Here is a 141668-nt window from a genome sequence, read left to right as displayed (position 1 = left end):
AAGGGCCATGTGAAATGGGGCAGGGGGAGGGAAATCACTTTGCCACCTCACTGCCTTTCTTCCTAATTACAATTCAGCATTATAAATATAATCATATGTAATACGCAGATTAGAGTGAGGAAAACAACTTCTCAGGCTGTCCAAAATGTGGAAGACCTCATAGCTCCAAAGCTAAACTTTCTACCCTGGCAAAAACAGCCCAACAACATCCTCCAGGGATAGGCTAGTAGCAATTTCTGATCTAGAGATGCTCGGGCAGTCACAGAGGCTGGGAAAGAGGCCAAGATCAGCCATCTGAAGGGTTAGCAGAGGATCCTATTTATAGGACTGTTCTGGTAGCAAATGAAACGTGAACCCTGCCTGGTCAAGGCTGAGGGCAGAGCCTGCTCAGAAGGGGCTGTGCAAAAGTCTGACCCCCCCTGGGATGTTGTCAGAGAGACCTAAACCGAGCGGTGTCATCTCCCACGCCTTCGGTGCCTGCTGAGCGATGCCATGTTATCAGTGCTGCGTCCATGCAGCCATGTATGAATAAAATATCACATGAATACATTCATTCTGCCTGTAGAGCTAGTTCTGATTTGTCTGACATCCCAAGAAACCAGTCAGCTGTGTATAATAATGAGCTTCCTTTGGTGCTTCAAAGGACCTAGGTTACACGAATCCATTATCTCTTTCAAAAGTAGCCTGAGATTTTACTTCTTCCTTTTTATATCTTAACAAGACCCAACAAGAGGAGATATAGGAAGAACCATCAGATTGTGCCGAATTTTAGATTAGTTTCTGTAATACAGGAAAACTAAATACATTTCTAACTATAGCAGGAGAGATTTTACATTTAGGAAAGGGCAGAAGGGAGTGATTCTAAATGTAGCCTGGCTGAAGATGGACAATTTGGCAATAAATAGATTTCCAAGTTGTAATGAGGAGAAAATAATTGGTAAAGGGGAGCACTGATCCTTGCAGAATTGCCTCAAGAAAGGAGAACCTGCTTGTTCAGCTCAGGCGTGTTGGCACACACAGCACAGTCACACTGGAGTGGGGTGGAGGAGAAGGGATAAACCCATTGTGAAAAAGAGGAATATTTTCTTCATTTCACTTCCCAACCTAAACATAGCTCAAGGCAGGCTGTTCCCATTTCTGGAAGGACTCTAGAGCTCACTCCTGAATTTGACTTCAGTGCAACGTTTGGGGGAAGGAGCCGTAATGGTGACAGATGCTGTGTGCTCAGTGGTGCTCTTTGCTCCAAGCATTAAGTTTCTAAGTTGTATTTTAATGGGGTGGGTTTTCCCCCTGCTGAATGAGGCATAAACAAACCAGGTTTACATCTGACTCTGTAACTGAGCTCCTTCCTTTGTGTTCCTTCAGGATAGGATGCTCCCCCTCTCCTCTGCATCCCTAAATGCCTCATTAGCTTCTCGTTGTGTTTTGCTCTTAGCTGGCTTACAATTTGCTTGAAGTATCATTTTGATCACCTCAACTGCTCCAACCCCTCTCTGTGTCATGCCTGGCATAGGTAGGGTCAGGTCATCAGAGAGATAGATACAAATCAGCATCATTCCAGTGAAAACGATGAAATTCAGCTGCTTTTTGACAACCTGTGTATGGGACTGAGAGCCTTGCTGGAGCCAAATGAGGCTTTGATACACCTTGGATTGTGCATGTCAGAGGGACTCAGAGCCTGTGGAGGTGGGAATAGCAGTTGGGCACAAAGAGAATTTTACTTTTTCTTTGTTTTCTTCACTTAAAATGAAAGAATGAACCCAAATCCTTTTCAATATTTTCCCCCTCACATTATAACTCCCCTTCCCATAATGATTTTTCATCCAAGGTGTCAATAGGGGCGTTCTTCACTACAAAATATCAATCAAGAGGATTCCAGTTAATTGTTTCATGCAAACCCTTATAAGCTAAATGAGCCAGTCCACTGAATGGTTTTTTTTTCTTCCCTTTTGCTTTTTCTTATTATGAGTTGATCAGTACTTAGGGATGGTGTTGATAAGCTAACAGCCAATTAGGACTCTAATCACGTGACATCTAGAATGAAAAGAAAATGCCAGGGAGAAGTGAAATGCAGTTTTAATATTTCTGAAGGAGAAAGCTGCTGCAGTGCTTGCAGTGTGCCCTGTGGAAGGGGCTGAGTGTGTGATGGCAGGGCTGTCCCAGGGATAGGGATGGGGACAAGGGCAGGGACAGTCCCTTTGCTGCTTTCGGTCAAGGCAGATCTCACTTCCCCTCCCATTGGGCTCTGGCTGCACATGCAGGGGAGGCAGAGCTGGTTTTGCTGCACGAAAATGTTGCCACTTCTCTTTGAAGTGTTCAGTGAACATAATCTTGTTTTTCCAGGCTCTTATCTACCTCTTATAAACTAAGGATTGCCAAACATTTCAACCCTGCTTAGGAAGGTGTGAGAAGGAGATTAATACGTCTGTCTTCCAGCACTAGGATGGCTCCTGTCTCACTTTTCCAAGACAGGGTTTGGGTCTTTGTGCTACAAAACACTTCCCGACTCAGTGGGTGACTGTAACCAGTGAGCATCTGAACGTCTGACTTCCACCAGCTCATCACAGGCTTCCTTTGGGCCAACGTGAATGGTCAGGCTCCAAGTGCCATGCCTTGAATGCAATTAGCACACCCCATCCTCTTTCCCGTTGCTTGCAGTGACTGTGGAGGAAACTGTTGGACCTGTTTACAAAGTGGAGATGATCTTCACTTTTTCACAGCCCATGACTCTGCAAAAATGGCAGTGAAAGAAGAAATCTGCCTTTTTGTGCTTTTGATCATGTGTTAAAGAAAGGTGGTGGCAGCAGCCAGGTGTCTGAGGTGGGGGACTGTAGGTAGGTGGGATGGAGAGGCTCCAACTGGCATTGGAGCCCAGTGATAGTGTAACTCCATCTGGGGAGCAGCTCTTGGTGGGAGCCATCAGTGACCAGAGGCTTGATCAGGGAGATCAGCATCATTCCTCCAAACAGAGGGAGGAACAGGCACAAAGACTTGGGAGCTGTTGTGAGCTGCCTGCCTGCAGCAGATAACTGTTCTGCTAGAGAGCTCTGCATGAGCAGACAAGGCTTAAAGGATAAACATAGAGGCTTTGTGTTCAGGTAACTTAATGCACATTCAAACCAGAGAAGCAGTGATCTCAGCCAGTGACTTTCTCCAAGCTCTCAATGCAGGCAGGTTTTCTCTTCCATAAACTTGCATTTTAATGGGTGAAGGAGAGAATCAGTGCTTTTTTTTTTTTGCTTTTTTTTTTTTTTGGTGGGATTTTTGTATTTTCCACTTAAATAAGTATTTGGTATTTGGACAGTTTATCCAAGCAACTCTGCTGCCTACTTCCTCTGCCCTTTCCCACCCAGAAGATCTCAGCATCTCACAGCCTGAAGAGTGGATGGAGAAAAACTGCCATTTTCATTTTACAGGGAACTGAGGGACACAGAAGCAAAAGGATTGATCAAGATTAATCTGTGGTAAAGCAGAGTCCCCAACCCCAAATCCTACCTTGTGAGTTATTTTTCCTCTGTATGCCTTTAATAAGAACAGATTTGGACCTAGAAATCAGGCTACATTCATGCTCAATGCAGCATTAAGTTCTCTAGTCTATACTACATCTCTGGAGATTTGGGTTGCTTGTATGCAAGATCTGGCTTTCAGCTCTGGCTCCTGATTTTAATTTCCTATCATATACAGGTGCTTGGCTCGGGAGCCTGCATTGCTGCTGGTCCTGAATGCTAATTCCAACCAAGCCACACAAAAGAGCTATTGTAAATGTGATAAGGAAGCACTGAGAGCTAGTGTCAGAGTCTCAGCTGATTGTAAACTGATACTTCTCCCTTGTTTAAGTGGAAAATTAGCTGGAAAAAAATCATTAAAATATGGTAGACATTTTCTTCAGGCTCTTCTGAGGGCTGCTGTTTCCTGATGCATTCAAATAAGATCTGTATTCCCTATGCCCTTGTAATACAGAGCAGCTGTTTGTCAAAAAGTACATGACTATCTGCTATCTATTCTCTGTTCTATCGTAATTAAGGCACCAGGAATGCTTATGGGATTTGGGCCCTTGCATTTAATGAGTGTTGGACTCGTGCCTCCATTTTAATCAAGTGTGGGACCAGTTATTATTAACGTAGGACTTTGGATGCACATGGCTGCTCACAAAGTTAATGAAGATAGATTCCTTTCCCAGAATAGATTACAAGCCCAGGTCCTGCAACCACTGATTCTGAGATGTTCTTTGTGAGTAAATTATTGCAGAAAACCATGAACTGCTGCAAGATGACAGAACTCTGAAGAACAGTAAGAACTGCCCCTGCTGAGGATGCTCTTGTGGTGGGAAATGAGTAGGAGACCCGTGGGATTTTCTTGCATTGGATTAAAGTTGGGCTGGAGTCTAGAAGACAAAGGATAGCAAAAGAAGAGTCTTGGGCAGCACCAATCATTTTGAACTCTGATGAGCCAATTTGTTCCAGGCATCAGGGTACCGAGGCCTTGACACTTTGATGTGTGCACTCCCCATCCATCACACCCACCAGCATGTCTATGCCCCGAGACACAAGCTCAGTCCCTCATTTGTCGCAGTCTTCCTCCTTCTCGTGTCCCTTCTGCCCTTCATCTGCCCTAAGACATATAACGTATGGATCTGTACCTGCATGTGTCTCCAACTGCAAATTAAAGATACTGCTAGTTCTTGCTTATAGTTTTCAGGCATATCACATCTATTACAGATCTGTGCATCCTTTTGCAGAGTGGTGCACGATGTCAGTTAGGGGTTCTTGGATGCAGAATAATATAAATACTAACTGAGAGAGAAAAATACGGGAAAATAGGACAATGTGAAGGATAAAACCCACGAGGTCAGGGATTTCAAGCCATGGCTGGCATGATAAAGTGTTGGCAATAATCCTGCTTCAAGCTGGAGGTTGGATTAGAGACTTCCAGAAGCTCTTTCCAGCCGACACTGCCATAATTTGGTGATTACTAATAAAGTTAGCACACTCTGAATTTCGTTATTTTTTAAAACAGAGCAGTTAGGTGAATAAACCTATGTCTCCTGAGATTCATGTCTGAATTGCATCGGAAGAAATATCCTTGGTGTTTAATCTGTTGTCAGGCAGCTCTGCAGCCTGACACCTGAAGGTACTGTTTAAACAGTCTGAAAAGACCTCATGGATGGATGGATGGATGGATGGATGCCCCAGAAAGCTCACAAGTGAGAATCTCATAGATGGAGCCAGACACGACAGCCTCCTCTTTTAATTTACAAATCAAGTCTAGGATTCTGAGTTAACAGAAGGTCTCACAACATTGCATTTTAGGCTGAGAAACTGGGATTTAAGACACCTGAGAGCTTTTTGGGCTCCTTTAGTCAGCTCTGTAATGCTGTGGATGCTGCGTCGATCCCAGCAGCCAGTACACGCAGAGTGGAAATTTCAGTGCGTTGGTGACTTTTGGACATTTTAGAGCTAGATATTATCAAGGCGGGGTTTTTTTTGTCTGTCAAAAGGTTTTCTCTCTTCTACCCACAGGGGATGAAATTTGGCTTTTGACTCAGTTCCTTGGGTTTCCCACTGAGGCCAGATCTGTCAGTAGCGATGCTGCAAAAGGACTTGAATGCAATCGCTCTTGGTGTGACAAAATAACGGTATGCCCATTATCATAGTCTGGAATCACACCATATTGTGCTTCTCAGGATAGTGAAGTATCTCCTTCCCCTAGCTGTCTGGCTGAATTACATTATTTGCGTCCAGATGCTATCAGACTGCATGGGATTGTGCTGTTGCAAAAAGCACTAAATTAAACCTCCCAAACCACTGCTTACTGCCCAAAGACTGTCTCCTACTGCCACATTCAGTGCTTATCACCCTGTAAAAGGGAATAGTATCTTTTCCCATGATCCTGACATCTGATGAAACTGCATTCATTTTTACATTATTTGCTTTGTTGTGTAGAGAGAAGGGAAGGACTGAGGGGAGAGCGCTGATTTGTTTCCGTAATCCTAGCCTCCACATCGGCATGGACTGGGCCAGGGTGCCAGCTAATATGATCACATTAGATTGACTTAATGAGAGAAGCTTAAGCAAACACATTTCACTGTCCGAAGGGATAAAAGCATGTATAAGGTTTTCTACTCTGCTCATCTGGTGAGCTTAAACCTGTCATGCCATAATTTGATTTCATTTGATTATGTGCTTACGTGATTTGGCAGAAAAAAAAATGAAAAGGGAGAGTATAACACTTGCATATGGGTCTGTGCAGTTTAGATAACCGACTGCTGTCTCTATTTTGATAAGAACAGCAACCACTGGGTCATCAGCAGAGTCAACTTTGTGTCTACCCTCCTGCCGTTCAGCTGCAGGTCTCCCCTGCAGAGCCCTCAGGCTGCCCAGGGAGGCTGTGAAGTCTCCATCCTTGGAGACATTCAAAAATTGACTGCAAAAGAGGATGAACAAGCTGGTCTGACTTCAAAGCTAGGTCTAACGTCATAGTCCTCCCTGCTCGGGGAGGGGGCTGGAGCAGGAGGCACCCAGAGGTTCTCTCCAGCTTCTGCGACTCTGCATGGTGTCACACGGGGGAAATGAGCTGTGTTTTCCTTGGGAAAAACACTCATTTCAGCACTTCAGTGGTTACACAGACAGGGCCCATATAAATTACTGTGTCAGGAAAAGTTACCAAAGCATGAAATTCCTTCTTCACCTTGAGTATATTGGAATTGATTCATGTTCATAAGAAATGTGCTCACGCTTGGCAATAAATCCTTTCGCTTCTCTTCCAATCCACACTGAACACCCACATGCAAAATTTGGTGTTTTTTCTAATTTTTTTTTTTTAATGTGAGTTTCTGTGCAGGTTTGTAGTAAAAGAGGGACCTGATAGGTACAACGAGTTATTGCAGTAAACACCCTTACAAGAGAGAGTGATGAAATACCCTTTAACTTTCCATCTTGCACCTGTCATCATACTACGAGCAAACACGGCCGGCTATGTGCAATCGAATCCTTATTTTCACACATAAACTGGATTCTGCTTTCAAGTAAATGCTGGTGTATATAAATCTGGAGATAGGCTGTCCTTTTGTAAACTTCACACTCCAGGATATTTCCACACTGAACTGTGTGTAACTCCTTATTTTTCTGGCTTTAACCTAAACTTCCAAACCCAATGAGAGTTTTCTGCATAAATACATTTATATTAGCTGGTAGTAGCACCCTAACGTCACTAATTTGATTAGGATCCCAATTTTTTAAACAATGTTGGAAGAACCTTATATGAAGAAGACCCAATGTATCGTCTTTCATTTCTGCTTTCTTCTCATGGTGTTCTCTTTTCAAGCAAAGGAGAATAAGTCTGTCTGATCATCTACAATATATCATATTCTTACTGCAGGATATAATGCTTGGTAGAAGCTAATTCACGCTGAATGACCAGCTGTTCTTACACGCCTTTGAGAAAACAAAATGGTGTGATTACAGCTCCCACGCCACAAAACTTAGGAAGGCAAAAAAAAAGAGATTAGGAATACGGAGCGTGCCAGAAATTGTTCTTCTCCCCAGCCACTGGTTTACGAGGACTGGGCTTTTCATGTTGGGATGAAACTTGGCAGTGCCAAGGATGGCAGCATCATCCTTTAACTGAGGTGTTTCAAGAGCTGCACATCCTGGGGACACGGGCAAAGCTCCCAGGGACAACCCGTTGTCTCAAATGCTCCTGTAAAATTACAGAGTCTATAGCTGCAGAGGGGGTGGCAACAGAGTTAAGGAAATGCAAACTCATTTCGAATGCAAATACCAAGGCAACAGTTTGCATTAAAAATTAGCAGCTCTGAATGTCAGGGAAAGAGTTTTACAGGCTTCATCTGCCTCATTTCAGGCAAGGTGTCCAAATGTGGGCAGGCTGCTATTCCAGAAATCTGGGCTGGAAAGGGAAAAGTTGTCTGGAAAGGGTTTCTAATCATTTCCGTGGGAGCAGTGACTGGGGTAGCTCTGACCTCCCATGAGAGACCTTTGCAGGGAGCCTGGGAGGATGGGGGTCCCAGAGAAGTGGACAGAGGATGGTCCAAGCTTATGAAGACAGCATGATTTGTGAACAGACTCAATGAAAAGCAGTGGCAGAAGAGGAGATGTCTGGCAATGCCAGAAGGCTGCAGTTTGAAAAACAGGAGGACAAGCACCAGGGATGGGCCAGGATCCACATTGCTTTGGAAGAGGAAGGTTCAAGGGTCTTGGCTCAGCCTGTGACCTGATACTTCTTCACGTGCTGTAAAATCTCTTCTGCTCTCATTTTTTTTGCAACAGGATTTCAGGTTATAAAGAAAAATAAACACAGCTTTCAAATGAAACAGAAGCTGATGTTATCTCAACAGTTTCAGCCATCACTTGCCAAGTTCTGCTCTGGCACAAACGGGTCTCTTCCATCTGGTGTGTATTTCCAGCTCTCTAAATTGAAGTTCTGTCCACGTGATCCATTTTCTGTAACAGAAAACTTTATGGGCCATTTCTAGCAGCTCCCTTTGTCTCTCTGTCCCTCTATTTCTCAGCTGTGCAGGAGATAATGAGTTTTCTTCTGCCAGCATGGGCCCTCAGCATAGGCTGCTGCATAGTGGCTGCACTGAGCACGTGGGCTGGGACCCCACAGGAGGTCCCTGGGTGCCACTTTAAAAAATACAACCCCAAGTGGAACACTGTCTCCAGAAACTATGAGATGCAAGATGCTTGGTTCCTCCAAGACACCGTGCTCAGATCTGGAGGATGGGATTTAAACCTTCCAAAAATGCTACCTGATTTCTGTTTCTTTTAGTTTTGTACCTTGGTCACCATTACAGTTAATAATAGCTGTAACTCTGTTATTGCATGCATTTTTACCCACACATTTCTTTACAGAAAGACAAACTTCCACAGAACCTTTCTTCAAAAAGAAATTTCTGTTGAAGAAAGACCGGAGGCACTGGATAACATTTTCTTTAAATTGTCCAATTAAAAACAAAGTGTCCAAGAGCTAATAACCAAAGCAGTTGTTAGCTCAAAATCTAAACCAATTATTTTTAAAATCTGCTCTTGATTGACTTATGCTAATGCACTATTTTATTATCAGGCGAAATTGTAGCTTGTGATGTGGTTTAACAGTCTAATTACAGAGATAACACTTGTTTTGTGTGCCCATGATAAGCGCAGACTTTTAATTCACTCAGCAAACAGTAGCATGACAGATATCGGCCAGGGCTCTGCATCTGCACTCTCCAGGGGGCACAGAACTGGAGCTCTCGACATCTGAAGAAGCTATTAGAGTTTCTCTCTGTCTTGTCTGCATGGGGAATTATTGAGATTGTCTCCAGCAAAATATCTCTTTCAGCGGTTGTCCCTGTGTAGACCCCAAGGAAAGCTTGCTCGACTATGCATGCTGCTGGTGGCTGGGACTAACAGATATTTAGAATATTTATTTTCTATGCCCCCCTTTACTGGTCCAGAGAGGGAGATATACACTGGAGATGGTACGCTTCGGAGGTGAAGAGCAGGCTGTGATGCTGTTCTGTTGGCTTTTGATTTCTGAACAGGAAACTCATTAAATGCTTTTAAAAATCCTTGCAAAGAAAGCAGCTTCTTGTAACGATCGGCAGCCAAGGGGAAAATCTCTGTGCCCAGGAGGGACAGGTCACGAGTCAGTTTGGAGCTTTCTTCACAAGCCCTCTGGCTGTCTGCCCACCTGTGCATGAAAAACAAAGCTTGTTGTTTTCTTCTATTTTGCCAACATTACTAAAGATACTTTAGCCAAAGGCAAGAGAATAGAACCTTTTTCCTCTGTAGAAATTGTGGTTTTTTTGTCTTAGCACAAATAATGCCTTGCACAAAAATGAAAACTAGAGTGCAAGGACTCACAAGAATTTCCAGAAACCTGACACTAATCTCATCAGCCACCACATCTATGAGATACCTGGAGATTTCTCTGACTGCATGTTACTAGAACATCCATAACTAGAAAGATTTTATGCCTTTTTCCAAAACCATGTGTGCAGGAGTCTGTGCATTGCCTCCAGTAGAGTCTGGCTATGTCAGATGCCTTCACTGTAGGAGCCCACAAACTGGGTCTATGCTCAGTCATAGTCACTAGATGACCAGTCCATGCACGTGTCTTGTGATGCCCTTCATGTACCTCTATCTACTAAGGAGTACCTGGTTTCCTTAGTGGGATGTGAGCGGTGCTTGGGAATATCTTTGTTGCTGTCCCATAAGCCACATGCGGCATTGGAGAGAGTGTCCCTGGGCAAAGCCCAGCTGTGTGGCTCCTGAGAAGGACACTGGGCATCACACATGATGTGGATTAGAGGAATGGATCTGGCCAGGGGTAATGGGGGACCTCATCAGCTCGTATAAATATGAGCAGCTCCAGTGGTTGTGCACCCACTGGCCAGCAGGCAACCACATGAAGACAAAATCAGTGAGCTGAACTCCTTGTCCAAAGGGCTGAACAGAACAAAGAAATCACTGTATGCCCTCTTTCTTCAGATTACAGAAGCAAGTTCTGCTGCTCATGTTGCCCTCCTGCCTACATCAGCTGCCCTGTCTTTTTGCTCCAGAGCAGCTGGAGAAAATTGCCAGGCTATAATCAAGATATTTTTCAAGTGACTCTGACCATTAAATAAATGTGAAGGTCACGGGGCTGTTTTCTCCCCTCCTTTTTCTAAAATCCATTTTTATACAGATCGATATCTGTGAAGATTGGAGGAGAAAACAGACTTTGGGAAGCAAACCTTATCTGCTTGGAAGCAGGGCAAGAACACGATGCTCCCCAGCAGTGTTTTATTAAGGGGCAGGATTTATCATCGCAGGCCAAGGTTAGCTTCTCTTTCATTCTTCAGCCAGCTCCTTCCTTTCAGTGTCTCTCATTTCTTCCCAATACAGCAATACAGTGGCAAATAAAGCTCAGCACCTGGCACATCCATTCCCTTACATTTCAAAAGAATTTTCTCCTTGCATGGCACGGGACTGAGCGTTCATCCCACCAGCTGGAACAGGTGATTTCTGGTTATCGGAAATCTTGGATATTAAAGGCATGGGAAAGGCTCTTGCTTTCTTTTTTTTCTTTCTACCCTGCCTCATTTACCTGGTAGGATTGAGGTGCAGTTTTGAGATTCAGCCAGTTTGACAAAATTCCCATTTTGCAGGCAATGTGATAAAGACCCTATTTAAAATTTGCTCTTCAAAAAACTCCCACAATGAGGCAGATAAAATTCCCAAATGCTGCTGAACTTTGTGTTAGCGATCCAGTGCTTGGCTTTTTTTCCTCCCTTCTCCACGATAAGCCTCAGCTGCTGGACCCTTCCCCATGTCCCCGTGCTGTCCCCATGCCTCAGTGTGAGTGCACAGGTTGCTCTGCCGTCGGAGGAGGCAGTCTGAGATGCAGTGGGATTGCTGAAGAGCTCATATTTCTGCAGAACCAGTGGTATTTAGTCCCACCTTTGCAAAACTCTTAACAGCTTCTCTTGCATTTTGGATAAAACCACCTTGCCCACTTTGTACCCTAGAAACCTGCCGAAATTTGATTTGCAGAAAACCTACCTCTACTCCTCTCTCAGCCATCCCATTTCTATGTCAAACACCCTATCGATATCCATCACATAGCATCTGCTTCAAAGACCAGCTTCAGCCTCCCAGCCCTCTCTCCGTTAGGAAGAGACGAAGTAAATCAGCTCTCTGGCCAGTCCCGAAGGCTTCCACGCTGTAGTGGAAGATGAATGGCACCATTGCCTTTTATGACTAATACAGAGTAATCATACTACGACTTTACAAAGTGCCATACGTCTTCAAAGAGCTGTATGGCCATTAGCTAAACAGCACTGCTCAACACAGGAAAGCAAGCAATAATGCAAGATGGGGAAAAATAGTACACATTTTCCTCCATTTGACACGCAACTGAATCTATGTGGGAGCATCATTCCCTTTTCACAGGACAGTGTCACAGGTCTTTTGAAAGAGATGAGAGGAGCACAGGCCCTGTAATCTGCAGGACACAACACAAGTGAGAGAAGGCAGGACCAGATTACCTCCACTGCACTAATAAATATCCCAAATTAACAGAATCAATCACAGAATCACAGAATCGACTAGGTTGGAAGAGACCTCTGGGCTCCTCGAGTCCAACCTTTGACCCAACACCACTGTGTCAACTAGACCATGGCACTAAGTGCCACATCCAGTCTTTTCTTAAACACCTTCAGGGATGGTGACTCCACCACCTCTGTAGGTAGCCCATTTCAATGTCTAATAACCCTTTTGGTGAAGAAATTTTTCCTAATGTCTAACCTAAGCGATGCACTAATGACTCTGGAACTAAAGCTCCTGCACCCTCTGCTGGGGAGCGGTCCTGGCTGCACAGCCTGGCACACCACCACTCTCCTGCTTGGAACCTGCCCTTTCACAGGAGATTAACCTAAAAGTGCTTATTTTACCAGGGAAATAATACCCGCAGGGATGTGGCTGAGCTGCCCTTGCAGGGTCTGCATACCCCAGACCCGAGTCCCTGCTCTGCTACCCCCTCCCTCAACTGGTGTACCCCCAGTTCACTGGTGGACGTGCAGCTGGACCTACAGAGGCTGCAGCATGATCGGGGGCATCGAGGCACCCACAGCAAAACCCGTTGTGAAACCCAGCCAGGGGAGACGAGGCAGGATCTGCCCCCACCCCAGCCTTTCCTGCCGTACTGAACCAGAAAGCCTGCAGAGCACAGATGAGACGGAAGTTTTGAATAATATATTCAATGCTATCAATAAATTATGGAATAAAACTAAAATGTTTTTCTTCTCCTACTGCCCTTAGCTTGAAGGGCAAGAGGCCAGGAGTCATTAACACTTGAGTCTTCGGTAGTTGCCCACCCGGAGCTTTGCACGCTTCACAGAATACCCCGTTTGTTACAAGAATATATGTTTTGCCCCATTTAGGAAACCAGTCTCACTTAAACCCTTTATTTTTGCCAACAACGCTGTTTCCACTCTACAACCAGCAAGGGTGAGACATCCTAAGGGAGACCTCTCAAAACCGGGGAAGACCCCAAACTTTGCCTATGTTCTTCCCTTATTTAGGACTAATGAAACCCAGACGCTTTGCCCTGCTGAGCTGGGGTTGCGGGCACAGCATCGCCACCTCCTTCGGTCATGTCACTACTGAGTAGGAGCTGGTTTGTCTGAGATTGCCTTTTTTATTCACTGTTTCAAGCCCTTTCCACCCAAGGAAAATGTGCCTCCCTGTGTTTGCTCCAACGAAGCCCCGTTTGTGCACAGCAGGAAGCTGGGATCACTCGGTGCACCAGATCTCCCAGTTAATCTATCGTGCCTCGGTGTGTGCTGCTGTTTGGTTTAACCACTTAATTAAAACTGTCTTAATTGATTTATATTCACTGGCTCCTCCATGCTCTGATATCAGCAAAAGCTTCAGCTGAGTCAGGAGAAGGTAAAGAATAAAATCCCATTTTAGCACACATCTAAAGAAGAAATCAGGACCTGAAAAGACACAGAGACCATGTTTGTATCACTGCAGAGAACCAGCCCCAAACCTACGAACTGCTTTTGTGATTTAAAAGGAATTGAGCAGAAAGCTACAAAAATTAAAGAAATGTCAGATCAACACAAACATCCCATCAGTGCCGATGAGTGGCAGAGAGAGAAAAAGAAAGGGCAAGGATTTCTGCTCTTCTTTGGTACTAGAAAGTTGGAGTGATAAAGTGTGTCAGTGCAGCTAAAACATTTGTTCAATAAATCATCAGAAAATGTGTAATTGATAGGTCTGGTCCAGGGGAAGTACCTGGGACTGACTCAACTGAAGCTGAGAAATCCCTGAAAGCCGAAGGGGCAAGAGGAGCTCGGGGGCATTTGTTTGTTTTATTGAGCATCTAAACTCAATGGTTTAAAGTGTAATCTTACCGGCTTTTCAGCTGTATCCAAAAATCTCCTCTCTCTCTCTCTGACTTGCCTCCTGTTAACAGTCTTTCAAGGGCAAGGAGATTAAAAAATTTGCTGAGTTTTGTGTGAAAAATCTCATGTTCCATTATTCACCGAGTTCCTCATCCGTGCCAAATTACATAATCTTTTAAAGTGTGTCCCATGCCCTCTTCCTCCTCTTTCCACTTCATTTTACATCTGTCTTTCTGTTCAGCTATGTATTATTAACTTCCTTACATAAAAAGAGAGCGATCACCTTGCTGAAAAAGATTTCCCTGTCCAGGAAGTTACTTTATGTCCAAAACCACCATTAGGTTACGATTGATGGAAAGGGGAGAGAGCTGCCAAGAACGTAATATGGGTAAATGATACCCCAGAGCAGTGCTGGAGTAGAGTTAAATGGATCAGGGAGATTCATTCACGGCTCTGCCACTGAGTTATTGCACAGTTTCGGAAGGGAAATGATACATTTCTGCCCAGGGCTGGAAACCCAAATTCTGGAGTCAGGGGTTACTGGGATCAAAAGCCAGAGCTGGCTTTTTTCCACCTTGGGCTGAGAAGCTCCACGTCTTAAATTGAGCACCAAAATTAGGACTGAGATTTTACAACCTGAGTCTTCATCTCATGACGACTCCTGCTTACCCCTCCGGTGAATAAGGAAGAAATGTTTCTTTAATTTTCAACAAGAGTATATGGTTTAATTAGTCAGTGAACAAGGCACAGAAATACCCAGGTTGGGATTCTGCTTAGGAACAGGCTTGGCAGAGTTTTTGGCGATGAGTTCCTCCTGCAGAAGTTCATACCCTGTCCCTGCATATACCTCTTCAATCCCAAACGGCCATGCTCGTTCAGGAAAACAACGTTTACTTAACTTCTTAAAACAGCTGCTTTTGCCCAGCTGGAGTCAGCGGGCTGTAAACTCGTGTGGGATCATCCCCAAGCTACCTCAATGTTGTCATGTTACCGCAGCTCCTCAGGACCCAGCTCCTGGCATCCTGATAGATCATGTGGTAAAAAGCACAGAGGGTGAAATATCCCTGACCAAAGAATTTGAATAAAAATCAATTTCCCTTGAGGAGCTTTAGCTGTGAGAAGACCAGGTAGATATGTTCCTATGATAGCCAGGGCAATTGCAATCCCAAGGAATCTGGATGGTTTGTATTCATACGAATTTCTTCTAAGGCTGCAGCATTTACTTCTGCTCCACAAAAAGTAACACTTACCACTGCAGGGAAAAGGCTCCTCCTGATTTTTCCTCTGGACCAGACTACCAGGGCAGTGGAGGCCAATTGACAAGAAACAGCAATGTCTCCTCCTGCGTGGTCACCCCTCTTGGCTTGGTGACCGTGTGAGCAGGACCTCAGGTCTGCTGGGCTCTGCTCTGGCACAGTGGGTACCGCGGCTGCTCCACCAGCATCCCTGCTTGGGTGGAGGGGGCAGCTGCAGGACAGCGTTCGGACACAGCACACGTCAACACACGAGCCTGTTCACGTGACGGGGGAATGTGATCCAGCAAGCTGGGAATTTTCCTCCTTATCTCACTGGTGTGAAACATAATGAGATAAAATATAACGCTGTTACTTAAGTACACCTTAATGTGCTGTATCCATTGGGAAACGCTCACACCTGGCTGCCTTAATAGCTTTGGGGAGGACGGGAGTTGCTGAAGGCATCGAGCCAAGTCATCTGGTACAACCAGGGGCTGCTGTGCCTGAAGGAAACTGTTTATCTGCCAAGCCTCTTTCAAAGCCTTATCCAAATGACTTGCAGGCTTTTTAAAAGCCAGGCACAGGTTCATCTAGATTCTCATACTTCATCTTTCTGGAAAAAATATCAGTGTGGACGGAAGGATTTTACTTTTTCCTTTTCTCTTGCAAAATGGAACTGCTCTTTCACCAGCCAACCTCGCTATGGAAAATCCTGCTAGTCCACCCACTTTGCTCCTAGAGAGCTCTCCCAAATCCAGCGTGTGCTTTCTTAATTTAGGGCTGATGCCTGGTAAGCAGGATAACTTGTGGGACAGATTAAGGTCCCTTTGCAGTGCCATTCCTTGGCTCTGAGCCCACTTCAATGACAGCAGCCTCAATTTTTAGCAGGGTGATAAGGAGCTGGCAAGGGGGGCGAAGAGCTTCAGTAACCATCCTTTATCTGTCGGGATGCGGCTGATGTCCAACTTTAAGAAAATCAATATTATTAAAGGACTCTGAAGGGACAGTGTCCTTGTAACTGAGGGCACTTGAGATTTCTGAGCTTGATTTTATATAGCAGAAAGAAAAACATTGTCTAACATTAGAAATAAGAAAGGGAGGTGTGAAGGTTTAACGCCAGGAAGGGTCAGGTCCTCGGTCACCATCTCATTCCTGTTCATCAGCCATTAAACAGGTCCCCAAAGCACCAAGAAATCACCAGAAATAAACAAATGAAGCAAAGAGAAGAAATGCAAAGAAAAATAAATGTGTATTTCATCTCATGAAGGTTAAATCTCTGGTATTTTTACTGAATGCAAATTTTCCATTCTGATGCTCTGAGGCTTAAATTAATGATTGTGATTATTTTTCCTCCATTTCCCTTCCAATTGCAACCATCGCTGTTGTTTTTAATGTCACACATATACCGTTTTGCAGCTGCCACAGTCATTCATGTGAAGGTACACGCTGTATCATGCTCAACGCTTCAGTGTAAACGCCTGGGCTACGTCGCTCTTCCGCGGTGCTAATGTAAAACCATCTGTGACTGTGTCGTTCGGCTCCTAGCTCTTTCCTTAGAAAACTACAGGTCATTCCCTTGGCATCTGTCCCTATAAAACGTACATTGCACAAAGTCATGGTTGAAATGTACAGAGGAAATTACACATTCACCAAAGGAAAGAAAAAAAAAAGTCCGATTGCTATTTTACAAGAGAAAGTGTGTCCCATTCCATACGTACAAAATGCTTTAAAATCGTACAGAAGTACCAAAGGCATTATGAGAGATTCTTTGGAGATGAAACGAAAGTGCAAAAAAGCCAAGGCAACAGAGCAAATGAAAGGAAGCAAAGCAGCAGCTGTCTTTGCTTTCTAAAGGACAACCAAACTTCCACGCTCAACTGGGAAGCGGGAGGCGAGGGCGTGCGGCACCCGCACTCGAACGGCCCGTCCCAGTGTGAAATCCCCCTCTTAGCTCAGCCTCCGTCCTTAGCATGGACCATTTTCAGCCTCGTTAAGGCCAAATGAGCCAGATCCTGTTATAAACTGAGAGAGCTTCAAGGTATCTCAGGGAAGCAGCAACATACTCCAGCCATGGATGTACTCTTCGCTTAGAAACGCATTTGGGCCTGAAGCGGCTCTTACAACTGATAACTTTGGACCTAGAGATGAATTTCAGGCCAATGCAAAAATCTGATTACTATTTTTTCGATGGCATCCAGCAGTATTTAACTGGAAAAGATAGCTCTTTGTGCCTTTGTTTGATTTAGATTAAACACTGAAGGACAAGTTCTATCCAATATAGATCTTATATCAGCGAAAATATGGGCAAAATTAAATCCTAGCGGATGGTTCATTTGATGAGGTCGGTGAAATCTCTGTAGAGGGGCAATCGGAGTCTGGGGGCTGACCAGCTTGGAAAATCAGATTTGTTGCTTATAACTTGGTCATTTTTTTCATAATTCTAAGATCAAAAATGGGCTTTTGATGACTATTTCTCTCACTTCTCTTCAATGACTCTTAACTAGGGGTTTTTTAAATATGTAGGTAAAGGTCAGAGCAGGACGCACAGGGCAGCAAGATGCTCTGCCCGGGCAGCAGCCTGTACTGAAGGGGTTTGGACTTGGAATTGGCACTGGCCGCTATATTCTTTTGTTAGTTTGTTTTAAAGAAACCCAAACAAATTATCATTTAAAGCAACTGCATCACTGCTGCTTGGCTGCACTGCCTTCAGAAGTGGGATTTCTCCTTCGGATGGCAGTTACACATCAATCCCCTTTGCAAATCTCCCTTTTTGATAGAAGTACATTATCAAAATAGTCTTTTGTTTTGGTTTTACCCATTCTCCCACCTCCAAAAAAAAGAACATTTTCCCCCTGTGCATCTCAGATGCAGCTTTATCTGTTTTAAAGCACGTGTGCACGTGTTTGCACACACATGCACATACAGCAACACGTATATGCATGTACGCAAACAACATGCACACGCTTTTGCAGCCAAAGTTGTGTTGTCCTTTTATCTTGCAGGTTATGACAAAGATAAACTGTGAACTTCATTCAATCTGTACAGAATTTACAGTTCAGATGAACAGCAATGAAGAATATATAGAAATACAGCAGTTAAGTGGTTTTGGGCTGTGTGTGTTTGTATTGTTCAGGTATTTTTTAAGTAACATTGCAGAAGCAATCTCACTTATTTTAGCTTCCTGGTAAAAATCTGTTTAAAGAAGCATTGAAATTCAGTGTATTTCTTAACAAAACAAGATCTTCGTTTTCCTCTTTTCCCAGTTTTGTTGAGTCACATCACGAACTTGGCAGGTAACACTTTGTTTGGTGTCTGTTCAACACACGTACGCTTATTGCATGTAGTGATACCTGTTGGCATCTGGCATGTAATGTGCAACCTGTGTGCAGTATATGTGGATGGTGTGCCAAAGTGACACTAAGCAATGTAAATTTCATAGATACAATAAATACTGGAGAAACAGGAATATAGTTTTAGTGTGTGGAGCGTTGCTGTATAAGAACAGTGGCACCCGCCTATACGAATTACTGATAAAAGAATAAAACATTTATAAGAATAATTTATTGACTCTCCTAAAGCATTTGATATACCACGCAGCAACTGCAACTATGTTTAAAATCTGCTCTTGATTTAAAATAACAAAATCTCTGTCATTTATCAGCCATATCTTGTTTTGCCTCAGTGTTCCTGAAAGTCTCAGGTTCTCTACCCCGTGCATGAATTTTTTTTGAGAAAAAGTGAAGGAACTTCAAGTTTTAAGGTTTGGGTTTGGGTGGTGCAGAAGAGTAACCAACACAGCAGGGTCCCCATCCTGCCTGCCGACAGGAGCACGGGATATCTTCAGGTCCAGGGAAGCTGCTGGACCTGAATAACCAAGCAGGACAGAAAAGACCTGTGATCAGCAAGGCTGAACACGGTGTCTACAGAGATGCTGAAGGACTGAGCCCTCCATATCCATAATAAATCCCTTTCATGAGCATCACTGCATGTGTGAAATACTGGGTCATGGTCACTGTGTTGGTCAGGTTTAAGGGATTACCATGAAATGCTGCTTCTACTTTTAACAGGAGGTGCCCACAGCATGCTAAAATAAGCAGGCATTTTCTGATCTTGGCTTGCAAGGCTTGTGCCAACCTTTTCTTGTGTGGAGCGGGAAGGAGAGAGCATCTCTCCAGGTCCACAGTCATCAGTGTCAAATGGAGCTGAAATTTCAGGGGAGGCTTTACCAGCAGCATGACATTCAGCCTTGGTTTTGGGCCAGAACCATCCAAACTGGAGATTCTGGCATGGCTTCTACCTGAAACCATTAACCGTGCCCTAAAATTATAGGCGTAGCTGCAGGTGAGATCTAGCCTGAGCTTGGCACTGAGTTTTGGAAACCTTTGCAGTTGCGGTTAGCTCAAGTTTCTCAGGACTAGGCAAAGAGATGCTGCTTGAGCAATTCATCTGCAGGTGTATTTACAGGAATTCGGAGAGGGCAAGATGCTTCCAGGTTCACTGGCAGCTTTGGAAATAGCGCAGCTTGGACCAGTCGCTTTCCATTTCTCCCCATTATCAAGCTGGAGCCTGGCATGCAAAGCCACATGCACGGACTGCTGAAGGGGACTGGGGTCTTGAAAAGAGCTCTTGCTTCAGGGAGCAAAAGCACCAACATTGTTAGAGTCTGTAAGCTCTTCTCTGAAACATTCAGCTTGACAAGAAAGCCAGAACCAAACCCTCATCCCTGTTCCACCGCAATCAGCTAAAGCCAAGGGAGCAAAACAGACTCCATCCCTGCGCTGAAAGGCTCCAGCAGAACAAACCAGGGATGTGTTGAGGCCACAGTGGCTCAATGAGGAAGCAAATAAATTGCCAAAAAAAAAGCAAAACGGTCATGCTAACAAAATATGAAGGCTGCCTGGTGCATCGAGTGACGGCAGGCCAAAAGCAAGTCTCAGAGCAGAGGTCTGGTGTTACATCTTCACTTGTAGAGAGTCTGGACAAGGAAGGTGAGGATATGGGACCAGTGTCACAGAATCACAGAATCAATCAGGTTGGAAGAGACCTCTCAGATCATTGAGCCCAACCATTGCCCTGACACCACCATGGCAACTAGACCAGGGCACTAAGTGCCATGTCCAGTCTTTTCTTAAACCCCTCCAGAGATGGTGACTCCACCACGTCCCTGGGCAGCCCCTTCCAATGGTTAATGACCCTTGCTGAGAAGAAATGCTTCCTAGTGTTTAACCTGACCCTCCCCTGGCAAAGCTTGAGGCTGTGTCCTCTTGTCCTATCACTGGTTGCCTGGGAGAAGAGGCCGACTCCCACTCTGCTACAACCTCCTTTCAGGTAGTTGTAGACTGCAATATGGTCACCTCTGAGCCTCCTCTTCTTCAGGCTAAACACCCCCAGCTCCCTCAGCCGTTCCTCATAGGTCAGACCCTCCAGATCCTTCACCAGCTTCGTCACCCTCCTCTCGACTCGCTCCAACACCTCAACATCTTTCTTGAAGTGCGGGGCCCAGAACTGGACACAGGATTCAAGGTGCGGCCTCACCAGTGCCGAGTACAGAGGGACGATCACTTCCCTAGACCGGTTGGCTACACTATTCCTGATAGAGGCCAGGATGCCATTGGCCTTCTTGGCCACCTGGGCACACTGCTGGCCCATGTTCAACTGGCTGTCCATCTGCACCCCCAGGGCTCTTTCTAACCACTCTTCCCCCAGCCTGTAGAGCTGCATGGGGTTGTTGTGGCCCAAGTGTAAGACCCGGTACTTGTTCTTGTTGAACCTCATGCCATTGGTCTCGGCCCATCTATCCAACCTGTCCAGATAACCTGTCAAACTAGGTTATGGCAGCAGTACTAAGAGATGCAAGAGACTGCAAACCCCAACAAGGTGGGCAAACCCTGAAGGCCTCCTAACAGTCTGATATCACAGCGGGGAGAGCTGTGGCAAAACATTTATGGAGATATGAAGGTAGCGCAGCGCCTCTCCGTAAGGAGAGTAAGAGATGCTTCCACAAGGAATGGCTGTGGCACAGCTGCAGGGTCCCCAAGACCCCCAAGGGCTGTAGACAAGGGTGGATAAAATTTCCAAAGAGGGGTTTCCAAAGTATGGGAGTCACATTCCCCCCAGCCCCTCGGGCTGGGCTGCAGGCACAAACGCACATGCACACCAGAGCTGGATGCATGCGAGAGAACCCTCTGGGAATTAATACAAAAATATGGCAAGTCCTACAAGTGTGGGTTCAAATGGCACCTCCTAAATGGAGACCAGGCCTCCATCCTTGGCACTGCCTGCCTCGTTCTGCCTGCTCCTCCAAACCCTCAGAACGGGGTATCTGGGATGCTCTCCTTCAGGGGCATCTGGATGGAAAGGAGGTTGTTACAGACAGCCAACACAATTACTATTTTTCCCTCCCCATGCACACATTTCAAGGAACCACAGATGCAAACATGGAGGTTTTTTTTACCCCTTAGTTACAAGCAGAAGTGGAGTTTGTGCATGCTGTAGAAGAGGGATGGCAGCATGAAAGACACTTGGTAGATCAGTGTTAGCTACAGAAGCACCGCAGCGTGATGGGTCACTGGGAGGACGACCTCTCCCCAAAATGATGCTTTTGGCAGTGTTACCTCGTCAGGTACTACAGCAATCTGGGAGTGCAGATACAGCTGGAGCGTACTGCTGTCTACTCATCTCAGGCTGCATGCAGTAGCAGGCAAAATTGAGAGTACAGTCAGTGAGATAGTCTGGAAAGCACATTCATACGTTAAAAAGGACCCAGCTGCTCCTCCAGCAGCAGCCGCTCCTTGCTGCTACCTAAATTATAAGCGTGATTAATATTGTATCAAAAGGTGTGTAATCCCTCTCCCTCTAGACAGTAACATAAGGCAAGCAGTATTGTGTCACTGGGGCGTCAAACACGAAGATATACTCAAGAATATTCCTATGCATTATTATTATGCTTATTATTAAAAAAAAAACTATTGTTACCATTAAAAAACCAGCCAACCCACACCCTCGCTCTACGCAGGGTTTGCTCTGTGACGCAGAAAATCCGGGGTGTTTGTGTGCTAAAAGCAAGAGTTTGCTTTTACACCGCTGAGCAGCAGTGACCCACGCGGGGCTCGGAGGGGGCTGTGCCCTCACCCCCGTGCCACGGCGCTCCGCATCGCAGCCCCAATGTTACTCACAGGTGAAGGAGCTTTTGTATCTGATTTCCTTGTTTCTACGAAAAGGAAGCTGATGAAAACAAGACGCCGACCCACGATGGAGAGCGGGCGACAGAGGATGTGGGCGGGAGGACCCCAGGGATGGAGGCTCAGGGCTCGCTCAACCTGAGGGTTCACACGAGCGTGGATGGAGAAACAGAAATTCTCAGCCTGCTCACGGGCTTTTTAACGTTCCCAACAAAATACTCACTGCTAAGGGTCTTTATACGGGATTAACTCTTGGGCAAATTCCTCAGGAATTTCAGTTTCTCTTTTAGTATTTTCATTTTGGTTGTAGCAATAATGCTGCTGGGACCACAGTGGTCTGAGGATATAAGGGAAATGAGGTTTGCAGTAGCTCCCTCTTGAGAAAAATATGAGCAAATGCGTTTTTCTTTTCACTTGATTAACCCTTAGGAAGGGAACATTTGTATCTGAGGTGATGCTCTGGCTTCTCAGGTAGGTTATACAAACTTGTTCTAAAAATTCACATAATTTAAATTCTTAAAAATCAATTAAAAATGTAAAAATATACCTATTTATCTGTAAATAGCAGTGACCCTGCAGAATTTATTTGGATCTATTAAGCCGCATTTGAAACAAAAGACATTTTTAGAAAACCTTATCTATCCCCCATAGTTTGTCTAAAGAAATATAATGGCTTTCTGAGCTGGACAAGAGGTTTGTTTTCAGTGAGTTCCTTGACATTTTTTGTTTTAAAAATTATTAATAAGAAAATGAGCCAACAAGGAAATTCACATACAAAATCTGCACTTGAGTAACATTAAAGTCCCTTCCCAAATGTTGGGAAATGCAACTTATGGCTAGTGCTCTGCTCCTGTGTCTCAGGGTCACGTTATGAAAGGCGACCCACACAGAGACTGCAGCATCTCCAGCCACGTCTCCTGTTCAGAGACATGAACTCGTGAGACAACTTGAACTCACACTTGGACTTGAAGCATCCAAAAACTGACTGTGGCTTCAGGTCCCCATCTCAGGGATTGCTCCGTCCCGCAGGTGGGCCATTTGCAGTATTTCTCTCCAGACCTAGAGCCAGATTCTAAGGGGAAAAAAAAAAAAAGGCCAAAAGTTTCTTGGAGACCAGACCCCAGGCTCTGGTCCAAGGCCATGGCTTCACATTCAGCACAGATGCTCCTTGAAACCAGGCTCTGTGCACCCACAGGCACAGGCACCCCTGGAGCAGTTCAGGACGGCCTGCTGGAAATTTGGCTTTCACGTGTTCTTCAGCTCTCCTTGGTCTCCTCTGTCCACACTTGGCATTGTCTAAAACTTGTTTCTGTCCTCCAAAAAATACAGAGCCAGACTTGGGAGGAACAGGGGAGCAAAGACCAGCCCGAGAGAGGCTCAGCAGAGGGACAAAGTTTGCCTGTCCATCATTTTAAAGGTCTTTATCATCGGGACTGCCTTATTAGCAAAACAAAACCAATTTATTTCCCGTTAATCTAGTGGTTAAGACTTCTTGTGGGAGATTACCACCAGGAGTGTGACACAGGCATAGGGGAATTGAGGGATTGAAAGTGAAGACTTTGCAGGGAGTATTGGACTATGATTTAGGACAGGAATGAGATTATTTATGTCAATAAGCAATGAGCAGGCTCTGTTCTCATTTACACAGGCACAAACCATTCCATGGAAATAAGATGCATTATTTGGAGTTAATTCTGGTGTAAATTAACCCAAAAATCCAGGTCAGGCCTTTTTGCCTGGATGAATGAGAAGTAACAATTTATGGCATGGTTGTGGATGGAGGTGTGTGTCAGAATGTCTTTGAAATGATGCCACAGATAAAGGTGGAATATTTCTTACACCTTCCAAAAAAATTCTATGTGAAGTTTCTAGCAGCAAGATATAATCTGTGCTGCCACATATATAAAACCAGTTTTCTGTAATCAGTGATTGTGGGATAAAATCAACATCTTTTAAAGCTGTAAGTCAGAAGATATTTATAAACTCTGGTGTAGTAACTTACTTGAAGAAGGAAAACACAATTCTTCCTATACAGCCCTAAAGGAGGTAAAAGACTGCCAGATTTCAGTCTGTGGAAAACTCAGAGGACACAGTGGAACTGTGTCTCCTTGGGACACACCAGCAGTATCTGCTTTCAAGGGTGTAACGTCATCTGGGCAGGAAAAAGGGATTTTGCAGTAAGAACTAGGAAATAAACATTCAAAATAGAGCCAATGAGGCTTCAAAATTAAGACATGATGAAAATTACATCCTGCAAAAATTGTGCCTTGAAGTCCTGTTGACTTTGCCACCTATATCAAAGACCAGTCACGTACCTGTGCTGCTATAGGACCGCATGAGATCATCCTCATCCTCACCTGGAGTTCCTGCCTTTGTAGCATGCCCCTCTGTGCCAAATTTCCACCAGGCCTCAAAAAGTAATTGCAAAAAATTAAGATAATAAATCTTTGCTACCTCTGACTTGGACAAAATTTGCAGCGAGCAGCTGGCTGGAGCAACATTGACTTTTGCCTCACCCAATGCAATTTCCATTCTTGTGGTCACTAGAAAACACATGCCACCACGTCTGATTTGGGACCTGCTGACATGTCTTCCTCTAGCAGAAGGCATCTCATTTTGCAACATGCCAGGAGCAAACCTGTGCAATTTGCAGCCATCCTTCATTCAAAGTTTTCTGTGTGGAAGTCAAGGGCATCACCGAGTTCACTTTGCACAAAGAAATCTGGAGCCAAAAGGAGTTTGGGAGCACAAGCAGAGAGCGAAAAATTGCAGGAGGTAACAAAAAAAATTGATCAAATAGGAAAGAGAGGAACAAGCATGGCTGGAAGCCCAGGTTCCTGCTGAGAAAAATGTTTTCCCCTCCTGAATGGTGAAAAATGGCAGGAAAAATTCTGCAGAGCCTTTCCCCACTCCTCAATCTTGTGTGACGACCTGCGTGTTGGTCCTCAGCACTAGCAAAAGCATGGGTTTATTTCCTGTCTGCAAGCTCTCAGACTGCACCCACATCTCCCCTAAAGCCAGAATAGTCCTGTTGCTGCCTCTGGTCAAGCAAACAGGAGAGAAAAAGGCTGTGATTCTCCCTTCTCCCCAAGCAAGTCAATGTTCAACCTCTCAAAGGCCACACAGATGTGAAGCTGTCACCTAAATACCCTTAACAGGCTCTTGATACATGGGGAAAATGTGGAGAGATGGGGCTTGAAACCACAGACACAGCCCCAGCAGAAAACACACACGGGATTTGGGTTGTAGATGCATGGGCAGGTTCAGAGGCACAACGCTAGCCATGGAGATGGATCCCAAACACACTTTTCCTGATCCACACCCTTGCAAAAAAAAAAAACCACCAACCTATCCATGTAAAGGATCACTTACATGGATACACTTTGTTTTGGTCCCAAAAGAAACTTTGAGCATCACTTTTCCCCTGGCCTTCCCCCAGCTGAACGCACTGCTGAGGTTCCCGGTAACGACACAACGATCTTTCCAAGAGAAAGTACTTTAACAACAATGAAATGGGGCAGGCTTGGATTGGCACAACTTGCGGGCAAGCACAGGTAAGAGGCTTCTGAAAGACCATGAAGAAACGAAGAAGCACCTCTTAACTCAGCTTGAGGGATCCAAACAAAACCAAAGGATGGCCCAAGAATATGGGTGTGAGATTCCTGGCAGGGCAGAAGAAGAAAGGGAAGATTTTCACGGGGCATAGTGTGTGCAAAAGTGTTCAGGCACAAAGCAAACTGTAAGAAAAGTGCCCGCTCTTACCAACAGGGCTTCAAAAGGATGGAGCTCAGCACTTCACTCACAGCAACGCGGGGACCACAGCATCCTGCATATCCACCCTCTCCCTTTGGCCTGGTGGATGCACCTCCACAACAACACTGTTGGCCAAGAGAACGGCTTCACCCTGTGGCAGCCCTCCAGAGGGGTTGCCTTTGGTTTACCTTTGCTTCCAAAGCACCTCCAGGTCTGTTGTCAATGGGAGGAGAGATAATTCAATATAATACATGGTTTAAAACATAATATTCAAGCCCCGCAGTCTCTTGTCCTCTGTCTCATTTCTCTGCCCTCTGGCTTGTCTCTCTTCTTGCACTTAAGCCCATATTTCTGAGTTTTTCAGTTTCCTAAGATGAGATAATTTCCAAACCGTTCTGGTTCAGAGCAGCATCCCAACCTGTCCCACTTTGAAGCCATGTCTTCTGTTCATGCCAATATTCCAGCCACCATCCCTCTCCTCCAGGGGCCTACACAACGTTTCCATGTATTATATTGGAATTATGCCACCTTCCTGACAGTTAATGAGGAACCACAGAGTAACACCCCCCCGATAATTACACATGACCTGAAACCTAAGCCAGAAACAGACACATGTTCATTCTGCGACTCCAAAACACCTAAAGGTGTAATCACCAGTGCCATGGCGTGGCAATTCCCACGTAACACTTGTCAGCCACCAGTTACTGTGACCACCAAAAGCTCTGGCCGGGTGATTTATTCCTGCCCTGCACTTCTGAAGATTCCCAAGAAATGCAAATTACCTACCCTCCACCATGAAATAATTTCACCTAATGATCTTAGAAAGAGAGTATGAAAGAAATCTGGACTTCACGGCTCCAGTTCGCTCACCACCGTGACCTCTTCCACAAATGCAGGCTTGGACCTGCTCATTCCACCCCCCAGAGTAAGCTGCGAGAAAGTATCTGCCAGCTAAGGATGTCCTAGAAGGAGGAAAACCTTAGCTGTCAATCTCCTTGAGAAGTTCGGCGCGTGGACAGCTGGAGCGGGCAGCTGCCAGTGCTCGGACGTGGCTCGGTGGCTGTGAGAAGACTTCACTGCCTGGGGGCTGACCAGCCCATGTCACTGAAGGGTCCCTCGCCCGTGGCCGACCTGGGAGGAGGACCGCAGGGCGTGCAGAGGTCAGAGTCGGTGTCTGATTCCCCTTCTGCAATGTAGGGTCTGATTTTGGCCACGGCTGCATAGCAACCGTTGTTAAGGATGTCCAAATTCTCTTTGGACTGGGAGATGCTAAAGCCGCTGAAAGAGCGCTCCAGTTCCTCGTGGTCTACCGAGGGGATGGAGATGGACGTGTCGCTGTCTCTCATGGCACTCTCGTGGTGTTTGGTTGTAATGTCTTCGTTCCTCAGGTACTCTGCGCTCGCCCTATGCCCACCGCTGTACGCTGACAAGGAACGCTCGTGGGAGGGCGGAGGTGGGATGCGGACCAGCGAGCCAGGGTCTCCGACGGGCGAGGAGCCGTGGCTTTGCCGGTGGTAGACCTGCTGCTGGCATGACGTCGAGGGCGGGCATGTGTTGGTTGGGGCTGGTGGGGCAGAGAAGTTCTTCTGACCCATGGAGCTGGTGGACCTGATGATCTTGATGATGCAGCCGTTCTTGTCAATGTGCTCCCTGCTGTCTTCGGGGCTGTGGTAGGGAGGTGCTGGGTCTGGTTCTTTGGACCCAAAATAAGCCTCCGTCTCTGTTGGTGGGATGCCCATCCGCTGCATGTAAATGTTCACCAAGAAGTCCAGCTTCTTCTCCATTGACTGAACCTGCAAAACACCACAGTTACAGCACTACACAGTGCACACAGGTCTAAGAAAATCAACATCCTGAGTACAAGCAACTTCCAACCCACCTAGGCATGAGTGTGGGCCTGGGCTTCATAGACGACCTCTGGCTACACTGAGCTACACCAAACTGAAACTTTCAGTAAATATTTAATTGTCCTATTCTGAAAAAATCGCTTAATTTTCCACCTTCAATGGTAATGACCCACTGGGGAAAAATAAGGCAAGAAAAACACAACCCAATACATGCAACACCCTCTGATAAGAACTCCCTCCTGACCCAATATACCTGTTTTTCAACTTTTCCAAGCCTGCCCATCATGCTGGGGTCTTCAGGCAGCTCCCCCTCCGCTGGCCCTTTGGTCCGATCCTTGTCGGTCATGGAGGATCCTCTTCCAACGATCTGGTCAACTCTACCAGGACCAGAAAATCCCCCACCCCCAGAAAAAGACCTGGAGTCAGTTGGAGGCAGCAGGTGAGGAGGGCTCTGCTGTCGCGCCTCCGTGGGACAAAGCAACAGCCTCTCTCCCAACTAACACTCCAAATTACTCACAGACACGCAGTGGCACTGAAGTGTTAATTCAGATGCAAAATTCAGAGCAGTATTAGCAGAGTTTGAAATTATCCATTTCTGTTTATACAGATAAAACCTGGCACATTATGCACAGTAAATTTACCCACTGCAAGAAATTCTTTAACTGGCTTTCTTCCAAATCAATTAACTTCTTATTTGTACTGAGAAATTATTTTGGGGGAAGATCAAGTTTTCTGTCTAGCGTATGTCAATGGTTTTTTTTTTTTCAGTCTTCGCAGCAGTTTTCTCTCCTCGATGCAAATGTAAGTGTGCAATTCTCACAGCCACAAAAACGAGCCGCTTGCCCTAAGATCCAGACAAACGGGTGTGGTGCTAACTGGTTAGTGGAATTACATCAGGGCTGAATTTGGTCATAATTCACCACACATTACCAAATTGTCTTCATCTCAACACTACAGCAATTCACACCTGTATCACTAGACACTTTCTATTAGGAGGGTCCAAGCCAGTAATAGCAGAGGACACTCCTGCCAAATCAGCAGCTAAAGCTGCTGGGCACGTTGTTTGGCACTAACTTCTTTACACACATTACATTTGCAACTCCTCCTTCCCAGTCTAGAAACACCTGGGTTGACGTGCAGCTCCATACGCAGAGGAAGAAGGAGGGCAGAGTCAGTTTGAAAGCTGGAAGTCAATTTTATTTGAGGAATCAAATTATAAATTTTCCAGAGAGTAAACACTGGAGCTTCTTGATCCCTCCAAAGTCAGGGAGCAACTCAATTTTGGAACAGCTTCTTAACAGCAGCCCAGTTTATAACTTAATTCTATGCCAGGCAAACTTTACTTGCATAATGCACCAAAGGTAAGGGTGGCGAGGGAAAAGAAGGGTTAATTAATCTGACTGAAACCAAGTTGAGGTATCTTGAGCAGAAAACTCAAAATGCTTCTTACGCAGTTCTGCCGTGTGGGCCATGGGTCCATGCACCAGGAGGAGGAAAAGGAAGGAGCTGAACAGAGACAGACAGGGGAAAATGAACAAACAAAAACCAAGGAAAGGAATGAGACGTGAGGCTATTTCCAACACAAGACCCATCTGTTTTCTTTACATTTGACAGGGACTTAGTACGTACGTTGGCTGTTGACATTAAGGGACGGATATCGGTGGGTATGGCTCCCTTGGCTTATATTAGAGCAACAGCAGTTTACAGCACCAGAAGATCTGGCTCAAAGAGATGAAGTGGATGAGCACATCACACCAAAGACAGAAAATACAAGCCCACGATTATTTTAGAGTTTATCTTTGATCCCAGAAGATACTTCATTTGGGCAGGGATGCGACAGAATACCATTCTGTTTAAAAAGTCATGTTTGATCCTTTGCTTAGCAATATAAGCACAGGAGTACAAGGAGCACCAAGTGCTATAATTACAAGTGTGAGGAATACGCATGCCTTATTTCTCTCTTGTAATGGGAGAAGGAAATTATTGACATGTACAGGAACTCCCCACAAGGGATGCAATTACTGACATGACATACAGCACAAGAAATCCTACGACAACGTTGGTACCATGTAAGGAAAGAGCTATTAAATTGGATACCTCGGGCTACCTTGGTTTGGAATCACAAGTCAAGGCGTAGTACAGCCACTGTACGAACTCCTCTCCTGTATGCACAAGCAAGTAGACTAGTAAAACAATGAACATGTGTTTAAAGAGGCCCAAAGTCTAAACGCTAGTCAATATTGTGGAAGGCCAAGAACAATCAGGGTGTTCTGTCCTCGTGTCCCATCTAGCACAGCACTAACACTGAAATGTGTCAGCTAATGGAAATGAGATGACCTTCTACAGCTGCTGAGTAGAGCAGGGAGGCAGGACAGACTGTAACACAGAGAGGAAAACTGAACACTGCCATGCTACGGGGTGTCATAACAGCAGAGGGTCTTGTGCAAGCCTATTTCTAATCTTGCAGAAATTGAGGAAGGACTTCTGCTCTCTTCCGTGTCCTTAAGAGAAGAGCTATCCAGTAAGTGAACCTCTTATGACGCATGTGAAGCACAGGAGGCCAGCTGGCACTTCACAGATGGAGAGATCACTAACTAGTATCATATAGAAGAGCACTGACTTCTTCCATCACCTTCAGGCTGGACACAACTTGCCTGTAGAACTGCTGTGATTTAAAAGTAGGACTGAAGCCCTTCACAGAGCTCACCCATAAAGCATTCAGAAGCCCTTGCCCATATACTGTCGATACCAGAGCCCAGGATAATTTCTGCTTGATTCATTCCCTTTGTATCTACACTTCAACATAGTCCTAACTCCTGAGGTTGTCATCTTCCACACCTCTGAGAAACCAGAGAGACAGATCTCACCTTGGAGGCAGGGTCTGCACTGAGGATGGTGCGGTGGGAAGCTGTGGGCCACTGACTTCAGTGCAGAGAGGGGAGAAGAAGGTGAACCAAGTCCTTCTCTCTTGATGGGGGAAACCAGGCTCGAGGTCTCCCACCCCTTTGCTTCCCATGGCAGAAGTTAGACCAGAGGAGAGTGCTCCTACCCTCAGCAAAGCACAGAGATTTCACTTGTGCCTTATCTAATACAAGAGAAGAGAGGAATTCCCTCAGGAGCTCCCAACCCACCTGTACCTAGCTGAGCACCACAAAGAGCAGGAAGCTCTTTTAGCCATTATAAAAGAGTTTGGGATTTTGTCCAAACTGGACAGCAAAGCTCAAAAGACGAAAAAGAGAGAACATATTCTACCTTTGCAAGCAGAAGGGGGAGACCGTATGTTCCTACTGTGTGACAAGGGACCACGAATCTTCAGAGATGTCAAGTCTCACTTCTGCACTACATCCCATGGAGAGCCTTGTGCCTCCCCAACACTTATCTTGGCTGTGTCAAATACACACGTGCAGAGGGAAGAATTCAGCTGAAGCTTCGGAAGAATCAGCCCCATGTTTTTCCCTTCGTGGCAGAAGAGGATTCAGAGATTTCTAACGATGCATGACAAACTGTGCCACCTGCTGTCCTAGATAGGCTCTGCTGGGTCTTAGTTTGGGAGGGAGAGAGAAAGGGGGTTGCTCTTTAAAGTGAACTTTGATATCTTTCCTTCTTTCTAATGATACAAAAAAAAGGTAAAGTCTTGCATCAGCCACAGTGCAGGTTTTCTCATGCTTCATTATGCTTCATGCTAACAGTGCATGCAAAGAGGTGTAATATGTCACCCTCAGGCCAGAAGCAGACATCAAAAGGTCAAACGGCTCAAATGAGATAAAAATGAAGTGTTTGGGAATAGATATTCAATTCTTTTCTTTTTTTCTTTATCTCTTATAATTTTTTGTACACAATCCAGGCATTGAAGCCAAACCCCCTTCATCCATGTCACAGGACTGGCTACTTACCTCCTCATTTAGCAATAAAGTCTGCTCTAGACATATTTTGACCAATATCTGTTGTCTAAAAATTACAGCTGAGGTCACGCTATTCTATGTTAAATCAGCTGGTCGGGGGAATTACATTCAAATTGTCTGTGTGTACAGCATGGAGCAAACACCTTCAGCCAAGCCACTGCCATGGATGGCAACTAGTCTCCAGCTGCCTTCACCAGGAGCTACTTGCAGAAAACTTTTGGCTGAACTGAGCCCTTGTCACTAGAGCACCACAATGCAATCCATGGGGTTCAGACAGCTCATGGGACATCACTCATTTTTTTCCCCTCACTGGCTGTTTTCTTGTGATCTGGGCAGCACTTGGCTAAAACAAGGGTGTGCAGGCTAGAGAGGAGAGGCTGGTGGAGCCCATGGGGACTCCACAGCATATGTCCCCATGGCACGGACCTACATGGTGCTGAGGTGATGAAGGTCATCGCAGCAGCAGAGCCTGACCCAAAGTTTCTGGATTTGGGCTTGGGGCTGCTCAGAGCTCTGGTTCCCATCCATCAGGCACCTCGAGCACCTTGCAAGTCCCACTGGTGTCTGTGGGAGGAAGTAGCTGCTGAAAATTAAGCACAGCATAAGCCTTTAAATGGGTGGGAGCAGAGATTTCAGCAGCCTTCTGTCCTCTGCTGCTTTCTGGAGCCTCTCAGTCACAGCTCAATAAAGAAGAAAGCAGAAAATTCATTTAAAAAGGGAACAATTATAAAAAACCAAGCCTAGTGGGCATGTGCGAACAGATTTTTAATCTGCCCATCAGTATTAGAAACTATAAAAATGGGGGGGAGTCATTAACATTAAGCTGATATAGCAACAGACTTGAAGTGAATAACATAAATATCCCAGTTTGAGGCCTCCCCCCCAGTATCCATCCATCACCTTTTCTGGGTACAAGGCACAAGCTTTCACATGAAAATCTTGCCTCTAGTGAAGGCTTGTTGTACACCTGATCTTATAGGTTAAAGATAAGAAAATCCATTTGAATATGTATTTTTATTGTAAAATCAAAATGTTGCTGCAGATAAGAAAGTTATTTCATTTTTAAAGACTAGTTTTGGGGCTCATCATTTGGCAGGGAGGAGAAATGGGGAAAATGCTTTTCTGAGAGCATCTTTTTTTCCAAGCATAAAGCTTGGAGCTTCTGGAAAATTCTCTTATTTTTTTTAATCTTTGATCTAGCTGAGTGGGAAAAAAGTAAGTTTTCAATATTCATTTTGCTCACATTCCTCTAGAGAAGATTACTCAGAGCAGCTTAAAAAAAAAAATCAAGAGATTTGTCACATATCTGAAGCTAAGCTCACTGCATTTAAAAATCACCTACTATTTGTGCATGGAAAATTACTTTCTGGCAAATATTTATATCTGCCTTGGGCTCCAGTGGTCTCAATACAAGGAAAAAATGGAGCTCAGCTCACGGCCCTGCTGACTGAACCTCAGGATGCCCTAAAATAGGCACTTCATGGAAATTATGTTCCTCATGGCATCAGCTTCAGGTATGGTTTTGCCTAAGGAGAGAACTTAATGGCAATGAGAAAAATGTCGCTGCATGACTGAGGGCTGGGTTTGACTCCTGCTCTTCTTTTTGCTTGCAAAATCATGATTTTTTTTTTTTATATGAGTCCCGTGGTTGCAATATTTTAACACAATTTTTTCCTTCGTGGTCAGTACAGTTGCATCAGCAAGAAAAAGAGACCACTGTGTTCATCGGGTATGAAACACTTCATTCTTACTTTGCCCACTGAAGTAAACTCATTTCATAGTGCCAAGAGCTGCAAACAGGCTCCTTCACTTGTGCGTGGAGTGTTTCATCTTTTAGAAGGTAGATTGTCCAGTTTACACTGGCTTTGTGGGTAAATATTTCACCTTTTACATTTGAAGATAGTCTTATAAAATACGAGATTTTAAAAAGAAACAATTTTGCTTTCTAACACCTAGAAGAAGACTGAAAATAAAAAAATACACTCGCTGAAGAAACTGATGGTTATTGATGATTGTATGAATGTCCCTTTTGTTTTTCCTTTGGCTTGCCTAGTGTGAAAGCTCATTACTGAGAGTAAATCAGAGCAGACCCAGAGCAGCAAGCCCTTCTGAGTCACGATTTAGCAAGCTGCACTGCTCAGTGATCAATGCCGTCATATAACTGGCATGAAAGGGGTTTGACATTAAGCAAATGAAAAATCCAGAGAAAGCGGCATTTTGGTGAATCCTAACCTAGGCGAGTACTGGGGAGACTCTTTGGAAGAATACATGGGTCCTTTGGTTGGATACTTCTTATGCCGGGGAGTTGAAGGGGGTGGGGGACCCACAATCATATCTATCCTGGCAAAGTAAATAAGAAAAAAAAGACACCAGCAAAATGCATAATGAAGCAACACGTAGAGAAAAGTTGGTCAGAAAAGTTGCAGAAAGAAACAACTAAAAAACAGAACGACGGAAAGAGAGAAAGAGAGAGAAATTGAAAATATATTCCACTGGAAACAGAAGGCTCTCTCCTACCACCTGGTTGTTGGTGAAACCCAGAGTCTTACCCACCCCGGCGTAAGATTTGGAGATTTAGGCACCACTAAACATCATTAGGAGATCCCCCCGCCCCAGATATAATAGGCAACATGCTTTACCCTCTGGAATATATTTGCGTATGCATAGCAATATCCCACTGAAGTGGTTGGATATGAAAAAACATAAATTCATTCTCCTTTCAGTTCCACTGCTAGATAACATGTCCTCAGCTAGTTCAGAAAAGCATGAGCTGTTGGAGTCGGTGAGATACGCTGAGGGACTGTATAACTCAATGAATGGGAGACATCCATGGCTGGCAAGGTGTCAGGATGAGACATGAGACAGTGTGAACACAACACTGAAAAAAGCACATTACAGATATAGTGACAGGGGCATTAATGATTACAGAGGAAAGTGCATGTAAACGCCACAGAAATTTGCTTGGATGCAGCTTTAATCCACCAAAGCCCTGCCTACGGGAGGTCACAACCAGCCCTGCTGAGCTGAGCTGGCAGTGAGAACACAGCGCTTTGATTGCTGAAGGAAAGGGAAATAAAAATATCTGTTCTTCTCTGAGGTGCCCCGTGACAACCTCCCTGGGCTCCGCCATATGGCTGCACTGTACTTCTAGCGCCAGTTGGTCACGCCCCAATGTTGGCCATGGCCACTCCAGACACACACCTCGTCTACAGGGTGCCCCTTCCAGTTGCACCGGGCAGGTGACCAGCCATAGGACCTCTTGGAGCCCTGGCTATGGCGATGAGCGCTGCAAAGGATGACCCCAAGGGGGTCTGCACCCATCACCATCACTCATCTCCTGCTCAGTGGGGACAGCAAAAACAGTGAAGCTGCCTGGTAGCCCTGGATCCCAAATCCAGGTACTTCACACTTTTAAAGCAGCTCCTGGTTCTCCTGACTTCCCTGCAATGGGGTGGATGGCAGCCCTCGCCTAATCCAGCCTCAGCAACTTCAGACTCGCAGTCCCACGGGTCCCAGAGGAGAATTCAATTTGGTCTTCGAAAGCTGCAATTCCTTACCCCAACCACCCCCAAAAACAGCCAAACAAACCACGTGGTCTTTGCAGTACATCACCTTGAAGGACTGGCAATGGGAGACTTTGGTGGACGGTGAAGGCAGTCTGCCACAGCAGCTCGGGGTGCTGAAAACTCAGGTGTCCCACCCGGAGCCACTGGAGATGACAACCCCAATGGCTCACTACCCACTGCAGAGGCAGCCTGGGGGCCTCGCATTTCAGGCTAGTAAAGTTAGGAAACATAAATCCCCTTCTCCTTCTCTTCCCCCTCTAGATTCAGCTACACATCTTGGATCCATAATCATTGAATTTGTACTGAACTGGGGCAAGAGGCTCAGAGAGAGGAAATTCTCCAGGATATTTTAGTCTCCATTGCAAAGGAGAATTTACCTTCTGGCTGCATATCTGGAAATGGGAAACACACAGCGTGCAGCAAGGCTGAGAAAGTCACCTCTGCTGCTTGAACACCAAAAATAGCAGAGTTAAAATGGTCTCTGAGAGATTAATGGGAGAAGAGAGATTCCTCTTTTATCTAAGACAATTTCTTATTCCATTCTCAGGGTTCACATCAGCTGTTTGCATACTCAAGCACAAATTTTTGTACATTTGCTGACTCTACCAGACATCTAGATGGGTTTGAAATGAAAGGAAAACTTCTCCAATGGCTTCCAGAGGAAGCTGGGTTGCCACAGCCATCAAGGGAAATACTTTCATTGCCCAAGTGTAAGAGTAAATGGTAAATTATTTTGACTGGAGACAGCCTATGGCCAAGCCCTGCCTCTGTTCTGGGTGTCCTTCGAGCTCAGCAGAACTGGGGCTACTTCTGCTGAGCCAACACGGCTCGGGGGTGTTGGGGGTTTGGGGTCCAGTTTTCAACGTGGGACATCAGGGCTGAGGGAGGAGGGGTCAGACAAAAAGGTTTAGCTCAGATCCTCTGGTCAGGGGACCAAATTAGTCTGGGGTGACTGTAGCAGAAAGTGAAATTTTAAATGCCATTCTTGGTTCCATTTGTCCCTTTTTTACATTTCTTCCCTTATTAAAACTAACTCATCTCCCCCTAACATTTGAGCACAGAGGCCGAAATGCAGCTCGGCTAAACCCACCTGCACATATTTTTGGCAGACCGTGCCATCCCAGGAGGGATTCCTCCTGAAACACCTTAGCACCCCAACAGCGGGATGAAACTGCTGCTTCCTCGCTGCCCGCCCTGCCCGTAGCAGCAGGGTCACAACCAGCACACGAGGGCTTATCTTGTATCGCTCCCAGAAAGGTACCAAATTATCCACATTCACCTTAAGACTGGGGCACCAAACCTTTGCTATCCTGCCAGGAGGACCACAGAAACACGCACCTGCGTTACCTACGGGATATACTATAACGACACAAACTCCCAAAGCAAAGCCTGGAGGAGGACGAGCTGTGGTTTATGTGTGTATGTCCTGGGGTGGGCACTAAGGCAGTTTCAGTGCCATAACACCCCCGTTTGCAGTCCCTGTCCTGCTCACCCCTGTGGGTTCCAGCCACAAGCATCCATGTTTTCCTTGAGGCTTTCTCTTAGGAAGAAAAACAATAAGTTGCAGCTGCAAAGGAAAGTGTCTCTCTCCTGGCAATACCCCCACAATGAACAAAAAAAAAAAGCAGTGAAAAAAAATGAAGCAGAGAGAGGGGTCTCTTGCCTGGCCTGAAGGTTTTTAATCCGGGACAGCATGTCCAGGTGACCGGCCGAATACTGCTCGATGACATCCATCACGTCGTAGGGCCGAAGGCTCTCCTTAAACTTGCGCTTGGAGACGAGAAATCTCATAATGCTGCAGGAGATGGAGAGGAAAGGCAGAATATAGTCCCTGGGCTGCAGCCTGACCTGCTTAGTGGCAGATAAAAAACGCCGCAGGGAGCAGCTTTGGAAGGAAAATGGAACAAATCCCAACGCTGTGGGTTTGGGAGAGGATGCGGCAATAGGAGAGGGGAAGGGGATTGCGGGGGCTCGTGGCTGAAGCCCTGGCTGCAACGGGGGGTGCCCGATGCCCCTTGGACTATCAGCTGTGCAAGCGTCCTCTCTGCACCGCTTTTATAAATGTCAGCGTTAAATCTCAGAGCTGGTGAGGACGCTCATTTGGATGCATCCCTGCAGGGGATTTTCCTGTTTCTCCATTTATTCCTTACCTCAGCAAAAACCGCCCTTCCTGGCAGAATTTTCTGTAAAGGAGGGCAAGCCACCCAGGGGAAAAACAGCCTGCAGCACAGGCATTTCAGCATTTGTCATCTCTGGACTTTAAATCTCCTTTTTATCCCCTATTATTTATTTTTCTGGGCTGCTTTCCCCCTTTCCTTCTCTTACCACACTGCCCTGATGCTGACTTTCAGTCCCGGCGTCAAATCTTCCGTCACAAACTCGCAGTTGCAGCTTTTGTTCTCATCGGGAATGTCTTCTCCGGGGAGGCTTGCTTCTGGGTTTGGGAGAGGGAGGAATGAAGACAACACGTTACTATATCCCGTGCTGGTGCCACACGAGGAGAGGCGAGTCGAAGGGCAAACAGCTGCCCTGGGGGAAGCACCAGAGAGACCTTTGCTGAGCATCCAAATGAGAGCATTTCCCAAGATGCGTTAAGGTGACATCCAGCAATGCCCACTGCAGCTCTCATCCATCTCTAGGTGCCTGACTCTTCAAGAGTGCCTGCACTTCAAGAAAGATGTTGAGGTGTTGGAGCGAGCCCAGAGGAGGGCGACCAAGCTGGTGAAGGGTCTGACCTATGAGGAACGGCTGAGGGAGCTGGGGGTGTTTAGCCTGGAGAAGAGGAGGCTCAGAGGTGACCTTAGTGCAGTCTACAACTACCTGAAGGGAGGTTGTAGCGGGGTGGGAGTCGGCTTCTTCTCCCAGGCAACCAGCGATAGGACAAGAGGACACAGCCTCAATCTTCGCCAGGGGAGGTTCAGGTTGGACATTAGGAAGAATTTCTTTTCAGAAAGGGTCATTAGCCATTGGAAGGGGCTGCCCAGGGAGGTGGTGGAGTCACCATCTCTGGAGGTGTTTAAAAAAAGACTGGCCATGGCACTTAGTGCCATGGTCTAGTTGCCATGGTGGTGTCAGGTCAATGGTTGGACTCGATGATCCCAGAGGGCTCTTCCAACCTGGTTGATTCTGTGATTCTGTAACTCCTCCTCCTGTCCCCACCCCTATACAAATAAAACATTATTGTGGGTGTCAGTAGGGGTTTTCTTATCTCTTAGTATACTCCTGTATCTGAGCTAAAGGACCTGAACGGGAAGGAGACCTGTTCAGCGCCCTGGCTTGGAGCTCTGCCCTGTGTAGGTGGGGAGGGAGAGGATGCCAGGGCCAGCTGGGGATTTGGGGTCCGATGTGACACCCCAAGCTCTCACCTTCTGAGTTTTGCCGCGACGCCGCACCCTTGATGCGGAAAGCTTGCCGGGCTCGGCTGCGGTCTCCGAAGCTCCAGCTCTTGGGCACTTTGCTTGGGCTGTCCTCGATGCTCTGGTCAGCGCTGGGGGACCTCCGGATGCCCTGAGCCTGTGGAGAGCCTTTCCCTTTGGTGCCAGCACCGCGGGGACTGGAGAAGACACGATCTTTCAAACTGACCTTCTGACTGTTCAGAGAAACACGTTGAAACAAAGACAAAAAGGAGACAGCAGTAGGAGTCATTCTGGAAACCACGCAGTCCTTCCCCACCAGCCATTAGAAACCAAGAGCACTTCCAAGCAGCAGTGAGATGTAATTTTGCTGTTGGCTTTTCTTTTTTTTTAAATATATATATATATATTTTTTTTATTTTTTTTTTTTTTTTAAGATAGCATTGTAGAAATGTTTCCGCCATAATGAGTGAAATGGGAATGATCATTAAGAGAGAGAAAATAATGAGGACTCTAAACAGAAGCCCCTTGTGGGATGCCAGGGCTGGCGGGACAGAATGACGTTAAACAATGAGGTTATGATTCCTTAAATCACTGATCGGCTCCGATCACGAGCAAGGAAGCTTTTCTTTCACAACTGCCTTCCAAAACCCTGTATCTCATAAGAAAATACCAATTAGAAAAAGCCTTTATAAAACTTTCAACTTTCTTGGAAACCACTTCTGGTGCTCAGACCTGCCCTTTCCCTTTCTTCAGCTCCTGTGTTTCCTCCCTCTTAAAACACGATCTGCCCCTTTTATATATTCCAAAGAATTCCTCTTTTTCCAGCCATATATTTAAATACTTAAATACAAACACTTAACCGTGCAACTCCTTTGTATCCTATAAAGATGCAACCTAAAAGCTAGCTAACATCTATCTGCAGGTCTCCTGCGGGTGTCATAAATATGCAAAGTAAAATTTTACAACTTCAGCATATGGCATTTTATTGCTGTTTTTCTATTAGAATCTCATTTTTTTAAAATCTTGTAATTATGGTTTGAAAAGAAGATGTCTCCAGAAACAGAGATGATCTCACTGAGAAACAATCTGCTGACTCAGCTCTAATCATTTTCCAAATTCTGAAATTTGTAATTAAAACCTTTCACCCAAATTAAGATGATGAATTTTCACGTGAAAATTACAAAACAAACAGATTTTTGTGAATCTTTACGAAAGGGCAAACTTCATAGAGACTGCATTGGGGAGACCAAACTGCAAATAGTTTGGGATAATTTGACATTTTCTGAATAGCAATTGATTAGTTAAATACACTAATAGAGGTTAGGCAGCCAGTGCAAGGCGCTTGCACAGGTAGCTGATATTTTATATACAGGCAAATCAAAACGGACTAAAAGCACGGATGTGATTCCCAGCACTCTGCACCGCTGCAGCAGCTGCTTATCATTTTGCTGCAGATGCTCTGACTCAATTTGCGGGAAGAACATTGCAGGAGTTTTGATTTCACATCAGATTTCCAGGTCACCAACCAAAGACCTGTTTTATTTTGTCTCTCAGCAACGCCACCTTAAAACTCAGAGCCAAACAGCCCTCCTTTGCCTTCAAAGCTGGCACGAGGTTCTTCCATCAGAACTGAGCTGCTCTTATTTGAAGCAAAGCAAAACGCAGCTCCCGTTCCCCAGCCGTACGGCGCCGGCGGGGAGAGACATTTGGTTTTGTCAGTAGAGGAAGAAGACGTGACTCGAAGACACATGGGGAGCAGATTTGTCGAGTAAGAAGGTGCTATTTTTACAAAGTCACTTTACATTGCAAGATGTTGAACGTTTACAGGGAGCGAAAGGTGCTGAGGCAGCATTTTGTGGAGCCGCACAGCGTGACCCCGAGGCACCGCCGCCCTGATGCAACGCCTGGGGAACGGGGGGAGCAGCTGCAGGGCCGCAGAGCAGGGTTATCTGTGGCCATTGGCTGGGCAACAATTTCACATTGAGACATACATTGGAGAGAAAACAAAATTTGTTCATGACCAAGTCAGAAAAGGTAGAATTAATCCAATTAATGATGCATTTTTAATTCAGCTAAGTACTGGAGGTTTCATTTCCAGTGTGCTGCCCACCCGCAGGGTCTGTCTGAAAGCCACGGGACCAACAGATGTTCAGCAGAGCTGAAAATCAGATCAGAGGTACAAATCCACACAGGAATCTAGGAACAAGCATGTGCCTAAATACCTTTCTGGATGTAGGCCTTAGTCACGAATGCTACCAAAATCATCCTACATAACGAGGCAAATATTTAAAAGCAATTCTCATTCTGTGTTTCTTAGATTAGAAACCACATTGAAATTTTGTCATGTGATCCTAAATAGGCCAATTGGATTTTTTTTTATTTAGGTTGATTTTACAGAATAATATTCCTGGAATCTAATGCATTTCAGTAGTACTAATACTTTGAACTACCTGGTCTTTTTTTAAAAATAAGTTTTATAAAAAATGAATCAGCAACACACCAATATCCAGAATTCAAAGCAATCTCTTTGTGCCTCATCCTCTGCAGAGTTGCTCCCATCACCCATCTCAGCATGAAACCAGTTGCCTATCACTGAGTAAAGCAGGGCCGTTTCTTTGGGGCCCCTTTTCCATTCCCACAATAAATGTGCTGCAAATGTTTGCAACGATCACAAAAGGCAAAAAAGAAAGCGTTGAACTCAGTGAGGAATATGAGCAAAGAGTTCTAAGCCTGATAGCATGAGGTGCAACACTTTTACACACTAAAAATATCACTTAGAAATCCGATGAACCATTAAGATCTGGGTGGGTTTTGTTCCTGAGTACTCACTACTCAGAAAAAAAAACCCAGCACCTGATGTAACTTCTTTGTTTCAACATAGACGACATGAGACAACATGAACAATTAATTGAATTTTTCCTTCTGCCATGCAATTCTCATTGGAAATGAAACATGGAATCACATGCAAGTACAATCCCTGCAGAGGAGGATGCTGCTGGGGTCTGCAGGAGCTGGTAGGAAAGAGTCCAAAAGAAATATAGACATATAGAGAGATATATGTTGCCAGCTAATCCAAGATCATGTTCTCACTCAACCAGAAAGTCATGCAGGGTGACGCAGGGCATCTCAGAGAAGTGCTAATTAGATGTCACTCAAGTAGATGGTAAATGAGCCGCAGTTCAGTGCCAAGTGACGTGTTGGTGACATGAGCATGAGGAAAGCAGTAACCCAGCCACACGCGACGATATGAACTGAAGCTTGCAATCGTGGTAGCGAAGAGCAGCGCGAGCACAGGGCAGCGCCCTGCTCGTGCCAGGGGGAACAGAAGGGAAAGAAAACTGTGGCTTTGTAACCAGAGACAAAGATTATGGGAAGCTGTAACAGCGTAATAGGGCGTGCTTTAGTTCCTAGGTTTCATAACCTTGGCATCTATTAAAAACATATTCTATAGCAAGAAATTTACCATGTTTCCAGGCTGACTTCGGGGAAGGTTTACAAAATTTTCAGCATTTGATTTGAATTTAAGGAAGGATAGAAACTGAGTTGACTTTTTCTCTGCTGCCCCTCAAAAAACGAGAGCCCACGCTGGACGAACACGTAAGGACCGATCCATGGTTCCACAGCTGACATAAAGATGCTCACTGCTTTAGTGGGCTTTGCATTTAGGTTCATTTAGGTCCAACAGCCCAGCACTCCGTAGCAAAAAGCATGAGGATTAACCTTTAAATGAGCTGCCATCAGCCTCCTTAGGAGGCTGGGGATTTGAGCTCCCATTTGAAACCCCCTGGTTTGGGGATCATTCTACTGTCCTCTATAGTATTAAATCAGCACTTTTACAAAACGTGGACTCATTACATTAGCAGTATTTTTGGATCAATAAAAAGTATCACCTGTAACTCCTTGTCATTGATTTTAAACTACGCTTGAGCAATTGTTTCATTTTCTCCTCTCATTTTGTGGGCAGCAAACATTAGCCAAACTGAGTCAGACTAACATGGACTCAGATCCATCTCTGCATACGAACTCATCCAGTAACTGTTCATTCTTCTGAAAAGCTATGGCCAGGAGAAAGAGGAGATCTCCTGTTGGGAAATGAGGCTGATTTTTAATCCAGAGTTTGTGCTAAGCATGTGATAACAGCTTGTTAAAACCAGGCAGAGTGCATGATAGCCTTTGTGGCTATCACTGGGCTCCAGTCTGGTCACAGATGTGAATAAAAGGCAGAAACAGACATGAAGGAAAGGAAAATACATCTGTGTGAGTAAAACTTGCTATGACTAGAGCAGAAGTCAAGAGAGGACCAGGCTCAAGCCTGGTTGGCCTCCAGTGATTTCACAAAAGCCATTGCACAGGTGACTTCAACCCAGAGAATGGAGTTTCTAGAAGCAGAGCAACCCGGGCATAAGGAAAAGAAAAGGTCAGCCAATGACCAGTGTCAGGGTGAGTAATTCCTCTTCTCTTCCTTGTCCACAACCATGGTGTTAGAATTGGGTTGAAGGGAATCACCGGAATCATAACGGGAAAGGCCAGAGTTGCACCATCCCCACAGCCACCACGTAAACCCAGCCAAGCATGTGGCCTCGGGTGAGTGAAGGGACACTGGAGCCAGACACGTCTTTAACCTTGGCCTCTGGTATTTCGCAGCATTGCTGTTACACCGTCACCCCTCTCTCCCTAACACACACCATTTTTTCCCCAAACTGATGCTGAGCGCTGTCAAACACCACATCACACATATCCTGCATCTTCTAGCAACCTCTTGCTATTTGCCACTCAGCTGGTTTGCATTTCAGGAGCAAAGCAAACCAGCTAGATTGCATCTTTGAGCTGGCTGATTATTCCTAACCAAGACTTCAAGAAACACGCTACACCCAGACCCGCAGGCCAGTCAAGGGCTCTGCAAACACCTTTCCTTCACCGGGCTGTCTGCCATTTCTTCCCACTGTCAGGTCTCTGTGGTGCCTTCATCTCTCTGAGTAGATGCCAGGAAAGTCTCTTACAAAGCAGAATGTGATAGACCTGATAATCTAGCTTGGGATAGTTACATTACTGTCTAAAAAAATGCATGCATTATTGCATTTATTGACTAGAGATCGTTGGGTTAGTACATTAAGAAACCACGGCTTCCTAAGGAGTTTTCTATTAATTTACCTGCATTGAGTTTTTCATGATTGCCTCATTGTTTACTGTTATTTCGTTATATGCATCCTAGATGAAGGCTTTTAGCACTCAGCCTTAGATGCATCAAAGTGCTGGCATCTGCCCCTAAGAGTTTGTGCAGTGGAGGACTGCAGGCAGGTAGCCCAAAGGTCCAGGAAAACAAGACATTTGAATTATTTTTATGTCCCTTCAAGGTTAACCTACAGTTTTACTAAAGCACAGTGTGTAAAACACGACATTCAGGAGGGATGAAGGTTAACAAAGACGTTCTTGTGGCTACTCCAAAGTTCAAGACTCCTTTTTGACTGGAAGAACCACAGTCTGTAATCCTCCTTCTCAGGGTCTCCAATAGATCAAGAAGATCTTGAGATAATAATTTGTTTCATCCTCCCTTTCCCTTGCAGAACTCAAGATGGGGAGATAAAATGAGGACCACAGTGGGAAGGAATTCAGTAGAAAACAGAAAAAACTGTACTGGCTTTACCAACTGAAAATTCATGCCTAGGAAGACATTAAGATCAGAGTGGCTGATTTTCCAGAAAACAGAACTGGACATGGACAGGTGAGAGGGCAACACTATGAATATCACTGCTTGTATTAATCTCTGCCAAAAAACAACCTCAACACTGAGCAACTGAAAGGCGCCTTTCTCTGGGGAAGAGTCCCTGCTTGCACTACGCCTCCGCCTCCAAGGATAAAACCACCTCACCTGGCAAACGGAAACACTGCAGAAGTCATGATAATTTTTTTCAGCTCGACTATTGACCAAATCTTTGCCATTTGGAAATGTATTGAAATGCTGTCTGTGCAGCTGATGACCACCCAATATTTAAACCAGTCTTTTCAAGGACAAACTGCAAGGAAGGCTACAGTACCATCAAAACACATAGCAGGAGGCTAACTCAAGGATTCAGGCTATTTATCCAGGTATGAGGGACCTCCTACCATGGAGAACTGCTTATTATGAAACCTAGATTGTGCCCCCTTCCTTTCTGTTACCCACGCAGAGATGGGATTTGCCACACTACATCTGAGCTTCTGGTACAGGCAAGTCTCATAGCCTCTAGTCTGACAGATCATCAAAACAGCCAGCAGGGAAAAAAAATAGCAAGAAAAGAAAAGATACAAGTTGGAACAATTAATGGAGAAAATCAGAGATACATATACTTTTAAAGCTGTAGTTTTATACTTTTGAAACTGTAGTTTGTTGGCTTTCTGAGGGAAACAGAGACTGGTGATTTTGAGAATTCAAACGGACTCCAAAAAAAGAGCATGCAAAAATCCGACTTCACAAACATGCGGCATCGCTCAGTGCCCTGCCACTCCTGGGCTGCCCACCTGCGGGGCAAGAGCCGAGGGGTTCCCCTGCCAGCATTCACAGCATGCAAACTCTGGGCAGCAGGAATCCAAGAAGGTGCATGTTTGCTGCTGAGAAGCAGTGTCTGGGGCGGGGGAAGAGGCTCCTCCAGTGCAGGCGTGGAAGTAGATATATTTATGCATAAGTAAAATAAGATGTATGTATCTGTGTCCCCTTATGGCCATCAGCTGGGGGGACTAAGGGATGCTCATTGGGAATTCTCTGAAGTCACCTAACACTTGTCGACTTGATGAAAAAGATGAAAACACTGCTCGTACGAAGCCCTCTGCTCTGGCTATCTGTTCCCCACGGGATCCAGAAACAGAACCATTCACAATGCCAACGTCAACGCTAAGGGGAACCCGTATCCCCTACGTCTGGTGGGACAGGCTGAGATTAGTCCTTCTCTAGCTGCGTAGTAGAGGTGCTAGATAGGCAAGCCGTGGCTTCCAAAGGCCACAAGACTAGGAAAGGTCAATTTGTGGTGTTCAGAGAGCCAAAGGAACAGTGATTGAGCGGAGGTAGGAAGCTGGTATTTCTCATGCTAGTAACTTGACATTGCTGTACAACGCAATTCAATTTGCAAGGATTCCCTGGACCTTGAGGAGGGATGGAGCAACAGGAAGGGGTCTTAAAAAAAAATTTTAAAATTTTTATAAGTTTTCAATTCTTTAAAAATTATCCATCATTAGTTAAACTTCAGTTCCTGGCCTCCTCCATTGCTGAGCAGACACGGGCTTGCCAGCCCAGACCAAATTCCCCATCCTCGTCTCTTCGATTCACGTGTTCTGCATGACCAGCAGACAAGGAAGCCTCTGATTTCTGAGCGGACAATGGGGAGGCTCTTTCACCTTTTGTTTTTACTCATCTAGTACCTCTATTAAGCAGAGAAGTGATCAGAACGGGTGGTAGCAGGGTAGAGGGAGAATGAGCCGTGCAGCTTTTGATTAGTTCCGTGCGACGCATTTCCCGTGGTACCTAGAATTTCCTGAGCAGCATCCGCATAGTGACTCTCTGCACGGTTTGCTTTTACTGGAAATGAGGGGAGAGTAAAAATTAGACCTGGAAGCAAATGCCAGACAGGAAACTTTTGATTACTGACTCTAGCTTTGAAAGACAGGTGTTTTGAGGGCCGGGTTCATGACAGGATTTTTCTGCTTGAGCGGTAAGTGAAAAAAAAAATTAAAAATCAAGAGGGTTTCTGAAAATTGTCTCATTGTGGTCACTAAATTATTAGAAATGACGCATTCTGCATCAAATTGGTGGCGTCAGTTCATCTACAATTGACTGAGTCCTGCAGGAAGATTTTTTCATCGGCATTGGAAACAAAAAGTATTCTCTTCTTCCTCTAAACAGATAAAAAAAGGCTTTTTTTTTTTAATTGTCTAAGCCATGGTGAGCCAAAAATTTAACTTTTTTTGTCCAACAACATCCGAAAGGTTTAAATTTCTTCTGTTTTGTTTTTTTTTTTTCCAAAAAAACAAACCTCACAAAGAGAGCTAGTTAATCTGCAAATTATTTGCACTTCTCATACAGGAAATTGCATTATATTAAGCCTGGCATTTAAAAATAAATAAAAAAAAAGATAAAAACCAGAGTGTGGTGCAGTCCCTTATGGGAAAGGACTTGAACATCTGTGTTCATGCATCTGTTTCTCGTAATGCTTTTCAGACGGGCCCTACCACTTCTAGGGAGTTACTGGCTTTGCTGAGGCACCACCACAGCTCCTATCAGCCCGTCCCGAATCGCTGCTCAGGCACTGCCCTGCCAGGAGATCGCCACCACGACCAGGGTTCTCCACGCCATGGAGCAGCCCTCTACCTGCGCAAGGGTAATGACGTGGCCCCCATCACCCCACCAGCGGGCATCGCTTGCTGAGTTCACGGACAGACTGAAAAGGCTGAAGGGCATAAAAACCCAACCTCGTTTTACGCTTGAACTCGGCAATCGGAGGAGCTCGTGGGCACACACAGAAGGAATCTGCAGGAATTCCTTCTGCTTCACGGCATCCCGTGCAAGCCCTGACACCACCCTCCCCATCCTGGGGACTCCTTAGGCACCCGCAACGGGACCCCGCATCCCCAGGGAGCCCCGGGGGACCGGTGGTGCTACCGGGGCTGTTCTGGAGCTGAGGTCTGAGCATCGCGGTGTGGGAGTGGGATATTCAGCATGCAGAGCCTCAGGGAGACACGTGGGTTACTCTCCTCTGCAGCCCCTACAGACAGATGCAGTCTCTTCTGTGCAAATAATCTGCTCCCCTAAAGGCAACTGATTATTTCCAGATTACTGTCAGTCCCAGCATGAGTCTCTGACACCAGTTTAACCGGTTAGAAGGTCAAACGCCAACCCAGGCTAACATGGCCCATGGGGCTCCTGTGATTGACACTGGTTTCCACGGGCAGCAGCGGTTAGTGACGCCTCAGACACCCTAGGCTGGATGAGCAGGGGCCCACTGAGTCAACTAAAGGCATCCTCCAGTGCGTACAAAAGCCTTAATCACGCTCCTGAACAGAGATATTAACGTAGTGTGTATCTCAGACAGACATATACATACATTGATATATAGATATACGCACAGATACACATACACATTACAAGGTGGCCCAGATCAGCATTCACTCAATATAATGCCCTTGCTGACTTCATTAGGGTCAAGGACAAACCACAGCTGAGGACAACCTTCCCAAGAGGTCACTCTCATTACGCACAAGACTGAACTCATGCTGGACAAAGTAATCTGAGTTTTAGCTTCCCAGTCCCCTGGAATCCTTCTGTTTCTTTTTCTCTGCTATTAATGTATTATTAGGATCGTTGGTTCATTAATTTTTAGCTTTTCACCCAATCATATTTTGGAAAATACAAGAGGAACAAATGTGGTCACGGATACCTTCAGATGCTGATCAAACCATGTGTTAAAGAGCATCTGAAGCACACATTTCGTACGGGACCCTCCATAGTCCTGGCTAACCATACGTTTGTCTTCTTGACGTTACAACCAGAATTAAAAATAGAGACACGAGATGCCACAGCTAATTTCCAGCCTGATTAACATAGGTGTAATCAAACCCTGTTACCACTCTGATTTGTTGGCTTTCTGCAGCAGGAGGGGTGAGAAAAGCCCCACGGCAGAGCAACCCTCCTTCTCTGGGGTTATGAGGCAGAGGGGACTCATGTTTGGACCCTGCACGAGAGCAGCGTGGTCTCGGAGGCGTCAACGGCACTAACTGCTCCTGCAGCAGCGGCCAGCCTGGGGAAGGACAGGGGCCACTTCCAGGGTAGACACAGTGCCCAAAGCCATGGGCAACAGAGGAGGCTCTGAAAGCAGTTTTTAAACAGGGAGGAAGATAAAAAGGGGGAAGAGGTATGTAGCATGTAGGAAAAGGCCAGCATCTTCTCTGCTCATCGCAGCCTGGGCTCCGTGTCCCGGGGAGGTGTGCTCCCGTCCCCCGAGCAGGTCAGCACACAGCTCCCCGGCACTCGGTCACGGAGGGATGCAGACAGGCTCACAGCAGAAAACAAACCAGAAGCGACAGAGAAAGGACAGAACCTGTCTCTCGGGTCAGCTGTCCCCTTTTACACCAAGACCAAAAAGCCACCCGAGTAATTCCAGGTGACCCCGAGCCTCCGCCACACTAAGCCCATCACCCCATGTCCCCCCACCCCGGGCAGCAGCTCTCCGAGTGCCATCTCAGCAGAAGTCAGCACGGTCACAGCAGCACCGGAGTCAGAGATCCAGCCCCCGAGAGCTGCCCCACGCCGGCAGGGCGTTTGGGATGCTCCTTGGCCTTGCAAGGCAACGTTTGTCCTGCGCAGCATGCCCCCACGAGCCGTGCCAGCATCCCTTCTCTAACTTAAAATACATTAAGATGCAAAATAGTGAAGAAGTTGTTTCTGTTCTGTTTGCTGTAAGGACTTTGTGGTGTATCGGTTATGGGAAGAGGGATATAGGAAATCAGCCACTCCCTACGGGTAACTACAGCGGGAGGAAGGTCCAGCTGTCTCCAGATGACACACTCCATGTTTCCTGACATCGATGGAAATGGAAAGTGGCAAATCCTTCACCAGCTGCAGCAGTAAAAGTGTGGCACTGGGGGCTGCTATGAGAGACGATTCATCCCCAGGATGAATGTGAAACCATCATCAGCGACAGACCCTGCTGGATGATTAGCTGTGGGCTGGGCTGAGAAACAGGACGAGTTTTCTAAGGGCAGGATGACACACAGAGCATCACTGGAAGGTTGTGGGAAATTAGAGTGGGTGGGAGGTTTGGGATGTGAATGTAAAAGATCCAGAAACTTTTATTTGGGAAAAAAGTGATTTGGGGCCCCCTGAATACAGGGACTACTGTGCAAAATTCCTTCCTGAGGTCTGAGATGTTATCAGATGGAGAAGGGCAGTGGGAACAGGGAGATGGATACTGCCCTAATAAAACACAGAAGGAAAGAGCTTTGGTTGTGCTATGGCAGCTGAACTAACCAGGATGGGAAGCAGGCTAATACCATATACATGGCAGCTCAGAGCTCACAGACCCTCAGCTTGAGCACTCCTGGGTTCAGGTTTAGCATCTTACACAAAATCCATCAGTGTCACAAGCAACAGATACACTACAGGAACAGGAAAGCAGCATTTGGAGACGACCCTGCTGAAGGAGCTATATATAGTCAAAAATGCTCTGAAAAAGGGCAGTGAAAGGCTATTTTTACTTCTTTTTGCGATACAAGATTAAGAAAGAAATATAGAAAATGAACAGGGAAGAACCTGCCATCTCCACGAAGAAATATTATATCCAACCTGGTGTCGTAACTGGTGAAAATGAATCCTGCAAGACAGGACTGAGCTTTAAAAATAAGAAATCAGACTAGTGCCTGTGACTGCAGGGATGCTGGCTGGTGGGACCCTGTGAGGGACCCTCAGTCCTCAGATTTCCTCGGCTATGGAGCTGGTTGGGTTGAACATAGACTTCGTCTCGTTGCACAGTCATATGCCTGTGAGAAACGGGGATTTACTCCCTGATGCATCCAAAGGATGTCACTGGCTGAGACAGGGCAGCGGAGCAGCCAGGCCCCGGGGATGAAATGCTGACCCTCCTGATGCCATGGGTGGGTGGCCAAGACTTCAGCCTTGGTCTGCTCCCACAGAGCACCTCCCACGTAACACTCCCTGCTTTCACAAAGCTGGATGGAGGCTGCCTTTGCTCTTACTACACAGGATGAGACACCACGTAGGGGAAAAAGTAGTTCTGGATAGTTGAAACATGATCTTGGTGGTTTGGTTTATTTGACAGGAAAGTGGATGGAGTGCTACTGAGGTTCTGCTTGCAAAGAAAAGCTCAAATGAAAGACAGAAAAAAAGAGTAAGGGGAAAAAAGGGAAGGAAGGATGAAGTTTTCCTCCCTTTAGTCAGCACCATATCTATCCAGATATATTTGGTTGGATTTTATGCCAGGGAAACATTAGTTTCTGGCCTCTTATAAGCCAGAAGGCACAGCAGAAATTTACATCTGCAAAATGCCAGGCTCTAGTTATACTTCTGAAAAACATACTCAGTGTTTGCAGTATTTAGGCTGTAAGCTATGTTTTGAGATACGAGATGGAAGATCTGAAAGCCAAGCAGATGATCTCCACAGATCATCAGGTTTGCATCTTGCCTCCCAAGAAAAAAAAAATGATTCAGTCTCAGAATTAATTCTTAAAAGAACTGGGAAAATACTGGAGAAAAAAAAAAACAAACCAGAATTAAAAACTTCTAAGGGGATGAAAAGTATCCTGAAAGTATCCCAAATACCAGCCCTGACCCTTTCCCTAGGTCATGTGAATAGAGAAAAGCTGTCCTGGAGGTGAGATTTATGGCTGACCTTGGAAGGTGCTCGCCACGTCTCAGAGCGCGCCCGGCTGAGCACGCTCTGCACCGTGGGCTCGAGGCGTGGAGGGAAGACGGAGCAGGGGCTGTGCTTCATCCAGAGGTTGGGAGGCCAAAGGGAACGGGGGGGAGAAAGGGTGTCTCTGCCATGTAACACCGTGCCATGTCAGAGAGCCCTCCCGTGTCCCATGGAGCAGCAGGTCCACGCAGCCCCGTGCAGCACCCTGCGGCCAGAGGAGCTCAGGAGGAGTTGCTAACTCGGTGACACGGTGATGGCTTTGTGTTCCCATGTCACCTTGGCATGGCGTTAGGTGATGGAGACAGGCAAAGCATCACCTACCCACCAGCGCTCACCGAGCCTGCGTTATACTGTTTCAGCTACGACTCCAGCAACAAAAGAAAAAAAAAAAGCAGCATAAACCAAAGCCCTGCTGTCACCCCAGGTAAGTGTCCGCCAGCTCTGCCAGTGCTGCCCACCACTCTCTAGCCCCCACAGCCTCACTACCCTCGCAGCTACAGCCCGAGGCACACCGGAGGAAGGTATGATTTAAGGTCCAGCAGACATGTAGATACATCGGACTGCCACAGCACAGAAAAAGCACGTTAATACTGAGAATGCTTCCCTCGATGGCACCACATGGTACACACACGCACACACGTACAGAGAAATCTACAGGTAATGCATGGGAATGGCGTGGTGGCAGCGATACAGACCTTGGCGATGGCTCGGGCTGCTGCTCTTTCCTTTAAACAGAAGCAATAGTACATTAGCATGGTGTCACGTGGCAAAAGATGTTGCTGCTTCACTGTTAAAACATAACGAAAGGACAATACCAAACAATACAACTAAGTGGAAGTTGTGAACAGAAGAAAGGGAAAGGAGCACTTAATTCCTGGAGTTTCTGGCCCAGACAGAAGATCACTGGAGACTCACACAACCTCAGAGAAGACACATACAACGCACAGGGTTGAAGAGTTTACCCCAGCCCATCCTTGTGCCTACGTGTGACTGAGACACTTGATGGTTGTGTGATTTGTGTGAGCACAGGAGGACTTCTGTGGGCTGAGAGAGGCCCCCTTCGCTTGGGAATGCACCGCCCTGAGTTGTTCCTGCACGTCAGGAAGGATCTGAATGGCTCCCGTGACCCTGGTGCATTTGCTTTTCCTTCCTGGCCATCGGCACAGAGCTAACGTCAGCTCTCTCGATGCGTGGCTTCACGCCGCAGTGCTAACGCGTGGTGCTGGGAGGGGACATTGGAGGGAAGGAGCGTGGACCCCTGCCCTGACATCCTGACACCCCACGTGGGGCTTCTGCCCCCAAAGCCTTGGGCAGCTACTTTGCCAAAGCAGTTGGCGAAGGCTACACAAAGGGAGTGGGGAGCCGCAGTTTTTGTATGTGGTTTCCTACCGAGATCCCAAACCACTTGCTCGCCCTGAAAAACCATCGACATTGAGGACAAAGTGAATTGAACACCTGCAAAAGCGGAGGCATAACACTACATACGAAGCTAAGGCCACACTGAAAACAAATCTCACCTTCACTGACCAGGCATCTTGGTGGCATTTCCCTCCAGCAACGAGGAAAACCTGCTCTGCCTTCACCTACTCTGATTCACAGCTTCTTCACGCTGGGAAATTGCATTTAACCCGGGGCCCCGGAGCAGCCTTGCCCCTGCGCCCCACAAGACAGGGAGCAGACTGTGTTTCTCAGCAGATAAGGGTCTGCCTCCTCTAACATCAGACAGTCTAAGGGACTAAACGGACTGCGAGAAGACCAGGGCAGGAGGAGCTCGATTCCCTCTGAGGGTGATGCTGTACCAGCCCTGGCCCTGCCTCCACCCAGCACTGGCTGCTGAGACGCCGAGATCTGCACAACCCCCAAGCCCTCTCCCTCAGGCTGAAGGCAGTGGCCTGGAGAGACTTAAAAAAATGCCCCTCCACCCTTTGCTCCTTGCTCAGACAAGCTTGGAAGCCCAGCCTCAGCCACTAGCCCAAATACTCACATTTTACAGCCTGGCTCATAGGTCTAACAGATCTCTGCTCTCTGCAGAGACACACAGCCCAGGGCAGGTCCCATCCCACGCCTCCCCAGCTGGCCTCAGTGCCCAACGGCATGGCCAGCATCTCCTCTCCATCCCTCCTGGGGTCTGCACGCTCCCCAGTCACCAAACGGGGCAGCCTCGCTGGCTTAAAAAACCAAGAACGACCCTTCCGAGCACACATTTAAGCTGCAGGACTCCTGGTCTTCTGGGACAATCACGTATACCTTGCCACAGCAAATTCAGCAAAAATCTCTCACCACTACAACCTTGCCTGCTCTTGGGGGAGGTGAGGGAAGGCTAGAGGGAACAGAGAATGAATTAACACATCGTGGGCCTAAGTCTCCTCTGAGGGTGGTGAAGAGCAGAAAGGTCAGAGGAAAACTGGGAACAACACCTTGATCAGACCCTTTGAAAATACGACTGCATTTTCAGCCCAGCACTGTAATATCACTCCAGAGCCAAGTTAGGCTGAAGAAGTTCATGTACATGGGAGAGGGATGGGGAGGAGGCCGCTGAATGACCCATGGGGGACCAGCTGCCAAAACCTCTCAAATCTTCAAAGCCGTCCATATGCAAAATGCACAAGGAAAAAAACAAAAGAAAAAAGAAAAAAAAAAAAGAAAAAAAAAAAACAAAAACAAAAGAAAAAGGTTGCAAAGTGTGTGCTTTCCGAGCTCTCTTAACTCTGCTGCTAACCTGAATGTCAGTCCTGATTTGCTCTTCAGGTTCCTCAGGAGCTCCAGCTGGTTCAGAGGAGGGATGAGTCTAGAGGGAGAAAATAAAGACCATTAATATTCAGGCAGAGGCGATTTCAGAGCCTCCTGTCTTGGAAACTTCCCCCGATGCCCCATCCTTTCAACTAGAACCAGCTTTGTGCCACCAACTGCAACTGGGGAACAGCTTGGCAAGGGCGGAGAGGGGTTTGGCTGCTACTCCCAACACTGTCCTCAGGCAGAGCGGTGGGGAAAGAGAGAGAGAAACTTGTCTGCACCACCAGATTTTGAATGTCCCAGAAAACAGGCGGCTGCCAGGGCTTCTGAGCAGCACGGCGGTGCCTTGGCAGGAGAGCTGTTCCACCGCCTGTAGTCTAGCGGTTGGCATCACTTTGTGTGGAGGTCAGCACTTCAGCTGTGTATTAAGTGGAAAGAAGCTCCAGTTTTGGAGGTAAATAGGAAAACTCAACCCTGCTGCTCTTGGGAAAGTGGGCAGGCATGGGAAGGAGCAGCTTATGGGGTAGAGAAAAGAGGGACCTGAGGCTGGGAGCATCCCAGGAGAAACAGCAGCTTGCTCCGGGGGCAAGTTTAGGCAATTCCCTACTGTCTGTGTCAGGTTTTGCCCCAAAATGAGGCAAAATCACATATCAAACCTCCCTTTCTCAGGAAAAAAGAACCTGACAATGGGAATCCTGGTTAATAATTAAAAAAACCCCAACAAACAAACACCCTGTTGCCTATCCTGTTTTTGTGCTAAAAGCCATTGAATCAGCTCCCACATCCACTTTTACTTTCTTCCCTCGGGCTCTGGGAGACTGGGGCTTGCTCCATAAATATTTAACGTTGATATTGACAGTCAGATTTTCAAGCAAGAGAGATGTGAGCTGGAGGTGTCAGGGGAAGGATGGAGAACGCTGCACATGGCTGGGAAGAGCAGCATCTACTTAAGAGCGCACTTGGGGACCTTGCATTCGGGGTCAAGGCCAACGGGGCTCATCCCATGGCTTGCTGCAAACTCCTTTCTGGGCCACCAGTGTGCCCTTGTCAAATCGTCCAAGTGCCACATGTCATCGCTGTGCCCAGAGGGTGTGAAGTCAGCACAGCAGCCGCCTCCGGTCGCGCTTGTGACAAGCAAGTGGGAGGACGCATCACTGCAGGGATGAAGGGGGGGACAAGGGGCTGCTGGCAGGCTGGGAACAGTGTGGTTGGGGCCACAGCCCACAGAGCCACAACCCCAAGGCAGTGTATACCTATGGCTTTGCTGGAAAATGAGCCACGTGGGTTTTAGTGAAAGTAAGAAGGACCTACTCAAACTGTCCCAAAACTGCACCTTAGGACTGGAAGGAAAGGGGTGCAAGTGCTTGCAGACTAACAGAGTGGTCTCACCTGAGGTGCTGTAAGAAATGGGGCTGTTGCTTACTGTAAAATAAAGGCAGAGACATTCATGCCCACATTTTTTCAGCCATTATGAGACCAATAATTTCATAGTTTTCCTCTAACTAAAAAAAACAACTGGAAAAGCCTCTCCTCTGCATACACAAAACTCATCCTCAAAACCACAGCTGTTCAGCAGAGCAGACTTGGTGTTCACATGATTGAGGCAATCACAAAAATTTCCAATCCTAAGTATGGAGAAAAGAATAAAAATAGGCCTGAAAATTTTGGCTCGGCTCCCTAGTCCAGCTCTGTTCGCTTCCACCCAGAGAAGAGCACATCCTGATCTGATGAATTAATGATCCTCTTCACTCAAGACGTCAGGAAGAAGCTGACCTTGGTGCAGTGGAGCAGTGCATGAGTGCTGGGCTGTCACCTCCCTTCAAACCCACCGTAGGATTTGCAGATTGGTTCCAAGATGGGAGAAGGTGGTGCATAAAATCAAGCACAAAGTGTACTTAGCAGTTAATGAAGGGTGCACAACTGTTCTTTGGTGAGATAGTTTCTCAGGGAGGTCCATACCCAGCAGAACATAGGACAAACTGCCCCACTTCCTCCAGCTGGGATCACCAATCCAGGGCTCCCACTAACGCAAGTCTCAGAGCTGAAGAGCTCATTAGATTGAAGGACTCAGGATCCCAGAAGGAGCTTTAGCCCATAACACAAGATGTACACTGTGCTGAAGGTGGGAAGCTCTTGGGCCACCACAGATGCTTCCACGCAAAGGTAAAGACACACAAGCAAACGGAGAAATTCACCGTTTCTGTGGTAGGGTGATGGGTCTGGTACGTGTGTGGTGGAAAAAAACAATGATTTACTGAAATTATAATTACTAAAAATGAGTGTAAACTCATCCACGTACTTGACCTGAAATTTAATCCGAATGGAAAGCTCAGCCTAACCTGCCACTGCAAGAGCAGCTCGGGGAACAGCTACTGAGCTGCGCTATTTCACCAGAACCTCAAAGACAAGGCAGTGCTCTGAGCAGCGCTTCAGCTGAGCTCTGCTGTGAAACGCTGGATGGAGGGCACGCTGCACTGGTGTGTGTGCCCAGGGCACTGGTGGCATAGGTGCTGCTGTGAGGAAGGACCTCCGGCTGGGGCATCTCATGTTTTCTCTCTCTCTCCTCCTGGTCCGTGTATCACTTGTTAGCAAGGGAAGCGTGTTTCGGTTAAAGGGGAGCCAGGTAAGAAGATCTGCACGCCACAGGAACACACAGAGCTCATGCTACCCACCACAGCAACACTCCCGAGCCACTGGCTGCTGCAGGGGACCCAGCGGTACCTACAGCTGCTTCCCATCACCCCTCCCAGTACGGCACAAACACCACACTAACTCCAGGTGCTGTTTCCCCCATCCAAAGAGAAGGCAAATTTACTACTTCTGGTAGCACAGATAACATTCAAGCATCTGGGGACAGTAGGGATATCATGCCTCCGGCCAGGACATCACCAAAACCCCACAAGACGAGGAGGGCAGCAGCACACAACAGTGGGTGGGAGCACACAGGAAAACACGCACACACCACGACACGCACACACAGACGATGAGGATTTTTTTTTGAACAGCCCCAGTATGAGCGATTAGGAAGAGGGTGACAAGGAGATGGATGCTGGAATGGGATGGGGACTTGAGTCTCCATGTTGTGTTGGAGTTCCTATGAGAAGCCAATTATTACCTTAACCATGACTTTTGTCTCCAGCCTAAGCTATTTTTCATAAGTGAGAATGTTTATGAAACTTATAAAATCTTTTACTAAAAGAAATGGGATGGAAGTGGCACATTCTTATTTCACTTCCAGCAGTACAAAAATCTGATTCTCAAAACAGGCTGTTGTTCAGGACAACAGGAAAATGCATTCATAATATTATACTTGCAATTCATTAATGCAGTTTGCTGTAAATTAACCACACAAAGTGGTAAGTGTGATTTACTAAAGCTATAAAACTTGCATCTGTGAAAACTGGAACCAGGTTTGGAAATCAGGCACTAAATCACATCAGCTCTAAGGGCATTAATGCGACTAGTGAGGATTTAAACTGCTCTAAGAACAGAGCTTGGCCCACAATCTTGAAATGAAAGCCATTTATTCCCCATCTTAAAATACTGACTTGACTACACCTTCACATACCCTCCTCATATAAAATATTACTGTGATTGGAAAGTTTGCTCTTTTCTGCAGAACCTGAGATAACATTACTTATAATAAATCTTACCCAGCCATATACAGGGCGTTTTGTTTGGATTCATCCCAAAAGGTTAAGCTCCAGACTGAATAACTGGGGCTAATAACTGCTTGGCTCTAGGTCAGTCTTGGAAGAAAAAACTGAAATGGAAAAGTCCTGCTGAGGTGGGACATCCCTTTTCCAAAAAGCAGACTGGATTACTAGGGGAAATCCTGAATGATCATTCCAGATCTCTCCTCAAAAGCAGCCACGGCCGCTACTGTGATTTTATTCTGTGCTACCACTGACGTGTCCCACAGTGCCACAACACCAGCAAATTCAGCAAACCTTGGGTTACCTGGCGGGCACAGCTCCTACAGCATGAAGTGAGATAAATGGTACAAAGGATGGGAACGGAGGGCTGGAGAAAGGGGAACACGCAGGAGTGATGGCAGAGAGGAAATGGAAGTATGAACAGGGAAGTTTTCTTATTAAGCGTTGCATGAATTGGAAGAGGTTGGTAAGACCATCAAGAAATCCTCCTTAAAAAAGCAACCTTATCAAGCGTTCTCCCATTCTCCTTCCTTAAATCATCGTTTTGGCAGACAGTTTCCCAACACTTATGTGTACCAATAGCTAAAATGTACATGAAGGGCATGGAGTTAGTCCGAAGGCAGCAGGATGGGGAGGAGCCTGGTTTGGGCTTTCGCTCATTCCTTTGAAAAAACTGATCTTCAGAGGTTTCTTTTTTTTTTTCTCCTTTTTTTTTTTTTAATTAAAGGCTTTGTTACAGTCCCAAACGAAGAACAAGGAGTGACATGACACACAGTTTGAGTCACATGCACTTCATACCTGGAGGCACCGTACGTTTGCGTTTGCGTGCTTTTCAAGTGTTTTCACCAAAGAAAACCAAAGGGATAAGAGAAAGAAAAACAAGGGGGAAAAGGTGGGGTGGAGGAGAGGGGAAAAGAAACAGAATAAAGAAAATTAGCACATGACCAAAGTGTATCCCCGGGAGCAGATGCGCTGTGACCAGGCTCACAGGGGACCACGGGCTGAGCCAGCTCAGAAGCCACTGCGTGCCCGTGTCACCCTCGGGGACAGGCAGCTGGCACCTCGCTCCGAAAGCAAACGGGCACCACAGAGGGGGGAAAATGTGGGGACTTTTGAGAGACCTTTTGTGAGACAGCCACAGCCCTTGGTCCCATCAGCCATGGACTCCTCAGACTCAGCTGCTGACTTGGCTGGGATGTGCTGGTGGCTTTTTTTTAAGACCAATATACAAACACAGGTCAGGTCAAGGTCTTGTTCTCACGAGTGACAATAAAGAGCAATTTTTTTTCAGCAAATCCGGTGGCTGATGCATAACAGGTTGCGGTGTCTGGGCGCACCAAGCCATGCATGCATTACAAGCCCAAACCGCACCTGCGTGTCCAGGAGCCTCATGCAAATTTCAGATTCAGTTCTACCACATTTTAAATTTAAAAATGAAATCTGAGATCCTCTCAGAGGCCACCATATTTTTCCCAAATGAGTGAGACTGGCTCTACTGCAGTGATTTGAGTGATGTTCTGGGAACACGTCAACTCCTCCAAGGCATGTGTGACAATTTTCTCATATCAATCAGCCGGTCTTTTCGGAGCTGCCTTGGGAAGAACAGTGAGCTCAAGTCACAGGGCTCTGCTGTGAGGAAGAAGCAGCCCAACGTTGAGCAGAAAGGGTGCCAAGGTAGCGGTGACTGCAGATCACCCCCAGGCACCCAGGAGGGAGACAGGGATAGCCTGTTCCTCCAGTGGATAGACGAGGATAGATGGACAGTGTGAGTGATGGAAGCTGCAGCCAGAACATACAGGTACCCCCTTTTATTTTTTAATTTTTTTTTTCCCCAATTAATTTATCTCACTGCATCCAAAATACATTCAAAAGAGGTTCACTGCTTGGTAAAAAATTCAGTTTTACTACTGAACCCCTTGGTGCACTCACAGCTCACTCTCCCAGGTGATGCAAAACTGCTGCGATCCTGCTACAACTTTTTCCTGCCTTTTTCTCCAAGATAGCTGGGCTCTTCACTAAACTGCATTTTTTGCTCTTTCTCCTCCCCCAAGTTTTTATTTAGCCTCTTTTGGAGCTCTTTAGCTTAGTTTTCTTCCACGTATCAGCTCCATGGGAAATGCACGTTTTAAGAGGAGGATTAATTAGTAAGTAATTACCCCAGTACATCCTCATGCAAAAGGGTGTCACTGTACGTCTGGCTGCGTGGTAAGTTGAGTCTTTCAAACAGCAGTAAAACCTGACAAAGCCCACTGAAACCAGCCCCTGGCTTGCTGTGTTTTGCAGTGGGCTTTGGGCCAGGCTCCGGTCCTCATCCCCTCCAGTACCTGATCTCAGCCAGCGCTGCAAATGTACAGCAAGAAGGTCAGATACTGGGAGGGAGAGTTTCGATGGGGGGTGGGTTTAATGCTATTGGAAAACAGTTTTGTTCTGTTTTGTTGGTTTTGTGTTTTTTTTGTTTTTTTTTTAAGCAAAATCTTGACGTCTGTTCATAAATCTCTAGGGAAAAAGCAACCGATCAGACACACACTGGGAATGAATCCAATGAAACTTACTGACCACGACAACGTGACTTCCAACAGGTTTTTAAGATGGTTTAACAGGCTGGCTGCTGTGTTTCCAATACAGGCTAATGCTTACCCTAGGAAATACATCCAGATTGTCTGCCCAAGGGCTAAAAGGCACCAGTAACATGGGAAAACACAAAGGGACTCACACCTGCAGGGGCACAACCTGGTGCTGGACCACAGCCCTGCTTGGGAGCAGGGAGATGGGGCCCACAGAGCCCCACCACACCCAACAAAACCCCACGAAGCTACAGGAATATCTAACCAACACGTCCAAACTCCTGTACAAACCCAAAGACATCTGGCTAGCCCCTAAAAACACACCAGAAAGGGATGCACGGCCCCGTCATGCAAGTGAATGGCAACTCTTCACCTTTTACCTTCTGGGGAAGCCACCTCCTCGATGCCACCAACCCTGAGAGTGACACGGGGGATGCAGTGCTTCCCCACGTCCCAGAGGGCAGCGAGGCATCGCAGGGGACTGTCCCCATCTCCACGAAGCTCCAGATCCCAAGAGGCTGCGAATTCCCACAGCACTGCTCTAACCTGTGTCGTTTCAGCTGAAAAAGCTGCCTGGGTCTGATGGTGAGTTACCTCTCCTTACTGCAAGCCAGATGGATGCTGCTAAAACACAGTGGGGCTTTACCAGCATCATCCTCACGGCTCTGCCGTCCCTCCCTACTCATATTAATAGATCGTGGTGGAGAAATGAAATGCAAGAAATAGGAAAACACTCATTGAATCCTGATTTGGTTTTTCCTCCTCTTACAGGAAAAAAAGGAAAGGAAAGGGGGACCCCAGGGCAAATGCACCCAGGGAGAGAGCTGGGCCAGTCAAGGGAGGGACAGAAGTTTGCTGAAAGGCAGAAGGACCGTTAGAGAGCAACGAGGAGAGCCCAAGCAAGGGCACACGGAGGGTGGTGTTTACCTACGAGATCCAGGGCAGGTCAGGAGGGAGGGTCTTCACACCTGGGCACGGCAACTGTCACAACACAATGCAACTACCAGCGGACGTGAAGAAATAAAGGTGAAAAGAAGAGCATGTACACACACAGACACGAAAAGAAAAAAAAAGGCAAGGAAATTAAAATCAAGTCGAAAAGCAACACAAAAAAAACAACAAAGAAAAAAAACTCCAAAAGAAAAAAGCACATACCAGCCCCTAAGAGCTCTTGAAATCAATTTTTTCAACACAAAAAAAAAGTAAATAAATAAATGAAACTATATATGCAGATAAAAATAAATATGGAGACAGTGGCATCACGCAGGCGGCAGCAGAAGAGGGAGGCTGAGGAGGAGGTACCTGTACATGGGGACGGTGACGGTGCGTTCGTAGTACTGCCAGGTGGAGTGCAGGTCCGTCCGGGACAGGTTGGTGGCATAAAATCTCCACGCCGCCTGCGGAGGAGACGCGGTGGGATTGCAGACCCAGGCACGGCCAGCACTGCCCTCGGTTTTATAAGCCTCAGCCGACACCGAGTCCTCCCTCTGTTTTCTGTGGGACAGTCCTGACATTCTGCCTTGTCCTTCATTTGGTACGTGGCAAATCTGGGGGGGTACCAGGATGCTCCTGACCACGTGAGCCCAGCTACAAGTGCTGTTGGTACCAGGCACTCGCTGTCAGGGTGAGGGCAGGTATCAAACGGGTGTTGACGCACACGAGTTAAAAAATTTGGAGCGAGAGGAGGAGGGGAATATCAAATGACACTAATTTCAAATCACCAAGGCCAGCCTTCTGCGTAGACATCTGTTATTGTGAAGAAAATACTCCCAATTGTAACTTTGCATCAGGATAAATATTCTCTTTGGGAGGAAAAAAAAAAAGTTTGGTGAAAACAGACTGTCCTAATGCATTTGTCTTGCTGTGCTGGGCTGGATTTCGTTCCTTTTCTCCCCCAGATTGCCTACCACATATGCTGCTTTCCCATGGCTGAGTTCTTGGCATTTATTCCCAGACAAGACCAGTCACCAGCTGCTGTCTCACACCTTACACACACGGTCCTATTTTTCACCTGCCCGTCTCCTCCCCTACTCCTAAAAGCCTATTAAGCCCCCCAAAACCAGGACGATGTAACCCCAAGGCTCCTTGGATGTGATCCTCACCTGAATCAGGCCCGCTGCTGGGTTTCGCCTCTTCTCAAAGTGTTTTTGCCGATGCTGCTCTTGAACCTTCAGAGCAAACCCCGAACCCAAGATGCCCTGGGGAAGAGAACGAACGTTTGCAGTTAGCAAGGCATGAGCTCAGCTGTCACTAAAAAGTTGCAGCGAACTTTCCCTCCAAAGGTTTGTTCTGGCTCATTTTTTTTGCTTCAAACACACAGGGGAAGGAAGGAGAAGCCTCCACCCAAGGCAGCCCTGGCAGACACACTCCCAGTGAAGGGCCAGCAGACTTTGCTGGTGCTCACTGGAATTTCTGCTTTTACCAAACCATCTCTAGCGAGCTGATAAAACACAAACCAGCCACACTGTGCTGCAAATTATCCCCATGAGGGAAAACCACATCCATGCAACACGCTGAAATGCACTGCGAAAGGGAGGGGGGTGATTTGCTGAAATGGTGTAAAAACCCCCCAGGAACAGCCCTTTGCGGGAAAAAATTGGTTTCACTTCAATAAGTACTTGTGCAGAGCCAAATCTAGAGCTTCCATCCCATTTGCTCGCACACACAGTGCCCAGCTGTGGGTATTCAGACAGAGTTCCCCCTCTTCTCCCCTTTTTTTTTTTTGACTCAAAAGCCACAGAGCAGTCGCAGTTGGGAGGTCCCTGGGTGCACCAAGCTGCTGGATGTAGCTGTCCCGTTGCCACCAGCTCCAGGGACCGGGGCCAAAGCACGGCAGAGCTCAGCCCCCCTCCTGGCCAGACACTGTGGCCCCCGCTTACGGCAGGAAGGGCGAAGAAGGAGACGCCGATGAGCGTGAAGGTAGCTGCCAGCAGCCGCCCGTTCCAGGTCTGCGGGTACTTGTCCCCGTAGCCGATGGTGGTGAGAGTAATCTGCAGGGAGGAGATCACACAGCCCTCGGTCAGGCAGCCTTAAAACCAAAACAACACGGCAAAAACTCCCGTGACACCGGGGTGGGACGTGGGGGACCAAGTTGAGGTGCAGCGTGGGCACCTGGGAGGACCCCAGGCTTCTTGGGGGGGAAGCAGCGATGCCCTGACAGCCAGGACAGCACTGCCACCCTCCCTGCTCCACACGCTGGGTTCTCACACCAGTCGGGAGCATTTTCTTGCCTTCAGCTGACACAGAGAGCTGCCAGCTGGTGCAGAGGCTGGCGGCAGCTCAGAGCCTCCCCCGGGAGATGGGGTTGTGCCTTCAGCAGGGGAAGAAACCGGCACAGTCTCCCCAAACTCCCTCTTGGCATCTCACGAAAGCAGGCAGGGCTATTTGCATGCATAAAGATCTGATGCTGTTTATTCCTCATCTTCCCAGCAGCGCCTATTAGCCAGTCTCCCTTCCTATTTAAAACCAGCATATTAGCCCAACAGGATGAATTACGGCTGCTTCGTACAACCTAATTTAGGGATGTTTTTCCCCCTCCTCAGTATTATTGCAATGCACCAAGAGAGTGCTGGCAAGCTGCTGCGTGCATTTTGGGGAAGGAGCTAAGAGATTTGTTGGAGACAAAGAACATCCTGAACTCCAGACTGCAGGAAAAGACACATTTTCCTACTTCAGCCCATGGACATCACTAGTGGGAAATGTTGGGTATCTCCCAAGGCTTCTGAGAGGATTTGGAGAGCCTGGGACTGGCAGGGCAAGGTGGTCTGATTAGGAACATCCTCGTTGAGATCTCTGCCCAACCCCAGCGGTCCCTGTGCCAAGTTGCCCCCATCCCACAGCCTCCATGGACAGAGCTGGCCCCGGGGACGGGAGCTGACACCGTGCTGATGTCGCTTTGGAAACCTCATGCATTCAACTTGGAATAAAATGACTTTTACACAAATGGAAGTGCGATCCCAAAGCGCCGTTTAATTGGGCCCACTAAAAGCCCTATCAATTAGATGCCGTTTTGACAAAGCGGTTAGAAAATGCATCCACACGGCTACTCCTTACTGACACAAAGTTGAAGCAATGCTCTCTCCATAATCACTGCAAAGCTGGTTTACAAGTTTTTATAATTTATATAGACAACTACAAAGACTGGATCCACTAAGATCAAACCAAGGGATGAGTTTCTGAACCCGATTTATTTTGCCCATCTCAACATCTGTCTGTATTGGACCCGTGAGCTGGACAATGACAAAACCTGTTTATTTTAATGGAGCTTAAATTTTAATCTGAGCTTCTCAGTGGCAAAAGAGTCTGGTGCACCTCCACGTCCTGATATCGGGGGAGATGATCCTTTGCCAAAGGCACGCTCAGCCTGGGAAGCAGGAGGGATAAATCTGCACATGGTTCTCCCAAGACTGAGCTCTAATCTGGGCTTTCACTTTTTCCTCATTGTTTGTTTTCTAGTTATGTCAAATTGGGCTTTGTTTTTATTTTTCTGTCATAACCAAGTGGCTTGAAAAGCAATTTACTGCTTCGTTCCCTTTGTTGGAACAGAGGAGCTGCTTGATCAGCCGATTCCTCCCCAAGCCTGTTACTGGGATTTGATCAGATCTGGGATTTTCATTACGTGCTTTGTAATCAAGGCCAAACTAGCGCCGCAGCGTCGGAGCAGAAGAACAATAACGCAAGAGGATTAGAACGTCATTAATTCTCTCTTTGTTAATCGGGTAATCCAATAATTCACACGCACACACAGAGCAAACAAAGTGTTGCCCTTTCCTCCTTTGTCAGCAAAGATGTGAACAGGGAGTGCTTTCAGCGCCGGAGTCTTCCTGGTGCTGAGACCCTATTAATTCTATAAAATTTATTCCAGCGCGTTGTCCAAGTACTATTTTAAATAAAGGGTGGCAATACTCATCAAAATTATGATCAAAGCACCCCATAGCATGGGGTCTTTATCCAACCTGTCTCTACTGTTGCGACAGAGCTAAATCTCACGACAGAGAGCACACGAGTTCCCATTTTCCTTGCCCTTCCAGCTAATTAACGTGATCCCCTAACATTTTCTACAAGGTTTCTTTAAGAAAAAGAGCTAAATGGAGTAGCCTGAAGCCATTTAATAAAAATGTTAACTAAGCACTCCATAAGTCGATTCCTCACATAAGTGATAGAAGATGGAGGGTTAATGGACATTTTATTTTAATAACCAGCAGCTGTTCTAGGAAAATTACTTACCAGACCCCACCAGAGCGCATCTGCGTACGTATCAAAGTGCTCATTTTCTCCTTTCTCGGCCAAGTATACCAGGAAAGAGGCCAGAATGAGGCACAGGAAGCCAATATACCAGGCAGTAATCAGCTCCTGCAAGATCATTAAGGGATAGAAGAGAATAATTGCAATCTTGGTGCGCATCTCCAAAAGCTGAGTTACTTGCGGTTGGATCTGAACTTTCCCTGCATTAGTTTAGGCTTTGGTTAGAGATCAGTAGTGTCGCTTTTTGAGATGGGACCATGTGCTGGTGGTGGCCCTGCCACACACACAGGGCAATCCCCATCCTGAAGACCCCATCATCTAAACACATACAGCAAATGGAGAAGGAAAGGGAGTGTTAATGGCTCCATTATTTCAAGATGTGGAACTGAGACTAAAAAAAAAAAAAAAATAAATATATTTCCCCAGTTCACACGGGGAAATGGGGTTAAAACTGAAATGGGAACCACCAAATCTCTGGGGACTCTGCTTAGGGCAGGTCTCTTCTACTAACTGGGGGGGAAGCTACAAAGCTGGGGTCTGGAGACAATATCCCCCAATTTCAGGGCAGTTTTAATTCAGAATCCACAGGAGTGATTGTTTTTGGATGAAGTTAATACAAGTGTGGACAAAAGAGACCCCTGAATTCCCTATGATTTTAACACAGTTCTGGACAAGCTGGGGAGGCTGTTTAGGGGAAAAAGTGCAAGAAACAGGAGAAATGTTAAATTCATAAATTCAGCAGCAGGAAACAAGAAAGTGATCAGAAAACCCTTCCCAAACCGAAGAAAGGCCAAGGTGCCTTACACCAGGGATCGGTTCTGCGACTGGTCTGTGATCTCACGTTGGGAAGAGGAACCTGGCACAGCAATCGTGCCTGCGAGAGGCGTCTGCTTGCAGGATGTCCTTTCAGAAATGCATCCTAGACAAAGAGCTCACAACACCACCTGTGCTTAACGAGGCTGCTGGCTAATTGCTAACTCTTTGAAATGAGCTGTATCAGTGTGCAGGTGGCCACTATGTTCAAGATATTCCCTGCAAACATCTAAACATCCCTCCTTTCTCTCCTCTTCTGGATGGAGACCTCCACTGGACCTCGTGTCTCTGGCTTTGCATTGCTCCCTGTGTTACTCTATGGTGACTTTCCAATCTCCCCAGGTCTGGGAGATGTTTGGGGTGGAGAACTGAACCAAAGCGGTGTCTCTGGCGGGGAGAAACATGAAGAGAGACTCAATGTCCTCGCTTGGGGCTTGCTCACCTTACTGTGTGCGTAGACCACAGAGCCCAGGAGCTTCCAGGTGCCGCCCCGCCGGTCCATGCGGATCATGCGCAGGATCTGCAGGAACCTCAAACTCCTGAGCGCCGAGGTGGCAAAGACGTTCCCTTGGGACCCCGCCGCCAGCACGGCGATGGACGCGATCAGCACCATGATGTCTGCGTGAACAGAGGGCATTGAAAGCTGAAGAAATGTTGCTGAACCCCTACACAATGGGGTGGCACTCCTACTGCCCCTGGCAGCAGAAGGCTCTGTGTGAAAGGGGTTTTTTTTATCAGTTGTATCTTGTGCTGGAAGGACACAGCAGAAATCTTAACCTGGATGAAAGGAGCCACTACGCACCTCGTGGAAACATCCTAGTTTCCTTCTCCACACTCATCCTCCCCATAGAAAATGTGTCAAACACTGCAAAGCCTGAATTCGATATGTTTCGGTGTTAACACTGCTAAACTGGATTAAATCCTTGCGAAATGCATGCCCTTTTTTAATCAGCCGCAGCTGCCCGTTACACAGAGCTGTCTAGAGGCGTGAATTCCCCCATGTACATTGGGAATGAAAATCTAGAGGTTTGCACCATAGCAATCCTAGGGTGCTCATGGACAAAGAAAGGGCAAGAAAAAAAGCCTTGCATTATATATCCCAAATATGAGGATTCTGCAAACTTCTTTCTTCCCCGGTTTTCTACGCAGTTTATAGGAGTTTTTCTGTGGAATAAGCTAAAATCCTACAAATGACCATTGCCAGCTCCCAGACATTTGAGAGCAGGCTCCATAGCAAATGGCACAGCCTCTCTGCCCACTCCTCACCCCCTTAAAAATAACTGCTGTGCACAGATGGCCCCTTTCATGAGCAGATCACCGAGTACTTGACAAACAAGAATTAATTAAGTCTCATAACTCCCTTGTGAGGCAGCTCAGCAGCACCAGGGAAGGCAAAGTGAGACACAGAGTTTCAATGACTTGCGAGCGATTCGGTGCTGAGGTTGGACACAGGATCGCAGGATCCCAGCTCCTACGCTCAGCTTCTCCCAGCTAAACCCCTTCTCTGGGGCTGCGGGTGGCTGCCAGCAATGCCCGGGGTACGCAGGGCAACGGGTCGGCTCCCAGGTCTGCAGAAAACAGGGTGGGCTTCATACAGAATAACAAAACCCATGTCCATGGATTGGGACTTTTGCCTTTGAGCTCTTTCCCTTCTCAAGGTGACCATGAAGCAGCAGAGGATCAACCCCCAAAATGCACACAGGGAACCGGAGCACCGTGCAAGCAAGAGCTCGCGATAGCCATTTCGGTTTGGGAAATCCCATGCAGGAAGGCAGCTCTTACCGATGACGCAGAAAGGCTTGCGGGCAAATTTTAACCTTCCCCTCCAGCCGCGGTACCGGCAGCAGCAGCCGGCTGCCCAGATCCTCACAAAGTATTCGACCCCGAACACCACGATGGTGACGATTTCCTGCAAGGGAGACAACGCCGTTAGTCGAGAGAGAAGCATGATGGAGAGCACGCTCCAGAGTCAAGTACAAACCCACAACCTCAACCCCACACACCTCAGACTCTACTGCAGAGTTGTCTGTGCCAGGACTGTTAAATGGAGAGCCTGGGCTTGAAAGATCATCAGATCTTTGCTGTTGTGTTTTTCCCCTCGCCCTCCCTGGGGTGGCGAGATGTACTGCACATCACAGCCTGTGAACTAGGGTTTTACACCTTCTCGTACGTGTTTGTGTCCCCCATCAGAGGACTGATGAGTACCTACTTATCTCCCCACTGTTAGTCCCCAGGACTTGACTAGGCTAATGCTGAGTAGCTTGGGGAAGACCAGAGATGGGAATCACTGGCTACTCCCTCTTAGGACTCTTGACAGGGAATTGGAGCTTCTTCCCCAGAAAACTGGACTGGCTGTCTCTGTGCTGGGCTATCTGGTGCAGGGGCAATGGAGATCCTCTATCACAGAATCAGCCAGGTTGGAAGAGCCCTCTGGGATCACTGAGTCCAACCATTGCCCTGACACCACCATGGCAACTAGACCAGGGCACTAAGTGCCATGTCCAGTCTTTTCTTAAATCCCTCCAGAGATGGTGACTCCACCACCTCCCTGGGCAGCCCCTTCCACTGTCTAATGACCCTTGCTGACAAGAAATGCTTCCTGATGTCTAATCTGAACCTCCCCTGGTAAAGCTCGACACCAAGCACGATTTTATGATTCTAAGTGCGCACACCAATGCTGCGCATTGCAGCTCCTTCCATCGCCACCTGAACACCCTGCGCACGCTCCCTTCCCTTCAATTTCTTTACTAGTGGCACTCGCCTCAGCTTTCTCATGTGTCAAACCTGACAAAGCCCAAATTATCCTGCAGCGCCTTGTGATGTCGATGTAGGGCAGGGACTGGGGAAGAGGAAGAAAGACAAAAGGAAAGGAGACGCGTGACCCGGCAGCCCTGCGACGTGGCGGTGCGTGCAGGATCTCTGCTGGCTCTGGATCAGCAGGAGCCACGTTGTCAGTGTGAGGGATACCGGGCTATTTAAGGAACAAAACTCCACAGCTTGATGTCGGATCAAATAGTTGCAGGGATGTTACAGGGTGGAAGAGGAGGCAGCTACACGGGCTGCTCCCTACGCAGCACATCTGCAGCTTTAAACATCAGGAGCTGTTGGACATCAAACTGCTTTTCAGTTGGGATCAGTCTGGCTACTGTGTTTGGCAATTGAAGATAAATGCAGAAAAGAAGTAGTTTAGGAGGAAGGAGGGTTTTAAAGGATCCTTAAAAATATTTTTAGTTTATTCCTGATACAGATTTCTCCTTTTCACATCTTTCCTACTTCTTGCCTACAGGTCCCAGTGGTCTCCTCCTCACAAGCAACAGTTTAAATTCTTGCCCCAATTAAACACCCTCAACTTCAGGCTTTTACATGCTTTTGACACTGTTTTAATGCCTCGCTGATGGCTTCATTTGCATCCCACTTACCAAGATGTAAAGGGCCCCTTCTGAGCTGTTCTGGTACTCATCAATGGTTGAAAAGACAGACAGCACCAGGCAGGAGAAAACTAGTAGAAAACTATAGAACACAAATGGGAAAAAAATAGAGAGAGAGAGAGGGAATGTCAGTCTTCAGAGCAGGAGTTTTTCACATTTGCTCAAACTAGTCCAGGGAGCATTTTTGGGCATATTTACTGTGCTGCTGCTACAACACTGTGTAAAACAAGAAAGCAAATTCCCTGATTTTAATAACTGAAGGGTTGTGCATGGACGGACCCACCGGACTGTTCCCAGTTTGCCCAGTGCCAATCCAGTTCCTCTCCCAGCAGTTCTGATAACCCCTGACATTATTTCCTTGAGGAATCGTCAGCTCTTACTTCAACAAGCATGCAAATGCTCATTTATTAACGGGATAACAAGTGACCAGACTGGCTAACGAGCAGGAGCTGAACACAAACCCAGGGAAAACGCCACTGACGCTCTGCTCATACATTTTCTTCCACAAAAGCTTACACAGGAGTGGGACTGCATTTCCCATCCTTGCCAGGGTAGGACATTTTGGGTGGATTTAAGGTTCCTTTTTTAGGCAGGTACTCCGGATTAACTCTTTACTGCACGGAAAGGCCAGCAACTTCCCAGATTTGTTGTAGCATCATTAGGAGGTGGATGCTTTTCTGTGGCCACACACAGGACACAGCAGGGGTTTGATCCAGTCCAAGGGATATGATCCTGGCCCTGTCAGTACCTTAGGATGAAGCCAGAGACACCCTGTCATCGGGGAGGGAGCTGGGCTGGTCTCTGTCCCAGCCCCACAAGGACACAAGGGAGCCCCATCCTGCCGGGAGCTTGGGGGACCCCGCTTTGATATCAGCTCACTCAGCCTCTTATTTGCCAAGAAAATGATAGGGGATTCTCAAAACAGGAGCTCGACTCTCTTCCGACACTCAGCACCCGAGTCTGCAGCTACAGAGGTGTCCTGGCATCTGCCCACGGACGGAGAAGGTTTCCCCCAGCCTGCGGTGCCCACTGCTTGCTCAAACAAAAGGAGGGAAATTAATTCACTAAAGATCGATTTACTGATACAATAAAGTAGGGCAGCGCAGGGAGAAACTAAAAGCTGCATTCTTTAAAAGCATTAAATAATTCATCTGTCTGGCTTTGTCTCACATTCCTACAAACTGCATATTGAATATTTATAAGGTACGGTTCAGCGGCGGGTGCTGTTCCTTTTCATTGTATAAAGAAAAGGAGTTTCACACCACCGGGTCGTGCTTGTGGCTTTACAATGACCATTAATGTCACAGTAACAAGTAAAAATAGGGGGATTTGCAGTATTTATTCGAACCACAGGCTGCAGCATCCCTGTCTGCTGGAGGTAAGGGACCTCCAGATCCATCTCAGCAAAGGCTGAGCTTTGTCAGCACCAAGATGAATTCAGCGCAGACCACATAAGGACCATTGCCTTATTTCTCACTGCGAATTTCCTCTTCTCACACCAGGTCTGGTACCTGGAGACTTGAAACAACCTCAAGAGAGTAAGAAAACATCCCTTGCAATCCCACTTGTGATGTCCTTAACATCTTCTCTGGGTCTCACTTCAAATTTGTCTCCCCAAGCTGGTCTTTTAAAAACCTTGCTATAAACAAGCCAACCACGACCTGCCCTGCAGCCAAAGGGACTCCATCCATCCATCGCTTCGAGTCGCCTGGGCCAGGCCCTGGGAGCTGGAGATGGGACCCCGCTGCTGCATCAGGCAGCCCCACGCCCGGGGGCCCAGTTTTGTGGCAAAATCCCATGTTGGACTGAGAAACAAATGAATAATCAATGAAAGAAGAAAGAGAAGAGGAAAACAAACAAAAAAGATAATGGAAAAGGATCAGGGGAAAAAGAAAATGTTTTCTGACTAAAGAAGTAGAATGTGGGTTCTATTTTTATGAGCAAACATCACAATAAAATGCCTGAGGAGGTGCTGAAAGCAAAGTGCCAATATCAACGCAGACTTCACACCGTGCTGGGGAGGGTGACCGCTTCAGACTGCTCCAGGATGAAGCCACGCTCAAACGATCAGTCGTGGCAGGGACAAATGCCACGAGAAAGAGGATTCCCGTGTGTTAAATTTGTCACTAGACATATATTGATGGAGCAGAAAAAAGAAAGGAAAAGAAATCGCTTTATCACTACGAGTCCCAAGGGCGGACTGTGCAAGCAGTGGTCATGTGGGAAGAGATGGGGCAGCTCCAGGTGCTGCTGGGGCAGTGGGATGTCGGGGTGCTGCTTTGTCCCTTCCCCAGCACATCCCTGCAGCCTTGTCTCCAGCCTCTCCACTCCCCTCATCTCCCCAGGGCCACCTTGGTGCTGCTGTAATTTCGGCTCTGCGCTCCCCAGGGCTCTCATTGCCCGGGAGACTTGATGCAGAGCCAGCGTTAATTACAGCACTGCCGAGCACAGAAGACAACGGGGAAGGCATCAGCTACTTCAATGAAGCATGGGAGCTCCATGGCCAAATCCCATGTGGACCAAAATCTCCCCTTGTCTCAGTCCCAATGTGGATGTTCAGCCATGAGGTAAGGAACAGTCCTGCCAGCAAGGGATGCAGGCACTGGCTCATCACAGGGTGAGCTGCACAAGCATCCAAAAATAACTCCACCGTGGTGCACAGCTGCTCTGCTTGACCCTGTGGTCCACAAATCACTGGGAGGCTGTAAAAGGAGACTGAGAGAATGAAACCTTTCTGCAAGGAAACTAGATTCATGGGGTTGGGGTCTGTATGGCTCCTGGGAGGCTCTGAAGGATCTGCAGAGCCCCTATGGACAGGGGGTAGAAGAAGAAAACTGAGAGCTATGTCCACACTGGAGATGGTGTGTATCCTCTGAGCTCCCATGGAGGGGGGGCAGTGGGGAACCGGAAGGCTGATTCTGCTTTAATTTCACCTAATCTACCCAGACAGTGCAGGAAAGGGCTCCAGATAATAATGGATAGCTAGGGAAAGGGAAACAAGCCAATAAATAGTGTAGAGGTTGGGATGAATCTAATTTTTAAAGCTACATATCTAATCAAAGCAAATTATGTCTGCAGCCTGACTCTGGGTAATGTTAATGTGCAATAAGGAACGTTAATTATGTCCCGTCTAATGATTTTTACATTAAAGATGCCAATTCTGCTTAGAGCTTTGGAGAAGACAATATCCTCCGCCCGAGCAGACAGGAGCTGGGTCCTACACGGTGCATGGCTGGAGCCGGCACCAGCCTCTGCCAAACCCAGGCCAGGATGCAAAGGGCATCCTTTGGTTTGGACCACTGTCTCCTCCGTTGAGTGATGGCACGGAGGAAGCCATCACTCCTGGAGCAGGACATCTCATGTCACTGCATCTTCTGCCCCACCACCCATTCCTACGGGCACCCAGCACCTTCTGCTGCTCCGACATCCCCCACACCTGTTGCTCAGACCTTTAAGCTCAGCCAAGACTCAGCTGTGCAAATCTGACTGCTGCTAATACTAATAAATCCAAAGTCTGCCTTTACATCCAAAGGTTATGATGACTTAAAACACCCATGCCAGCTTCTTATTACAATTTATAAATCCCAGCACAAAATCTGCATATCCAGATTTCATATCCACTGTGCTTCTGGTTAGCCACAGAAAAAGAAATGACTGAACTCCCTCTCGAAGAAAAATACTTAAAATGACTTGAAACAGGAAAGTTTGTCCTTTTTTTTTCTCAGTAAAAGCATATGACAGAATCATCATAAAGCTTTTCAGGTTAATCATCTAATTTGCCTTCCAAAAGAAACCCCCTTGGAATCTACACACCCATTTACATAAGAATTTTAAAAGACCTTTACATTTATTCCTGAAATACTTGTATTCAAATAACATTTGCTGACATGCAAAAACATTGGGCTTCCTCCGATGGAGGACCAGTAGGATAATTAGCAACTGGATTCCTGGATGTAATGGGAGATGGATACAATACAAGGAGGTGGCACAAGCTTGTAACAAGCCACTGCGCTTGTCACACGCTTCACTGGCTTTCCTTGGAATTAGGAAAGCGCATTAATGATTTGATTAATTAGAAAGCGCAAAGCTGGAAAGGAAGGAGTATCTTACTACAGGCATTTAAGAGCTGCACGATGGAAGACAACTTAAAACATTTAAAACACTTAAAAATTACTTTTGGGATGTAGACAAGGCATTGATAATTGTGCTAAAATAAAACTAAAATGCTTATGGGCAATCCAGGTGTGATCCCAGCAATCCAGGTGTGATCCCAGCAATCCCTTTGCTGTGCTCTGTAAAACACTGGCTTTCAAGTATCCGAAATGTCAATGTCAATCAAAGGCCACGAAAATGCAGCAATGACAACAAACCAAGGTGAAAGAACACCCGTACTAGAGAGAAACGGAGATTGTCAAATGCCTTTTAACACTCAGTCTCATCATCAGAACGGGCGCATTTACAGCTCAATTTAAATCCCCAGCGAATCAGAAGCAAACCCCTGATAACGCCGTGACTTTTCCAGGGGTAAAGACATCCTCATATTGCACCTCCCCTTAGCCAGGAGCATCCATCATCTTTATTCATGTAAGCAATCCTGCTGTGATTTGCAACCCAGCTATTCATTTACAAGGCTAAACACGAGCCTAAATGCCTCACTCCGGGTTTCCACATCCCTCGGTCTCAGCCAAAATAAACTCCCAAGGTGGCTTCTGTCACTAGCAGAGCTGAAAATAGAAGCGGGGAGTCCTGCCTTTCGGTCCCGTGCCTTAATAAACACCCTCCTTTCCAAAAACAGCTCTCGATGGTGTCTCATTCCCCGCAGGTTTGGCCATGCCCAGCCCAGACCTTGCTCCTCGGAGGAGCCCAGAGTCTCCCCGGGCACAAAATGTTGCTTACGGGCAACACACAGGCTGGCTCCAGGGCAGGGATGCTGCTGGTCTATAAACTTTTTAATAAAACTTCAGTAAAGGCCTCTCTGGGACAATGTTAATAGCTCCTGTGCCTTCTCGGTGCACTGAGATGACGGCTGAACCCTGCTTGTACAAAGCCATAAAGCGCACTAAGGACGGTGGTGTGAAATGTGCCCCGGAGCATCTCCAGAGGAGCACGGCAGCGTCCCGGAGGAGGCTGTGGTGTGGGCAGCGAGGCTGCATTAAACAGTGCTCCAGGAGGTGGGAATTAGTCAGGCTACAGAGAGGCAGGTCAGAGACCCCAAACCCTGTTATAGGGGTGGCACAGAGATGGGAAGGAAAATAAGAGGGTTTATTTTCCCAACCAGCCCTATTGCACCACCAAGGACATGCCCCCCCCAGCCCCTGGGCATGGATGCAGCAAACCTGCTCTCCTTGCCTCATGACAGCAACGTGACAAAAAACCTGGAGGTGGTTTTCCAGGAGATCAGGTTTTCTGGGGTCTTCCCCAGACACGTAGCCGGGAGCGGGGACGCTGCTGGCTGAGCACAGAGCCCTGCATCTGTGCTTCGGCTCCCCTCGCAGCTACTGAACGAGATCCCCTTTGCACCAGGTTTTGGGGAAAGGTCATTTTCTACTTTATGGGCAGATAAGGAGCATTCACAAACCCATCATAGCAAACTAAGGAAAAAGGAATAGCTGCTGGCAGCTTCACTGTATGAGCACGGTGAAGTGGCACAACCAAGTCACACAAAAAACCCTTCCCCTGCCTTCCTTCTATTTAGGCAGCACATTTCTCAGAATAAAAGAGCAGGATATGAGTTCACATATATTTTCTCCTTCAACATCCACCACTTTTGAAATCAGTTCCCACTCCAAGAGCTCCTCCAGCCTTTCCCTCTCGCTTACAACAGAGTCAGGGAGCAGAAACAGCATCATCCGCCCCAAGTGCCCAGAGCCAGAGCTCTGACTTGAACCCATGAACTACAGGAATTTGAGCAGAAATGGGTTTTGCATGACACATCTTGTCCCTAGTCCAGCAAAGGACTACATATCTCCACACTTAAAAGCAAGAGTGAGCTTAAGAGCTTTTCTGGACTGAAGCCTCAAAGAACAAAAGCCGTCTGGAAATGAAAGCAAATGGAGATGAAGATGTAAACATTTACAGCAAGAAAAGGGGTTAAATTTAAGGAATGGGTTGGTTTCTTTACAGAAAAATGTTACAGCTCTAATCATTTAACTTACTCAGAATAAAAGCCTTATTAATAATAATCACCACATACAAAGTTCTAGCTCGAATGTTCCTCTTGGTCCTCATCTAACATGAATCCCTGGGAAGCGCTCGCCTGAGTATCCTCCCTGCCCTGCGCACGCAGCCTCGCAGGAGCCAGATGTCTGGAGGAAAACCCAAAGTATGAATCAAGCCCGTGCACCTGCCAGAAGAGTCGGTCGCTGCCGGGACTCAGCGCTGCCGGGCTGAGGTTTTTATTTTAAAAACTTGGTGTGGGGAGAAATATATTCATGCAGCTGCAGAAACGGTTCACAGGAGAGAATCCTAAAGACCACTGTGCATCGGGAGGTAAATGAAGAATATAAAATATTGGATGTTTAAGTAACGCTTAAAACGTCTGTGCAGGCATTTACTCAGAGCATGTTCATTGATTTTAACGCGAGGGAAAGTTGCTGTCTCATGCAACGCCCGTATTATTCAGATTGAAATCTGAGCGCTGCCTCTGTTCCATCCCACAGGGTATTCCCGCAGAAGAGCCTCGGCTTCCTCCCTGCCTCTGAGGAATCATTATTCACAAGCACAGGAATACAAGCCTTCCTAGCCTAACCTTTATCTACATATGAAAATCAAGTTATTTCTGTTTCTTAAAGGGAAAGCCCTGCTTTTCTGCAACACCTCAAGAAAAAAAATGTAATAAATTTAAGGAGCCTTTATTTAAGGCTTTATTTAAGAAGCCTATATCAAATTTAAGGGGTATGCTGCATGGTTGGAGCACGCAGGAATAAAAACCAAAAAACCTCTTGCAGAGGTCAAGCTTCTTTGACTGACCTGGGCAAGTCACTTGACCTGACTTAACTGAGCTCTAAAACTGGGTTAAAAGCAAGATGTCCCTGTAAAATGTAATGCTGCATCTCATCGAAACATTCCTTGAGGGAATGGGATATACAAAAATAGGCTCTGGTCTAATTGCAGATAGGGAGATTGTCTCTCGATGTGCAGGGCTGGTTCCTGCTGCAGACAGGAATAGCAGCTGGTTTTTCAAAGGTCTGTCCCAGAATCAGCAATTCAGCCGGAGCCCGAGGTTTCCTGCCTGCAAAGGACAAGCTCTGCCTTGCTGAGCTCCTTCAGCTTCGCTTCCCCATCCCTGACTCTGCACTAGTTTTATGGCACCAAGAATTACAGCACCTCAAAAACCAGCATCCTCGCCAAGAGCGTCCGCAGGGACCTGCCGACACAGAGGCTTGGAGGCCCCCAGCAGCTGCATGAACCGTCTCAGACCCACAGCAGGCAACTAAATGGCTCAAAATCCTTGTGTTGACTTAAAAAAATAAAATATCACTTTCCCCATGCCTCAGCCCATGGTTTATGCTTCTGTAAAGGAGGACCCCAGAGCTGTGCTCTCAGGCTCCCTCCCAGCTAACAGCAAACTGGTACAGCCAAGATTTTGGGTCCATCCCTGGCTTCGTGCCTCGATAATAAGTCATGTGGCTTCTCAGAGCCAGAGGTTAATGGGTAACACCAAAGACTAAACCACAAGCATTACCAAGGCATTGCTAATTTCATTTGCTCATCAGTTTGTTTAATTAACTGATTCTTGGGGGGAAAAAAAAAAAAGTATTTTCAAACTGCCCATATAACATGTCTTAGAGGTGGTAATTTCACCATCTGTTTAATTTTACTTCTTGTCCCAGCTAGTGACTGGGAAGGAGCTCAGAGCTGAGGGGCAGGAGAGCTGGTTTGCAGCCTTTTGACTTTGGTCCCCTGAAGATGATGAACCCCAAGTTGGGTAAAAATATACACGCAGAGGAATAACGGGAGTGCTGCCATCAGCAGGACCACCTTCCCTCTCTGCGACTCTCCCCCACTCACACCAGAGCAAACCAGGAATAACCCCCCGAAAGCCAATGGGGCTGCACCGCCACGAGAGCGGGTCGAGCTCAGCTGGGTCTGAACCCTGCGATGCCCAAGAGCCACCCAAGTTTGGCACATAAAAACACAGGATTAGGTTCAACAGCAAGAAATAGGAGGCCAGTGACCAGTTTTGGAGCTCCACATCCCTTCCTACAACAGCACAGCATGCTCCTCCATGGCAAAGGTGGCAGGACACAACCCTGGTGCTTTTCATGTCCATGAAGCTGCTCCTGCTGGGAAGGGACCGCTCCTGCTGGGATCCGCGCCTTGGCCATGTGGCCAGGCAGGCCTGCAGGAGCAGCGAATGGACGCAAAACAAACCCAGATCTCCAGAGGGCTCAGGCTCAAAAAGGCAGCGCTCTTTAGCCCTAAAAAAAACTGCTGAAACAGCCAGTTATGCCACAGGGAAGGGAGAACATCGCAACAGCTGCCAGTCAAGCACCGTTTAACTTCGCCACTAGTACAACTATTCTGGGTCTTCCAGGAGCTGCAGCTGTGAATTCAAAGTCCTTTTTCCATCAATCTCCCCTCTACAGCAGTAAAGTTTCCCTGAGCTGTAGCCAGATTTGCCCCAGCCACGCTGCTCCCCAGCAGCGATGGGAAGATCCTCCTGCCACCACCCACGTCGGTGCCTCCTTTGCTGACAGCAGAGAACAGCCAGCTCGTGACACCGGCCCCGACGGGAGCGGGGCAGCCTCACCTGCGCAGACAGCACCAGGTCTGCCAGGGCACAGCCTCTCCTTGCACCTGATAAATTAATGCTCAGCACCAACAGGCAATTAATCACTTCTATTATCTCTTGCTGCTTCTCCAGCATAACTCGAACACAGCAAGTGGGCAGCGGGGTGTGGATGGGAGAGCAGGTGAGCACAGCTCAGCCCCGAGTGCCGGGGAGCAGGGGACAGCCCCCCATCATCGAGAGTCTTTTGTAGGGGAGAGGCTGCCCAGAGAGAAGGGGAAAGCAACGCTCCTGCCAGGAGAAATAAAGGCAACTTCCATCACAGTGGAGCCTCCTTTTTAAAGCCTTTCAGGCTGGGCAGCTCTGGGGGGCTTGTTGCAATCAAGGGTGAGAGCCAGCATGTGCAGACCAGGGCTTTCTGGCTTACCTGGATCTTGTAAAGAGTGTCTTGCAAGAAGATACAAAACCCCTGGTTTTGCCCCTTGGAGAAGGCTGCCGTGCAAGCTCAGTGGGGCCAGCACATGCCAGCGAGCCTGGGAGAGCCACGAGCTCGCAGAAACCAGCTCCCCCAAGTTCCCCCGCTCAGCAAATGGCAGGTTTGTTCCCTCTCCTTATTTCCCCGTGCCAGTAAACACAACAATAAATAGCAAGCTTCAGGAGGCAGATGATTGTGTGGTGAAAGGTGGAAAACATCTATAAATGATTTAAAGCAGGGAGGAGAATAGGAAGAGAGGGCTGCAGATTATATTCTCTGAGGAGGAGGAGCTGTTTGGCTGGTGAAAGGCAGCAGAGGCAGGGAAGGGTTCCCTGCTCACCCTGCAGCTCCTTGCTCTGGGCGATGCTCTGATCCTCTTTGCAGAGGTCCCCAGATCCAGCCCTGACATGGGACCCCCGGGGATGGGCCAGGAGCAAGGCCAGCACTGCAGAGGCTGGACCCATGGTCTTTTCAAGCTCCCAGGTAACAGGGACACAAGGCATGGACACATTAAAGCTCAAGAGATTATCTAGCTGCCATTTCAACACGCCGGTAAATCAAAGTCGATGGAAACCATATGCTCTGCTGGGAAGCATCCATCTCGTTGCCAGGGAAACATTCTTCCCATGTAAAATGGCAGGCAAAGGCTTGCAAAAACCTGCTTTTAACCCCCTTTTTCTCAGGCACAGTCCACGTCCCCTGACAGGTCCCCCAGCCCTGTGGCATTGTGCCCTACTGCTGCCTGGGCGAGCTGTCACAGCTCAGCACAGGAGCTGGAGAGGGGGACAGCGCCTCTCCCACCGGGTCCGAGGAAAGCAGACCCAGGCTGACAGCACTGTGATCCTGCTTCCATGGTTTCCATGGTTTATTCCCTGGGATCGCCTGCCTGGGTCACACCGAGCAGCTCTGCTCGGCGATGCTGCAGGTGTATGGCACAGGCAGTGCCTGGCTGGGCACGGACATGCCCCGCTGTGGGGTGAGACACTTCTAGGGCAGGAGAATAACCAGGAGCAGGACCACGGCCTGGGTTACTGCTGCTCAAATCCAGCCCTTTGCAAAGCAGCAGGTACCACCCGATGTCTGACAAGCAGCGAGCAAAAATCTGACCTTGGCAATGATGGCAATCTGCGGCCAGGGCTCCAGGCTCGCAGGAGTAACGATAAAACCATCACTGAGTCCAGCAGCTGGCTGGAGGCTGCAGCTGGCCTGGGTCTCCCTTGCTGCATCTGCACCTTCTCGTTGCTCCCTCTAAGTCCAACATACAGTCATTGCTCAGCAACGCGGCCAGGGGGGTTTGCTGATGGGGGTGGTGTTGTATGGTGATGGGGGCGTGGGAAGGGGCACCCCCAGAGCACAACCTGTCACCTGGCATCGGGGAAGTCACAGCAGCAAACGCTCCCCAGCCTATTAATGCTAACGAATTTGCATGTGATTTTGTTTTTGACTGAAGATACAGACCAGCAACCACACGGGTACTGGGACAGAAAACTGGGCACCCTCTTGCAAGGATGTTACTCCTCTGTGTTTACATCCAACCTCAGCCTCTCATGAGGTTTTTTTGCCCCCCGCTTTTTTAACTCTTCTCATTTATTGTAAATCCCACAAGCAGACGAAGCCAACTGTTAAAGTACAGAAATGGAGGATTTTCTATTCTGATAAGTAGCTGTGCTCTAACAACCTTTATAATGGAGATCAGAGACAATATTTAATAATTCAAAGCCTAGGAAGGTCTGACAGGACAAGGACACATGCTGAAGTCCCCTCGTCTGTGTGGGAAAGGGTTATGACTGCTGGCAGAGGAAGAGGCCCGGGTTACAGCGCAGGGAGCAGGGATGCTGGATTATGTTGCAGGCATCCCATGGCACCAAATTCCTCCGTACCTCAGCTCCCAAACTGGAAAATAGGGGTAATTATTGCCCCCAGCACACAGGGGCACCGCTGAGGTTAAGCCCACACATAGCTCAAGGCATGCCCATGGCCCTCTGCAACCAATAAAATCCTCCTGGAGTAGAATAAAGCCTGGCACAAAACCACTGCAAAGCACACCAGTGACCAAGGCTCGCAGGGACCAGAGCCAACAACAGCATCTTCAATGACAGCACAAAGCCACCCACGAGCACGCAGCAGCGACGTCCTCCAGCACATGACACCAGGGCATGCCCAACACCGCAGCCAAGATGTTAGCCCTCCCTTATGTGACATCTCAAGGCACTTGTTACAGTCCTAAATCCCTTTCCCGGCCGCTAACTTGGCTCTTAACCCAGGTGGCAGCAGCTGGTGCGGAGCCCACGAGCAGATGCCGCAGCACGAGTTCTCCATCAGGGCACCCTGCTCCTGCCAGGGCTGGGAAGGAGTCACCTTCACTGGGTGGCATCACAGCAAGATCACCCAGCAACTCGTCAGCCAGCTCCCAGATACGCTGGGGCTGTCTGGGAATTAAAGTCACCAGGCACTGTAAATATCAAACGGCTCTTTCATGATCCTACGTGCTCCTTCCTACCTCCTCCTTGGCTCGGAGCCTCGCGAGTGGTCTGTGCTGCGCATTGAGGACACCAACAGTGATAAAAAGCAATGAATGGAGAATAGCCGGGTAGTATTTTGAGTTACAGCATCATCAGGCTGCTGCTAAACCAAAGCAGGAGCAGCTCTCCGTCCTGGTTGTGTAACCCAGCCTCGCAGGACGTTCCCCGTAATTACAGAGCCTTTCCCTGCAGTCCCACGGGGGCCATATTCTGCGCTCACGAAAGGATGCTCAGAGTTTTGCTTCCTCTCTAGCACGTTTTTTCAGTCTTCCCCAGAAACAGCAAAGAGCAAGAGGAAGCAGTAGGAAGGGGGGGGGAAATAAAAAGGTTTAATTAATCTTCATTTAATTTCTGTTGCGTTTTTAGCAAATGAAAAATAAGTCAGTCATCCATCAGGTCTGTGCTGCCTCACTGGGCTGCTTGACCACCCCCCGTGTTTCACACATGGGATGCACATCCCAACAGCCTGCTGTTGCCATCACAGGCTCCAGCCACTCTTCCCAACTCACATCCCACAGGGATGTGGCTGAAGGACAGACAGGCCTCCCTGGCCACAGATGGGGACTAGCAATCCATTAGCTTAATGAATTTCTCTGAGGGTTTTAACACTCATCTGCTCCCTTGGGGAGAAGGGCCAAAAGAGCAAGGCTAGGTAGGACTGGGGCTCGTTTGGGAGCTTCAGCCCATTTCTCCTGCAGCTGGGGCTTGGGCAGGTGCTCTACACCAAGCACACACCCACAGCAGCCTTATTTGCTCTGCAGAGCATAGAATCATAGAATTGTTAAGGTTGGAAAAGACCTAAAAGATCATCAAGTCCAACCATCGACCCAAATGGTCAATGGATTTGCAAAGAGGGGTGGGTAAAATAGTGAATTCAATGGAGGTGCTCTGCAGGTGCCCAAGTTCTCGCATATGGATCATGGGTCAAGCCCAGGCAACATCAAGCCCTGTCCTGCTAGCAGGCCCCCAGATTTGGCTATTCCAAAGCACAGGGTAGAGACCTGAGGTTGGGATATGTCTTGCCTACTTGTAGATGTCTACATTGCCATCTCCCAGCAGAAGCAGTGGGACAGACACACCTTTAGAGTCCCATTCACTTGTCTTATTCAGGCACTTTCATTACCTTTCCCTATGCTCACAACCTCAAACCACTCCCCCCATACAAAGGCAGGTTAAGTCATCGCCAACTTAAACCCAAGTTTCAGACCTACATGGTGTTATTTATCCCAGGCTTAGACTGGAGATCTACTGATTCACAGCCTAAGCCTCAGCAGTTCACTCGGTGCCATTTAGCATGACTCAAGATGCTCCCACCACCCACAAACACGCATCAGGGCGACTGCAGGCTCAGGGCCTGGAGGGGCAGCTCAGAGAAGGTTCCAAATTATATCTGATTTCTGTTGCAGAAAAGAAAAACATCATCAGCAACAAAAGGTCAACGCAGAAATTCTCCTACCCCTCATTAGCTGCTTTGGTAAGAGAGAAGCTGCTAGATAAAAACAGCGTTAAAAACATCTAGATGTTAAAGAGGAAAACATGGAAAAGAAGAAAAATCCAGTGCAAAACTCCGTGACTGCATGTCATGCCTGACAAATTACAGACAAAAAGCTCAGGAAATTCTCCTTTTCTCTAAATCTTTTTCCTTCCTCACAGAAATATCCATAACTAAGAAGACGACAACCACAGCGATGTGCATCCAGTAGCCACAAGGACCAAACCACGAGGTCACATTAACAAAGTTCCTTCAGCGCTGATACGGATTAAATGCATCGGTCCCTCAGGCTATGGAGATGGAGCCCTCATCAAGTGCCAGCAATTTAGTTCAAGACATAAGGACTTGTCCCTCTGGCTCAGGGTGATGCTTAATTGGGTGTGAAGTCCGCTTTTGGATTACCGTTGCCATTAGCGTGCTGGCTCCTTTGCAGCTCCCCGGAGAGCTGTTACATGAGGGGCTCTCCTTGCACCCCCAAACTCATATGCAGAGAAGCAGCTTTCTGTAAGGCCACCAAGCAAGCATGGGATGTGTCTGAAAAGGGCCATCCCAGTAGAAATGACACAGTGAAATTCCTCCAAACCTGGCAGCTCCTGCACTGGCAATGTCTGAGGAGCTTGTCTGCATTTGCCCATGGCACCTCCAGCCCCGGCTCTGATACCAACAGAGAATTACAGCCAGAGATATATCATCTCTCCTAAGAAAAATCTCACTGACCAAAAGACCAACAGCATCAGCAAATCAGCCTCAAGGGAGAAAAGGAGGTACAAATCACGCTTCCCCCTCAGTCATGAACCACTGTAGAGCAAGAACTGCTCCTGGACATGGACACGCAGTACGCTGTGTCCCTACGAGCTGTCCTAGCAGCTACACCACCCCAAGATGGACAAACGTCCCATGCAAACTCCTACCCGTGCTCCAAACGGCCACGCTCCTTCAGCCAGGAGAGACGGGATCAGCAGCACGAAGCTTCCAAATGATGGAGCCAGTCTGAGGGTTGGTTTTGCTGCTCATTCAAACCTGGAGTCTTTATATAGAGCCAGGGCAGGATCCAAAAGCGGAAGAGACGCCCACTCCCAGGGAGTGTAACACACACACTGAAATAAATAGCTCCCTGCCTAAGGAGATGACTCAGGCATCTCACTAGTCCTTAAAGCACGAATCGTTGCTAATAAACCCCAGGAAACTTGGAGAAAGGCCCAGCGAGCGGTTACCTGGACAAGACACGGCATTTCCAGCCTTGCCAGACAAAGAGGAAGGATGAATAACCACGTTATTAAACCAATGCCCGACACTGAACCAATGGCCACACCAGCCTGAGCCCTTCGTGCAGGGCAATGAGTTATTGGGGAGAGATTTTGTTTTCCAGTGCCCCTCCTGGAAGCATTCAGGCTTAACCACCATATGGCTTGAAGTGGTGGGAGGCAACACGGCCTCACTCCCTGTTTGTCCAGCTATGATATACAGATGTTTATATTTAACTTCTTTGCTCTCCTCTCGAGTGAAAGACGGAGTGCTCTTACATCCCTTATTACGTTCTTCAGATCAGGTAACAAACCTCCGAGCAAGCATAAACTCAATTAACGGCCACCTCGAGACTCCGAGTTGTGCGAAAACCCATAAACATGCAGGAGAAAAAGTCTCCCAGCGCTGCCATTTCGCTGCCACATATAACACTCGCGCAGCGAGGAAGCCGACAACCCCAACTCCCAGCCCTGTATGTGCTGCATTTGTAACCAACAGCAAGATCAGAGCAAACTGCCCCAGCACGGGTGATCCGTGCCCCAGGGAAGATGTACCTTCACCCTCCCAGCCCGAAGTTAACCCTGCGGAGGTCCTCAGGCTGTGGCATCTCCCACCAAGACAGGCTGGCTCATCTGCGCCAGCCAAAGCCAACCCCACTTTCTTTTGCAAACCCAAGGAGCACAAATCGAAACCAACCCACCAATTCAAAAGCAAACAGGCAGCCAGGCAAATATAGTTAAAAAGAAAAGTGGAGCAAAGATAACATTGAATCACAGACTCAATCAGGTTGGAAGAGCCCTCTGGGATCATCGAGTCCAACCATTGCCCTGACACCACCACGTCAACTAGACCAGGGCACTAAGTGCCATGTCCAGTCTTTTCTTAAACCCCTCCAGAGATGGTGACTCCACCACCTCCCTGGGCAGCCCCTTCCAATGGCTAATGACCCTTTCTGACCAGCAGTCCCCCAACAACTACTTCATGCCTTTCACCGGTATCGTCTGTTCAATACAATAACTCCTCACAGCAGGGACGGGCTCCTTTTGGCTCGATGTGCAGAACAGAAGCTTGTAGACTTCTCTTTCCATTAGGGGTGCTTGCACACTGCTGTACTATTACTAGAGTATTGTCTTCCCCTTGGTATTCATTTCAACTACCACTTGACTGAAGTTTTTCTTTTGCACTGTATTATATCCGTTTTTCCAACCCTATCAAACCAAAGCTGCAACAAACACACGCAGCAGGTACCCAGACACAAGCTACTGCATTCACACAAGAGAGAGACGAGGACGTGAGTCACCTTTGAGTCAGGATTTCTGCTAGCTTTGTTTTTTTCCCAGGTATCATAATAACTTTATAGAGAGTGACAGCACATCTGTGGAAGCTGCATTAGGATTGCCTGCCATGCTGTGCTCGTCCATTGCAGTTTGCAACAGCAGCTCAGCTACCACCCCAGCTGTATTCTGCTTTGACACTGTCACCTCCCTGGGCTGGCAGAGCTCAGAAGGAGAAAGCAGGACTTCCAGGCAGAGCAGCATTCGTTTACAAATGAGGCATTGATGAATCCCTAGGAAAGACCCTCTGGAAGGCAAAGATCTCAGCCTCTTCCAATCTTGTCCTGAAGAGACCAAGTGCCAGCCACGACAGACTGCTGGGTTGCTCAGATAGAGCATGGTTGCCTCCTAACCCAAGCAGCGCAGTCATTCTCTCTGACCTTGCCTGTCCTCTTGTTTCTTGGCCCTGTCCCATCCTCCCAGGGGAGGCATTAAAAAAGGAGGATCTCTGAATGAAGACTGACCACTGGGCACTCTCCTCTGAGAGCCTAAACACAACTGTAGCTGCTTAGGAACTGTAATCAGTATTAATCAGGCTTGATTATCTTCTGATTTCCCCTGGGTCTGGGGTTGCAAGTCCACAAGCTGATCAGGGTTTGCTATAAAGGTTCCTTTTGCAAAACCGTTTCTCAGACATGGCTGGGTAAATGTGGATCTCAGAATCTCATCATCCCGTTTCAATGTGTATCAGCCCCATCTCTCATGTTGACCTTACCTGGCAGAATGCCCACAGGGTAGTTCTGGCTCTGAACACCACAGTTCCTACAGGCTGTGGCAGGAGGTGGGAGATGCCTCAACTCACTCCAGTTCTCAGTTTGCAAGTTGTGACAAGCTCTGTCTTCTCTCCTCCTTGTCTGGACTAATCCCACCCAGCTTTCAGCTGTGGTATGCAAGGGAACTTAGGCTCCCTCTGCCATCAACAGAGAGAAATGGGCATCTCCAGAAGGCAGACCTGCCCACCTAAGATCTGCACTGAGGCTCCTACGGGATTTCTGCGAGGAACCCAGCAGGTATCTGAGCATCACCAAACTCGAGCTGAAAGCCCACTCCACCAGTGATGTCTGGACATAGTACATCCTGAAACGACTCAAGTGACCACTCAGTCACAGGGCTTGCATGGACAAGGCTGCTCCTGCACCCAGCAGTCCCAGTGACCCTGATGTAGCTTCAAATTACCTCCCTACAGCAGCAAGAGCAAGAGGTGAGAAGATCTCACAGGTCTTCTGCTCCCCATGCCTCAGAAAAGGCTGCCCCTAGACATCCAACCCACTCAAAAAAAGTCACCAGATGGATGCTTACTGACACACCAGAGCTTTCAACACATCTAAAAAGCATGTTAAGAGGCTGGAGTGATATCAAAGACAGATCAGAGAGAGATCTGGAGGAACGTTCCAGTTTCCCCTCACTTATTGGCAGTTAGACAGTAAAGAAGCCCCAAGGCTTGTAATAAAGCAGCTCTCACCATCCCAGCCAGTGACTTGTGTGAGATACTCTGTAACAAACAACACTATATGTAATTAATTCAGTGCTTTAGACAAATGCACATGACCCCCCCCCCAAAAACAGTTTGAATGTGTCATAGCAGACTGCATTTGCAGTTAGGATAAGGCCAGGAGAACTGCATGGGGAGCCGAGGTCAGCCGCAGCTCCAGTGAGCTGATAAGATCAAGTATCACACAACTTGTTCTTACTGGAGAAAAATGACATTTTTTTTTAATCTGGGTGGATGGGCACATCCACCAAGGGACCACATTTAAATATCTACCCCTGCAGTCCTGGTGGGGTCACCTTTTGCCATAGCTGAGCGTCAGAGTAGCCTGAGTGTTTTTGGCTTGCAACCCAACTAGGAGCCATTGAAACATGTGGTGGTGAAGGACCCAGCTGCACCAGCCAAACCACTGTGCCCAGTGTCCTTCTGCCCCACCTGGTTTTGCCATCGTGTGCTCACTAGTCAAATCACTTTGCAACACAGCTCCCACCTAAATACATTCATGAAACTCAGTTTAGACCATCACAATAAACTGGTTTTGCAATGTGGTTCCTTTTTGACTGTTGGGGGCTAAAAGTCATTGCATTATTTGGCAGCAACGTGTATCTCAGTGCTGGAGACCTCTCGCTGATGCAAGGGAACCGGGGACATCACCCCAACAGGGACAGGCTCATGTTTGCCCAAGAATCATGCCACAGGCAAAGTTTAATCCTTTGTAGGAACCACTCTCCATCTTTCTCAGCTCTCCTGCATCTTCTCTACAGGAGATTACATAGCAGAAAGAGGGACTGGCACATCTCCCTGCCACCACAATTTAAAGAGGAATCTGTCCCTCAAGAACTGACTAAGAAACCAGGTAAGCATCTGGGCTACCTTAAAAGGGATTATGCAGGGCTAAGTGTTTGCTGCTTAAATCCCAGAAGCCAAACACCAAACTTACATGCTTTTGATCCTGGTAAGCCCACTGATGCCTAACTGACAAGCAAACCCTCTGCTCACCCTGCCCCACCAAACAAATCGCAGTGCCTCACCCTCCTAATGTCCCCTCCCTCTGCTGCAATGCAAAAAAAAAAAAAACAACCCAAGAAATCTGATTTTTGCTAACTTCATCTCTTTAAGCAATGCCTGTCTTCCCTTTAGTATGGGATTTGGGGCTTGCTTTTTGGGTTATTCCCTCTTACGATAACTTGAGCCATAGGAAGGCTCATCTGGCTGAGGTGTGTTGCAGCACAAAAAGGAGGTCATTGGAGGATCGGCTTGTTTTTCATTTCCTTAATGCCAGTGTGGGGCGAATGTGACGACTGGAACGTGACACACTAAAGCGACTGAAATCAGGTTGCTCCCACCAAGCTCTGACTAAGCAGCTGAAAAGGAGCTCGTGAGGCATCACACCATGGAGGTCTCCTTGGTCCCCAGGACAGACACAACCGCACGGCTGAGGGTATCACCACTGGAGGTCAAAGCCCAGCAGCTCCATTAAACTCAGCACTTACGGGAGATCTGTATTGGCCCCTTCATCGCACGTACTCACTAGGACATGGCAAGGAGAACCCAGGAGGTGCCTGCATGTCACTGGTGGATGGGCTGAGTTTGGTGGCATCAGACCTGCTGGCAATATCCCTGCCTGTAGGTGAGGGCATGCCATGAACCACCACCCCTCAGTGCTCGGGGATGGATAAACGAGACTGTTAAACTAAATTTATCCCTAATTAGCAAATGCCATAAAGCAAGTATAAAAAAATGCAAGTGGACAAAAAAAAGGAAAACAAAACACAAGAGCTGCCTAAAAACCCAACCCAAGCAGCAGAAAAATGGCTGAGGGTTCCCAGACTCATTCAATCTGATGCAACAGATAATCTAGGAATGGACGTCTACAAAATAACCATGTTTTCATCAGTCCCTGAGGAGTGGAAGGAGTCACAGAAGAGGCCTCCTCTGCACCAAGAAACCCTGGACCATCAGGGAAGCAATTGCATCAACTCTCCATCCGCCCTCCGCACCAGCCGTGGCCATGCCCAGATGCAGGCAGTGCAGAGAGGAGGCTTTCTGGAGAGAGAGGTGACTCCTGGCTGGGTTAAAAGGGAAGAACAAACAGGATGGGGATGGCATGAGGAAATTTTCATAGAATTAGACAATGAGGAATTGTTCTTCCTTACTATAATTTAAGTCCATGCACTTGTTTAATTAACTGAATGTATGGTGCACAGTATGTGGATAAAAACTGCACCCAAACTATTTTTAACGCAGCTAAAAAGACGCATTAAGGTTGTAAATTCAAAGTAAGAAACGCAAGAATTACGTTGGCCCTGGGCACACAGCTTTAAGTCTCTGAATACAGGCTGTTTTCTTGCTACTGCCCCAAATCCAGCCCCACCACCTCAGCTCAGGGGCCAAACACGAGCAGCTCACCCAGGGGATGAGCAAATGTGTCTCCAGATGCATCAGGCCATGGGGGTGCCCAGTGCAAGTACCTGGCACAGGACAGAGTGATCCCTCCTGAAATAAGATAGCAAGAAGGGACAAAAATCACTTTCAAGTACCACAGCCCTTCCAACTGAGCACCGCTGAGCACAGGACAGGTTACAATAACCAAGGCAAAAGAACTAGAAGAAAAAAAAAAGTACTGCCATTTTAAAAGAAATAAAATTGAAGCATTTTGGAAGCAAAATGCCTCCCCTGTGCAGAGAACTACCTCAAGATCAAAGTGCTGCTGCATCCTCCAAAAAGCCTGGCCTGCTACTTAGGCACAGCTCAACTTTTCAAGTTTCAGCTCAACCTTGAACAGAATGAGGCCACGTGCTGCATTGCTAAGGAAAAAAAAAAAAGAGGGAGGGATGGGGAATAGAAAAGAAAGATGCTGACAGAAATACTGGGAGAAGATGAGAGCCAGGAGAGGCTCAGACCTCTGGGAGCCATAGTTCACCTCCACCCGTGCTCCAAAAAAACGGGGCCTGCAGGCCCAGCTGTCCACAAGGCTGTGCAAAATATATATATTATATATAATCTGTATCCACACAGCTACCATGAGCGGGTCACCCAGTTGTGTGAGTGTAGGAAGAGCTATTAAGTACAAAAATGAATCACAACACAGAAATATAAAATAGTGCTTTTGCTCACAGAGGTAACAGCGCTTTTACAGATGCAACATCTGAGATGAGACCACGCTAACGAGTTTGAGGCTGTGGGGTGGGAGCTGCTCGGAATTTCCCTGGTTTCTTATGCATGAAATGGTGCGAAGGGGAATGAGTGATGACTGGAAGAACTGGGGAAAGAAATCGGATGGATTGGATCTAGGATGCAGAACTGGAAATAAATGCAACTTGCACAGGCACCTCAAGGCAGTGCAACACCAGCCTGGGAGCTGGGCCTCTGCAGAGAGGCATTTATCAGAGGTACTTATGCAGAGGCACCTCTCATATTTATTAAAACATGCTCATGCTGGAAGACTCTCTACAGTTTTCCTCTTGGCATCTGGGTGCAGGGAGGCTGCCTGAGCAGCACAGCAGCCCCCGAGCAGCTCCACACCTAGAAATGCAGGGGGGTCTATAAGCACCTCTACAAGCTAAAAAAACAACCTCGCAGGGTCACGAACTCGTTAGCATTGGAATTAGTTGATAAATCTTCATTCAAGAAAGTCCCTGCGAGCAGCAGGAGCAGAGAAATAGGGGTGCTGGCAGCAGGGTCGGTTGTAGGGGGGCTGAGCAGTGACAGACAGCAGCAGGATGGGGCTCTCCCATCCACAATCTCCCTCAGGACTCCCCACTCCTGCAGTACGAAGCCTAAAGGTGCTTTTGTGCTCAAGGCTTTGGCACAAAATGGGGTTTGGGGTGGAAGGAGACAGTGTGACCCCAACAGCATGGGCAGGGCACTGCACCAGCCATGGGGACATCAGGGGTGGCTCCCGCTCTCCCTTACAAACTTCATGACCTTGAGCCAGTCTCTTCATCCTCCCATACCTTTGAATGAGCAGCCACTAAGCTTTTTATCCGTGCTGCCTGTCTGGATTAGAGACTTCTAGGTACCGAAACCCAAAAAACCCTCTCCCTGCCCCATTCAAACACCTACAAATCTGGCACGGGCCATCCGAGGCTCACCTGGGCAGCAAAGGGCAATAACTGGTGCATGGGCTTATCCCCGTGACTTTGCATGATGTTTACTATATCCTTCAGCTCTTTAAATAATATATTAGCAAATTGCCAAGACTAAACCTATCACATGTATAGTTCAGAAGACTGCAGTCCATATAGCTTCCTGATACACTAAAAAATTAATTATAGCACTGATACTTCACAGACATTGGTGCAATTACCACTACAACCCTGAACTCAGCCTCCATTTCCCAACGGGTGCGTGAGTGGGGCTCAGAGGATGGTTTTGCAGTGGTTACATCTCCCAGGTGCCCAGACATCTGCCCCAAGGGGAGCCTGGGAGGCCACCCAGCTCCCAGCGCATCCCAGGGTAGCGGTTTCTAATCGGAAGACACGGCTCCACGTGGTGTCATGGCAGGTACAAGTGGAGTCACGAGCCCAGAAGAAATGCGGCTGTTTGGGCTGGGGGGATGCAGCTACATGGTGAGAGCCATGGGTATGTCCCCACTCCTGCCCTGCGAGTATGACCAGCTGCCCAAGCAAATGCCACCGCAGAGAGCCAAACCGGTCAGAAGTTAAGGCAGAGCTGCTGTCTTAAGCCAAAGATTCTTACAAAGGCCTCGCAAACAGGGCTACCCTTGCCACTTGCCATTTGGCTTTCAGCCCCTTCCACCTCTGCCATTGTCACCCCAGTGTCCCCAAGCTGGGGTCTCACCTGTATTTAATAACATACAGCACATGTTGCACACAACATCCCCCCATCTTCAGCGCACACACAGGCTCACAGCTCACAGTGTGAACGCTCGGTCCCTCCACATGATTCTGGAGGATTTTGCAACACAAACCACCTACAACTCCAGAGGACGGCCCTGAGCACAGAGGATGCTCAGGAGTCCCAGCGCTGGACTTCACGCTCCTCACCATAGCCAAAACTGAGCTCCACAGATGCTCCCTCTTCTCTTCTCCCCTTTCCCTGGGGACACAAGCTCCCTGCAAGGACCCCAACCCTCTGCAGTGCACAGCAAAGCTCCCCCTTCCACCCAGCCAGCGCTTCCCCAACTCGACTCACCAACACCTCCCTGGAAGGCCTCAATGTACAAAATGGCTGAGGACCAGAAAGCATATCCCACCACCTCATCTGAGAACAGCGTAACAGCAAAAGGATGGGGGGAAAAAACAACGAAAGGCCCAAAAAATCCTCATGCCAGGGCTGACAGAGGCCCTAGCCATGATGAAAAACACACAAAGAAAAAAAAACACATCGACGCCAAGGGAACGAGCACCCCAGCCTGAGCCCAGGCCTGCAGGAGAGCCCGGTGGGACTGTGGAAAGTCCGAGAGGGAAGGGAGTTGCAGTAACACAGCCATTGATCTTGACCCTCCCTTTGCAATCCTCCAAGCGACGGGAAGTCATCTGCGCTCCCTATGCAGCAATGCCTTCAGACACGGGCATCCTTCTGCCAAGCGGCGGGTCAGACGTGGCCATTTCTGGCTACAAACCCCGGGTGGCAGAGGGGCAATGGGCACCCCGGGGTGGCAGAGGGGCAATGGGCACCCCGGGGCTGCTCCTTTGTTTACGGCTCCAGCGCGGTGCAGTCGGGAAGCCCCAGCCCCTGATGAGCATTTCTTTCTAGACACATCTTCAATCCAGCCACTTCCCACAGGGGCAAGAGAAATACCTCCAGAACCCAGTGCAGAGCCCCAAAACCCACCCCGGCCCCAAACCCTTCGCAGCCACAGATGGGGCCGGGGGAGAAGGAGCGCTGGGGGGGAGGAGGGAAGGAGAGACAGAGCCTGAGCAGAGCTTTTGTGTTCCTCTGCTCCCAGCATTGCTATGGTGATTGCAAGCAAGACGGAGGAGCCGTCCCTACCCATCGCTCCCGCTGCTCCAGCCCCCTGCACCGACCGCAGGAGCAGCCCCTGCCCCCGCAAGCAGGAGCGGGCAGGGGGGCCGGTGCGTTGCACCCCTCCGGAGGAGCCACCCCCCAGCTCTGCAGGGCCCCCCCCGGCACGGCCACACACCCGGCACCGTGCGCCCTGCACCGGGCACCGGCCGGGCCAGGGCTGCAGCGGCTGCTCGGGGCGGGGGGCTCAGCCTCCGCCACCCCGCAGTATCCCCCCGGGGCTCCCCCGCCAGCCCTGGCCCCCGGCATCCCCCCCCTGCACCCGGAGCCTCCTCCCTCTTGGGCAGGCATTTTGGGGGCTGTGGGGGGGCAGATCCGGACCGGGGGTAGGGGGGTTTCTCCCGTCGGGTTTGCCCCCCACCCTTTTACTCACACGTATGCGTGGTAAATGAAAGCCCAGCCCCGCGGTCTCTCCAGCACATTGTAGAGGAAATTCTGCAGTTTGCGGTAAAAAGCATTCCTTTTGGGGGGCTTCCCGCTGCCCGAGACCCCCGAGCGGGGCTTGCTGAGGATGCTGCCCCTCTTGGTGCTCTCGGAGCCGGCGATGAGGAGCGCTCCGTCCCGGCTGGAGTCCGGGGCGCCCGGGTCCAGCCCCACGAAGCCCACCTTGAGCTTCTTCTCAGCCGTGGGCCCCGGGTAGACGCCTCCGTTGCGGGATTTCTGCACCATGGTGGCGACCGGGGGGGTGTGCAGCGGGGCCGGGGGCGGCGGGGGGCTCCGCCCGCGCTCCCCGCCGCTGCTCCGCGCCCGGCGCAGGCGAAGCCGCAGGAACCGGCTGCAATCTGCTCCACCAGCACCGCCCCGCACGCCGCCCGCCCCATTAACCCTTCGCCTCCCGCCGCGGCCCCCGCCGACGTCAGGCTCTCGCACTTGCCCCCCACCCCGAAAAATCCGGGTTTGCCTCCCCCACCCAAAAAAAAAAGCAGCAGGCTCTGCCCTCTCCCCACAAAAAATCAGCATCTGGCATCATCCCCCCAAGTGAAGGCTCCAGCATCCCCACAGATGAAAGCTCCAGCATCTTCCTCTAAAATCAAGGTCTGACATCTTTCCCCAGCCCCCCAAGCCAGGGTCCAGTGTCCCCTCCCCAAACCAGGCTCTGGCATCCCCCCCCGTAAAGTCACCACGGGCAGGCTCCTTCTGCAAAGCCCCACGAGAACGGCTGGGTAACAGCCTGTGCTGGGGTGCCCATCCCTGCGGCTCTGACATGGTCACACTGGCAGCGGGCACAGACAGTGCTGCAGGTTCAGAGGAAGGACCCAAGTCCATGTCCCATCTCCACATGCCCACTCGGCCACCAGACCTGCTCAACCTCACCACAAATCCCCTTGTGCAAAGCCATTCCCTTTGTCCATGCTTCCCCAAGGTCCAACCCACCCTCTTAAGACTTGGAAGCCCAAATTCAGCTTGTGCCATGCACTGAAACTCCATCATGATGTGGTCATCAAGCTGCAAGAGACCAAGCTCCCAGTATAGGAGGTCCATCCCCAGATGTGCTGACCCAAATCAGCTTTTTAACATACCCTATTGGTTATGGTCCAGCATTACCATTTTCCCACACACACCATGGATGGCTTCTGCCCCAAAGAATATCTCCTCCTGACACACCTTCACAAGACTCAGGAGAAGACACATAGTCTGCAGAAGCCTGGGATAAGACAGGGGTACCTGTTCCACACAATTGCCCTCCACAGAAAAGGGACATTTTAGTGCAAAAGGAAGACCTGCAACCAAACAAAATCAAGCCCAGGACTATCAAGTGCTACTGCAGGGAGTTTTCTATCCCTTACAACTCAACAAGTCATGGATGATCTGTGAACTGCACACTTCTGCGTGCTCAGTGTAAGTAAACAAGGCTTTAGGACAAGGCTTTGTGGATGTAAATCAGACTGCAAGCTCAGATAGGCAGCTTCTGTCAAAGTGCTTTGCCATGTGGTTATTAGGGAAGCAGCAAAATGGTCTCTCAAAGTTTCAGGGCGTGCAGGAACCACACAGGGCTGTGTTCCAGTTCCCTCTGGAAGCAGTTGAAAAACCAGTCCCACCATTCTGTATTGCTGATATGCTTCTCCTGAAATTCATATTTAAATGAGAAAATCAACATAACCTTCCAGAGCACGTTTCCCAAGTCCTGGCTTTTTGGTCCTCTCCTTCTGCCTCAGGAGAATCCCAACAACAACTAATGGACAAGAGGAGCATTGAGACTAAAACTGCTGCTTCTTACCCTCCAAATCCTACTGTATACACTAAAAGAGCAGCCAGTGTGGAACGACCCTACATTTTTATGAACAGTATGTGTCTCCTGTGACCCATATTCTCTCCGACACATGGCTAAAAGAGAAGCCATCTCTGCAAGGCAGGCAGAAAACTAAAGCTGGGTTAAATAATGGAAAAACAGATCTGCAAGTGTGTCAGTGAATAAATTACTCAATTCGGTGAGGGGCCATTCTATTCATTATTTGTGAACACTTGGAAGATCATTAGTGTTCTTTAATAGGGTAGCCAATTACAAATGTGCCTGGCACTAATGTACAAAGTGCATTATTACAGATTCAGCGGCGCAGTCCAAAAGCAGGAAATATCCCCCTCCACAAAAAGGCCAACAACAAACAGGGGAAGCAATTTTCAATTAACAAATTCAAGATTACTAGTAGTCTGTGAGCCCTAAAGAAGAATCCAAATCCATCGCACTCCTCTCTCCCTAATTAGTTGGTCATTTGCGGTGTCACGCTGCAGCACAGCTTTGGATGTTGTGTGTCTCCAAGACCATCAAAAAACAGGAGTGGGCCAATGGAGGGGATGGGATTTCATCCTTCCCAAGCCATGGATGGGCTGAGGAAAGACACGGTGCGGTTGTAGCAGCTATCAGGGCTTGTTGTTTTACTTGGGATGGAGGTAAACCCTCAAAGACAAGCAAACCTTTTTGAGCAAATGGCACCAATAATGGTCTCCTTATGTGAACAGAGCAGTCCTTGGGAGGTGGAAAACACCTGAAATTGTGAATGAAGACACACTTTAGCCTTGCCCCTTCCCTTTCTTCATCTTGGGCTCTTAGGGCATCTCTAACTCCTTCTCTACAGATGCTATTTTATGAGTTGGCACTGCAAGCTGTAGTTGAGTGCTCAGAAGCAGCATGGCTGCTTGGAGAAGGCTTTTCCTCAGGTGGCAAGAGAGCAGGTCTGGGTCCCTCAGCCAAATTGCCTTCCCACTTTCCTGCCCTGCGTGCCAGCCCACCAGCTCCCAGGATCTCTCCCTTGATCTGGTTTGCCCCGTGAGCTGCAACCCTGAGAGGAGCAGTGATCCCCCAGGAACAGCTGGAATATAAACCCTGATCAAGCTGCGATGTCCTGCCACAGAGCCCGCAGCAGATCATTTCCAAGATGAAGTCAGTTGTGTTGCTGCTTCTGCTGGGGGGCGAAGAAAAGACACAGCCACTAACACTGTGTGGATTAATGAGGTATATAAAAGCAGTCCTGGGAAGGTGTTTATATCTGATCCAAGGACATTATGTCTCCACAAACAAACAGAATTACTGAGTCAGTTCTTTGCTTTCAACGCCACTGATAGCTTTAAAACACAAATACCACAGCAAATAGCTTAGACCCTGAAGCTAAGATGAAATCTATCAGGCTGTGTTAAGATACAGAAAGTCCATGCTCTGTCCTTTGGCAATTTTTGAGACATAGTAAGAAATGACTGGTGTGAAACATGCAGAATGACTCCAGGGATATATTTCAGTTTGAAACACTGAACCAGAGCCCTTTCTCCATGCCCACCCAGCTGGTGGTTTGCATGACCTGTGCTACCCATAGCCTGGGTTTTATCACTCGCAGCTTTCTTCCAGAGCTATTTTCAAAACCTAAAGCAGATGGCTTTAACTCCCCTTGTGCAGGAGGCTACACCATCCCAGCAAAACTCATCTGTCAAGAGCAAAGGCGTGAAGAGCTCAGTCTTTTTGCACCCAGTGTCCACCCATCTCCCTCCCCTGCTTCAGCTACCCTGTGCCTCTTACCACCCCATCCTCTTCTCTGAGTAGCAAACAGCCCCCCAGAACCCATGGTTATAAAATTGTTGAGGTCTAAATATTCATTTGTGCTGTGGAGTCCTGAGTGTAAAGAAAACCAGTTAATGGAAGGAACAGCTACTTGACTGGGCAAGTGGAAGGAGAAGCAAGGGGAAGAAAAGCAAAGTTATGGTGAATCCTGTTAAGTTAAGCTGGGTTACGCTCAGAGCATCCATAAAGCTGAAAACAAGCCCATTGGTCACACGGGGACTGGTGCCCGCTCCATTTCCCCAGGCACTTTGAGACCACTCTGCTTCTACCATGCTCAGCCCCTTAAAGACCCTTCCACTGGCAAGTTCTCCACTGACCAGGTCTCCTTCCCCATCTCTATTCTACACACTTCCTCCATCAGCCTCCAGCTCCATCTCTTGCCCTAGCCTCCTTTGAGACTACATGCAATTCCCTTTCTTCATTTATATTGTTACCTTGAAGGTATTTTTAGCCTGTGACCATGTTGCCCCTGAGCCTTCTTTTTCCCAGACTCTGTAAATTTAGCTCAGTCATTTCTCACATAGCTCAGCACTCACATTCTTCCTCCTGACCTCCCTGGTTTTCTGCCTCCTCCTGCACCCATGAGGACCAAAGCCTCATGACTCAAATTGCTGTCACCTCTGTGCTCTTAGACCTCATTCCCCAAGACAAGGCTGCTCCAGGACATCCTCCCCCTACCCCTAGGGCCACCACGAGCTCCTTGGGGGTGACCCCTCAGATATGTAGATTGAATTAGAAGACTTCCCATCAGCAGCCCCTTTCCAGTTTCTCCAAACCAGTGCTTTGCTCTTTACAACATACAGCTTCACAGCAATAAAACTAACCTGGTTTTGTGTGGGAGCTCCTCCAGCCTCTCCAGGTCTCAGGAACTTGGTGTCCAGCTCAGGACTGGCTTGTGCTCCCAGTAAAGCACCTCCCAGAACCATAACTCCATCCTGGCTAGGACCTAGTCTCACAAAGCCCATCAGGTGCTTTGTTCTCATTCAAGCACCTGTGTCCCACCAACTTCAAAGCTGAATTAAAACCTGCAGGAGCATTTAGGGACTGGAGGTTGGCAACAGAGAGAAATAGCCCACACTGAAACAGCCAACAACCCTGATACACCTTATCTGAGAGGTGGACAATGCAGAAGCACACTGGATTGCTGGGCTCTATTCTGCTGTAAGAGAAGCAGTGGGAAGGCAACTCGGATAAATAGACTCCAAATGGTCACAGGTGTCCCAGGTTAGGAGGGGAGGGACCTTCCAGAGCTGGGCTCCACCCCACCTTGGTAAGCTGCTGTGGGGATAAAAGGGGGCTTGGGGAGCAGGGCAGGAATGGGTGTAGGGGGTGAGGGGGTTCATGCTCAGTTGGGGTGTTAGAGCACTTTGGGGGGCTGTGTTGGATCACAGGGGGCCTTTGGAGAAGATGAGCCCATCCTGTCCAGGAGTAGGTCAGCCCCTGGAGAAGAGCAGGGAAATGGGGTGCAATGTACTGGCTGTGAAGGTCACTACAAGTGGGGGGGACAAGGGCCTCTGTGGCTTTAGAGATGTGACAGCTCCAAACCTGCATAGAGGAAAAGCTTATTTTCTTTTTTTGTTGCAGACTTTTTTTTTTCCAGGTTTTGGGTTTTTTTTCCATGCTGAAATGTCAAAATCACCAGGTTTAGCAAGCAACACAACCAAACCCATCACTAAAATACTGAAAAGCTTTAAGGCTAATTATTTTATCTTTTCATTATTGAAAGAGAGATTAAAAAAAAACCACTTTCCAATTTTTTCAAAAATCTTAAAGAGGGAAGGCTAGTTGTTGGTTTTAATTGAGAGGGTTGCTTTTGATCTGTGTTTCAGGTTAAAAAATGCAGGTATTCTGTTGGGAAGCTGCCAGGCAGACCTGGCTGTCTCCATGCTCCTGTCTCTGTCACAGCACAGAGTGTGTCATATGCAAATAAGAACTCTTGAAGTAAGTAAATTCATAGTTTCTCCACACCACAAGATTTTTCTGTGGACTTGCTTCAGTATTTCAGCCTGGACACCTTGGAAATCAAGAGAGCATGAAGGGACAAGGGTCTATGATTTATTCATCTTTTCCTAAGGAAAGCTGGTGCTTCTGCCTCTCCCTCCCCTCCTTTGTTAACTGCAGAGCTTATGGGCAATTTTTATCTTAGTTTGTTAAAGGTAGGAGGGATATTTTGGATTGCTACAAGTGAAAATCAGAGAGAGGGGACAGAAACCCTGAAGGGAGATGATGATGCACGTCCACACCTGTGTTGTGTGTCAGGGAACCTGCCCGTGACTTTTCAAATCACAAATCCATGGGAAACTGGACCCTCCTGGTACTGCTGCTTTGTGGGCTCCTTTTGGATCCCATGTGGGGAGCACTGGAGAGGCAGCGAGCCTATGCTAAGCATTCCAGTGCCCGGGTGTTCAGCGAGGCAGGCAGGAGCCCGCTGGAGGGGCAGGCTGCCCCGGGAGAAGCCGATGCTGTGTCTGCAGGGTGACATTTCCTCACTTCCAGCCTTATTTTCATGCAGCCCCTGTTTTGTTCTTGCAACTTTGTCTTGTGCCCTGTGGTCCAAAGGATGTTGCTGTCCTCTGGGCATCCGGATGCTCTGGCTGTGCCAGCAAAACATCCCATTCAGCATCTCTGTGTGCTCTCCTGCGTGTGCAGACAGCGGGCAGAGCAGGGGAGGGCAGGTTTAAAAATGAGCTGTGTCTGTAGCCTGCCAGGGAGCTGCCAGCTGGCCATGGCTCAGCTGCCCAGGCCACCCTGCAAGAGGGACTTCACCTCCACCCAAAGAAATGGTCAGCCTCAGCCACCCTTACCCGTCCCCCCTCTCCCGTACATTTCCCATGCTCCCCAAGGAGATTTATGGCCGGAGATGTCCCGAGGCACCAAAGCCAATCGCCCTGATGGGAACTGCTCAGAGCATCCAAGACGCCGGTGCGGCTCCGTTAATCACGGCTGCCTCCCGCCTGGCACGGGCTGCCCTGGCTCATCACCGTGGTCCTTCGGGTCGGTGCCAGGGGAGAAGTCCACCCTGTGTCCTTGGAGCTGGCGCACGTCCGAGAGCATCATCCCATCGCACTGATGGGCTGCAGGGGCTGGCACAGGCAGTGACCCCCCCCTGTGCCCCCCCTCCACACCAAAATGCAGGCTCAGGAGCCTGCAGCCTTCGCTAAGTGACTGCGATTACCCCATCATTTCCCCACAGAGATGATATTTGAGGGTTATCCTCCCCTCCTTCCCCTTCTTGCAGTCCCATCCCAAAGGCTGGCTGCTTCCAGACTCATCGCTCCTAAGTGCTCGCCGGGCAGGTGCTCGCTGCGACTGGCCGGGATCGCAAGGAGCATTTAGCAGATATAAGGCATGAAAACAGTGCCAGACGAGGGGTGATTAGAAATCATTTAGATTAAGCAAAACCAGGTCATCCTAAATTTGCAGGCAGCCTGACGCACGGAAGGAATGTTTGTGAATGGAGCTGAAATGAATTATTGGAAGATGCTGCAGTATCTCTACGTAAAACATCCGAGCTGTGGCTAAATGATATCTGAGCACTTGGAGGCAGGAGGGGGGGGTCTGGCTGGGATCTCAGCCCTGGGCTGCGTTACAGCTTGGGTTTCTCCCTCAGATCAGCAATACCTTTGCACCGGGGGTGAAGGAGGATGGGGCACGGTGCATCACCTTGGCCAGAGCTGCTGCTTTGGGCTCCCTGGGCTGCGAACGTGCCTTGGGCTCCCCCCAGGAATGTGGAGCTCAAATAGGGGGGTGCGGAGGGAGGTGGTTAAAGGAAATGAGTAAAAACCTCCAGGTTTGGTCCTTGACATGTTACAAAATGCTGGGGGAGGGCCTGGCTTGCTGCCCTCCTCCCTGAATTTGTGCCTCGCTAGGACAGGGTTTGGCCAAGGGTGGCTGATGCGCTTTGTGAAGGGGTACAGTGGAAGCAGGATGGAGAGACGAGACCCCCTCGGCCATGGGAGGGTTTTCTCTGCCCTGGTCACCCTTTTTCCCCCCTTCTGAACTGGCCCATCATCTGGTTCTCGAGGAGGTTTACCCCGAGGGTTGTGTGTTACCAGCTTGCTATACTGAAAAGCCCAGGGAGGACAAAGCTGCTGCCTGTGGGTCTCCTCAGCCCTGCTGGGCCAGGCACTGCCCAGGCTGGCATGGGAGCCCAGCCCTGCCTGCTCACACCTGGGTGCTCCACACCGTGCAGATCTGCTCTGGGGAAGAGGCAACACAGGCTGGGGAGCAGAGCAGCGGTGGTTTATGCCTGTACCAGATGTAGAGATTCCCACCAGAAGCACAGCTTTGTGAGGTGAAACGTGCTTCAAAACTGCCCAAGGAGAAGGCAAGTGGCTGCTGGTGGGATGGAGCCCGCAGGCAAAGATGTTGGTTAGTGAAGAACCCACTTTCGGAGGTCATGAAGTCATGGACTTCATGCTGCGTCTGCATCATTCCCTCCTCTACCGTAGATGGTTCAGCACCTCCACCACCGACAGGCGATGGCAGGACCCACTTGGGTGATGTTCCCTGGTGATGCTGGTGTTCAGGGGGCTGGAAGTGCACCTTGGCCTCCCTGGCAGTTGGTGGCATCAGCTTCCAAGGTAGCAGGAACATGATGGAAGGTCAGGAGATCTCCGCTTGGTCCTCCCCCGTAGTGGGATGGGTTTTCAAACGCTATTGAAGTGCCCCAGGTGTCATCATGGCTTCTGAGCCAACAAGATACAGGCAGGACCTCACTGCCCACCTGGGGTTAAGGTCCAGGAAAACATACTGGGACACTGGTGACAGACAAAGGGAGCGATGGGAAAGGCGCTGCCTTAACTGGAGAGGCTTTCTTGGGTGTCCAAGCTGCTGGAGGCCAGGAGCCTGCCTGAGGACGTGCTCCCTGCGCTGGGCTCCTGCAGGGATGTGCCCACGCGGACGAGGGGCTGCGGCTGATGCTTTAACTCGCCTGCAAGCGCAGAAGGGCAGCGGGCAGCTCGAATTCACCCAGCTCAGCAGCTGGAGTCCACTTGCAGTCTTGCAAAAGCCTTATAAATTTTTTAGAGCAGCCCGAAGTGCCTGCTGAGTCGGCCAGCCGGCTTCGGTGGATTAAGGAAACTTACTTTAAATTATTCACGGCGCACAGCCAGACGTGAGGCCTGTGGGGTGGAGGTGGGAAGGGAGAAGTTCCTTGTTCCTCCTGCTCCAGTGGGTGCCACGAGTGCAGCCAGCACCAGGCTGGGGCCTGGCAGAGGTGTCCGCTCACACCTTGGAGGATGGTCCTGTTCATGGGGTCTTTCCTTCTCCACCAGGAAGCCCCAACGAGGCACCAGTGGTATGCTGTGCACGGGGTGTGCTTGCATCTTGGAGATGATGTCCCTTTTGGAAGCTGGATGCTGGTCCGCATCCTCCCCAACCTCCCTCTACTTCCATCTTCTCCCAGGTCCATTGGTTTCTCAAACACCCTCTTGAAGAGCTGATCGGCTGTTCAAGAGCGAGCCAGCCCTGATGCTCTTTGACTTTCCTGCAACCTCTAGTAATTTTCCCCTCCATGAGCTTTAAATTTCAGGTAATATAATCACATTTGCAAACTCTGGCCTCCAAAGAAACAACAATAAGCACTTTGCAGCTCCCAACGTTGTACCCCTCACTCTGCTATGGACACACTGCCGGCCAGGGCCAGGCTTTGCAGAGGTGGGACGTGGGGCTGGATTTCCTCTGCCTGGCAGCTGCTCCAGAAGGACTTTGTCCCTCTTTCCACGAGATGGCATCGCTGAGACTGCTATGGAGGGGAAGCATCACCGCGGCATCTGCAGGGAGGGCAATGATGAAAAATGCCTCCAAAAACCATAAAGTTGCTAGGAATAAATGCCTCTCAGTTCTCGGTTGTGAGGTCCCAGCATGCTTGACCATGACAGGGAGGAATCGGAGGAGAAGTCAGTGTTTTAAAATGCACCTCACCAGCACAGCCCTATATATCACCTGCCATGGGCCATGCAACACCCACCTGCTTTCTCACGGTGTTGACGGCTCTCAAAACGACTTGAATTCACTTCAAGGTTTGCTGAAAGCCATCTGTGGCCCAGTTCAGGGTGATGTTGGGTTGCTTATAATTTTGGTAGAACCCCAAAATGGGTCACTGTCCCCAAATGACACATCATCCCCAGTGCACCTGCAAGCCCTGTGGGGTCAGGCAATGATTTGCATGTCGTGGGTCATTGATCCAATCCCAAAACCCAGGTCCACAATGAGTCTTCAAACCCAAGGTCTGGGTGGAGGCAGGTCATGGCTTCACTTGATTTTGATTTGAGATCCCCAGAAATTCCCCATATTTGATTTTCTTTTTTGAACCTCATGCTTTGAAGCGGGTCTAAATTAGAATATTTCTGTTAATTCTGTCTCTCCACAGAGCCTGACCCAAACCTCCCAAAACGGGGGACCCTGCAGCTGCAGACATCTCACCTCAGGGCCTGCCTCCTCTTTCTGATCCTGCAGGTTGCCTGGGGTACCAACCACACTGAAATAAGGCTGAAAATGTGGACCTGCTGTGAGCCATGAGCAGGTCTGAGTTAAACCCTCTGGGTTTTATATATTTCCTTTTGTGCAGCTACACCGTTAATTACCGCACCCCTTGCGCATCGCTCCCAGAGCATCTTTCACAGCTCCCCTGGCATATTTCTATGGAAACGTAGCTGTGGTTTTATTAAACTTGTTTTTGCTTTTAAAATAACTATAGAGGACCAGGTGCAGCCTTTGCGCCTGCTCTTTTCTGTCCCTTGCCTGACCCCAAGGTTGTCCCCTCTCCCGCTGTGCCAGGGACTGGCTTCCATTGGGGACCAGAGAGCTGGAGGTTCCTGCACAGCACGGGAGGGATGTTCCCATAGAAGCTCCTGTTCCTGCTGCTTTTAAGGATGAAGGAAAAACATGCACAGGATGTGCTCCTGCCCTGCTTGGAAATACCCAGGAAGGGGCACAAGTCCACCGTGATGGCTCAAGGACAACATGCCTTGGGAGCCGGGAAATGCAGGAGGAGCTGGAAGATGAGATTAAACTATCAGTGGGAAACCAGCCTTCTCCCACGGTCGTGCTGTGCCTGGGGGGATCCCCAGGTCCCCTTCCAATTTGTGGCGTGCCAAGGACACAGCCCTTCAAAGATCCTCAATGCTGTGAAGACCTTGGGCATCAAATCGATTGATTTGGTGGCTGCTGGGGGCGTGAAGAGGGACAAGGAGCCTCGGTGGCCTGTGTGCACAGTTTTGGGGAAGGTGGTTCAGTGGGCTGGTATGTGTCTGTCTGCTGTCAGACCGGGCGTGAGATGGGGATGGTGTTGGGGGAGCAGGTGGCCATGGCTTCACCCAGCCACTCTGTAATTCAGCTTGGCATAATTCAGCTTGGCGTTGGCTCCTCGATGCTCTGCCTGGGGGCACTTAGTACTGCAGAGCGTCAGATGTTAATTAGGATCATTAAGGGCTCCTGCAACACAAACGGTAATGATGCTTGTGCCTCTGGAGCTCTCCTGGGAAGGACCTCACATGATGCCGTCCTTCACAGAGTCCGTGCGTGGCATCCGCTCTCAGCGCTGTGGCTTCTCCTAAAATCCAAGTCATGAGCACAGACAACCTCGGGATGCTCCAGCATGCTGCTAACCCCACCTTCGAGGAGGAAATGTCCCTTGGAAATGTCCCCAGAAGCACCCCCACACCACCTCCCCCCCCCACCATACCACCCCTGCTCCTCCCCACGTCCGACGCTCCCACCCTTTCCCCCTCAGAGCACCCGGCTGCTGCATTTTGGTCAGTCCTAACCACTCGGCAACCACAACCCTTTGGACTGGGACAGCTGACACTGGGTGGCGTGGGGAGAGGCGCAGACCTTGCCCCGGGGCTAGCAAGTTTGCAATGGGAGCCAAGACACCATCCGGGGTGAAGACCGTGAGTTTTGGGGCTTCTGGGAGCCCTGAGTCACGTCTGGTCTCCAGCACATGGCTTCTGTCAGGGAGAAACGTTCCAGTCGTGTTGTTTGGAAAGGGCTGGGGGATCCACCAGGTGAGAGGCAAAGGAGTGCGCAGAGAGAAGGCAGCCTTGGCCCCGTCTCCCAAAATGCTGGGGTATTGTAAAGAATAAAAGCCATGCTGCCAGCCCCTAAAGGAGGCATAGGGTATGGTATTTTCTCTCTTTAAATGCCATGACTTTAAGGGGTCAACTTAAGCTTATTTTGCATGGAAAAAAATATAATAAAGGCCCTGATAATTGATATCAGAAGGTTGAGCAGGTTAAGGACAACACCAAAACCCAGGCTGCTGTAAGAGCAGCCCCTGCCTAACGCTGGGGGAATCAGACCAGATACCTGCCTCGGGTAAGGGGCGAGAGCTGGGGAAGGGCTGGGCGCTACGTGACACCCTGAATATGGGTGCCAAGCTCTCCTTCTTCCTCCAAACTTCCATCCCAGCCACGCCTGTTCCCACCCCCACCATCTGCTCTAAGTGGGATACAGAAAACCCACCAAAACCAGTGGCTCTCAAGGACAGACGCGCACACAGAGCTCCACACCTTTTGGGTTGGTTGGGTTGGGTTGGTTTTTTTTTGTTTGGGTTTTTTTTTTTTTCCACTGTGGATGTCGTACCAGTTTTATTGGTAAAATTAACATGAAGCCTCACAAACGCTGGAACATGCTTTTCCTTTTAAAGAATTTCCACTGGACCTTAATGGTGAGCATCCAGTCGTTGACATATAAACTCTTACAAGCTGATGTGCACACATGCGCCCGGGGGAGACGGCGGCAGCGTCCTGGTGTCAGGGATGGTTTCTGCGCGATGCACTGGGAGCCCACGATTCATTTGCCAGCCTTCTGGGCCTTCTGGGCAGACTTGGTGACTTTACCGGCCCCACCGCTTTTCTTCTCCACGTTCTTGATGACGCCCACGGCCACGGTCTGCCGCATGTCACGGACAGCGAAGCGGCCTGCGGGGCGGAGAGAGGGGGGATGGGAGTGAAACGCGGTTGCCTTGCCCTCCCTAAGGCTGAGCTTGTGTGGGTGGGTGACGGGGGGATCTACACCCACCACTCATTGTGCCATGCATAACCCCTGTCCTTGGAGCAGGTTCCTGCAGGAACAAGCCCTGAGCCACCAACGCTTGCTCTGACCATCAAGCTAGCCCTGATGCTTCTCTCTGTTTAAATGACTATTTATTAAACCTAAATCACATCTGCTTTCTGCAAGCTCCCACATTGCTAAAGCTTCTAGGTGTGTAACTTCATCCAAGGAAAGCGTGGCACTTCCCTGCATTAAGAGGTGTCCTCTGCTGAGCAAACTTCCCCATTTCTCCTCCTGACCAGATGTGTTTTAGGGCAGAGATGGGGAAGCTGAAAAATGTTTCTGCATTCAGAAACTATCAAGGTTTAGTAACCTTGAAGGAAAGGTCCTCTTGCTCCCAGGGGGAAAACTCAGCCCTGCCTTTGGAAACAGCCACTCAGCTCAGCAGAGAGCCTGTCCCACCCCACTGGTCCTAACACAGTTCATGCATCAGATTTTGCACCCCCAACACCTTTGGGAGCAACGAAACATGCTCAGCCCCCTCCCCAGTCTAATTGGTAGGGGATACTGGGAGAGGCTCAGCACGTCTGGTGTGAGCTCTACGCCCATAGAGCCTTCATGCTCCTCCACAGGAGACTGCAAAAGAGCCGTTCCCTTACCAAGGGGTGGGTACTGGGAGAAGCTCTCCACACACATCGGCTTGCCAGGGATCATCTCCACAATGGCTGCGTCGCCTGATTTCAGGGACTTGGGGTTGTCCTCCAGCTTCTTGCCGGAGCGCCGGTCGATCTTCTCCTTCAGCTCAGCGAACTTGCAGGCGATGTGTGCGGTGTGGCAGTCGATGACGGGCGAGTAGCCGGCGCTGATCTGGCCGGGGTGGTTCAGGATGATCACCTGGGGGACAGAGCGGTGTCAGGGCAAGGCTGGGAGCAAGGACGATGGCAAACCGTGCATGGTGGCACCACCAGCTCTGCTGACCTGAGATGTGAACTGCGCTGCCTCCTGCGGCGGGTCTGACTTGCTGTCCCCGCAGACGTTCCCGCGGCGGATGTCCTTGACGGAGACGTTCTTCACGTTGAAGCCAACGTTGTCCCCGGGCAGAGCCTCGCTCAGGGCCTCGTGGTGCATCTCCACAGACTTCACCTCAGTGGTGATGTTCACGGGCGCAAAGGTGACCACCATGCCAGGCCGCAGAATGCCGGTCTCCACCCGGCCCACGGGGACTGTGCCGATCCCTGCGGAGACAAGGAGACAGCAGAACAAAATGTAACCTGCTTGGTATATCCCTGGGCCAGAGCCTGGCTGCAGCAAAAGCAAGATATCTCCAGTGATTTTCTCCAAAGACCACATTTACTTCTTGCAAAACAAAAAAGCCCAGATTTTAGCTGCAAGATCAGCATTAGGGTCTTCAAAAACACCACAAGTCTCTCCTTTCTACCCAATATTTTGTGAAAAAAGAGTAACACCATAACCAGAAGGCCCTGAGCAAAAAACGTGCCCTGAAAGCCCTTCCTTTGCAGCAGCTGTGGCACCTCCTGTGTGAAGGACTGGGCACGTCTCAGTGTGCATGCAACAACATGCTCCATATCCCTGATGGCCACACCATCAGCATGGGATGAAGTCCAGCTGTGCCAGGGAACGAGGGTGGCTAATTAAATGAAGGGGACCTTTTACACCCTGTGTCACAGGAGACTTTGGGAAAACTCAGCTTTGGAGTCAGGTGAAGAATCATTAAGAGACACCACCTTGAAAAGAGGCTGAGGAGGTTGGCTGGACCCATCCACTCCTCCACATCCACCCTGCTGCCTCCACCTCCCCCTGTCCCACAGTGTCTCAGCTCTCTAAGGACCTGCCTAATGGTACAACCATATCTCTTTCCCCCAGCTGAGCTAGAGGAGGACCCAGACCTGCTCACCACCTTTCATCTCCATTGCAAACAAAAGACTGATAAAAAGCCTGCTGACCCCCCTGTTCAATCCCTGCCTGGCTTCTGCAGCGCACACGTTCTTGGAAGAGTGTGGAAAAGGGCTGGAAATGGCTGTGCCTGCCTGATCCGGCAGCCGGGGAATCAGCAGGGCTGCCCAGGGCTGCCAGCAGGTCAGAGAGCTCACGGGGTATTTATAACTCAGAAAAGTGTCCCCGTCACTGCTCCAGAGGGAAAGGGAGACGCGCTGACTGACGCGCTCCCTACATGGCTGGCGCCGTGGTCCGGCTGGGCAGACAGAGGTGCCAGTGATGGACACCAACATTTGGGAAGCACGGGCAGACGGCGGCCAAGCTGCTGTGCCCCAGCCTCGCTGGTGGCCCTCCCCGCTGGCCTTGTCCCTCATCCGGCCCCCAGCACGTTTTTGCTGCCTCCATCTTGCCCTGCCAGACGTGACCTCCAGGACACCCAAATTCGCAGCCGTTTTGGCATCACGTATTCCCTGGGGAGAGCTCACAAACCTGCTGCTCCTCTCTGGTTCCTGGGCACCTTTGGGCATGTCACCCTCCAACCTCAGGCAGCCCAGACTCAAACAGGGTCTTTACCCTGGAGTTAACACCCTTCTCCCCAACGTTATCTCAAGTTGGAGTCCAGTCCTTCCAGTTTCCCAAGACCTGGAAATGTCATCCCCAAATTCCCATGGAACGAAGGCTCCGGTTAAAGCAGAGGGAAGAGGGACAGCAGCAAGGCTTTTGCTCACCTCCGATCTTGTAGACGTCCTGGAGGGGCAGGCGCAGGGGTTTATCTGTGGGGCGGGTCGGGGGCAGGATGGTGTCCAGGGCCTCCAAGAGAGACACCCCACTGGCGTTGCCTTCTTTGCGCTCCACCTTCCACCCCTTGAACCAAGGCATCTGGAAAGAGAGCAGCAGCAACATGCACTGAGTGTGCCCGTCCTCAGCATCCAGAGGTGAACCCAGAGATACGTCCCACCAGGACAACCTTCATGGAGTCAGTCCAACCATGTCCTGGCTTTACCTGGGGACTGGGGAGCTCTTTTCACTCCACTGTCCCTGCAGGTTTATCTGCACCCCCTTGCTCAATCTCCCCCCTCTCTCCTAGAAATGTGCAAAACATCAATTAACAGGAGAAAAAGGATGGAAGTGGTTAAATCCAGCAAACTCACAGTCCCCATTCCCAACACCAACCTGTGGCTGTTGCCTTCCCATGCCAGCTGCCTGGATCCTGCCCTCCAGCAACGATGGCGCAGGGACCACAGGGTCTCCAGACAAGTCCCAGCTACAAAGCGCCTGACCTTCAGTCCTGGGAACTGAGTTTCTTCAAGATGAGCCCCAGACAGACCCTTCTCCCTGCTCGCTCCTGCTACCACCCCTCCAGGGTTTGGTTTTTAAGCCCTGGCTTGGGAGGATGCTGGAAACCTGGCGCTTGCACTAGGGCTGCCGAGGGGCAGGATTGTTTTTCACAGATGTTCTCTCTGCTCTTGCCCTAAATTGGAGCCTTGAAGGTAAAATTATCCAGAAAAGAGGCAGAGAGGTAGGGAAATGTGCTCAGCAGAGGCCACAGTTTGATGCAGGGAACCACAGTGCTTTCCTGGGGTGATGCTGCACATCTGGAAGCTGTAGCAATGCCTGGGCCTTGCCAGCAAGAAAAATTCAGTCCTGGATCTGAAACAACCCTGATACAACAAACAGAGATTCCTCTGCACAGAGAAGTTTAGACAATATTTTCCCACTCAGGCATAAAACGCTGCCCGTGTGCCCCAGCTCCATCGCACACATTATGGATGTGGCTTTTCCCTTAGGCACCAACATGAGGGGCACGGTGCATTGGGGGTGGGGCTGGGGGTGAAATGGGACCCCCAAAGTGCCCTCAGTTTCACAGCCATCCCCGGAGGACACAGCCAGGCCAAGGCTGGCTTCCCACCATGCAGTCTGCACCGCTTTCGGGAAGGAGTGAGGGGAAGAGCTGGGTCCAGCCAGGGAGTTCAGCTTCCATCCAATGTGTTCAGGTCAGCCTCCCTCAGAGGGCCACATCCAACAGACACCAACTGCCCTCCTTGGTGACAATGGCAGGAGGAGCCTGGGGACACTTTTGCAGAGGGATCTTTCCCAGGGCACTGCAGCTATTGCCACGCAGCCGGCCCCAGCGCCAGGCTAACAGCTCAGCGAAACAATCCCTCCAGCCGGTGACAGAGTCGCGTGTGATGCGCAGGAGGACTAGGACACGCCGCTGGCCCACGGGCTCTGTTCTCAAGGATGACAGCCACCCGCACACCCGCAGCTCCCATCCCGCTGCCCCTGAACAACCTGGGGACATGCAGAAACTGCAGCCTCTGCCCTGTGATGCCTGTCTGTCAGATGTCCTTTTTCCTTTCGAGGCTTTACGCAGAAAAGTTCTGACATCCCAAGAAGCAGCTAAAGATGCTCTTTGACACCTTCTGGGAGCGAATTCACTCTGAGAAACCTCGGCGTGGCCCCACGGTGAGAAGCATCTGCAAAACCTGGTGTGTGCTGCCTCCCAGGGCTGCCCAAGTAAAACCTCTCTTACATATTCCCTGAATCTGCTTCCCAAAGGGCAACCCCTATCCTACCTCTCCTATGGCAAAAGCAGGATCTGACCAAACCCCGCAGCCAGGTAGGCTAAAGCCCCCATAAATAACAGCTCAGCTCTAACCCTTTCACACCCCAAGTGCATTTTACGGACCAGTCGCCTTTCTCTGATGTTACCCAGCCCGTGAGTGTCCCAACGCACCCACCCCACGCACCGCAACACCGAGGCTGCAGCCCTAGGCCACCACACTCCTCTGCACCGCAGGTTGGGTGCATTTGGGTTGCAGCATCCCGTGGGGTGAAGCCTCCCAAACCACATCGAATGGCCCAGTTCTGTCAACAGAAAGCTGGATTCACACAAGCCCCATCTGCCAAGAAGCTCTCAGATGTCAAGCTTTGATGCCAGCGCAGCCCGGCCGTCAGTGTGTGCGGTTGGCCTTGGGCGCGTTGCAACAGGGACGTGGGCTGGAGTCTCCACACAGAGCTGGCTCCAGCCTGACGTACCACCGCACCTCCCCTCGCCTGGAGGTGACAGGACATGCAGGGACGCCATGGCTCCAATCCCCACTTTCTGATAAGTCCCCTGACAGACAGACAAGTCACCTGACTGCCTTGTGCCTTAGTGGAACCCCGCCAGAAATTCCAAGTGAAAAAAATCAGAGCTTTTTCAGGCGAGGAATGAGAGGAGAGATGCCAACACCGGCTCCCTGCGCAAGCTTTCCTAGGTAGGGCGTGACACGGGAAAGAGGAGTCTGTCCCAAGCCGGTGTCCTGGCAAAGGCAGGATGGGGTCCTCCTGGAGACCACAGCATGGGGAGGACCCTGCACCCTCTCCAGCAAAGCTCGTGCTGACCCAGACATCTGGCCAGGCTTTCTGCCCAATTCCCCAGCTCAGGCAGCTCCTGGGAACCCACCCCAGAGCCAGCTGCCTCCTTACGGCAGAGAGGGGAGATCTTCCAGCCCCTGCCTTCTCCCAGGCAGCGCATCATGTTGAGAACATGCTCTGAGACCCATCCAGAGGCAGGAGGCCAGCGAGCCCCATCCTGCTCTGTGCCTCCCCTCCTCAGCCTATTAATAGGAAAAATTGCTCAGGATCATCTTCCCGGCCCAGCAGCTGCTGACATTTGGAGCCTGCCTGATCTGAGGCACCCAGCAACTATGCGGCCAGGTTTGGCATGGCCGCAGTTGACCTTTATCCCAGCTCTGCTCCGAGGGGACAGGAATCTCCCAAGCACCCCAAAAACTCCTTCCTTCCAAGGCAGCCCCAAGGGAGCTGCCTTTCCCAGGCAAGGCCGTGAGCTGCGTTTCATGACGGTGTGAGCTTGCTTTGCAGCACTCCTCTAGCTCAGGCTCGTGATCCCCGACCTCCCTCAACTGCTGCTCTACTCATACGTTGCCTCCCTCGTCATAGAGCCCTGACCCGTAATCCATGAGTAACGTCCTAAAGCCCCCTTAAGCATCAAATTTCCCATTGGTTTCACAAGAGATTGCTGGGGGTTTCTAGTCTGAGCAACTTGCTCAAGGTCACCCAGAAGCCAGCAGGACAGCAGGGACCTTCCTCTGGCCAGAACTCTCCAGCTCATCATTTCTTTACAAGTCTAAACCTGGGGTAGCTTTTTCTCCAAAAAATACAGTGTCAGAGTAACAACTGCTACTGGCAGCCTGCCAGCCAAGAAGCCCTCGTTCTTCTTCAAGCTCTTCTTTCTCCCCCGCTGTCACGTGAAATAATGGGAAGGACCCACCCAGAGCACCCTGCCTTTGTGTCCCCACCAGCCCCATCACCGACACACAGAGGGAGAGCCCTTGTGAAAATCAACTGGACAAGGACTGACTCCAAATGGATGCTCAAGGAAACCATGGTTTTGGCATGGGAAACCTCGTACCTCCTCAAGAAAAAGTCACCTTAAGAAGTGAGAACCCAGCACTGGGAACCCGAGGTGTGGCTGTCACAGTGGCATACGGCACCGATGGGGAAGAGCACCCGATACCCAACACGCGGGAGCCCAGCTGCATGGTGGGAGCTGCTCCAAGCCTACGACCAGATCGTGTCATTTGCCTTAGAAAACAATGCCCTAAAACACACACACGATGTTCCTGCTGAGAGCGACAATTGCTGCCGATGGCTCTGACGTCACCATGGGTCTGATGATGCGAAACCTTCACATCACATCCCAGAAGCAAAGCCATAGAGATCATCTCCTGAAGATGCTCGTGTTTAGCTGCTGGGGTGTCTGGCCATGGTACAGCAACCAGTGTGCCCACGAACAGTGAGCCCATTCATCCTGGCTCGGCGCAATCAGAGCTACGTGACCAACACATCTATGCTGGCAACACGGGCTGTTACACACAATGGGTGCATGAAATGTGCCCACGGTTTTCAAAGCACGGAGGTCAGCTTCAGCCTGGATCAGGGTAGTTGGGGTGAGGGGAAAAGTCTAACAGAACCCACACTTACATTGGGAGAGGGCTCCAGCATGTTGTCTCCATGCCAGCCCGAGATGGGCACGAAGGGAACTGTGGCTGGGTTGTAGCCAATCTTCTTGATATAAGCGCTGACCTCCTTGACGATCTCATCGTAACGTTTCTCACTGTACGGGGGCTCTGTGGAATCCATCTTGTTGATGCCCACGATGAGCTGCTTCACGCCCAGGGTGTAAGCCAGCAGGGCGTGCTCACGAGTCTGCCCATTCTTGGAGATACCAGCTTCAAATTCACCGACGCCGGCCGCAACGATCAGGACGGCACAGTCAGCCTGGGAGGAGAGAGCTAATGAATTGCTTCTGCCCCAGAGAGGATGCTCCTGGTAACACCCTTAAGAGCTTTGAGTAAGTTCCAGAGGAACACTACTTGTGGCTTGGACAGACCCCCTGCCAGCTGCTGCCCTCAACCACGGTGAGATGCAGGAACATCCTGCAGTGTGATGAGGGGAAACTGCCCTACCCTTGAAGGGTAGACCATGGAGTTTGGCAATGTGATATGGTTTATGGGACAAAGACAGCTGTTTTGAGAAAAAGGAAGGAGAAAAGACCCATGGAGTCTCCTTTAGCCAATAAAACCTAAGGGATTGTTGGAAGTTTCCCATATAGCTCAGTTGCCTGAGTCTAAAATAATGTGGGAGACACCCTCACACAAAGGTCTGTGGTCATAGCATCCCACCTCCCAGAGAGGGCATATTCCTCCCCACCTCCTCCAAGTGGGGGAAATGGGGTGGAGAAACCACCTCTCTGTGCCCAAGGAGGCCTTTTCTCTGAGATGCCCAGGGAGGTACAGGACCATGGCGAGCTGGGTCCCTGGTGCTACCCAGCCTCTTGTGTGAACCCTACTCAATGCCACTTGATGTCTGCTGTTTCAACTACTCACCTCCAAAAGGACTCCAACAGCACCTATGTGACCCTCGGCTCATCAGCAAGCCTCAGCCTCCCACCTCTGGCAGCCTCCCATCCCTGGCCACCATTTCTCACCTGGGAGGTCCCGGTGATCATGTTTTTGATGAAGTCCCTGTGGCCAGGAGCATCAATGATGGTGATGTAGTACTTGGTGGTCTCGAACTTCCACAGCGAGATGTCAATGGTGATGCCACGCTCACGCTCAGCCTTCAGCTTGTCCAGCACCCAGGCGTATTTGAAGGACCCCTTCCCCATCTGGCCAACACAAAGACAAGAGATGGTGAGAAAGCCAAGGCCATGGCACTGGTGCTGGCAACCCACCCTCCAGGGCACATCCCAAGCTCACATAGGCAGAGGGTCACGTTGCAAATATTGAAGGCAAAATTCCCTAAATTCAATGGCAATGATCTGTTTACTAATAAATACAGGTGAAAGGAGATGCTGCTCTCAAAGCATTCCCCAACAGGATGGAGGAGAGGCTGGAAGAAGAACTGTGAAGTGAATTTGTGAGTGGGGCTGGGTGGGCAGGAACTGGAGCCAGTGACCCACGAAGTCTCCTCCATGAAACACCACGGTTCTGCAGTGCTGCTGGGAAATCGTGGTGCTGCAGAATTACACAGCAATGGTGGAAAGCTTCTTATTGTTGCATTTTAATCTATTAAAAGAACCTGTGAGATAGCTGGTTGGTGGGAAAGGGCATTGCTGCATGAGTGAGTCCATAACTGACAGGGGTGTAGGAGAGGAATGGGTTAAAAGAAAATGAAATGCGAGATGGTTGCTATGAGCAGAATAGAAACGTGATTGATTTTTGCCACAGAGTGTGCGAATTCACATGAAAAGCGACTGTGAGCTGCAGCCAGACCAACTGTCGTTGCCAAATGGCCAACATCTCAGCCAACATTGTAATGCATAAAATCACGCTGGGTGAGATCAGCTACAATAAATCTCTCTGTCCCGTGATAAAACCATGACGTCACTTCTGAACCACATTCTCCTTTGGGTCAGTGGCCTTTGACATCATGCCACCAGGGAGAGCCGGACTTCCCACCCAGCACGGAGATGGTGCATGTGGTCTGAGCTGGGATCCTGCCACCGCGGAGATGGGGCAGGACAAGACCAGCCCTCGCTGACCACGCCATGTAGGGCAGTCTGGGGAGCCCAGCTGAAGCAAAGGGTTAATGGGCATCGATCATCAGCTCTTGGCCTCAGGTGCAAAGGTTTTTTTAAGAGAGAAAATGGAATTTAGGTCATTTGCAGATGATTTAATGGGCTCTAACTGCTGTGCAAGGGCAGAGCCGTGATACCCTGCTCCCATCCATCCATCCCAATGTTCTCTGCAACCACGGTTCCTTCTGGAGTATCAATACGTAAAATTCATTATGGGCAATTATAAATCACCAGAAGGATGATTTATAATTGGAAGAGCTTCCTGATCGCAGGCAGCCAACGTTTCAAGGATGATCCTTGCCCAGAAGGCTAACACAGCATCACATCTGAACCTGTCCTGCCCGTGCCGTGCCCGGGGGCTGCTCTGCCCCTGGGTTCCACGCTCCAGCCCCAGGCCCAGGCAGCACGAGGAATTAATGGTGCCGGTCCGTTTACGTAACAGCTGAGGGCTGGGATGACTTTGCAGCTTGCTCTGGAGGATTACGGGCAAAATCCTAAAGCCAGGGGCAAGCCTCGCCCACGTCGGAGGAGACACCGGGCCGAGAGGGTGATGCCCCATCCCCGCGGGGCAGCTGGGAGCCCTCACGCCTGCAGCAAGGGCGGTCAGAGGGGATGGAAAAATCCAGAATCAAATCTCTGCTCCTAAGCATCCTCCTGGCACCAGGCTTAGTGAGGGGGCAGAGCAGGAGCTCGGAGGTTAACCCTTTCCAGCACGCACATCGCACCCCTCTCTTGCCAGGGGAAGAGGGAGGGGGTCATTAGAGTGTGCTCATTTACTGCTGGAAACGGCGGAAATACACCAAGGAACGGTGTGTTTTGTGCAATACATTAACAACGTGTAGTTCTCGGGCAGGAGCTCCATCAGCACCTCCCACAGCCTTTCACCCATCCCCAGCCTATCCCTTCACTTCTGGGTGGGGAAACTGAGGCACGGAGCAGACTCCTGGCGCTCCTGCCAGAGCTGAGTGGGGATCAGCACCGTATCGCAGGCACCCGCCGCCACGCACACAAACGGCCGGTCACCTCTGTGAAACCCCCCCAGAACTTGGCATTGTACGTAACTTGAAGACAAACGAGATCTTTTATTTAGCAAACAGCTTCCCTCCTTTCACGGGGTGTATTCAGTTACCCAGAGCTGCTGTTGAAAAAAAAATAAAACCCAGGGCATCATCTAGCTTTGCACAATACCTTCCCTGTTCAGTGCCAGGAACGGCCTGATTTTCCTTGATCGAACCCCAGCTTTCTATTTGGAGACCACAAATACTGATTTTTTTTTAATATTTTTTTTTTAATAGAACAACTCTTCTTTCAGAGATACTGTTACCTCTGCCCCCGAGTCAAAAAGAAAAAATAAACCTTTCTCTTAAAAAAAAAATAAAAAAAATCAGAGCCTGCTTTTTTTTGGTGGCTTTTTGGGCGCACGCAGGCCTCCATTTCCTGCGAATGCCACCTAATGGAAGCGAACCCTTCCCCAGCCCTGCCTCAGAAAATGGAGGCTGTAAGCTCGTCAATAGGCTATTAATAGCAGCTCCCGGCCCCGCGTACGCCGGTGAAAGTGTCTGTTCAATTAAAACAGCCACAATCACATCTACGATGGCCTAATCACGCCGTATCCGATCTGTAGGTAAAGGGGGGGAATACATGGAGGGATGTCAGCGGGCGTTTTAAACCAGGGGGGAGAGAGGTTGTTTTGTACAAAGGAAGAAGCTCCTCGCTTAAGGGCTGGGAAAAAGGGCTGACGGCGAGGCAGGGAAATGGGGGGTTTAGCTCGGATGCTATCGGCAAATTCAAAGGGTTAAGACAGACGGACAGACAGCAAAACAGCTAAGCAAGAGTGGCAGCTCTGTAAACATTATTTTTCATTGAAATGTGAGATCTTGTCCAGGAAAAAAAAAAAAAAGAAAATAAAAAATAATCAAGGGATGTCTGCATTAAAGATTTCTGGCACGATGATGACAAGCCATCTTCTGAGAGAGCACATCTGCCCTGTCAATGGCACAGCCAGGCGTTTCCTGGCTCACCCACCTCTCTAGAATTTACCATCGTTAATTTCTGAGAGCTTCCAATTCATGTTTTTCTTCCTAAGACTATTTCTTCCTCTTTAATCTCTGTGTTTGCCACATTATAGGTATTGGGTGGTGCTTTCCTGTGCGACAGCCTGCTAAATGCATGCACTATTAAACTGCTATAAATGCCACCATGATAAGAGTTAAACAAAAGAATTTAACTTAAATGCTCATGCTTTGTGCCAGCTTTTCTGTATTAAAGGCTGTCAATCAAGCTACACATCAGACCGCCTGCCTGAGAGAAATGGGAATGGGGTTTTTAACAAACTGGATCAAACGAGTGGTCCAGCTGATGCTTCACCTCGTCCCCAGCAGGCACTGGAAGCAGATGCTTCAGAGTGAAATTCAGAGTCCTGCACTAGGCGGTGAGGGATTACCAGGTTTTCCTCCTCATGCACAATATTTAGAAGGAATTTCATGCCCTGAAGCACCACGGTTTGTGGCTCTTCCAGAGTCCTGGCAATGACCACAGGTTTCCCAACCCATCCTGCAGACCTCGCCGTGCCCCTGCCCTCATTAACAGCCTGCGACAGGGAGTCCCCCAGCTCCGGAAAAGAGGGTGGCGAGCACCCAAATGGCCCATTTTCCCAAGGCCAGAGAAGTTGGGAAGACCCAGGGGTGCAGAGGGAAAAAAATAGATGGGAACAAAGGGAGAAAGAGAAAGTATGAGAAGGGCAGTGCCAGGAAAAGGGGAATATTGCCCGTGGGACACGTGTGGGGCATCAGTGTGGAGCATCCCTGCGGGTGGGAGTGCGGGGTGGGGGCACGCTGAGGGACGGGCTCCTCACCTCGGCAGCCTCCTTCTCGAATTTCTCAATGGTCCTTTTGTCAATGCCCCCACATTTGTAGATGAGGTGCCCGGTGGTGGTGGATTTCCCAGAGTCCACATGCCCAATGACGACGATGTTGATATGCGTCTTCTCCTTCCCCATGCTGGTGGGCTACGCGGGGCTGGCCGGGGCGGGCGGCGGCGGGGAGGGCTGTGGGAACGCAGCTGCGTTTTTGGGGAGGCTGCAGGGGCAAGAGGAGGCGTGTCAGAAGAGCCCCCGTGCCAGCACCCTCCCAGCCCATCGGGGTTGGCTCCCCTCCCCTCACTCCACCTTCCTGCTGGACCACGCATCCCAGCCTGGCTGGGGGTGCCCGGCCTCGTCTGGCAGCTCTGCCCACGCTGGGACGGAGCCAGCCCGTCCCCGGAGGAGGCCAGCCGGGCTATTTCTGGCCGCCACATACAGCCTCCAAGTCGCAGCAAGATGCCATGTTTTTCGACATCTTGCCCTCCACCGCCCTCCTGGAGACCCCCAGTTCCCAGGGCTACGTCATCGCTGCCTCGAAGGTGCCCTTCCTCCCTGGAAAACCTTCCTCCGGCTCAGGGCTGCTGCTGCCTTCTCGGTCTTTCCAAACCCGAGGGCATCTCCTCCATGTTGTGGGTGCCCTGGGAGGAGCCGTGGGTGCCCGTCCCCACAGGCTGCCCTCGCCGCTCCCAAGCCGCGCACGGTTCGGGTGACAACATGGTGTCCGCAAAATGGGACGGACGAAAATAGCCCTCGCCCGCTCCCCGGAGCGGGGCTGCAAATAGTGGGGCTGCCAAAGCTCGGCGGCGCGGGCTGAGCCTGCAGTGGGGGGGTTCATTATATTTTGCTGCCATGAATCTGAACCAAACAGAGGGAGGAGGCTAAAAAGGCAAATGGATATATCCAGGGAGCTGTTCTGGCATCTCCCAGCGTTACCATGGCTCTGCAGCCGCCACACAAACCCCGCACAATTAGGAGCTTTAATTTGACGTCTAATAAAATCCAATTTTACGAATCTGCCCGTAAAACTAAAGGAGGTCAGGAGGAGTTTGCTGCTCTAACAGCGATTCAGTCTTGCGGGCAGTGATACTCCCCGCGAGCAGCCTCGCAGGGCAGCGAGAGCCCCGGCTGCCCCGTCCCCCCCTGCCCTTGAACAGCCCCAGCCCGGATCTGGCCCTTTCGCAGGGTCCATGGGTGCGGGTCCCTCCCCCGTGGGACACGCGTGGGATTGGGGATTTATTGTATTATTTCCCCCCCCCGCAAGGAGCTAAAGGCTGCGGGGGGGGAGCGGGTTATTTCCCACCTGCGGGAAGAGGCACCTGCGGGATGAAGGACTGGCCCAGCCCCATCCTCTCCCTCCCTGCCCGGGGGTACCCCCCACCCCAGGGGCCAGCAGCCCCCCCAGTGCTCCTCCAGCACACGGAGGGGGGGTGCGCTGAACCCCCGCAGCCCCTGGGGCAGGACCGCTGCGGAGCGGCCCCATCCCGGCGCGGGGGGTCCCGGTGGGGGCGGGGGGGGTCCCGGGGCGGGGGGTCCCGGAGCTCTTACCGGAGCGGCGGTCGGGGCGGCAGAGGCTGCCAGCTTGGGCTCCGGCGGCTTTATCTCCCCGGGAGGGGCCCACCTCTTGACGGCGGCAGCGCAATGCAGCGGCCCCCCCGCACTACGGCAATGCGGTACCGGGCGGGGGAGGAGGAGGAGGCGCACCGGGGGGAGGAGGAGGAGGAGGCGGAGGGGGGGGGGGGGAACGGGGCTGGGAGGGAGGGAAGGTGGAGGGACGGGAGAAATGGAGGGGTGGGAGATGGAGGGATGGGAAGGAGGTGGAAGGATGGGGGATAAAGGGATGGGAGGAAGATGGAGGGATGGAAGAAATCGGGAGGGTGGGGGAGAGATGGAGGGGTGGAAGATGGAGGGATGGGAAGATGGGAAGATGGAAGGCAGAGGTCGGAGGGAGACAGCAGGATGGAATATAGAGGGATGGCAGGAAGGTGTAAGGATAAAAGAGAGATAGGGGACACAGGAGAGATGTAGGGATGGAAGATGAAGGCATGAGAGGGAGATGGAAGGACAGGGGAGCAGGAGAGACTGGAGATGGAGGGATGGGAGGGAGATAGAGGGATGGGAGGGAGATGGAGGGATGGGGGGAGATGGAAGGAAGGGCTTTTTGGAAAAGAGGGGAAATTATGGAAATCCCTGTCCAGGGGGAGTGGTGTAGATGGAGGCCAAGTGGGGCTTGCACCCCCATGGGTGCCCCTTGGCAGCCTGGGGGTGAAGGGACAGGGCTGGCATGGGACAGGGGCCCAGGGCTACCAAGTACCACAGCCCTTGCTCTGCCCCCAGTGGGGCCAGTGGTGCAGAAGGGCTGTTTTCCCACACACACTGGGAGGAGAGGGGGAGAGGGGTCCCTGCACGGCACGTGGGGCAAAGGCATCCCTGGGCAGAGCCCTGCAGGCACTGACCCACATTTCTGCCTCGGTGGAGATGCGTTAGCCTGGGAGAAAACAGCAAAGCAAGGGACAAACAGAGCAAAACAGATTTCTGCACCTGCAACACATATGTTGGTTGCTCAAGAATCTGTGGTTTATTAACATCATCTCATTTAACGGGAGATGGGGTTCAAGACCTAGGAGGAGGAGGAAACCATAAGTAATCTCCTTCGGTAATAGCACGAAACTTTCTTCGCATTAAAAAAAGATCATGTAGTGGTTAGAATATTTATACCTGTGTCAGCTGTGCAATCACAAGGCTAATGCAAAATTTTCTGTGTCCTGAAGCCAAATATAGGTCAAAAGAAAGCTAATTTTGAATTAAGCTATGTAATAGTCTGGGCCAATTTTATGGCCCAGACCATTTTGCAGTTAATTTAACAGCTAAATCAGGTACTCTCACCTTCATAGTCAAAGGGTTAAAAACTTACACATCACGTAGATTAAAATGATACTGACCTCTCATTAATGTTCAAAGGGAGGCTTTATTTTTTTCTGAATGTTATAGTTCATTGGGATTTTCTTAGAAACATGATAGGAAAGATATTTTTATTTTTATGCAGCATTCCTTGTGCAACCTAAAATGCAGTGAGTGCCAGAAAAATACACAGAAACTTCCAAAAGGAAGGCTCTAAGACAGCATTTAAAGGGATCGACCTAGGAGTAGTGGTGTTACCCTGAGTCTGGGTGTGCTGGGGATGGACATCAAGTGGAGGGATGGGTATGTAAATCCTTTGTTTTAGTGCTTTGCCAGGAAATAATCTCCCCTTTCCATGCAAGGGCTGCAGGCAGCCCGGGAGCTGCCCTCAGCGGGGCAGGGGCTGCGTTTACTAATGAAGACTTCAGCCTTCGTGGAGATGGAGTAAATCCCAGGTCCCTCCGCCGCTGGGGCCAGGCGAGTGTGTGATGGAGCTCTCCTCTCTCCTTTCCTTCTCCAGTAAAGAGAATTTGGATTTTCACCCCTTTTCCCACGCAAGGAAAAGAGAAATGAGCACTGTGCTTTACTTCTACAACAAAATGAAGCCTGATGGGCCATCGGACTATAAATAGTACCGGACACAGTAGGAGAGGGGGCTGTCAGACCTGGCTAATCCCGGCGCCCTTAAGTCACCTTATGCCCAGCCTCCGAGAAGCTTAAAGCTACAGCTGTGTGCCCAGCGCCCGGGAAAAAGGGTTTCACTGAACGTGTGGTCCCTGTGGACCACCAAGCTCCATTGTCACGCCCGAGTGGAACCATTTTCCCTCCTGGAATATAGCAGCAATCTGTCCTTAAATGTTCAGCTATGTAAAATAAACGAGACCCGAGCAGGCAAAATCTGGGGGCGGATGAAGTTTAGCACCTCGTCTCCATCCATCTGGCTTCAGATTCAGGTCCCAGCTGAGACAATTCCCATACATCCTATTTAGCCTTGGTTCCCCCACCCCAAAAACCATCACCAAATGATTTGGGATCACTCAAGAAAAGGGAGACTCCCCCCGAAGGGACAGGCAGGCTGCACACACGCATGGCAGGTACCTCTTACCTCTTTCATCATCACCTTTACCACATCCAGCCCCACAACCCCTGGGTGAGTATCGGTTGCTTTAAGCTGTGCTAAAACTCCCATTTGCCCAGACATAATAATTGAGGTGGGTTTTTTTTTTCCCAAAGAGGCCCCACACAGTGTGACTGGGAGAGTGAATAATCCGCAGTGCCAGTAATTTGTATGTATCTGGGCTGCAAACACCCCAGGCTGCCTGCCTGCATTTGCCTGCGCCCTGGGGGTGTTTCTTCCCATGAGTAACGCGTTCAGCTAACTGAGTGCTTGTGGTTTTGTTGCTATAAAACGCATCAGGTCTCCTCTGAAGGCGGGGGTTTGGGCAGAGCAGACAGCAGCCACGAGGGCTGCCTGCCCTGATGTCACTCCAGAAGCCCTGCTCTCACCAGGAAAAAGTTGGGGCTGAACACAGGAATGGTATAATTGCTATTTTCTTCTTTCTTCCCATGCAAAGCAATAGAGAGATTTTCCCTGAAGAGCAGAAATGCAGGGTCTTGTGCTGGCCTCATGCCATGGCCATCGGAAAAGCACATCAGAGGTGTGTGGGGCAGCGGTTGTCCTCTAAAGGGCAGCTTTATGGAAGGGGTGAACACTGTTAGGTTTCCTTCTTCCCATGGTCAGGCTTCCAGCTCCTTCCACACCAGTTGTGGAGACTTTGCACCCAGATGTTTCGGCATTTCCCGTCTGCTGGAAGTGGACAAGCTCAAAACACCAAGACATTGGCCATCCTCTCCTCGTCTGTACAACACACATCCTGCGGCAATCCTGAGTGCCTGTGCCAGCACACATAAAACAGGCATTCCCATTTCAATTAAATCCAGCTTAACTGGGGTTAAGACAGGATGGGATTCCCCGCTGTATCTCCCAGAGGTTTCTAGAGCATGTTTACGTGGGGTTGGCTTTGAGCTCAGCCTTTCCTGGCTCCCGTGTTGACATGTCATGCCTCTCTCTCTGTGTTTGCCTGGCAGCACTCCCAGCCCAAGGCACCAAACAAGAGAAGATTTCATGAGACTTTTAATGCGAGCAGGTTCCTCAGCTCATGCTCATGTTGTAGACCCAGAGAGGGGAGATGAAGACAGAAATGATGGGACAGAAAGGCAGGAGGAGGAGGAGGGGAGTATTTTGAGGTCCTGCACTCAGTACATGCTGCTGATACCTTTAAATTGGACCCAGAGGTTTAAAAATAAACTTTGGATGTGATAAGAAGACGCCCAAGCCCTCTGGCCAGCCCGGGCAGCTGGGCATGGTGTCTGGTGTCATCCCTGATGGGACAGCAGCATGCCTTGTGCTGGGTGGCCTGCACCAGCCTGCACCCAAGGTCCCACCACTGTGCTCACACTCCTGGGACCTGCCCCACGGGGTTTCCATGTAGCCACAGCCATCGGGTGCCCGAGGCGATCCGAGGTGGCAATGCTGAAGGGACAATGCTTAAAGGCCTTTAAAACTGTCCCCATCCATCCTGGGTGTGGGTGGTAGCACGTGGCTCCAGGCACACCACAGGGACACTCCTCCAGAAACCCCTTTCCCACCAAATGGCAGAGTTACGGGGTCGAGACCGGGCAATCCCTCCACCCTAGGGCAGCCAGGCCCCGTCACTGGTGTTTGTAGGTGTTCACCCCTAAAGCTCAACTCTGCCATGGAAAGCCTCCGGAGCCGTGGGTACCAAGGCAGCCCCCACGTTAGCTCCTGGTGCCCACCTCCCCCTGGGAGCACAGCACAACAGCTTCTCACTTTAATGACTTTTTAATAACGACCAGACATCACGCATTCATGGGGTGAAAACCCTCCTCTGGCAGTAACTCACTGGCATTAATAACTCTCCATCCTTTATTAAAACACCACATACGAGCAGTGGATGTTGCTAAGGAGCAGGATTTAGGCTGGAAAGCAACACAGAAATGTCCCCAGGGTGCGAGGTGCTGGGGCAGTGTGGGGAGCAGGGGGAGATCAGGCCACCCCTGGCTGCATTACCTGACCCCCTTAGTGTCACCTTAAGCTGTGACTCCTGTTGCAACGACACAGGGGAGCAAAACCTATGTGTGTGGTGTAAATCCTCAATGAGCTGCGCCCAGGGACACATCCACCACCTTTTGCCCCCCAGCCAGCCTCAGTGGGTGCTGGTACAGATATCAGCCTGGCAGGATGGGCTGATTTTTAATTTTTTTTCCTTAAAAAGTCACAAGAGACACATACCCTGTACCTCTACATCCCCAGCAAGCAGCTTGCAGGCTCTTGACCAAAACTCAGCCAGGCTGACAGAGAGGTGGTGGTCTCAGAGATAAAATTACCAGAACCTCATCCCTCCGGGATGCAGTTCCTCCAGCACCCTCCAGCACTGCTCCCTTGTGCCTCTCCGAGCTCAGCAGCACCCCAGGGGCTGTAAGACACCCTTGGGTGCACATCCCCAGGTCAAACGCAGCAGCTCCTCACTTAAACTCACATTTCCTCTGAAGATTTTCACTCCTGCACTGCTCTTCACCTTCCCCACTGTCACTTTAATATTGCCACTGCTCTCCAAGATGCTGCTGGCAGCAAGGAGCCTGTGGAGGACAAAACTGCTCGGTCTGAGCTGCTGTCCATCAGGACGCAGCCAGGATGGACATTTCCACACTCTGAAATCTTTTTTAACTCCAGGGGAGGAGAAAAACACCACTTCAAATGCATCTCTTAGGGACACCGTGGCGTTTCTGACGCCTGGATGTAGCATCTGCGGGGGCTGCGAGAAGCTGATCGCGTAAATCTCCCCGTGTGCCAAGGAGGGGACAGACCCTGACCTAGGCCAAGCCCAGGTGAGATAAGACACCTCTGCCCTGTGGTTTCATGCTGTTTGCAGGATGCTGGGTTGCTCCTGGACCACGCTGTTTTTACAGCAAGGGAGCCCAGTGCCGTATCAAGCTACAACAGATTGAAGTGTTTGTTTTGGCAGCCGTGCACATCTCCACGTTAGGAAAAGCCTGCATTAATCCTGGGGACAGCTTTTCTTATTAAACCATGGCCACTGAGCGGAAAGAGCCCTGGCTGCCCCTATCTTCTGATCGAAGGGCTGCTAATGGAGATACCTGGCTAACAGCATAAGCTCTGGGTGCATCCAGAGAGAGAAACAAGAATCGGGGAACTTAAGGAGGAAATTTGTTGCTGAACAAAGCCCGAGGATTTATAGTAGCGAGGAATTTGTTTGCATCTGTTTTGAATTCACTGAATGGTAGTGAGATCTCCCCCAGTGCCACGAAGGAGATGCTGGTCTAAGAGTTTTCTGTAGAGAGCTGGATCCTGCTCAGCGCCGCTGCTGCTTTCTGCAAGATGATTTTCCAGTTTTCCCAGAGGAACTGATGGGCCAAAAGTCAGGAATTCATGGGACCAAGTTCACTTAAAGCCTCTGGATGACAACAAGCAGCGGTCGCCTCTCTTCACCGCTTTTGCCCAATTGGAGACCTCCCTTTTGCATAGGCAAATCAGGCAGCTTGTGACTTTCCACCTAATTCCCTCTACAATGTGCATATTTACAGAGCAGGCTCAGAATTATAGTAAATATCAAACTGCCCCTTGGAGATACCGCAGGGCTCTCGCGCCTCCCCACAGCGCTGTTTTGACCCTTAGAGTGGGTTCACTTTGGGTTCCCCACCCCACTTCCATTCCACACAGAGGCAGTTTTCTGTGGAGCTGGTGTTCTCCTCTCACGTCGATGCGGCCTTGCCTTGGCTCTCCAGGCCTCGTACCCTGTGGTACTGGTGGTTTATACAACAGCTACACCGTGTTATACCAGGACCCACATATGGAGCAGTTTTATTTTGGTGTGGGCTGTACTTAGGCCTTGCTGCAGGCTTTTTCCTCTAAAAAGGGTTCCTCAGGGGTTGGTATTGGGACTGGCACTGTTTAATGTCTTTATCGGCGACACAGGCAATGGGATTGAGTGATTCTGCCCCTCTGCTCTGCTCTCCTGAGACCCCCCCTGCAGTGCTGCGTCCAGCTCTGGGGCCCCCAACATCAGAAGGACACGGAGCTGTTGGAGGGAGTCCAGAGGAGGCCACGGAGATGCTCAGAGGGCTGGAGCCCCTCTGCTATGGAGACAGGCTGAGAGAGCTGGGGCTCTTCAGCCTGGAGAAGAGGAGGCTCCGGGGAGACCTTCTAGCACCTTCCAGTACCTGAAGGGGCTACAGGAAAGTGGGAGAGGGGCTTTTTACAAGGGCATGGAGTGACAGGATGAGGGGGAACGGTTTTAAACTGAAAGAGGGGAGATTGAGATGAGATCTTAGGAAGAAATTCTTTGCTGTGAGGGTGGCGAGACGCTGGCCCAGGTTGCCCAGAGAAGCTGTGGCTGCCCCTCCCTGGCAGTGTTCAAGGCCAGGTTGGATGGGGCTTGGAGCAACCTGGTCTGGTGGAAGGTGTCCCTGCTCCCTCCCAGACTGATACAGCCCTGCCTGCTCGCACTCTCTTCAGATCCATATTTATTTATTTATTCATTTATACTCTAATTATAAAGGGCCCCATCGCCCCCCCCATGCCTCCCCCTCGCAGTAACGCTCAGTGCGTCCTCCCCGCCGCTGGTCGGCGTACGCACACGCTGCCCGCGCAGGCCCCGCCCCTCGACGGGATAGGCGCCATCCGATTGGCCGCTCAGCCCGCGGGGGCGTGGCCAGAGGGGATATAAGGGCGTGGCGGGGGGCGGAGCCGGCAGCGCCGCGGCTCAGGCCGTGCGGTGCGGACGCAGCGTTCCCCGGGCGGCGCCGCCGCCGCCGAGCGGCCCCCGCGGCCCTAGTGCCCGCCCGCCCGCCGGACCCCGCCGCCGCCCAGCCCAGGTGCGCTGCGACCGCGAGTGCGGCCCCGGCGGGGGGGAAGCGGGGCGGCCCGCAGCAGTTTGGGTGAGGGTGTGCTTTGGGAAGGGTCAGCTGCGGCGCTGCAGCGAGTCGCTTTGGGGTGAAACTGACGGAAGGCGGCGCCGTGCCTCAGTTTCCCCGTTAAGATCAGACCGTGGGGCATGGGAAGAGTCGGCATCTTAGAGGGAGGTGCTTTGCACCAGGAGAGGAGTAATTCCCCAGCTCGGAACTGGGCATGTTGCGGGCCAGGCAGAGCAGTTTTCTTGCCCGTGTTGGCAGCGGAGGTTGCGGGGGGGGAAGGCGTGTCGTGGACGGCGGTGCCGGGCAGGCGGGTTTGCCCCCGGATGGGGGGGGCGGAGGTGTTGCCGGGGACAGGCTGGGGCTGGAACCCCTTGCACGACAACCCTCGGTATGTGCCCCCGGCTAAACGCTCCTTTGCTCCTTACGCAACGTCTGCCCGAGATTTCGTAACCCCGGACTGTGGGTGCGGGGAGGGGAGCTGGGTTTGTGCGGGGAAGCGAAACACCCGTGGGGGTGCGGGGGGGGGATGCTGTGCAGACTTGCCAGGCCTGTGCTCTGTGCAGTCGTTTCGAGGGTATTATTTGGCCTTCGCACGTAGCTCTCGGCTCTACAGCTGCGGATTTACATCGCGTGTAGCACCACAAGTGTGAACCCCGGGGGGGTGCCCCTGTCACGGCACACATGAGAAATCACCCTGGGGCAGCCCGGGGGCTGCCAGGGCCCCTCCGCAGCGATGGCTGTCCCTTTGCTCGCAGGTTTCAGATCTGCACAAGACCCACGACCGAGAGCCATGGCATCCATCCCATCGAGCGGCTCGCTCATGGCGACGCACAACTACTACAGAAGTAAGGGGCTGCGGTGGGCTCGGGGCTGGGCGGTGGGCAGGGTGCTGAGCTCAGGTGTGTGCTCTCAGCCGAAGCCCCAAGGAGAGCTGGCAGCTCCGTGGTGATAAAGGGGCACAGCCAGCAGCTGTCCCTCCCGCTGCTTGGACCCTCCTTTGGGCCGCCGCAGCCCCTGCCCGGTGGTACCAGCTGGAGGTGGGTCCTGCAAACTCCTTCGCTTGTTGTTAAGGTTGTAGGTGAGGGGAGGTGGCGGCTTCACATGCATCTTGCAGTGTTGCTGTGGAAATGAGATGCGAAACCATGGCAGCTACTGGTACCTCTCCAGGGGAGAGACTTTCTTGTTTAATGGAGTCTAAACTAGATGGAATTAAAATACTCCCCTTGAGCTGAGACTAGTAACAGGCTTGTAGCAGTTGGACTAAAACTGCATGGGTTCTGTGCAGGAATCTGCATCCTCTTGGCCTCTAGCCATCTGCAAAGGCCTCCCAAGTGTTGCATACAAATGCAAAGCCATTAAATAACATCCTTGGGCTTGCAGTGTTTTCCTACAGAGGTGTCTGAGTGCTTTTCTGCGACCTGCTCTTGGCCAGCTTGTTGTCTCGCCAGTATTTCCTTCCTGGTGGGTTCTGTTGACTTGGCATTAAAGCTGGGCAAGTATTAGAGCGAGGTAGTGATGAGACTGAGCCATGTCACCCCGGCGATGTGCTCTGCTCTTCATGGCACGACCAGGGGACAGTGGTGGCTCTGATGGCTGTGATTTCTCCACAGGGCGCCTGAGCTCCACGTCCAGCAACAGCTCCTGCGGCAGCTCGGAGTACTCTGGGGAGGTCATCCCCCACCCCCCGGGTAAGTGCTGGCTTGAGGCCGTGGGGGGACTCTGCTCCTGGCCCCTCCACTGCAAATCTTACTGGAGGTGACCCAGCCTCTCCTGCGGGATGAGACCAGGGTGGTAGCGGGGCTGCTCGGGTTGTACTGACCCGGCCTTCCCCGACACACACTGTCCTTCAGGTCTGCCCAAGTCCGACCCCGGCCACTGGTGGGCCAGCTTCTTCTTCGGGAAGACAACTCACCCAGCCATGACCACTGTGTCGGAGTCCCCAGAGAGGTGAGTGCTTTCCTTGGATGAGGTGACATGGGGGAATGCCAGTGCAGCACCCAGCGTTGGTGGGGGACATCCCTGCTGTGTCCCCCGAGGTGCATCCCGACCCAATGGGTGACATCTTCATGCCCAGGGCACCAGCTTCTTTGCTGCAAAAACAAATGCAGAGCGACAACGAAACGCATTCGTGTTGGCCTGACCCTTCCTCTGCTCTGTCTTGCAGCTCGGGAGCGCTGCAGGTGACAACAGGAGCCATGGCATGTGGCGTGGTGCCAGCCCCGGGAGCGGGCCGGAGGCGCCATGCCAGCGAGCCCAGCTCCGGGCCCTCGGCGTGAGCGGGTCGGCAGCTGCTCCCCACGCCGGCGGGCACAGCCCCTTCCCCCTGTAGAGTAGGCAGGCTGCTCCAAGGCAACGGGGCTGCTTTGGCATGGAAAAGTGCAGCAAACCCCCGACGATTCCCACACCAGCCTTTTTCTTAACGCAACTACACCCTTCCCACACGGACTCAGTAACACGTTTTGTTTACCTTGTACTTGTACAATGGCAACTAATAAAGTCGAGCAGCCTTTTAAACCCCTGTGGGTGGTTGTTTATCCAGGGTGGGAGGGCAGGATGGTGCTGCAGGTGCCAGTGGGGCTGGACCAGGACACGGTGCAGCGTCCGACCGCAGCACTTCCAGCAGGGTCTGGCAATGCCGGATGGCACGGTCACGCCAGTGTGACTTACTGGTGTGTGGGCAGGATCCGGCTGGGCTGCGCCGATGCTGCGGATGCCTCCCCCACCCTTCCCTCTTCACTTGGCTGCACGGCCTGTCCCAGCTGGCACCGGGCTCGCTCTGCTCCCTGAGCACGTCCCTGCCCTGCCTCGAGGGCTGGGAGAGAGCGCTTGGGGCTGCTCAGGGCTGGGGGAAGGATTTGGGTGCAGAGGGAGCCCTCCGGACTGAGGGGAGACAGAAGGCTTGCTCAGGGCTTGCATTTTGTGGGACTGATGTCAGGCTGGAGCTCATGGTGCAGGTGGCAGCTTGGGGGGTGCCTGGAGCTGGGGTGACCCGTGTGCTGCACTGCTCTGAGACATTTTTGCCTTGAATTAGTCGACTTGGCTGTTTGTCCCATCCGAGATCAGCCTGACCGGATGATAGCTGGGCAGTGCTGCTCGATAAAGCACGGAGAAAACAAGAGCCCAGGGGGGCAAGGTCCCCTTTCCTGCTGGAGGCAAACAAAACCCTGGCAGAGGTGGGTGTGAAGATGCCAAATCTCGCTGTTCTGGTCTGCTTTCAGCCCCAGCCTCAGATACGGGACGGTCCCTGTGTGCCCCAGGCGCTGCAGCCCCCATGGCAGCCGGGACCCCTGAGCAGTGGCTTTGTGCCACTGACCCCGGCGCAGGCAGGGCCGAAGGGCGAAGCTGCGCCCGGCCTGGGGGGAGGCGGCTGCTCTGCTTTTTGTCCACGCTGCAGAGGCATCCTGGGTCACTTCCAGCTTTGCTGCTTGTTTCTGGTAGGGAAAAGCATTGTGTAAGCTTTGCCCTGAGCTCCGCGTCTCCCGGCAGCACTCCTTGTCCTCAGGGCAGAGGATCTGTGTCCCCCCTGTCCCTCGGAGGGGGCCGGGGCAGCACTGGGACCTCTGCTCCCCTGTGTAAGCGTGTACATCCAAAGGTGATGGCTGCTGTGGCCCTGTGTGGCCTCGGGTGCACAGTTTGGACCCCCGAGGCTGCCAGCACCCTGCGGGTGACGTCCCTGTGCGTGGCAGCACATCATCACCCCACGACTGATCTGATGTGACTTCCAGCCGGGCTGCAAACTGCTGGTGCTGGGCACTGCTGGGGGGGGCTGTATTTACATGCATGCAGCTGCATATCGCAGGAGGCACGTGACAGCCTGTAAGCTTCACAAAACGCAGGAAAATCAAGCAAAAAAAATAAAAATTCCTTTCTGAGTAAGACAAGCCAAGGCATGCTGGCTGGCTGGTGAGCTGGGAGGGGTGGCTGTGGCACTGGCTCATACCAGTACTGCTCCGGGGCCTTCCCATGCCCCAGCAAACCCCTTTGGCTGCTGCTCGCCCTTGGGATGCCTCAGGGGAGCAGCGGGGTCTCATCTGCTGCTGGTTCCAGCAGAAACCTCAGATTTTGGAGAGGCAAATATTTTTTCCAAGCCTGCAGCCTCAGGGGCTGCAGATTAAAGGGTGGACACACAAAGGTAAAGTCAATATTTGCCATATTTGTTGGTCTTGTGATTGGGGAGGGTCAAATCCTCCAGCAACTGTCCCCAGGCACCTGGGGGAGGCTGTGGCAGAGCAAAGGCACCAATCCTGCATCCCTTGTTTTCAGCTGGGCACTTTCCCCAGCCTGACACAGCTCCGGCCGCCTGCTGCGATGCCACCAGCACATTGATGCTCCTCCATCCCAATTTGGGATGCTGCGTGGAGGTTGAGCTCGTTCCCACATCGCTGTGAGGCGGGTGGGATTTACTGCAGGGACCATCAGTGGGTGGCTGCTCTGATGCCGGTGGCTCCCTGTCCAGCGGAGCAAAACTGCCTGCGAAAGCCCTGCTGAATTAAAGGGGATTTTTCTGAACGTCTGTGAAGTCTCACAGACTCACGCTGCTGCTCTGCCAGGGGCCAAAAAAAGGGAAAAAAAACCAGGGAGAGCCCGTCCCCCCCCAGACTGTGCTCCCAAGCAGCCCCATGGCACGGGCAGGAGCACAGACCTCGGCAGCACCTCGGGTGCTTTGGGTGCTGGGTGTTTGTGGGGCCTTTCTTGCCCCATTGTGGCACTCGGCCACGTTCAGGAAAAGCATCTGACAGCCAAGTGTGGTTATTTTTGTGCTCTTTCCATCCCTGCTGCTGCTGCCAGCTCATTTCCCGTGTGTCGCGTCACGGTGCTGCCCGCGGCGGTGGGACAGCCAGGGCTTCGTTGGGCAGCAGGAGTGAGACAAGCGAAGGGGCTCTTTGTACACCGCACCCCTCCCTGAGCATCCCCCCTTCCCTCTGGCTTGCTGGGGGGGACAAGCACCCACCTCCCGTGGCACCAACCCCTCAGGGACGGCCGTCCCCTCCTCTGCTCCCCCCCATCCCTTCCTGGGCAGCAGAGATGCCGCGTTTTGACTGTTGATTAACTCACATATTTGGGCAAAAAAAAAAATAGCCAGTGCTTTCTGCTCGCTCGGCCCTTGTGCCACCCCGCTGCCTCCGAGGAGCTCTCGCAGCAGCCCTGGCATGAGAATTATTGTGTGAGAATTATTGTGTGAGAATTATTGCCTTTCAGCGCCTGCCTCGCGCTGCTTGGGGAATGTTTGGGTTTTTTTTCGCTTCCCCTCACCCTTCAAAGGCCAATGTGGGACCTTAAAAATAGAAACAAACTGCCCAGCTCGCACACGCCGCGTTAGCCTGACGCTGTTTTCAAATGTGAATGGGGGCACACGCTGGGCTGAAACCAGAGCAGGGGAATGCCTTTGCCAGCGGTGTTTGCAATTCCCACCCTGGAGGGGTCTGGAAAGGACTGGGGCCCTGGCCGCTCTCCCTCCATGGGATGGATTTCGGGAAGAGCCCGGTCCCCGTAGCAGCCCCAGTTCTGGGGGGAGCTGCAGTGCTGAGATCCTGGGAGAAGGTGAGAAAATCTGGGCTCCCCTCCCAACTCTGTCCGCTTTTAGAAAGCAAGTAATGACTCAGAGGAGTGCCACAACCCAGCAGACCGTGCTGGAGGACAAACCCAAGCAGCAGATAGATAGGCTTTTGATGCAGCTGCGGAGGAGGAAGGAAAGGCTGCTGTGGGCAGCGCTGCCTTGGCCAGTGTCCCTGTGTCCCCACGTGTCCCCTCCACACCACCATCACGGCATTGCTGCAGCAGCGTGAGCTGCTTTGGGGCTGTGTGTGCCAGGGCTGGTGCAGGCAGGAGCCCCACCGGTTCCTCGAGGGCCCCCGGCCCTGTGCCGCTGCTCCCCACGCCAGCCCCATCACCCCAGCACACCCTTCTCCTCCTGATGAATTTTTTAGCTCCATCTGGTGGCAGCTGGACCTGTAAATTTAATATCTTTATTGCTGCAACAGCTCTGCCATGCCTGCACCACGCATGTCCCAGCCCTTTCTTGGTGTGCAATAAATCCATCACCTGCCAGGCACAGCTTCGGTCCTTCAGCTTCTCGTGGGAGGGGACCTGGGCTGTGCATATGTGTCCTCTCCACCTGCGTGTTTGATCAGGCTGGGAAATGCTTTGCAAGATCAGAGAATCCCAGAATCCATCAGGTTGGAAGAGCCCTCTGGGATCATCAAGTCCAACCATTGCCCTGACACCACCATGGCAACTAGACCAGGGCACTAAGTGCCATGTCCAGGCTTTTCTTAAACCCCTCCAGAGATGGTGACTCCACCACCTCCCTGGGCAGCCCCTTCCAATGGCTAATGACCCTTTCTGAGAAGAAATGCTTCCTAACGTCCAACCTGAACCTCTGGTCACCCCCCCTCTCCTGCAAACAGGCAAGGAGACAGGAGGGGGGCGGGACAAGAGGCTCAAGCACCTCCTGTGATGCCATACCCCAGGACTGGCGAGGAGCCAGGGGCGGTGGGAGCACCCCTTGGCTTTGCACCGTGGGTGTGCTAAAGAGCAAAGCAGGGTGAAGCAGTGTTTTAGGGAGTGCTGCCTGCACCTGGGCTGAGCAGGTGTTAAATATTTGAACCCAGACATACATTTTTGGTGGAATAACCACACGATGGTGGGCAACACAAGGAGCCAGAGTGGAGCAGCCCGGGCAGGAGCTGCCTGTGCAGGGTCCGTGGGGCAAGCAGGGCTGCTGCCTGGGACAGAGCTGGCAGAGGCACACAGGTTAATGCACACCTGGATGAACAGAGCCCAAAGAGACGTGAAAATGGTTCTATCTGTGGTTGCAGGAGTGGGACTGGTTGCAAATCATCCCTTCCTGGGCAGGAGAGGAGCAGCGTGGTGAGGGCAGAGCATCCAGCAATGCCCTGCAAGGACTCGTGCGGGTGGATGCACACACATTTATTGATAAATACACCGGACACACACTACCAGAAAAAACAAGCGGAGCCACGACTGAACACGAACTGCAAACCTTCACGTTGGCGTGGGGAGCGGCGGGGACCTCCCACCCTACTGGCTGAATGAAGATGTAAACTCCGGGTGATGCCTTCACTGCCACGGGGCTTTTCCAGACTGCTCCACAGCCAAGCGCCAGCAATGAGTGAGTTCTCCACAACTCGTTGCCTTTTCCCTTGTCCACCTCCCTGCCTCCTGACCGAGAAGGACCGTGGGTGGGTTTTGGGGTGGAGATGTGCTTTCCTTGGAGCCCTGTCAGAGGGCAAACCAGAAGGAAGGAGCCGCTTGGCAAGAGCTGGCCTGGAGGGGCTTGTGCAGGAAGGATGGTGGGAAGGGGGTCCCTCAGGAGAGGGAGCTGAGCAGCCGTCTGTAGATGAAACCCAGCTTCTCCCGCAGGGCCAGGAAGGTAGGACGCTCCTCTGTGTTGCCACTCCAGCACTCCAGCATGATGCTGTAGATCTCGGGAGGGCAGGAGCTGGGCCGGGGAAGGCGATAGCCTCTGGTGATTTGCCGTACGGTTTCTTGGTTTGTCATTCCTGCAAGGAAGGAGAAGGTGCCCCTAAATCTAATGCCCCCAAAGGATGCCCTGAAGATGCACCTGCAAAGGGCCAAGATGTCAACTCTTCCTGCTGTGACATGGTATCTCTCTGCCAGGGGGCTGGTAGAGGACAGGTTGTGGGAGATCATCCAGCCCACACCACCTTCTCGCCCCCAGCTCCTGCACCCTCTCTGCAAGCACTGAAAATCCCTCTAAGCAATCACTGAAGTGGACAATAACTTGGTGATGCTCTTGGAGCTGCTTCCAGATCCATTGTGAAAGGGACAATATGACAAATCATGACAAGCTGCCTTTTGGGGACCATGGGCAAGCTGCCCAGTGTGTGGATGGAGCAGGACTGGAGGGGGCTGGCAGCCCTACCTTCGTATGGGATCTGTCCATACGTGAAGACTTCATAGAGCAGAATCCCATAGGACCAGACATCAGACTTGAGGGAGTAGGTGCGGTAGTTGGCTGCCTCCGGGGCTGTCCACTTCACTGGGATTTTGGTGCTGCTGCTGGTGGAATAAATGTCATCCTGAAAAGCAATGGGAGATGGGTCATGAGGGGTGGTGTGATGAACACAGCTGCTGCTTTTGGGGCTTTGCTGGGGATGCGGGCCAGGAAAGGGGATGGCAGGGGAACAGCTGCAGCACAGGGCAGCTTGGTGGCCTGGGGTGATGGGAGGGAACACAGCATCCCGCTGACCAACCTTGAGGAGACGGGCAAGTCCAAAATCAGCGATTTTGCAGGTGAGTTCCTCTCCCACCAGGATGTTTCTGGCTGCCAGGTCCCGGTGGACAATGTGCTTCTCCTCCAGGTACCTCATCCCATCTGCCACTTGGCAGGCGATGTTGAGCAGGTGGGAGGTGCCCAGGGACTTCCCTTCAGGACCTGTTAACCCAGACAATCCAAGCGTTGGGGCCATCTAGCAATGTCTATTTTGGGTGTTCTGGTTTGGAAGGAGACCCTGCACTGGCAACATGGGACCAGGGGAAGGTGAAAAACCTCAAATCAAAGGTCCTGCCTAACCATCCTGGCTGTGCCACGTGGGAAGCTCAGCACACCCATGTGCTCCTCAGGAGTGGGACTGGGGTGAGCTCTAAAGAGTGCCCTGTGCTCCAGTGAGGATGCAGCCATCCATGGCTTGTTCAAAGCTAAAGGTGACCTTCTGCCATGCAAATCTCCAGCCAGGCCTCTCAACCTGTCCTACCTGTAAGCTCCAGCTCCTCCAGCATCAAAAGCTGCTGGAGCCCCAGCCAAAAACGAGGTCAGTGTGGGCGAGGAGGGGGTTGTACCCAGCAGAAAAACAGGTCTTGGTGGGAGCTGTTTGTCTTGTTTCCCTTCAAGACTGATTACTGGGTCCAGAAAAGAAAGGCCAAGAAAAACAAACTGATGGCCGGGTGATGAGTGGACCATGGCCTGTTACTAGCTCTGCACATGAACAAAACCATGCTGCCAGGCCCGGGGGGAGGTTTGGCCATTTCATTCCTAACAAAGGCAGAGTTGCCCAAACATGGCAGTGGGGTTTCTGTGCACTGATGGGAGCTGGCAGGCCATGGGTAGGTGAAGAAGGAGGGATGAAGGTCCCTACCAACACGCTTGGGCTCCCAGGGACTGATACGGACCCAACCCATATGGACACCAAAAGGATCACACCAGACTGTGTCTTTGGGTCTTGGGGTCACCCAAGACCATCTCCACCAAGCATCCATGGATTACTCTGCATTACCACTGCTCTAAAGAGGACCGAAACCAGGCTTGTGCTCTCTCAGGGTCCCCACTCGGGTTCATAGGGCCATTCTGGGGCACAGAAAGCATTTGCAGAGCAGCACTGCTCCGGAAGCCCACTCCTCATGGTGCCGGCATGGGTACTCACTGTTGAGGTAGCTGTGGAGGTTGCCTTTCCGCATGAGCTCAGTGATGATGTACACAGGCTCATCCAGCGAGCAGACAGCATGCAGCTGGATCAGTTTCTCATGCCTCAGGCGCTTCAGGTTCTGAATCTCCTTGGTGAAGTCTTCTGCCTTCATGTCGGCTGGGGGAGAAAGCCAACACAGGCATTGTGAGCTACTTTCTTATGTGAACGTTGGAAGCTCAACACCTCCAACTGGGATGAGGACCTTTTTCCTCTTCACAGCCCACCCCTGCTCTCAAAGTTCGTGTCTGTGCTCTCTGTGTCACAGATCAAAAGACCCAAAAAGATGTTTTCCATGGGGCTTTAGATCCCATTTGTAGGATCATATTCACATCAGGACTTGACTTATCACAAACTCATTGGACTCGATTTGATGTGACATCACAAACTCACTGGATGGAGCCATTTTATAAAGGTGCAGCCCAGGCTTAGGTGGGCCCAGAGAAGTAGTCCAGCTACTTGCCAGGTCTTACCACAGTTTGCTTGATAAGACAGACACAGTGACCAAGAGGACTAGGAAACAAAAGGGGATGAACAATGTGGCAGTGAACGAGAGACCCAGTTGGCCACTGTTAACATCTGCTCCTCCACCTACCTTTTATGATCTTGATGGCCACCGGCACTGTGTTCCTCCACAGTCCTTCCCACACCTCTCCAAAGTAGCCCTCGCCCAGCTTCCTCCGCAGGGTGAACTCCCAGCGTGGGCGCTCCCAGCCGTCCCTCTCGGGGGGGGTCTGTGAAATGGGCATCACATGCTTGGACCAGCTGGCCAGGCAAGACCTGCTGGTGGAGCCTGCACAGCTCTTGGTGCCCACCAAGGCCTGGTGGCCATGGAGGAATGAGCAGGACATGGTGCCCCACCACCCATGTTGCACCGGTGCATTGCTTTGCCCTCTGCTAAACGTTCACCGGGGACACAAAGCATGTGAGGCATCCACTGCGTTACATCTGCTGGGAGCCAACGTATGCAAGGGGGGGAGATTTTTGGAGACTACCTGAAATATCAGGAATTCAAGTCATAATTCCCTCCTCATCAGAACTTTTCTCCATTTCCACCAATGAATAAAAATGAGTAAATTAGTATTATTGCATATTATGGCTGATTTAGACTTCAGCTCATTAAGCATTTCTTTTTATCTTACACCTCTCAATTTCACTCTCGAATTATTCACGTGTTTAATTGTCATTTCTGAGTCATAATCAGTGAATGAATTCTAATCAGGAAATGAGTCGGCAATTTGGGATTAATAGTCTAATTGGATTTAGGAGTGTCACACTAATTGGCATGAAAACTATATAAAAGCAATGTGGTCTTATTATATTCCAGGAAAAAAATTGGAAGCACAGGTACCTCCAGATTCAGTATCGAAGGGATTTGTAACAACAGGGCTTCTAGTCTTTGAGATGGAGAAGATGTTCCAGAAAAGCCTGTGCATTTTGGCTAGTCTATAAATAAATATCTATAAATGCCATGCCTGGCCTTAACGTGGCTGACAAAAGGTGATGCTGGCAGCTATACTAACGGTGTATTTTAAATTTAGTTTAATAAAGCTCAAATCCCAAATGGATAAACTAATTATTGCTATTTTTCCCTAATTTCTTTTTCCTTGTTCCCACCCTGGACGCCTTTGGGACCTTGGCCGTTGGTGTACGCACCGCGGGGCTGCAGGGCTGCAGCAAGGGGCTCTGGATGACCTTCCAGTGCTTGGTGTAGAAGGCGAGGAGCTCCTCCATGTCGGGGAAGGGATGTCCCTTCTGCAGGTAGAGGCTGCCCCTGGGGCTCTTGCAGATTCGGAAGTGGCTGACCTTCCCGTGGCTGCGCACTGCGGGGAAGCCCAGGCGGGGGAAAAATCAGCCCGTGCAATCACCAGCTCCTTCCCACCTCCCTGCTGACTCCCACCCTCTCGCCTTTCCAGGCACCTGGTCTATTAACTCACCCTAAATTAACCCAACTCACCCCTGGGGTGTTACATCCCACTCCCCAGCACCCGCTTTGCTCCCACCTCCCAGCTCAGAGGACTTGGCTGTGGGCGCCTGGGACTCGTTTGGACCGGGGAGGTGATGCTTTATTAGCAGGGATAATTCCCCACGCAAACGAACTGCTCACAGAGGGGTGGAGCTGCTTGAGGTGGATAAACCAGCGGCGGCTGGACCTCCCGTGGGCACGCTGCAGCCCCGGGGCTGATGGCCAGGATGTGGAGTTCGCTGGGAATTTCTCAGTGGTGTTTTTACACGGATCAGACCAGATTGTGATGGCACTGCCTGGTCCGAAACCCCCTGAATTCGGATTTCTGCACATGGGAGCAGCCCAGGCCCTGGCAATCTGGAGTGGCAGCGTGTTTTTAGACAACCCTCAGATGACAAAAGCCGCTGGAATGAAATCCTGGGAGTTAGTGCTACGAAACCATCATTAAGCTGCTGTGAATTGTTTATGGCTTTCACACCCCGGACGGGAGCAACGTCCTTTCCTCTGCCACAGTAATTCTCCAATCCATACCTGCACCTATTAGCTTTCCCCATGCTTTTAGGAAGCGGCCAATTCACTTTAACAAGATGCTGTAAAGCACTTTAAACATATTTCCGTGTTTTTCACCCCGTGCTGACCAAGCCAGGAGCTGCCCCTAAGGAACAGCTTGGTTCCTTTCCCTGTGCTAATTTTCTCTGGATAATTGCCACGTAATTACCTGAGAGAGAGTACTCGCCCTTGCTGCTCTCGCTGTCGCGGACGAGGAAGGAGCCGTGCTGGTTGGGGGGCGAGAGGAGGAGCTGCTCCGCTTCGTTTCGGCTGATCTTGCTGAAGTACCAGCTGCGGGGCAGAGCAGAGGGGTTAGTGTGGTGAGAAGAGCTGGGGCACGGACGGGGCCGCATCCAGCCCAGGGGCTTCATCTCATCGGTTTTGCAAGCACTTGTTGCATTTTATTGCAACTTGCTGACTGCAAACCATTTCCTCCAGCAGTGTCTGGTCACTGCTGCATGGACCTGGCCAGGTCTCAGCTTAGTCCCAAAATCAGGTTTGCAGCCATGGCTCAGTGCAGCGGGGAGGGGAGCCCGCGGGAAAGAAAGCACCAATGACCACCTGGTGCTGCGTGGAAGATGCCCTGGTGGGGTTGCACCCATGTGTCCTGCCACAAGAGCAACAGCTACGGGCACAGGATCGCTTTGCACTTCTCAACTTACAGCTCAAGGACGTAACCAGCTCTCAGAGCCCATGAGCAAATCGCATCCATGAAAACATCTCTGGGAATTGCCCTTTGCTGCTCCAGACGTGGCAGCGCTGGCTGGGGACCTCAGCAGCACCAGGCCAGGAGGGAGGATCCAGCCAAACCCCTCATCTGTACCCGATCAGTGCCAAGAGGCATCTCCAAAGGTCCAGCAAGCCAAGGCAGGCTGGCCCCGACTCAGCGGGACACACGGGACCGTGGGGAAGAGGCTGCCTCACCCAGCCCGATACAGCTGGGAGGTGAGAAGCAGAGAGCTTCGTCATTACCTGGGATCGCCAGCGTCTGAGAAGCCGTGCAGGAAATTATACGTGACAGGGTTACAGAGCTGAACAAATTACCACCCAGCTCCGACCTGTGGCTCCGCAGCGTCTGCGTGCCCGCGGCTCGCTCGGGCTGCAGAGCCACATCGCCCTCGCCTCCGTCCTGGGGTGGGCACGAGCTGCGCCCGGGTTGTGCACACCCAGCTGTAGCCTGCCCAGCTGCTCTGTGCAATGGCACTAAAGCAGCCAGCCGACCCCGCAGTCCTCACTGGTGTGGTCCCAGCACGGTCCAAACCAAACTGGATTTGCCTTTCTCCAAAGCACACGCAGGGAGGGGACCGAGGGAGGGTCCCTCCCCATCCCGCCAGCTGCAATCGCTGCCCCTGCACCTCAGAGCCCCTTCCCGGGCTCCCCCCGCTCCTTTCCTTTCCCCCTGCACCCGGGCAGAGCAGGATGAGTGCCGGGGGGGTCTGCAGGGCGGTCACACCCGCCCCGTCCGTGTGCTCCCCGCGCTCAGCGTGACTCAGGGCCTGGCACAGAGGGAGCAGCGGTGTCTCGGGGCGCTTTGCCCGGCGTGTCGGGACCAGGCTGCCTTATGCAATGATGAGCCTGGGCTTTCCCCAGCTGAGACAGGGCTGAGGCATCAACCCGAGCTCCACGTTGGGTGGGAGAGGCACCGCCGGGAGGGAGCCCCCAGCCCCGATGAGCAGGGGCCGGACAGCAGCAGCAGCAGCACGGCTTGGTCCTGCGGAGCTCCAGGCTTCCCGGCACGTCCCAACCCAAACTGCTTCTCCCTGCACTCCTGGGCTCTTTGGGGCTAGCAGGGCTCAGGCACAACCTTCCCCAGCTCCCTCTCTCCCTGCTGCCTCCCCTTTAACTCAGAGGGAGCGGGAGAGGAGCTGGATCAAGCAGGAGCTCGTTCATTCAGCACCGTAGCTGCACCCGTGCGCACCATCACACCCCGTCCCAGCCCGGAGCCACCCTGTCCTGTGTGAGGGTGATGTACCCGGGAAGGGGGACCAGCACCACCATCCCCCAGCCCCTGCTTGCTGTGCTGAATACTCCACCCTGCTGTGAGCTGCAGGAACTTCACGGCAGCGATGCCCAGGGGAGGGAAGGTCCCCACTTGGTCCCACCACCGCTGACAGCAAAAGCAGGGGACGAAGAACTCGTGCTCCCCACCGTCGCAGGGGGCAAGCGCTGCCTTTCCCTGGGCAGGGACGTGCTGCCCTGGTCCAGCCTCCATCCCCATACGGGCCCAGAGCCCGGGATACTTACGGCCGGTGAGCGGAGGAGCCCTGGCTGAGGTTGGCCACGTACGCGGCAGGGACGTAGCCCATGGCCGGCTCCCCCAGCAGCCGCCGGGCTAAGACATACTCCCCTTCTTCTCTGAGGACACGCAGTTTGTCCCCGGCGCTTACGCTCAGTTCCTCCGCGCTCCGGGCCGTGAAAGCGTACAAAGCGATACAGAGCGAGGACTTGGGGAGGAAGGAGATGGAGTTCGGCTCCGAGTGCAGCGAAATGGAATCGGAACCAAGATACCCCAGCGAGCAGCTCTCCGGCACGGAGCGGGGACGGAGCTTGTTCCAGAAGGACGTCAGGAAGGTCAAACGCTTCCGGACAAACTGCTCCATCGCTGGTGATGTGGTGGGTGCTGGGAGGGTCTAGGCCACCGCGCTCCCCGAGGCCGGAGGAAGGGGCGATCCCGGGCTCATGGTGCCGGCCGGGCAGCTCATGCCGCGTCCCTCGCGCGCGTCTGGGCGCTCGCCGGCCCTTCCCGGAGAACTTCCTATTTCTGAAAGTGAAACTGGTTGATCTGGTGGGACGAGTCTGCAGGTGGGACGAGTCTGCAGGCGGGAGTCCCACGCTCAGACCCACGGGCACATCTGGGAGCCGGGCACAGCTGGAGCCGGGCTCGTCGCTCTTGAAGGAGGAGAACGGCTTTTTTTTTTTTAATTATCATTTTAAAGTGTGCTCTCCTGCTCGTTACCAGAGCACCGGTAAACACAGCTCTCTGTTCTTCAAGCAGCTCTTGTGACAAGTGGCTGACTCCAGTTTAATGGTCTTGATCTCCTGTGTGGGAGGGTGTTGGTGGTTTTT

At 50.1% G+C, this 141668-nt stretch overlaps 4 protein-coding genes across 9 annotated transcripts; 1 reads left to right on the top strand and 3 right to left on the bottom strand.

The window, feature by feature from the left end:
* Positions 1–26873: 26873 nt before the first annotated feature.
* KCNQ2 (potassium voltage-gated channel subfamily Q member 2) lies at positions 26874–93512 on the bottom strand. Of its 6 annotated transcripts, XM_068416031.1 has the most exons (18): positions 93217–93512; positions 69556–69646; positions 67919–68045; positions 66579–66754; positions 65306–65431; positions 62959–63069; positions 62182–62277; positions 61382–61476; positions 58314–58343; positions 53846–53914; positions 51822–51851; positions 46227–46280; positions 38741–38964; positions 37701–37809; positions 37039–37170; positions 34042–34149; positions 28161–28284; positions 26874–27853 (listed from the first exon to the last, which is right to left on the bottom strand). In XM_068416031.1, the coding sequence occupies exons 1-18, from the start codon at positions 93510–93512 to the stop codon at positions 27134–27136; spliced, it is 2718 nt and encodes a 905-aa protein (XP_068272132.1). In that variant the 3' UTR covers positions 26874–27133. The 6 variants fall into 6 exon arrangements, with proteins under 6 accessions (XP_068272132.1, XP_068272134.1, XP_068272133.1 ...); XM_068416033.1 differs by lacking the exon at positions 34042–34149; XM_068416032.1 differs by lacking the exon at positions 46227–46280.
* An 11953-nt stretch (positions 93513–105465) lies between these two features.
* Positions 105466–119444, bottom strand: EEF1A2 (eukaryotic translation elongation factor 1 alpha 2). Its single transcript, XM_068416065.1, has 8 exons — positions 119337–119444; positions 117786–118008; positions 113840–114019; positions 112834–113130; positions 108573–108723; positions 106867–107123; positions 106548–106782; positions 105466–105815 (listed from the first exon to the last, which is right to left on the bottom strand). Exons 2-8 carry the CDS (start codon positions 117927–117929, stop codon positions 105688–105690), a joined length of 1392 nt encoding a protein of 463 aa, XP_068272166.1. The 5' UTR covers positions 117930–118008; positions 119337–119444; the 3' UTR covers positions 105466–105687.
* Positions 119445–126501: 7057 nt separating this feature from the next.
* Positions 126502–129158, top strand: PPDPF (pancreatic progenitor cell differentiation and proliferation factor). The gene is made up of 5 exons (XM_068416236.1): positions 126502–126605; positions 127400–127489; positions 128255–128332; positions 128495–128591; positions 128809–129158. The coding sequence occupies exons 2-5, from the start codon at positions 127435–127437 to the stop codon at positions 128918–128920; spliced, it is 342 nt and encodes a 113-aa protein (XP_068272337.1). The 5' UTR covers positions 126502–126605; positions 127400–127434; the 3' UTR covers positions 128921–129158.
* Positions 129159–133964: 4806 nt separating this feature from the next.
* Positions 133965–141202, bottom strand: LOC137672113 (tyrosine-protein kinase Srms-like). The gene is made up of 8 exons (XM_068416115.1): positions 140847–141202; positions 138772–138893; positions 137744–137910; positions 136683–136821; positions 136049–136207; positions 134882–135063; positions 134551–134707; positions 133965–134167 (listed from the first exon to the last, which is right to left on the bottom strand). The coding sequence occupies exons 1-8, from the start codon at positions 141200–141202 to the stop codon at positions 133974–133976; spliced, it is 1476 nt and encodes a 491-aa protein (XP_068272216.1). The 3' UTR covers positions 133965–133973.
* Positions 141203–141668: the final 466 nt, after the last annotated feature.

This window comes from Nyctibius grandis, chromosome 19 (genome assembly GCF_013368605.1).
Source record: "Nyctibius grandis isolate bNycGra1 chromosome 19, bNycGra1.pri, whole genome shotgun sequence".
NCBI lineage: Eukaryota > Metazoa > Chordata > Aves > Nyctibiiformes > Nyctibiidae > Nyctibius > Nyctibius grandis.
Note: the sequence above shows the minus strand (reverse complement) of the source record. Positions and strands in the feature narration are given on the sequence as shown.

Bases quoted from the DNA above. Each gene is read 5' to 3' on its own strand.
- KCNQ2 (XM_068416031.1), bottom strand. From the start codon at position 93,512: ATGGTGCAGAAATCCCGCAACGGAGGCGTCTACCCGGGGCCCACGGCT. The intron at 63,070-65,305 runs GTAAGTAATTTT...TCCTCCCTGCAG, and splicing joins ATGCGCTCTGGTGGGGTCTG to ATTACTCTCACCACCATCGG. The intron at 51,852-53,845 runs GTTAGCAGCAGA...TTCTGTTTAAAG, and splicing joins AAATCAGGACTGACATTCAG to GAAAGAGCAGCAGCCCGAGC.
- EEF1A2 (XM_068416065.1), bottom strand. From the start codon at position 117,929: ATGGGGAAGGAGAAGACGCATATCAACATCGTCGTCATTGGGCATGTG. The intron at 108,724-112,833 runs GTAAGTGTGGGT...CTCTCTTTCCAG, and splicing joins TGCTGGAGCCCTCTCCCAAT to ATGCCTTGGTTCAAGGGGTG. The intron at 106,783-106,866 runs GTCAGCAGAGCT...TCTGTCCCCCAG, and splicing joins CAGCGCAGTTCACATCTCAG to GTGATCATCCTGAACCACCC.
- PPDPF (XM_068416236.1), top strand. From the start codon at position 127,435: ATGGCATCCATCCCATCGAGCGGCTCGCTCATGGCGACGCACAACTAC. The intron at 127,490-128,254 runs GTAAGGGGCTGC...ATTTCTCCACAG, and splicing joins GACGCACAACTACTACAGAA to GGCGCCTGAGCTCCACGTCC. The intron at 128,592-128,808 runs GTGAGTGCTTTC...TCTGTCTTGCAG, and splicing joins GTGTCGGAGTCCCCAGAGAG to CTCGGGAGCGCTGCAGGTGA.
- LOC137672113 (XM_068416115.1), bottom strand. From the start codon at position 141,202: ATGGAGCAGTTTGTCCGGAAGCGTTTGACCTTCCTGACGTCCTTCTGG. The intron at 136,208-136,682 runs GTAGGTGGAGGA...TTTCTCCCCCAG, and splicing joins GGCCATCAAGATCATAAAAG to CCGACATGAAGGCAGAAGAC. The intron at 134,708-134,881 runs GTTGGTCAGCGG...ATTGCTTTTCAG, and splicing joins GACTTGCCCGTCTCCTCAAG to GATGACATTTATTCCACCAG.